The following is a 144,179-nucleotide window of genomic DNA, read 5'->3' on the forward strand; positions in this document are numbered from 1 at the left end:
CAAGGAGTCACAGATCTGCCTGCACAGAAACCAGGGCCTTCTTAAGTTGAAGCCTGAACTTCACCTCTATGGGCAGAAACATCTTCATCCTTGGCCAAGGATGAGCCAGTGGCCTACTTGCTGCCTCAGCTGCTGCTGCGTGAAAACCTTGGATGATGCGTTTTGTTCCCAGGCTGGAATCCCACGGCTTCACGCTCCAAGTCACCCAGCCTCCAACCTTGCTTCGTGGGCTTTTCTACTTTCTTGCCATGGTTGAAATTTTTTTTTTTTTAGCCTTTTTTTTTTCCCCTCTGACTGACAACATGGCTGCCAAAGACGGATGCTCCAAGTGAAGGTTTGTGCCATGAGCCAGCTGTGCAGGGGCAGCAGGCAGCTGGTAACGGGGTCCCGAGGGAGAGGAGCTGAGGACCTTGTTTTTTTGCACCTTGGTCCTCTTGGGCCACGCCACTAATTGGAACTCACCGTCCCCTTAATGAGTTTTCTCTCCAGAGAGTCACATGACCACTTCCACTCTGGAGTCCCTGCCTCGCGGACTCTGGAGCAAGAGAGCCACAGGCTTTGTCTGAGACACACAGCGGTCCCCAGTTAACCCCAGGGCTTAAAACACAAAGCAGAAAGAGATGCCCAGGCAAGCCCCTGCCAAGGGCCCAAGTGGTTCACACGTAATTGCTCTCCCCTGCTGGAAATGGCCAGCACGGCCACCATCTGAGCAGGGGACGCCAGGCCCCCTCGGTGGCCAAGAATCAATTTGCACCCCTAGGACACAATAGCTCCATTCCCAATTGCTGCAAGCCCCACCAGGACCCCAGTCCTTAGTGGGCGAGGCCCACAGGGCAGGTGCCAGCATACAAAATGGCCAGTGCTCAGGGTAGCCAGCAGAGAAGTCAGCCTCCAGGGGTGCTCACAGGGTGATGCGGGCACCCCAGCTGCTCCCAGCTGGAATGGGACTCGGGTCCCTTCTCCTGAACCTCATGGATACATCCCGAGCCTAGCCTGAGATCTGCATCTCCTCTCGGCCTGACTGGAATGCAGTTTCAACCATGGTTCTTCCTTCAGTGGCCCCCTGTGGTCCTGGACATCGAGTCCAGGTTCCCCGGTGTGTGACGCAGCCCCAGTGTGCACCTCAGGCCCAGCTGTGCCTCTAGACCTCAGGTCTCTGAAGGGACCCTGGCCCCCGGTATCCCCACCCTCCCCAGATGTTCCTCTGCCCACCCCCTGCCAAGCTCCAGCTCCTCTCCACAGCAGCCTCTGTTGACCATGAAATTCTCACCGATGCAAACTCCCACAGGACCAGGGCTTCCCAAACTCAGCACCTCTGACCTTTGGGACCTGACAGCAGTTTGTTCACTGCGAAGAGACTTCCTGCATGTTGTAACGACCAAAAATGTCTCCAGATCCTCCCAGATGCCCCCTAGGATGCAGAGGGGACCCTGGCCAACCACTAGGAAGGATAGGACACTCTTGAAGGGTACACGGAGGTCAGAGACCAGCCAAGGATGCCCGCTGCTTTCCTCCCATTCGCCTCTGTCCCTATGTCTGTCCAATGGACAGAACAGGCATAGCTGGCTGACAAGGCTGCTGAATGGCCTGCAGTGGTCGGTGTCAACAATAGGTACATGCTGCTCAAACGTGTGACGGGTTGGCTTGCTTTAAATTATGTAGGCAATGTGGGTTTAGTTTCAGATTCCCATCACTGTCTCTGAGCCTGCCGGTCCCATGGTGCCATCCCACGCAGTGGTCACCACCGTGGCTGTCAGCAGAGGAGCAAGGCCCTGACTCCACCCACTCACCCAGGGTCTGAGTCATCACCCGTGGGTGCTCAGTTTGAAGCCCTGTCTTACGACTCCCTGACGGGGGGCCTCTCTTTTCTCTCCAGCCCAAGAAGCAAGGACGGAGGCTGGGTGACTCGGAGTGTGAAGCCGTGGGATTCCAGCCTGGGAATGAAATGCATCAACCAAAGTTTCCACGCAGTAGCAGCCGAGGCAGAACATGAGAGACACTCTTCCTACCACTGTCCAGCTTGCACCCCACTCTGGCTGGTGACCTCTGTCCGTTCTCAGGCCTCAGTCTTCTGCCAATTCCGACTTCCAGAACCTGAATTTCTCACTATGGCTGTGTCCTTCCTGCCCCACACCTCCCTGCTAAGTTCCAACTCCAGGAGGCAGGAGCTAGCAGATGCGTGATTGCCACTTTGTTCAGTACTTGGAACAGCTTTGGCCCTTGATATGTACTGGGCACATGCCTGAGTAATGAGCAAAGCCAAGTAATGGGAGCTAACAGACCCGAGCTCTAGCTGGTTGAGTAGCAGCCGGCAGGCCAGGGACGAGGGTCTTAGGCCAGGCAGGTGTCCAACATCTTCCAGAGATACTGGCTTTTCACAACAAACTCGAGGCACCACATCAGACGGGGCCAAGCCTACACTGTCTTAGAAGTGTGGGTCACACCTGTTGATGTACCGACAAGCCAAGGCTGAGGCCCCACAGAGGTGTGCCAGTGGCCAAATCCTTTGGCAAAGCCATCTCATGGCCCACAACATCAGCAGGAGTGCCAGAGCTTGGCTGAACGCCCAGTCCCTCTGGCTTCCTTCGTGTCCTTCATACCCCCAGTGTACTCTGAGCACCAACCCTTGCCCCTTGGGGTTCCAACTTTCCCTAAATACAGCAGGACTTTGATCACCCCTTTAAACTGACTGTTGCTGCTACCCATACTTGAGGCCACTGCCTAGATGTGACCCCCTGGGAAAGCCATCCTCTCTGCCCTCTCTGCCAAGGCTCTCATCATGCCTGCAGGTCCCTGGCATACATCTCCCCCACCCGCAGTGCCACTGGTGACGATAAACCCTGTCCACCCCATGCCTGGCATAACACAGGTGATCAGGAAGCTCACGACGGAGGAACAAATGCCTTGAGCAGAGTGACTCATACCTGAGCCACACTGCATTGTCATCATGGACACTAAATTCACAGTCCCCTTGCTTGGTTCCGGGGTCACCAAGTGACCCTGTAATGACTCGCAGGGGAACGAATCGTCACTCAGGAATTCAGAGCAATGCAGCTTCTACTGATTGTCACCACAAATGGCAAATTGGATGTTGGCTTCCTCAACAGCCAAGGATGAGAACGAGCCCCATCCTGGGGGCCTCATCTTCATGCACTGGCCAGGGACCTTCCGGCCCTTCCTCCTTCACCTCCTCTGACCCCTGAGGAAGGCAGGTGGACCAGACAGAGGAAAAAACCCACATGAATTTTGCATCCCAGGCCCCCTGCCCCATCTGTTTACAAAAGGAGACCAATATCCAACCCAAGGTTTTCACAGAGGTATAAAAAAATATATTAGTAATCTTTTCAGTAAAATATGTGTATATACCCTTAAAAATACAACCACCCCCTGTTCAAATGCATTTCACTACGATTTGTACCTCTTAACGAGGACTTAAAGAATCACTAAACAGTCCCATTTTCATGTAAGAGGGCTGGAATATCTCTAATTCCAGCCAGTGAAAACTCACTCCTCAGCGGTTTATGAAACTTGAGTACGCGGGTATGGCAGCACGCAATTAATGTCAGGCCGTATGGATTTCAATCTGGCTTGAAATATATTTAAACAAATGAAGTAGATACAAATGCGGGCTCTTTGGCCAGCCAGAGCAAAAAAAAAAAAAAATCCATTTTCTATCCCATTCATAATAAGAACTAATTTGAATGCAATTTATCTAAGGCACAATGTTTCCTAATTTTTACACGCGACCATTACTTATAGTTTAAGTAATAGTCATATCCATGGATCTCAGTGCACTTAATTGAAAATGTAGGTTATTAAAATGCAAGACTTAATCCTTCAAAAAATAAAAGCATTACCCTAAAGAATAATTGAATATTCAGACTTGGAATAAGAGAGAAGGGGGTGGGGGAAGGTGGAAAAGAGCTTTTAGGAAAAGCCCTCCCCTTTAAACCCAGCACTTCCCTCTCTTTACGCAGTATTAGAATTATGTTAGAGCAAAATTAGCTGCTCTCAACCCACTCTTTCAATTCCCGTTACCACGGCCTCTCATCTGAGTGTCAGACTTGGCACTGGAGTCAAATCCGTCTGCCGAGGAGTGACATGTCAAGGGTGACAGTGACAAATTGTCACTAAGTGAGGAATAACACATGACAGGGCATGTGTCCTTAATGAGGCACACGCATGCCAGCCCGCCTCGGGTGGCGCCAGGCTCGGGGCGCAGCGCTGGGAGCGCTCCTGGTGCCGTGGGTTCTCATTAGGCCTCCTCGGATGGGGGTCTCCGTCATTCAATCAAAGAACTCATCAGAACGCTCCTGAAGGAACAGCACACAGCCGAAACCCTCTTTGTTTTGTTTTGTTTAGCTTGTTTTTTAAAAAGAAATCCCAATGCTTGTATTTCGGGGGTGGGAGGGGGTTTTTCTTCGTGACCTTTTCTTCCACCTTCGTCATTTATTTCTTCATTTCCTCCTTTAGGTACCCCAAGAGCAAGGAAATGCAAACCCCCAAATGAAATGATTCTTCCTCTGTGTGTTCGTACAAATATTTCTGGGAGCACTTGGAAAGAGAGTCCAATTTACCCCACAAAGGCCTTCACAAAGGTGCTGGCAGAGCAGGCTTTGCATTGGTCTCCCATGCAAATGACTGCTCTTTTACCCCCAAGCAAAACCGCTGGAGGTGGGGTGGGGAGCAAAGACAGACAGGTGAGAGATGTCATTAGGAAAAATTAACTTGAGGCCACAAAAATGCCAAGCGGTGAGAAAGGGAGCTAGAATCCCCCACTGTTGCGTTTTGTTGTCTTGAATTTCCCCGTGGGATCTCTGGGACTGCCGCTTGTCCCAGTGAATGGAGAGTTTTCCTAATGCCCAAGACACACGGACACCTAGGAAAACACTCTTGGATCTTCTTGGATGAGGGTGCACAGGCACAGAGCTGGGTCAGGAAGTACTGGCCCACAGGTAGGACTGAGCAGCTCAGGGGGGACCAAACGTGCTGGGTTTAGACCACATCCAAAGCAGAAGGTTTGAAGTCAAGAGTAGTGTGGCAGGTACACGGGGCCAAGAGAAGACTCTGGCCTCAGTGTGTGCCTTGGTCTAGGCAGGTGACAAAAGGAGCAGGAGGAGCAGGGCGGCATCTGCTGCTAACTGCCAACGTGGGAGTAAGGCCCCACAGGAAAGTGCTGAAAGAGCTGAGGACAGACCAGAGGGGTGTTCAGGAGAAACACCCAACAGGAACCAGGGTTCTGGCTGGACCTGCAGGGTGGCGAGAGGGAGGGAGAGATCCTGCATGCTCCCCCACTTTCTGATAGCCTGCTGCCGAGACTGCTGACCGAGACACCACGGAAGGAAGGGACAGAGCAGCCCTGTGAGCTCTTCAGACGAAAGCAGGGAGGGGTGAGGCTCATCGGCTAATCCTCCATCTGTAAGCACAGCATTCCATATGGGACTGGTTCCTGTTCCAGCTGATCAACTTCCCATTCAGCTCCCTGCTTGTGGTCTGGGAAAGCAGTGGAGAATGGTCCAACGCCTTGGGATCCTGCAACCACACGAGAGACCTAGAAGCTCCTGGCTTCAGATCAGCTCAGTTCCAGTCACTGTGGCCATTGTGGGAATGAACCAAAGGACAGAAGATCTTTCTCTTTCTTCCCTCTGTAAATCTGCATCTCAAAAAAAAAAAAAAACCTTTAAAGAAGAAGAAAACAGCTGATTCTGGAAACCCCCTGCATGTTGGTGGCAACTGAAGCTGTGCATGAGAGGACGTTATAATGAAGATGGTGTCGTAGCAGAACTGGAGTGGATCGGGAGGGGACTCTGCAGTGGACTCGCACACTGCGCTCTAACGAACACCTTGCATGCACTGCTCTCCAGTTTTGTAAGTGGGATCACACTCCAGGCACTTGCTTGTAATCTGCATTTCTGCTCCTAATAAAAATACCATAGACATTCTTCTGTCTTTTCCTTTTATATTATGAGACTGTTTTGGTTTATGACTATGTAAAAGTTAGGGATTCCACCATCTAATGTTGGACATTTCAACTGTTTTTAATGGGGTCTTTGCTTCAGTGCACCACTCCCTATGACTCTGATTTTCTTTTGAGAGCTCCTTGATGACCACATGAGGACGAAGAGGCCTGGCCACAGGCAGAGAGCCTTCCCCATAGCAGTGCAAGTACACCAGAGACAGGAGGTCTGGAGGGGATAGGTGACAGGTGACACACAGGTCACACACCATCTAGAATGAGGTCGAAGGAAGAGGCTCGCAGACCTAGCTCACTTGACTCCTCCTAGAATTCCTGCCTGCACGTGCAGCTCCACACAGAGCTCCACGGAGCTCCACGGAACCTTTGCAAGGAAATTCCTAACAAAGAATTCACTGAAAAGACAGGTGCTGGAGCCAGACTGAATTCCATGGGGTCGTGTCCGAGTTTGACGGCTGGCTTTGACTTGTGGCTGGAGCTTCCTGGGAGGCAGTGGGGACAGCTCATATGCTTGGACCCTTACCACCCGTGCAGGAGACCTGGAGTCCCCAGTGCCTGGCTCCAACCACACCTTAGCCCCAATCATGGCAAGCATCTGAGCCAGCAGATGGAAAACCAATCTTTCTCTCTCCTCTCTCCCACTGCCTTTCAAGCGCATGAAAATAAATAAAAGCAAATAGTAACTACAAGCTCCAAAACATCTCTCTATTGACTACACATCCAACCACCAGAAGGAAGCGGTTTAACCCCAGAGCTCACTTTGACTTCACAGCTGACATTACAATGTCCACTGTTCTCTGTGGATGTCTTCCCTGGAGTTCCTCCCTCAGGGAGCCAGCCTGGCTGACAACCCACCATCAGCACACTCCACCTCTCCAGTCTCCCTGGGAGAGGGAGACAGAATACAGACTCCCTGCTGGGCCCTTCCATGATTTGGACCCGACCTGCTCCCACGGTGCCTGCTCTAGAACTAGCCCCTGACCATGTCCAGCCGTGGGGGCGGGGGGACATGGAAGATGAACGCAGCAGTAGGTGAGTTTTCCTATTTCCGTTACACACATGAGCGACTCCTCCTAGCTGCACCACACCTGGCATGACTAACTGCGGCCAATCCCCCACTCCACCCACGGGAGACGGGCAAACAATGACACGCTGTAATGTACACTAGGGGAACTTCGTAAACTAACTATGGTATCCATTAATAGAATTATTTTAATTACAAAAAAGGAGAATGAGCTTATGTATCCTGTGAAATAGTAAGAAAATAGGATTGAGTGGAGCAATTATGGAACAGAACAGAAGGCATGGAAGGCAGGGAGGAAGGGAAAGGAGGGAGGAAGGAAGGAAGGAGACAGGAGAGGGAGGAAGGGACGGAGGGAGGGAGGAAGGAGCCCTGAGTGGACAGTACAGGCTCGGGCGGCCGCTGCCACACAGAACAGTCAAGCCGCAGCCCGTATCACAGCACAGGCTGCCGTGCTCCCATCCGACTCCCTGCACGCCTGGAGAACCAGCCGAGGATGGCAGCTCATGTGCTTGGGACCCTGCAGCCCTGGGTGACCCAGCTGGAGTCCCCGGCTTCTGCCTTTGGCATGGCTCAGCCCTGGCTCTTGCGGCCATTTGGGGAGTGAACCAGCAGGTGGAAGATCTGTCCCTTGCTGGCTCTCTCTCTCTCGCTGTCGGTGTGTGCTGCACTGCCTTCCAAATAAAAATAAACCAAAAGAAGAAAACAGAAACCACAGGCCACTACCATGTGTCACAACATTTGAAAATTCTCCCACACACAAGCTGGACATCCTGTGTATCTTCAGGAAGGTGAGTGACTCAAACGCCCAGTGGATAGGACCCTGTCACTGCTGTCTTCCCTGCTGGACCAAGGACTATTTAAAAACCCATGCCTGTCTTACAAGAACCATACAATTATTTTTTTAAGGGTCATAACAGTTCCTGAGCACCTCACTCATCCATGCTGGAACTCTTCCTCATTGGTAACCCCTTCTCCTCCATGGAGTCGTGGCAATCACAGGCCTCTCTAGGCCTCACGACAAATCAGCAGGCCACTGTTGTGGCTGTCAGTACACGAAGTGGTCACATGCCCCAGCAGCACTTTCCCACACAGAGCTAAGGCCCAGCTGTGGGAATTTTCACTCCACCATGGAAGCCTTCAGAGCAAAAAAGCAAACTTGCCATCTGCGCCTTGCCAGGGGACGGTGGAGCCATAACCCCCACTGCAGGCTGCTCCCAGGCCACAGCAACGTGTCCGTTGGCGCAGCCCTCAGACCCAGGAGGCCAGGAGACTGAAGTAGGGCAAGAAGCACACCTCTCGGACCACACTTCCTGCCAGGATAACTGGCAGCGCCAACAGCCATTCCCCACAGGGCACAGCCTCACCCTGGGGCCCGGCAAACGACAGGTAGGCTAGGGCTCAGCGAGGAGCGGCCAGACGCACACAGCAGTTCCAGGCCATGTGAGCAAGCTCTTCCCAGACTTGGGCCCAGCAGGGGTGAGCTTCCTACTGAGACAGAGGCTCTCAAAGACTCCGGTCCACCTAATTAATTTCAAGTGTTTGGGGAAATCAGAGAAAATTTGCTGAAGACAAATCCCAGACCTCCAATTGGACAACTGCTCTCTCTCCTCACTTCCCCCTGAAGTCTAGTTTTCATGCAAATGTGTCCCCAGCCAGCCCAGACTCCTCCCAGCAGTCTCTGCGGCTCCACCCTGCCTGCTAAGTCCTCTGCACACGCTGGGCTCTAGGCCAAAAACGGCTCCTCATCTATAAGTCACAGTGGCTGCTGATGCCCTGACTGGGCATGGTGGCAGGACCCACAGAGTGAGGACCAACTGTGTCCAACCCGGTCTGGGCCCTAGGGAACAAGCAGTGACCAGGCTCAAAGGTCCCACAGACCCAGAGCACGGGAATGAGGTGACCAGCAGGGATGAGTGTGACAAGCCACCTGTCCATGACCTCGAGCCTGGCAGAAGCCGCCACCTGGGCTGGCTCCTGGCTGGGTGGACATGGCCTGAACTTCCTGGAGGTTTCCAGTGGGGATCAGCAAGCAGGATGGTGTCAGCATGCAGGCAGAAGGAGTGGGGCTTTTTCTGCAGGCGGCACTTTCACTGCAGGGCAGTAGGCAGCCTTGGCCTGGGGGAGAATGACCACAGCTGAACAGGCAGTGCCCAGAAGGCAACTGCAGGAGCTCCAACCTCGCTGCAACTTACCAAAATGCCAGAGACACCCCGGGCTGGGAAAACACTTGCCACAGGGATAGCACCCGAGAGAATGAGCATCAGAAGCACCTACTGACCAACGAGAGGAAGCACCGCAAGGCAAAGGGGTGGGACAGGCTCTTCTCAGAAACACCACGTGCATCGCACACAGAAAGCCATTCTGTCCCCAGGAGCCCGGTGCCCAGCCGATGACTGCAGGGGCAGGCTGGAGATGGCAGGTGCACAACACTCAAAAGCAAACCTTAGCAATCCCAGAGGAGGAGGCAAGAGTTTGTTTTCCTACTTATTTGTGTCCGTTCGTTACAAAGCTATCAGGACATAAATCTGAGTCAGGGTGTTTGGGACCTGATAATTATCAAGTAGGACTACTGGAGGTTTGAGGGATGCCTGGAAAGCACCCTGAGGTAGCAAGGGTGCCAACTGAGAAGGTTCAGGGACCTGCGCCTCACAGGACACAAGACACACCTGGCACAAGGCCACAAGGCTGCCACATGAGAGGCAGCAGGATGCAGGAGAAGCAGAGCATGGAAAATGGGGGGGAAACACAGTTTGTTTCCCTGGGGACCCCAAGGTTTCCTCTAAATGATTACAGTCAAGCTCCCTGACCCCTTCAGGGATGAGGCTGAGCATGGTAAGCGGACTGTGCCGAGAGCCATACCCATTTCTCAATCTCCAACCCCTGAAAACGAGCCCCTATTTAGAACCTGGGATCCTGGCGGACATGAGATGCTCAGTATGGGAGCCATGGGGACTTAGCCTGGAACCTCAAGGCAGGACAGTGTTTTTATCCAAAAAAGGTAGAGAAAATATTGGGCCTCGGATATGACACGAAGACCCAAGTGATGCTGGCACGAGCCAGGATCACCAGAAGGGAGGGAGATCCTCTCTAAGTGGCCTCTGGAGGAGCCAGCCCCACTCACACCAGGCTTCTGGATTTCAGTCCTCAACAGTGTGAAAGACGTGGTCTGTATGTGGCCAGATGTTGTGGCAACCCCAGGAAACAAATGCATAGCTTAGCCACTGCAGAGGAATTGGGACACACCTGCCAGCAGGAAGCAAGGACGGAGTATTGCTGGGATTTCAGGATGCAGCTGTCACTCCTAGGTAAGTGGGGTGGATAATACGCAGGCAGGAGGACCTCACTTGCCGAGACTTCACGGTACAGCATGACCTGCATGGGCCCACTCCCAGGCCTGGATCCCCAGCTTTCCTCTTCTCTAGCCCTGTGATGCCAGCCACCTGTGCACCTCCATTCCTCCTCCCGTCTCATGAGGATCGGTAGTGTGGTTGAACTACCATGAACCTGGTACGTAAAAATAAACTATCATGATACAGGACAGCACGGAGATAACTCACCCTGATGGTATGAGCATGAATGACCACAACGACACACGTTGCCCACCCACCCTACCCTACATGGAGACTGGAATTCAGTAAGAGGCTCCAAAGCGGGCACGTAGTACGCCCTCAGTACAGTCCCCCATTTCCAGCCCTTCCTGGGTGGCGAGTGAGGAGACGAGGGAGGACACAGACACCATGCAGGCGGTGGTGTGCTCTCTACAGGCATGGGAGACCCCACATCCCCGGTTGAGCTGGAAGGCCAGCTGGTGCCGTGGCTTGCTCCCGCCAGCCAGTTCTCCATGGAGAAGGCAGCTTCCAGGTTGCCCCCACCGTCGACAAGGAAAATGTTTTATACTTATTTACAAGGCAGAGCAATTATGTCTAATTATTCCATAATGCAAACACATTATGAATACTTAGAGCACCGTTTCTCCCCCTCCTCCCAAGGAGTCTGAACTCCATGGTGAAGAGATCTTGTATAACTAAGGTTTGGAGCAGGTGTAGGGAGAATGCACCTCCCTGGCTGGGGTGCAGGAAGCTGCAGTGAGCTGCCTGGAGAAAAGTAAGCTACTCCAGGAAGGACCAGGAAGGGTGCCATCATGCCAGAATCCACCCAAGGTGTGAAACACAGATGCACTGACCAATCATCAGGCCACTGCCAACCCCTAACACATCACTCTCACCCTTCTTACACTGCAGTTCCTGCCTCTGCAATGGTATGAATGGTCCCGGGTTTGTGGCCTCCCACCCTGACTTCAAGGGCAGAATGGTAAGTTAAGCTCACCAGGTGGCCCTGTCCCTAGCATCACCACTAGGCACTCAAGAAAGACCTGTTACATAGCCAAGTAAACAAAGGTATCCATCACCCTTCTCCCCACACAGGAAAGGAAGAAGGCGAGAAGGGAGTGAAGTGAGGGCTCTCTGTGCCTGACATCACAGATGAGGAACCTCAGGGTCAGGAAGGTGACCAGACGGGCCCAGAATCACAGCAGGTGCACAGGCCTCAGCCTCTTCCACCTTGTCTTCTGCAGCAAACCACGAACATCCTGGTAGCTGAAGCACTATGTGTCCGGCTGCCGTGGGAACTAGAGGTCAGACACAAGAGATGTTTTCGAAGAGGAGTCGAGGATCGTCTAAATGGCTAGGAGGAAGCCATTTGTTAAGGAAGCTCCCTTCCTGACAGATGAATGGAAACTTGAACCGCAACCCCTCAAGCTGAACTTCGACTTGGCCCGACTCCCTATCAAGTGACAAGTGGGCCATCTGTCCTGGGTCTGGCCCTCTGAGGACCTCAGGACCAGAGCTAATCTCCTGGCACGGCACAGCCACCCTCGCCCTATCTGCTCTTACTCAGAAACAGTAGCTGCCTTTCTTCACTGCCCCCTCACAGATGGCCGCTTGCCCCCGTCGTCTGCTGCAGCACCTGTGATGGCTTGGGACGGGGGCCAGGGGCCGGGGGCCGGGGGGTGGGGGACAAGGGACTGATGCTGCTGGAAGTGCCTTTGGGGAAGGTGTGTGCCTCGGAGTATGAGAATGACACGCAGCAACTTGGCCCTCTGTGTAGACTGCTAGGGCCATGTGGCTGAAACACGGGGTCAGGGGTCAGAGGCTGGCAGCAGCTTGCGCACTAGCTGTGTGACCTTGGGCAGGGCATGCTGCTCAGATGTCCTGGCTACAGAATAACTCCTTCCCTATGGGTGTATTGTGGAGATTTAATTTAGTGGGATAACACCTGTAAGTCGCCGTTAGATCTGACACGGAGAATACGCTTCTGACACAGCAGACGCTCCTGAAACGGAGACTGTCACACTGTCTCTCAACCCACCAGTGTCCAGCGATCTGACTGCAACCCTCTCTGCTAAACTGGCCTCTTCCCGGAACTTGCCCAGGTCCGCCCAGCACAGAGCCGCAAAAGCCCATTTTATGAGACCCAGGAGAAGGACAGGTCACCCCAGTGGGGCAGTGGCAAAGCTCCAGTTCCTCGAGTTTTCCCTCCTCACCACTTTGGTGTCCCCAGCTTCACTCTGCATCAGTCACTGGGGCTACAGAACAAACATCCCACAGTGCCATGGATGCCAATGGTAGCTGCCATCCTGCGGTCTGTGCCAGTCAGCTGCGGTCGACATGGAGAAGGGAATCCACTGCAGGCACGTAGGCTCTCAGCGCTGGCAGTTCCAAGTCCGGGATGGAGGTCTCTCCTTCCCCAGCCTGCAGGCTGCCCCTTCCAGCTGGCTCCTCCCAGGCCTGTTGACTGCATGTTCCCGGCCTCCTATCGGATCAGGCCTGCTCGTGTGGCCTCACCTCCAGAGCCTTGCCCTAGAGCATTGGGGTCTAGAATGCTGACAGTGAATCTGGTGTGGAGGGGACACAGTGCAGCCTGGGACGCATCTTAGGGCCTCTGCGGCTCAGACATCTGAGGAGAACCAGCAGGGCTGGCCTGAGGGTGACAGAGGTCGGAGGGTGGAGCACCTACACTGCCCACAGCTGGCTTCTTCGTTCATCTGCCATAGCTCCCCTGAGCAGGCAGAGGGTCTCCTCAGAGCTAGCCACATGGCAGCCCCAGGCTGTGCCCCGAGTGACCCAGAGGACAGGACAGTGGAAGCACAAAGCCACACTGCACTCCTGCCATGCACTGCTGAGTCACAGGTCAGAGCTGTGCTGCGTCAAGAGGACTCACCCTCCCTTACCCACAACAATGCCCCGCAAACCTCAGGATGCCACTTTTATTTGGCATCTGGGTTCCCGCAGCTGCAGTTTAGAAGGTGAGCGCTAATTCCAACAGTGTTGGTGCCTTAGAAGGGACGGGACGGTCAGGGGCAGCAGGACTCCAGCAAGTGCAAGGAGCAAAGGCTACGTGAGGATGAAGCAGGAAGCCCAGGGGCTGGGCTGCTACCACCGCCCAGACACGAATGAGAGGCGAGGCAGGAGACGCTCCACGGACACAGGCTCAGCGGCTGCTTCATCTGGGACTCCTCGGGCGCCGGAGCAGTGAGGAAGGTGACTGGACACGAGGCTAACTTTGGACTTCCACCCCCTGGCTGTCGTCAGCCTCTCAGTGTGTGCTTCTCTGTGCATGCATTCCCAGGGGTGTCCCCTTTAATTCAAAGGGGACAGGAACATGACTCAGCCTCAGGACAACACACAGGACTGACTGCAAAGTACAACTGCACCAACACCCAGTTTCCAGTGACCTTGACTCGGCGGCCTCCTGAGCCCCACACCCCAAGCTAACCTAAGCTCCCCCAACCTGGACAGATTTAAGACGGGGGCAGGTCCCAGGGTAGGAATGGCAGTGGCTTAGGGGCCAGAGTACTGGGCGAGGCCTGTTCCTGGCTGCAGGCCATGGTCCCAGAGTAGCAAGGAAGCCAGTTTGCACCCCGTGTCCCGGAAGCCTGAGCAGCAGCACCTCACTGGCAGTGCTGGGGAACTGGCTGAGCTCACTCCCACATCAAGCCGGTGGCTGGCGAGCACTGGAGAGGAAAAGGGACCCTCCTGCTCACCGGGAGCAGCTGTTCCCAGCACTTCGCCAAAGCCCATGCCCTTGCTGTGTCAGTCCTTTTGGGCTTCTGTTACCAAATGCCACCCACCAGGATGCCCATAAACTACTCACTACTCACTGCTCCGGCACCTGTGCCTGCCAAGTCCCAGACGAAGCAGTCTGCAGAACAGTGTCCACAGAGGGTCACGTCCACCGACCTTCCTTCAGCAGGTGGCCCCTCAGAGCGGAATGATCTCCCACCTCAGAACTGGGGGTGAGGGCGTGGAACGACACTCGACTCCGAGAGGCAACATGCGTATCACAGCTAACCAAGTGGCATGCTGATGAGAACAAAGTCTGCTGACTCATGAGAAGCCACAGCTTGCTTACTCAGGGTCAGAGTCTGGGAGGGTGACACACCCTCACTAACGGGATAGACACCTTAAGAAAGAAGGCACACAGATGAGAGGCACAAGGGGCCCATTCCTGGACCAGCCAACAGTCACAGGGACCTCTGTCCTAACATCAGGCACTCAGATGCCTTCAAGAATTCCCCCCGCCCATCAGTCCCCAGAACCACGGGGGCTTGGCCAGCCCCCCTCGGCTCTCAGAATGACATGCTGTGAACCGTTGGAAACCAACCCCGAGCCATGCAGGGCTTGCAGGCGCAGAGGGACTGGGAATGGCAGGCGGAGGCAGCGCTGAGGAGGTCTGTGGGTCTCGCTCCCAGTGGTGACCTGGGCGGCCAACTGCCCTGCGTTCCACGAGAGCCAGCAAGTGGCGTGACACTGTCACTCAGCAAGAAAAGTCACTTCCCAAAATACCACAGCTGCAGGTGAGCGGGAGAAAGGTCAGAGTGAGTGAGGTGCGCTGCTACAACCCACCTCGTACATAAAAATTGCCTAATTATGGCGGGATGTGCAATGCTGTGCCCTCGGGGCCGGCTGCAGGAGACTCGGCCGGGAGCAGCTTCCATGCATCAGGCTTCAGGCTCGCCTCGGCCGCATGGGAAATGCCAGCGTGCCTCGGGCCGCGCACCCCTGGCACACGCTTCCAGGAGAGACGGCCAAAGGATGAATGCCGTCTGCATCTCTGTCTTCATTCCACATCCAAGGAACGGGACCAATCATTGCTTCTGACCCCTTGTCCTTGAATCTCCTGATCCAGATTCCAAAGCTATCCCAGGCCCCGTTAGGTTCCAAAGCTTACGTTATTCAGATGAATGAAATGCCATTAACATGTCTGTCCAATCAGGTTTTGAAATTAGATGGCTGACCACTACGCCCCTCACCCCATCACTTCCCCTTAAGTTCAGGAATTTTGCATGCATGGGCTCATTACCATTCACAGACCAAACACCTTGCAAAGGAATCCAGTTTTTCTTTTTAAATCATCTCACGGGCTCATCTACTGCACCCCTGGAGAGACCTGCTGCCTGGACGCCTGAGGAGTGACCAACTGCAGAACTCGGTCAGAGGTGGTGCTATGATGCCACGGGCCACGTTAGGGCAGGAGTCGCCTACTGCAGCTGAAGGGAAGGACCTGAGGTGTTACCGGAGTGTGGCTGCTTCGTGGCACCCATCTGCTTGATCTGCAAAGGAACTGTCACTGACACTTTAAGTTCACGAGAATTCCTCAGGCTCGAGTAATTTTGCTTGTTTCCATCATTTCCTATGTTCCCATTTCCCCCAAACACAAGCGGAATACAGGTGAAAGTCACCTGCCCCAGTGAAATTCCTCACGAGATGCGCAGGCCATGCCCCCCACAGCCAAGCTCTGTGGACAATGAGCACGGCTAAGCGGTTCTGTGAACACTGAAGGGAGGGTTTGTGTTAGGCTTCGGCTGGGGAATGAGATCTCACAGGCAACGACAGAGCGGAACGGAACTAACAGCCTGAAATGTGTGTGCTTGGGGCACTGCGGGTCAAGCCACCGCTGCCCATGCCATGCCAGCAGAGCCCACACTGCAGTGCTGGCTTGTGCTACTATGCTTCCGGTCCAGGTCCCTACTCGTGCAGCCGGAAAGGCAACGGAGGATGGTCCAAGTACTTGAGCCCCGTCATTCAGGTGGGAGACCAGAATGGAGTTCTTGGTTTCTGGTTTTGGCCTGGCCCAGTCCACTTGTTGTGGCCAGTTGAAAAGTGAACCTCTCCCTCCCACCCGAGTGTTACCCACAGTATACTACCAGCCAAGAGCAGGGGGATGCAAGGGTGAGACAGAAGCCAGGTGTTTCCTGCCACTGAAGAGTCAGTGGAGACACCTGCAGCACAGGCTTGGCGCTACGCACGGGGTGCAGGCAGGAGCCAGGGCCGCCCCACCGCCGCCGGGGGTTGCTTTGTGAGGGGCTGAAGTGCCCCCTGAAGGTCAGGGAGCAGCTGCATGTGCACACTACAGCTGCAGCCCTGGAGTCTCACTTGTCCCCCGTGGGGACTCGGGTGGTCCTTGGCACCTAGGATGCCCAGATTTCTGACAAAGAATGAGCATGAATGGGAACCGCCCACAGTGAGAAGAGCCTTGGTCCTGTTCAACTGGACCTGGATACCATGGTGCCAAGATGTCCCTGCAGGACTAGGGGACTCTTGCCCCAGCTGCCGCCGACCCCCACCCTTGACTACTGAGAACTACCTGGACAGGAACTGCCCATCCAACACCGGGTCCTGAGGAGGAGCGAGTGGAGACCACTGTCAGGAGGCTCTGCCCCAGGGCACAAGGGGCTCCGGAGCACCTCGGGCTGGTGCACTGCATTATCCATCCTGCGCTCAGCATCTCGGCGCGACCAGTGATGACCTGACATGGCCGAGCCCCATCTCCACACGAGCAGAAACAATCACCAACCAACCGGAAACAGGCTCCTCACTCACTCCCCTCTTCCGCTGTCCCCACCCACTGAAGAACAGAAAATTCTAGGAGGGGCTTTTGCTAGTTGGATGCAACCACCTTTTTCTCTTCTTTTTTTTTAAGATTTCACTTATTTGAAAGACGAAACCATAGAGAGGGACACACAGAGATGATGGATCTAATCTCCACTTCCCTAACGCATGCCACGGCAGGGCTGGGCCACGCAGGTCACAAGCTCTTCAGCTGCAAACCTCCTTCTTACTTACGTTTCTGCCAGGCCTTGGACAGCACCCGAGACGAGGAGGCTGTTCCTTACGTGACAAACCACACAGCCGATGGGAGAAAGCATCATCAAGGCCAGTCGCAGCACTGCCAGAGATCGCAGGACTGCAGAGTCAAGGCGAATTTAGCACACATCAGACTTCCCCAGAGCACTCAAGTCCTTGGAAAATCTACAATAATTTCCAATGTTGGCTTCTATACCCAGCCAAACTGCCTCAGACATGAAAGTAAAGCAAAGTCTTGTTATCTGCTCATCAAAAGCCACGCTGTACAAAAGACCAGGAGTAAGAACCTATTTTGCCTCACACCGTGAGTGAACATGAACTCTGAAATCTGCCACAGCTCAGCTGCAGCCTCCTCCACTCCGTGAACTGCAAGAATGCCCAGAGGCTCTCAAATGGCATGTGCATACGCAGGCCAGGAGCTCCACGGCCACCGTCCTCACGAGCAGCAGGAACATGGCGACACAGGCCACTGTGCTGCAGTCTTCCAGTGCCCAGGGCAGCAGGACACGGGCAGAAACCCCAGGCTCATAGGGAATGCAGGAGCTTAACCAAGGGTCAGATGCCAGCAAATAAACTCTGTCGTCCTCTCAGATCCCCTGAAGTTCACTCCGAGACTTGTTACTATTTACTTTAATTTCTTTAGGTTTTTATATTGGGTGTCATATCTCCACATGACTTAAAGAGGAGCATTTCCTAGAAATTAGTTTAAAATGTGGGTGTGGCCAAGCCCAATGTATAACACACTTGCTCAAAGCCCATACAAGCCAATCAACTACAGGGTTGTTACGGTGTGAACAAGGTTCAGTTCTGAACGCAGAGATGTTTAATCATAGCTCCACGGTGCTGGGAGAGTGAGAGCCTAACCCACTTCCGATGTCAGGAGGTGGACAACAGGAGTGCCCACCCAAGAGCCTTCCTCCATGCTCGCTGCCTCTCAGACCACCCAAAGGGGTGGGATGGGGGCAGGAATGGACACACACCTGATTGTGATCCTGACCCGGAAGGCACTTGTGACAAGCTAACACAGGAACAGAGCTGTTCTGCCTTCTTCCTCCCCAGTGGCAGAATGCCAGCCTGGTCTCCACTAACTCGTCAAAGCCAGTTAGCTCCACATTTATCCACAGGCAGCTGGTGACGTGTCTATTCGCAACCACACACTAACTTTCCACGCCTGACCCACCCAGCTTCTCTCACCTTTCCCCACCAGTCAGGGACAAAGAACCCACACAGCAAATACCCAGAGCCCTGGCACGCCCTTCATGGGGGTCACCGTGCAGGTTTGGCGTCTCAGCCAATCAGCCAAAAGCCTGTGTGGATATAGAACCAATGAGACTGGGCCACGGCACACGCCGTGGGAGCCCCCAGCATCGCTTCCTCCCAGGTTGTGTGTGCTGGGTGGTCATGGCAAGGGGGAGGCGCCAGGAAAGCCTACCAGCACTCTGTGGGGGCAAGGGACTCTTGCTGAGGACTATCTAGAGAACGGAGAAAGTGGGAAAAGCAAAAGGATTCTCACTGCTCTCGGTACAAGTCTGAAACAGAAGGAGACTCGGGAAATGGGGCGACACGGGGCCAGCAAGCTGCTCGAGGGGCCCTCGCACGAGCACGACATGCCAGCTTCTGGCTATGTTTTCATTCTGAGGGTCTGAACACGCCCTGGCCAGTGCCTTTGAACAGCTTATGCCACAAAATTTAAAGTAATAATAATTTTTAAAAGTTACGTAGTTTTCAAGCTGAAAAACAAACCTAGTGCCCCACAGTGGAGGAAGAGGGACTCGATGCGGAGTCTGACCTCACGCTGATTTGCCAGGGCGGTGTCCGCAAGGGGACAACACCGTGGACATCAGTCAGGCGCGAGCCTCCCTGCTGGCTCGGCCACGGGCAGTTCTGATTTCTTTTAAATGTCTGGCAGGATGTTTTACAAACTAAACCCAGCAAGACTACAATCCGACCAGAAGGAGCCTCAGATGGTTTTGCTAATAATTTTGATCAGCTGAGATAGAGAAAAACATCATTTCAATTATTCACTTTTCAAAAGCCGTCAATTTTAATTTGGAATATTAAATGCCTCCAGCATTGCCGACCCAGCAGAAACCAAACCCAGCGAGACCCCTCCCCAGCAAGGACGAGCAGGGGCTGAACGCATCAGGCCACACCAAGCCTGGGCACCATGGGGTCTTGTCACTGGGAAGTCACGTCCAACTCGCATGTCTCTCTCTCTGCTTAGGGGGACCAAGCTCCTTTAGAAAACTCGGGGAGTCTGGCACTGCGGCTGCTGCAAAGACTTAAGTGCGAGCCACCAGATATCGGCTCTTGCTTTAATAGCCTTTTAACCAACTTTGTTAATGGACTGAATGCAATTTAGATATGGAACTTGGCTAAAACATAGCTTCAATTGGCTATTAAAATTTAAGAGCCAACTAAGATAGCTAATTACAAAAAAAAAAAAAAAAAGAAAGAAAGAAAGAAAGAAAGAAAAAGCTCCGGTGATAATGCTAAGCAGAATTAGTAATAGCAAATGACAGTCTGTCTGGTCTTACTCCCAAAGGGGAAGAAACGCTTAACTGCGAAGTCAACCAGACAGTGTGCAGCAAACCTAATTGCATTACTGGTATTATGGCACACAAATCTGGCAGCTCGCTGGGACAAAATGCAGAGCAAAGTCTGTCAAACTCGCATCAGAAAGCAACTGACCGTCTCCTCCACAGCCACGAGAGCCCACTCCGGGACACTCTGCTTGGACAGAGTCGCTGTGAAAAGGCCTCTGTCCTGGGCCCGTTCCCAGGCTACCCGTGCCAGGGTGCCCGCCACCAGCAGAGTCCCCTGCCTTCCCCCCCCCCGGTAGCATCTTCCCTGCGGATATTCAGGTCTAACAACCACCCCCATTAGCTGTCTGACTGCTAAAAAAGTTGGACGCAGACAGGAAGGGAGAAGAGCTGTCCTCGTCCTCGGCTTCATCACAGATACCCTCATTAGGGCATCAGCTGAAGTGCAGACCAGCTCTCCTGTGAAGACGCATCTGTGTGCTGGCCACTCTGAATCCAGGCGCTGGGGTCTTGAACATTCCCTAGTCAAGTGTCTCCCTGCTGAGTCTGAAAATGTCAGTCCGGCTTTTTCACGGCTGTGCGCACAGATTAGAAACAGCAGGCGAGCTGGGAGTGCGACTACAATGCCAGGAAGGACACTTGTCTTGGTGGCACTGCTCAAGTGATTCTTGGAATGCAGGACCCTGCTGTTTTCTAATATTTACACACAACTGGAGTCATCAAGAGCAGTAAATGCAGTCTAAAGGCAGCTTGCTTCTTTTGTGTCAGAGACTTCACATTCAAATAGGGATATCAACAATAACACCAAAAAAAAAAAAAAACACGCTATTTCTAAAACTTCCATATTTCCTTTCAATTCTGCTCTGAAAGGCCCATCAGGTACCACCAGGACTGCTCACTCACCTTCCCTCTCCCTCCCAAGCACTCTCCACGCACCTCACACAGCTCACTGGGAACAGCGGGGGTCTTGCAGTCTTGACCTGGCACGCACAAGGCCCTGGAAACCATTTCAGTGTCATCTCGGCCACTTTGGCATGACATAGCAGACTCATTTGCAGACTGCAGCACCTGCAATACAGCTTCTTTCAAAAGCCTGGTTAGGAACTTTCAGAATGGAAAGAGGGGGCAAAGATGCAACAATTTGCACATTTTAAGAACTGTCTAGCAGGCCAGCATGATGGCTCAATGAGCTAATCCTCCAACTGCATGCGCCCAGATCCCATTTGGGCACCAGTTCATGTCCTGGCTGCTCCACATTCCATCCAGCTCCCTCCCTGTGGCCTGAGAAAGCAGTAGAGGACAGCCCAAAGCCTAGGGACTCTGCTGCAACCGCATAGGAGACCTGGAGGAAATTTCTGGCTTTGGATCGGGTCAGCAGCCACTTGGGGAGTGAACCAGCAGATGTAAGATCTAGAAAGGTCTCTCCTCCTCTCTACCAATCTGCCTTTCCAATAAAATGAACAATTTTTTTTTATTTTTATTTTGAATTTTATGGTACAATTCTGTATAGTCTGGAATTCCCCTCCCCCAAAATGAACAAATCTTAAAAAAAAAAAAAAACTCTAATTGACCTCCTTGAAACTATAAATGGTAGGGTAAATTAACATGTTTTTGTTGTAAGCTTTCAAACACCTGCTACGGATTTGGGGGCTAGACAACTGCAAGACCAGGAGGGATGTACTTGGGGTTGTCCTACCACTGAGGAAGGACACACTTCTCTAGTTTGGCTTACTGCCACGTGGAACCGACATGTTCTCTAACAGTTCTGAAGACGAGTGTCGGCAGTGGCAGGACAGGAGTGGGAGAAGGCCGAAGGCAGAACCTGCCAAGCTCAGGCTGACCCTCCTGCCTGATGTAACAGTTAGCACGCTGCTGCCAGCTGTGGCCTTCGGGGCAGCACACAGTCCTGGGATTGTCTCCAGGTTCAGCAACCCCTGGGGTGCTCTCCCGACTGTGAGGGTCTCTCGCTAGCATGTCTCTGAATTCCAAGGCAGCCTGACTGAGCCTGGGCCCCTCTCAGTCACACCAAGGACCAAGACGACCAGATTCCACATCAGAATCAGAGAGCTTCTTAACGGTGACAAAGTTTCCATTGTTAGGGAAAGCTGCCCAGGTGGTGTGAGCATTTCCCACTTTGCATTTTGCAGAAGGACAAGAGCATCCTGCAGACGAGGGCTCCAGGTGCGCAGTCACTCCGTGGAGCTCTTCCTGCTTCTGCACCCATGGCTCAGACTCCTATGGGCCGTCTCCACGGACACTTGTGACGTTTCTAAACACTGCTCCCACAATGGACTTCGCCAGCTCAAAACACAACAGCTGCTTCTGAAAATCACTGGCAGTGGCTCAGAAATAAAACCTGAGTCTGTTCAACAGACACACTTAACAGGTGACTTCATGATATACCAATGAGCTGAAGTTTAGGAATGTGACTCCTAAACCACCAGGACATCACTAGCACCTTAAAAAGCGTTGCGTGCGTAAACACGGAGGCGGGAAGCATCACATTGTAGAACAACCCACCAAGGGGCAGAGCTGCTCAGCCACTGGCCCGACGTGTACTGGATTCAGCAAGCACAGCAGATGCGCTACAGCGACCCAAAGAACCTTGATGATGTTCCCTTTCTTTGGTGTATCTTGTATTTCTGCATCAACAGAGCTTAATGAATAGATATAGAATAACTCATGGAACTTTAAAAAACACCGTAAAATCTTATCCATGCAACTGTTCTAACTATGAAAAATTATGTATGCATAAAACAGGGCTTAGAATGCCACAGCCAAGGGAGGAGAGTTTGAGTTTCGCAGGGTGATGGTATTATAAGTGAATTTTTCTTTCATTTTGGCTTGTTAATGTGACTGGGACAACAAGTTAGTAAAATGGCATTAAGTAAGTCGGTGTGTCCTGGCATAAGAACAGATCGATGCAATCACACGATGGCACACACCAACAAGGAGACTATGTAACAAATGGTACTGCAGCCATTGCTTGGCTTTTTGGGGGAAAAATGCTCTGTGAGCCTTAACTCATGGTATGTACACACCAAAACCAGTTACACATGGATTGTAACTTTGGAACTAGACAAAAAGCCTTGAGAAAGTCGTATTTCTGACTTCCGTATTGGAAATATTTTAAAGTAGCAGCAGAAATTATGAAAAAAGATCAGCAGACTGATAAAAATTGAAATGCTGTTCGCAAATGGGGCTGGCCTGAGGGGCAAGAGCTGGGGATGGGGCAGCCAACCCAGGGCGTGGGGTGAGAACAAAAACAAGATAAATTACACAGAACAGAAAAGGGAGAGAAGCAGGTGGCGACTTGCCCGTTCTTGCCACAGGGGCCGGTGCAGCACAGGCAGAGCAGGGCGATGGCCAAGGACAGCGACCAGCCGCCGAGCAGGGCGTTTCCCTTCATCTCTGCGGCCCACCAATACAGTGACATTCGGGCACTCGTTTCAGACAATGTGTGAGAAGATACTTGTTTTCTTAATATTTAACCAACAGGGTTTGCTATGTTTTTGTGTTCTGAAAAATAAACAACACTAAGGCATATACACAAAAACGCACCACACACACTTGGCTCCTAAATTAAGCATCAGTGTCTAAAACAGAACTTGGGATCTGATTCATGTACATGGAGTTACAAATAAACTTGGGACCACAAAACGGTTGAGCACTGCTACCAGCACCCTACAGGAGGCTCTGACCAGGCCTCCCTGGCCCTCTGCGCCGTCCAGAGCCTGAGGCCACGCGCCAAGGCCGCTCTGCATCTCTCAGCACCCCCCGTCACGGTGACCAGTGTCACAGAGAGCCACACGCTCGCCCACGTGTCACTCGAGATTTTCCCAGACACAGCCGTGTCTGTTTTTACCAATCTCACATGACATCTGTAAGATTATTTATCTAATATTTTCTTCACTTTGCTTTGTAGAAATTCAAGCCCTCAATGGGCTTGCTATATTTTAATACTCAGCTAAAACGGCATTCATGCACCATATGAAAATGCACCACCTACTGGAAAGTACAACGGGCCACCCCATGAGGAATCAATCAGTCCATTTTTCTAACGAGGTTTTGAGGATTGTTCTCTTGAAACTGCTAATAGACACATTAAAACTCCAAGCCTTCATTCCAAAACTAAAAAAAAACTCTACAACTTAAAGTTTCTAATTTGTAAAACTACAAAGTGTTGCTTTCCTATTCGCATATTCCATGCCATGACATGAACCCGGAGCGACAAGGCTTACACACCCACCTCCCTGACGTCCTCGAGGGAGGCCAGGCCACACCCGGCCGGCTGTCCACACGTACAGCTGGCCACCAGCTTCCTTGCAGCTTAGCTTGTGCCTTACGTAATTCTCATGGGACTGAACTTCCAAAAATACTTAGTTTCTCTCTACCAGATGTTACACTGATTCCACTTTGTTCATGTTCTTCTTCTTTTTAAAGATTTATTTATTTTGGGGGCCCAGCACAGTAGCTTAGTATATGCCATATGGGCACCAGTTCTAATCCTGGCTGCTCCACTTCCCTTGCAGCTCCCTGCTTGTGGCCTATGGAAAGATTTATTTTTCTTGGAAAGGCAGATATACAGAGACAAGGAGAGACAGAGAGGAAGATCTTGCTCCTGCTGGTTCACTCCCTAAGTAGCCACAACAGCTGGAGCTGAGACGATCCAAAGTCAGGAGTCAGGATCTTCTTCCAGGTCTCCCACGTGGGGGCAGGATCCCAAGGCTTCAGGCTGTCCTTGGCTGCTTTTCCACAACAGGGAGCTGGATGGATGGGTTGTGGAGTAGCCAGGATACAAACCGGCACCCAAATGGGATCCTGGCATGTGCAAGGCAAAGACTCTAGCCACTAGGCTACCGCACTGGGCCCTCTTTTCTTCTTCCCTCTCTGCCTTATATGACAGATGTCAAATAAAAGTTTATGGGGCAGAACAAAATCAATACAAACCAAACTTTAAGGTCACAATAAATCATATATTTGTATAAAGCAAACGAGATCTTTATGTTAAATTGTGCATTTTTTAAAAAGTGAAGACTGCCAAACATCTTTCTGGACGCTGGGAAATGTACATGATTAGCAAAATGCGAACCACGGTGCCTTTCCTTGTACGCACTGCAGTCTCCCGGCACAACGTGGCAGCGCCTCAACAGCAGCACCTCAGGATTCTGAAACTGCATAAATTAGCCTTTAATAAATCTCAAAAAGCCATTTATTTTCATTAAAAAGCTTAGGTTTTTCAAAGACAATACTATTTAACTATCACTCCCACAAGACGCACATGAAACCAAACACTCAGAAAAGCAAAGTCGGATGCGGGTGAGGTGTCCTCGGTGTCCGGCTCACTTCTGGACTCTCCTTCTCAGCTTTGAACCTTGAGGAAGAAATTTTAAAAATTAAAATCACTAATTGTTAACTTATAAAATCAAGAACAGAAACAAGTAACTTTGTGTCCTTATTACTACTTACAAATCAAACCGGATGATGTGTCTGCAGAGACGAGGGTTACCAGAAAAGCGCAACAACCGCTACCCCCAGAGTCCCGATGCTGTGTGAACTGTCACGGCTCAGAAGACACGCCAGTCTACACACTCGGCTAAAGAACACCTCCAGTCAACCCTGGCACGGAAGCCTCTCCTCACAGGGGCACACAGGACAGTGAGGGCCACACAGGACAGTGAACACGGAGGCCCTCACTCCGGGGAGGCCCTCACTCCGGGGAGGCAGCTACGAGAGCCCACTCACCGGGAAGGCGGGGGCACGCCCAGCAGCTGCTGCAGAAAGCCCGCCCCTGTGCACAGCACCACAGACTGGGCCAAGTTTTCTGGAAAAGGGGTTTAGTTATTTAACTAGAAACGCACTTTAAAACTAACCCTTTTTATTTCTCCAAGTTAATTTCAATTCAATTGCCATACAACTCAACTGAAGCAAACTTAAACTTATGTATTTTGTCCTCCACTTACAACAGATAGCCTACATATCAGGGTTGACTTAAAATTTGAGTTTTTTGCCTCAGTTTTTTAAGGTAATCTTATATTTAGACTATCACGCAATATATTTTTTAGGTTTAAACTTGAAGGATTTTAGAATTAATTCAGCAGAGAAAAATATGCTGTGATCCTGAGATTAACATAATGAGTTATCATAAAACTAAAGCCACAGCCCCTTTACAGAGACACAACCCCATCGATGACACAGCCACATCCACATGTGCTCACAGGCCCCCGCTCTGACATCACACTCACAATGACCGCGTCGATCCAGGGTCAAGGCTCCTTGTGGCAAGTGGCCAGCCCACGCCCCTGCAGGCTCTGCCACCTCTGCCCAGCCTTCTCCCTAACGGTCAATTCCGGTTGTTGAGAGCCAAAAGCAAACTTGTTTTCTGGAGTAAAAGGTCTAATCCCAACTCTGATGTATAAAATCAGATGCCTGAAAATAACGTAACTAAGTCCAAAATACTTCTCTATGATTTTACAATGCAAAATTAAGATATAAGTGAGACATTCCGTTGTAGGGTGTCCTTTAAAATAACTCTCCTGACCAGTCATGCTTTCCTTAAACAGTCCCCAGGAACGTCCCCAAAACACCGTCCTTCACAGGTACCCTCAGGAGCAGGAGGGACAAAGCATCCTTAGCCGAAGAAAATATCATGCCCACATTAACTAATTTTTAGTACAATTCTGAAATGCCGGTATGGAATTAAAATGCCAGAATATGCATTTTCTTATGGCTTATCATTTTGTGAGGGGAAAAATTACTTGCAGCAAATAACCAAATTTTCTCAATTGGTAAAAATTATGCCTTGCATAAAAATAAAAGGATTGGAGGCCTCTGTTCTTCCTGAAAGCCACCCCATCACCCCCTCTCTTTCTTTGAGAAAACCCACACAATACACATTTTGAAAGCTTTCAGAGTGTGTTCTTACACAATAGACCCCCAACTATTCAAAATGAGTTTAGGTGTATCAAGAAAATTATACACGTTTTTAAAATGGTCTAAATAGATATTAAAGGAAAGCTGCTCCCATTTTGCTCGGCACAGCATTCTGAAAGATCACACAGGGAGAAAAATCTCTTACCATATTGTAAACCATAAATTGTGTTTGAAAATAAAATTGTTAATGAAGAAACTGACATTTCTAAAGCTGCTGTTAGAGGCAGCCATTCTTGAAACACGTTTATGACACAGAATCTCAAAGCCCTCAACTCAGAATTCATGGGATTATATATTTCTTTAAAAAAAAAATCAAATTCACTAACATGCTTTCTTCTGTAAGTTCAAACTATCGCAAATACAGACTTCTCCCTACAGCCGCAGTACAGCCACAGCACAGCCGGCAGCTCTCCCTACAGCCACAGTTACAGCCGCAGTAGAGCCGCAGCACAGCCGGCAGCTCTCCCTACAGCCGCAGTTACAGCCGCAGTACAGCCGGCAGCTCTCCCTACAGCCGCAGTTACAGCCGCAGTACAGTCGCAGCACAGCCGGCAGCTCTCCCTACAGCCGCAGTTACAGCCGCAGTACAGCCGCAGTTACAGCCGCAGTACAGCCGGCAGCTCTCCCTACAGCCGCAGTACAGCCGCAGTTACAGCCGCAGTACAGCCGGCAGCTCTCCCTACAGCCACAGTTACAGCCGCAGTAGAGCCGCAGCACAGCCGGCAGCTCTCCCTACAGCCGCAGTACAGCCGCAGTTACAGCCGCAGTAGAGCCGCAGCACAGCCGGCAGCTCTCCCTACAGCAGCAGTACAGCCGCAGTTACAGCCGCAGTACAGCCGCAGTACAGCCGCAGCACAGCTGGCAGCTCTCCCTACAGCCGCAGTTACAGCCGCAGTAGAGCCGCAGCACAGCCGGCAGCTCTCCCTACAGCCGCAGTACAGCCGCAGTTACAGCCGCAGTACAGCCGGCAGCTCTCCCTACAGCCACAGTTACAGCCGCAGTAGAGCCGCAGCACAGCCGGCAGCTCTCCCTACAGCCGCAGTTACAGCCGCAGTTACAGCCGCAGTACAGCCGGCAGCTCTCCCTACAGCCGCAGTTACAGCCGCAGTTACAGCCGCAGCTCTCCCTACAGCCGCAGTTACAGCCGCAGTTACAGCCGCAGTACAGCCGCAGTACAGCCGCAGCACAGCTGGCAGCTCTCCCTACAGCCGCAGTTACAGCCGCAGTAGAGCCGCAGCACAGCCGGCAGCTCTCCCTACAGCCGCAGTACAGCCGCAGTTACAGCCGCAGCACAGCCGGCAGCTCTCCCTACAGCCACAGTTACAGCCGCAGTAGAGCCGCAGCACAGCCGGCAGCTCTCCCTACAGCCGCAGTTACAGCCGCAGTACAGCCGGCAGCTCTCCCTACAGCCGCAGTTACAGCCGCAGTACAGTCGCAGCACAGCCGGCAGCTCTCCCTACAGCCGCAGTTACAGCCGCAGTACAGCCGCAGTTACAGCCGCAGTACAGCCGGCAGCTCTCCCTACAGCCGCAGTACAGCCGCAGTTACAGCCGCAGTACAGCCGGCAGCTCTCCCTACAGCCACAGTTACAGCCGCAGTAGAGCCGCAGCACAGCCGGCAGCTCTCCCTACAGCCGCAGTACAGCCGCAGTTACAGCCGCAGTAGAGCCGCAGCACAGCCGGCAGCTCTCCCTACAGCAGCAGTACAGCCGCAGTTACAGCCGCAGTACAGCCGCAGTACAGCCGCAGCACAGCTGGCAGCTCTCCCTACAGCCGCAGTTACAGCCGCAGTAGAGCCGCAGCACAGCCGGCAGCTCTCCCTACAGCCGCAGTACAGCCGCAGTTACAGCCGCAGTACAGCCGGCAGCTCTCCCTACAGCCACAGTTACAGCCGCAGTAGAGCCGCAGCACAGCCGGCAGCTCTCCCTACAGCCGCAGTTACAGCCGCAGTTACAGCCGCAGTACAGCCGGCAGCTCTCCCTACAGCCGCAGTTACAGCCGCAGTTACAGCCGGCAGCTCTCCCTACAGCCGCAGTTACAGCCGCAGTTACAGCCGCAGTACAGCCGCAGTACAGCCGCAGCACAGCTGGCAGCTCTCCCTACAGCCGCAGTTACAGCCGCAGTAGAGCCGCAGCACAGCCGGCAGCTCTCCCTACAGCCGCAGTACAGCCGCAGTTACAGCCGCAGTACAGCCGGCAGCTCTCCCTACAGCCACAGTTACAGCCGCAGTAGAGCCGCAGCACAGCCGGCAGCTCTCCCTACAGCCGCAGTTACAGCCGCAGTTACAGCCGCAGTACAGCCGGCAGCTCTCCCTACAGCCGCAGTTACAGCCGCAGTTACAGCCGCAGTTACAGCCGGCAGCTCTCCCTACAGCCGCAGTTACAGCCGCAGTTACAGCCGCAGTACAGCCGCAGTACAGCCGCAGCACAGCTGGCAGCTCTCCCTACAGCCGCAGTTACAGCCGCAGTAGAGCCGCAGCACAGCCGGCAGCTCTCCCTACAGCCGCAGTACAGCCGCAGTTACAGCCGCAGCACAGCCGGCAGCTCTCCCTACAGCAGCAGTACAGCCGCAGTTACAGCCGCAGTACAGCCGGCAGCCTTTCCTTTCTGCTAGAAGCAGCAACATGTCACCATCTCATGGAATCTCTCGTTTTTGAATATTTTGATAGTATAATAATACCTTAATTAGCCTTGTACTTTGGAGGAAAAAAATGAATTGCAATGGGAAAATAAAAAGCATTCAAGAAATCCAATTAAGAGTTTATATGAATAAAGGAAAATTTGATTATTCTTTATTTTCTTAAAAAGTCAGTCTAGGGGCTGGCACTGCAGCACAGCAGGTAGAGCTGTCACCTGCGGGGCTGGCATCCCATGTGGATACTGATTTGAGTCATGGCTGCTCCTCCTCTGATCCGACTCCCTGCTAACGCATCTGAGAAAGCAGCAGCAGATGGCCTAGAGCCTCGGGTCCCTGCATCCACATGGGAGACCTCAGGGAAGCTCCTGGCAAGGTCAGGCCGAGCTGAGGCCACTGCGTCCGTTCGAGGAGCGACCCAGCAGATGGAAGACAGCGCTCTCCTTGTGTCTCTTCTTCCCAACCCCCGTCTCTCTAATTCTTTCAAATAAATAAGTAGCTTTTCAAAAACAAAACCACCCTACATTGTTCTGCTTCAAATATCTATGAGTTAGGGCAAAAATGCTGCCACTCGGGCAGCCACACTGTGAAACAGAGCAGCGCTGACAGCCCCGGCCTCCCGGTTCTCCAGCAGCTCCCGGCTCCCGCATCCTGGGAGCCCTGCCATCCACGTGGAGTCCCGGAAGCAGCTCTGGGTCCCTCGCTCTGGCATGCCCCAACTGGGACGTTGCAGGCATTTGGAAAGTAGTCCAATGGAAGGAAGACCTCTCTCCCCATATTGTTATGCTTTTGAGATGAAATGAAACATTTTTTAAAATATGAGTCTATTCTCTTTGTCATTAACAAGTAAGAAAAACAGGAATGTACTTTTTCCATAAGAAAACCATCAGTATGAGGGTCTCACATTAAAATCTTAGATTATAAAAAGCATTTTTTATATTCCATTAGAATTTAAAATCATTTTCTTCAAAATTAAGTCAGTCTGTTGCTCAGGAAATGGCCGCAAGCAGAGAAAAGCCACGAGTGTCTTCTCACGCCCAGCCGTGACCCCTTCTACCCAACAGGTGTCAGTGTGACCAGGACAAGGCAGAACTTGCCCGGTGAAAGCACCATCCGTAAATTTCACGGATTTCTTTTTCAAAGCAAAACTATTATCCTGTCCTTAAATATGCCCCTTGGTTTTGTTCCCACTCACTGTCAGAGCTGCTGCTGCTAGCCTCTGGCTGGGACATGCTGCGATGCATGGCTCCTTGGCAGTGCTCACTTCCTAGTAACAAGATGAGCAGACGGGAGGTCGGGGGGAAACGGCAGCAAATGGGTGGGCAGCAGGAAAATGGGACTGCTTCAAAAGCTTGATGAGGTTACAGAGACTCTGTTCAGACACGTCAAAATCTGGGTGAGTACAAAGAAACCTCAAGATGTTCTACACGTCATCTAGAATGAAGGAAATGCTACCGACATCATGGGGAAGTTGACTGTCTGAAAATGGAAACCTCTGCTTTGCACTAATCACACAGTGTGCCCGACAAGGGGATGTGAGAAACCGGCCTGCCCAATCGGGCGTCGGTGCTAAAACCAGTTACACTTGTTCATCGCAAATGAAATATGTCGTGATCAATAAAACAGAAAACATAGAAAAGAAAGACAGGCGACAGCTTTTCCGGTCATTGCTAAATGGTATGGTGGGCAGAACTGGACCTCTCTTCACTGAGTCAAGTAAACCATGTCCATGGAAACCCAGGTCAGTAACCGGTCATTTATGCTGTCCCCAAGGCCAACCCTGATTCAGCCTCTGCTTGCATCATCTCTGTTATCTTAGGAGGGCCCAGCGCCAAGGCTCAGTGGTTAACTCCTCGCCTTCCATGCACCAGGATCCCATATGGGTGTGGGTTCTGTCCCAGCTGCTCCACTTCCCATCCAGCTCCCTGCTTGTGGTCTGGAAAAGCAGTTGAGAACAGCCCAAAGCCTTGGGACCCTGCACCAGCGTGGGAGACCCGGAAGCTCCTGGCTCCTGGCTTTAAATCAGCTCAGCTCCAGCCATTTTGACCATTTTGGAAGTGAACCAGTGGATGGGAGATCTCTCTTTCTCTCTGTAAATCTGCCTTTCCAACAAAAAAAGAAATCTTACAAAAAACTATCTTCAGAATCAGTTTATAAGACATCAAAGCAATAACTTTACACTTTGCTTTTTGCTTCAAGTACTTTGCAAAGTGATAGTATGAAGCTTTAATTCCTTGCCACATAACTAGTTGAGAAGAACAGCAAAGCGGCCGACTTGCTGGGGAACAGCCAAGCAGCTGAGGGGATGTGGAGCGAGGCAGTCTCGAGCACATGAAGAGCCAGAGCTGTGAGTCAGGCTGAGCAGACGACACACTACATGCTCCACACAGCTGCCACAAACGCTCCAGGCCGCGGGTCCCTAACCTGCAGGATGAGGGCAGCTGCCCTGTCCCCACTGTATGCTGAGAAGGTCAGACAGCACCGCTGCGACACCGGGCACAGAGATGCTGCAATGAAAGCAAGATGCTGGGATGCAAACAATGAGCTCCTCCAGGGGAGGGAGTCTGCGCGCCCAGGGAGGAGCTGGGCGGACTGCTGTACTCACGGGTCTGCATGGGCTCCTCCGTCTGCGAGCTGGAGCACTCCATCTCTTCGACAACGGACACTGGACTTTCCTCCACTGCTTTTTTTCTCTTCTTACACATAAAATTCAAAAAGAGAAATAAAGGAACGTACAAAGTGATCATAGGTTAGTACATACACAAAAATTACATTTCTGAAAAAATGGAACTCAAAAATGTTCATTTTAACTCAAATTGTTACAAATACAGGACTAGCTCCTTCACCACAGGCCTCACCCATGAAGAAGCTGCAGCGTGCTGAAGCCCTGGGAAGGAACGGGGGGTGGGGGCGCAGGCACCAAAGCACACGCTGGCCTGGACGGCGGGGACACCTGTGCGGGTACCTCACGCAAGCTGCGTTTCCTCTCAGGACTGAGAAGGAAGACAACACCTTACCAACGAGCCCTCACCTCCCTCGGCCCAGGACACTGCCCGCCTGCGTTCCCAGCAAGGCTGCGTGCTGCAAGCAGGCAGCCAACACGCTTACTTCGCGGACAGACCAGCACCACGGAAGGTGAAATTCTACTGCTTAGCAGGTGACAGAAGACTACTGTAAATGTTTGTCTTCTGAGGTGGTTTTACTGAAGCATTAGGTAAGCGGGACATAAAGCCCTGGAAAGGAGCAGTGTGAAGCTCCCCTAGAACTCCAACACTGGAATTCCCGCTTCTCTCCGGCTTTTCTCCGTTTCTATTTTCGTAAGAACTTCATTTCAGGCGGATTCATAGTCAGGCGTGTTCAGATCCGCATTTGCATTCCGAGGCTCCGTGGGCACCTGCAGCCAGTCTGGAGCCTGTTCAGGGAGTCAGGACGTGGCCAAGAGGTCAGGCTCACAGCGTGGTGGCCTCGCCTGCATTCCTCAGAGGCCACTTGACAACGTCTTCTCGGCAGGCCTGCCTGAGCAGAGCTGAGGGCAACGCCCGCTCACAGGACAACGAGTTTTCTTCCACAGAGCCGACTGGGAGAGCCGGACTCTAATAAGCCATGCTACCCTAAAACCTCGAAACGGCCAGAGCTGTTTTCTCTGTGTGTCACGGCTAATCCCACCATCTCATCACAACATTCTTAAGGTGACTACGGAAGGGGCGGGGCCAGGGCAGCCACATAAAGAAAAGGCTCCCCTATGCCTAGGCGACACCTTGGCGACCTGACACGCCCTGAGAAGGCATTCACTTAGCAGATGTGCCTGCGCAGGGACTGCTGGTCACAATAGCTGTCAGGGCGGCGGTAACTTCATCTAAGTGACGAGAGGAGAGGCGAGCTCACATCTTTCTTCTCCAAAGTGTTGCTTCATGATTACCATCTAAACCCTGCTGGGCTGAACAGATTGGTTCGATAATTACATACAATAACTGCAGTGGGCAGGTAACCCTCAGCTGGCACAGGGCAGCTCCCCTGTGAGAGCTTCCATATGCAGACGGCACTGATGGAGTGCGTTAGGTACATGGTCCCCGCCGCTGCGCAGGCCTGATGAACGCCAGCCAGGACTCCAAGGTTAGCATGTCAGCAGATCTGTGATGCATTAGGCAGGAATAAGCACAGACACTTTTGTTCGTCCAGATCAAAATTAAGGAGGAATATTCCAGTACTACATTGCTTTCCATGCAGGAGAGAATGCATTTTCCAGCTTTTTGAGCGCAGATTTTTAAATGCTCATTATAAAAGGAGCTATCCAATACATTCCACCCCAAGAACCTAGTGCATTCATCTTGTTTTCAAGCTTATTTAATAAAAAGGAGCTTTCTTAATCTCCATGCAGGTAAATTACATAGAAATGAAAATCAGACAGTATTCAACCAACAAAAGAAACACCTGTGCTTTAAGCACTGCGTAGGTAAGGCAGTGCACTGCACCGAGCCACACTTCAGCCAGCCAGCTGCAGCTAACTCTACTGACAACATTATGCATTTTGGGCAGACAGTCCAACAGTCGATAAACCACCAATTAAGAGGCAAGACAAAACAAACTCTGCAAATTCAATAGTAGCTGAGTGCGTTATTCATTTTGTAAGGCAATAAATAAAATTTCAAACTGGCCACCGGCTTCTTCCTTCTCCGAGTCTTCAGGCCACATGCCCGACCTGCCCGGCACACACACATTGTTTGCACAAAAACAGAGTAACTTTACTAATCTCTCTCATCTACTCCTCTCCCAGGGGACTTTGCGTTTATAAATGAAACTGAAACACTGCACAACACACAATAACACAGACTGAACGGAGAACTTTTCCCTTCTAATTCAGCACAGCTAAAATACCTTCAAAAATTACTTTGATTTCAGAGTGTCAGCATACACATCACACGTGATATTAGCCGCTTCTCACGCCCAGGCAACACAGGAAGGCAGGCTGGCGAGGCACACTCAGGTTCACAACTGGCTACCGGGCTGCACTGCGCAGACTCACAGCTCTTTCAGCAGAAACCAATAAAAACTGTCAGAGGCCACAAGAGCATCTCCCTGCTTCCCCAGTCCAGCGTCCAAAGGCTGTCTTCCAATGGTGTCAACAGCATCTCAGAAGAGTCGCCAGCACACAGCCACACCCACAGCACAAGGGTACTCCGGCCATTGCCAAGTTCACAGGTTTACTTGGAACTCGGAATGTACAGCCTCCAACACTCCCACATTCAGTACCACGAGCGGGCGGAGAACAGGAGCTCCAATTACAAAGACCTAGGCAGGACTCCGCAATCCATCTTGCACTGCTTGCTTAAGGCCACTCGAAATCATCACACAAATCTATAATCTACAAATGATAATCACACTCCTTAATAAAAAACAGGACATTTGAAGAGACAGGACACATTTTCTATGCAGGCAAAGCAAACCAAAGGTTCTACATGGACATTTACCAATTTAGTAAATTTAGTTAACATTCCACTCCATGGACAGAAAGACACCAAGGAGAAGTTGCTGGCACGGCCCCCGGTGATGGCACAAGACTGGCACTCAGACATTCCTGCGGCGTGTCCTTCACTGCGCCTGCCACGAGGCCCCCGGCACCCAACAGCAGCTCCCAGCCCCCTCATCTGTCCTTCCACACAGCTTCCTCCGGAGCCTCCGTGCCCACAGCTGTGTCCTCCAGCACACCATCCCATCTTCCGTTTCTTTCCTACTGTGGGGAACTTCTGAAGTTCACAGAAAAATGGAATTAAGAAGCATTTTTATTTCAGTACAGACTGTTCTGAAACCCAAGGACTCTGGTGTTCCTCGTTTCCTGAGCCTTGCTGAGCGGAGTAGGTTGTTTTATCCAGAAGCATCTCGGGCTGCTGGATGGCTTCAGGTATTCAAGTTCTTCAAACATTGCGATATTTGAATGGGCATCAATAATTACAGACAGATTTTAAGAAAAGGTCAGATACAATTCGCAGGAAAAGAAAATTCAGGAAGTGGGTTAGGAAATGAATAAATGGACGGAGGAATCGGAATCAGAACAACCCCTAGAGGGCACCGGCGTGACTGCCCTTGCACATGCGCCCAGTGACCAAGCCATAACCAACAGGACTGCACAAGAGCTCGGGCCTCCAGCCACACGGAGCGAGGAACATCCCCACGTGTTTACCAAGCATCGTGGATGGCACTGCTCCAGACTTCATTCTCAAGGTGAAAACGCACTCTAAAACAGACTGAAGCACAAGAGTAAGCTCAGCCTTCATTCTAACATGAGACACATACACACGGTCAAGTCTACAACTGTCAGTCAGTCCTTACGTAAGCTCTGTTAGAAACCCTTTTGTGTTCCTTGAGTACTCTAAAATAATTGTGCAGGGCCTGGCGCAATAGCATAGTGGTTAAAGTCCTCACCTCTAAAGCACCAGGATCCCATATGGGCGCTGATTCTAATCCAGGCAGCCCTGCTTCCCATCCAGCTCCCTGCTTGCGGCCTGGGAAAGCAGTCAAGGACGACCCAAAGCCTTGGGACCCTGCACTCGTGTGGGAGACATGGAGGAGGTTCCTGGCTCCTGGTTTCAGATTGGCATAGTTCCAGCCATTGCGGCCACTTGGGGAGTGACCCATTGGATGGAAGATCTTCTCTGTCTCTCTTCCTCTCCGTATATCTGCCTTTCCAGTAAAAATAAATAAACCTTTTTAAAAATAATTGTGCAAAGCAATCACAATTTACATGGAATTTCACTCTTTAAAGCATCTTCACACATACATGCAGTGTGTCACAGCTTCATGCTTAACCACGGCTAATGGTTGATTCCGGTTTTGCTGCCGTTATTGGCCTTCTTATACTTTGCAGTCCAAAAGAAGTTTAATTCAAGTAAATCTTACTAAAATGCCTGCAAGACAGAGTTTTACAAAAGAACGTATTTGCAAACCTGGTTAAGAGCGGCGGCTGTGGCGGAGTAGGCTAATTCACCTCCTGGAACATGCATCCCATCTGGGAATGCTAGCTCAAGCCTGGCTGCTCAACTTTCAATCCAGCTTCCCGCTAATGCACTTGGGGACTCGGCGGATAGCGGCCCAGGAGCTTGGGTTCTTGCTACCCATATTGGAGACGTGATGGAGTCCTGGCTTCTAGCGTCAGCCTGAGTGCAAGCTGCTGCGGGCATGTGGGGAGCGAACCGACACGAGCTGCCATCATCCCTGTCCATCCCCCCTTTCCTGCTTCAATGTTGACATGAAGGCTGGAAGATCTGTCCTTATCAGTCCCACTTTCTCTCACTCTGACAAAACCGTGAAGAGTTAAGAGTTTACTATAACCATCTGAACGCAGGCACCTAAAGTTACTGTTAACTCATTCAAAAATGCCAAAAAATAATGATACATCTGAAAATTCAATCACAATAAATAAGTTAAAAGAAAACACTTTTTCTGCTTGGTTATCAGCACTGATTGCTAGTCCCAAAGCAATGTATATTTTTTTAGCAAACACACTGCTTTCACAGGGTAGGTATAATCTATCCAGTGGTTCCCTTTGGAGCATTTTGTTATACACTTGAGTCACTGGTTTGGGCCCAGTGTGATAGCCTAGTGGCTGAATCCTCACGTTCCATCTGCCAGGATCCCACAAGAGTACACCAGTTTGTATCCTCGCTGCTCCACTTCCCTTCCAACTCACTGCTTGTGCCCTAGAGAAGCAGTAAAGGATGGCCCAAAGCCTTAGGACACTGCACCTGCTCGGAAGATCCAGAAAAGGCCCCTGGCTCCTGCCTTCCAGTCAGCTCAGCTCTGGCCATTAAGGCCATCTAGAGACCGAACCAGAAGATGGAAGATCTTTGTCCTTCCTTCTCTCCGGAAATCTGCCTTTCCAAAGATAAATTTAAAGAAAAAAAATCAGGACATATATTGACTTTATTGCATTCAAAATCCGGAAAAAGAATCAATCAAAAAAAGGGGATATACCATTGAACTTATCTGGACATTAAGAGGCTGGACTCTACGCTGGGCATATGCTTGCAATGAAGGATCTCAACTGAACTTGAACTGTGGTTACGCAACAAAGTGGAGGAATCCACCATGGGGGAAGGGTTATGGGGGGAATCCCAGTACCTATAAAACTGTATCACATAAAACAATGTTATTAACAATAAAAAACAAAGTTAATGTAAAAAAAAGGATATATATGAGGGAAAAAAGCAACAAAGACACCAGTTGGGTGTTAACTAACTAATCGATATACAGTACACAATGAACAAGAAAACTACAAAATCTAACATAGGACACAGTTTCTGAGAAGTCAGGAGGGTTTATTTACACAAGAAGATTCTAATTAACTCCAAATGTTTATATACACAAATAGGTAAATTTATAAGTTTCAGGTTCGGCGTACTAACCTAGTGACTAAAGCTAAGGGCATCTACAGTTTACTTGAGGAAAAAGTTTTACATCTTAAAAAAAAAAAGAAAAAGAATGCAGAAAGGCTGAAAAAAAGATCAATTTCTTTTTGATACAAATGGCTGTATGTCAGCAGTGAGTACAGAAAAGGTAGTAAGCTAACGGAGCAGAGCCCTTCTCCCCGCGCCGGCTGGAGCCGTAAGCTGCACTCGGGCAGGGACGATCCACTAGCGGGTCTGCAGCAAGCTGACCTGAGCGTGCAGCCATGGGGGGGCGAGGGGGGGCCACAGATGTTGGCTCTGCAGCAAGCTGACCTGAGCGTGCAGCCATGGGGGGCGAGGGGGGTCCACAGATGTTGGCTCTGCAGCAAGCTGACCTGTTGTGGCTCAAGTCAGCCAGGACGCAGACATGGCCTCTCCTCCCACTGCCACTCCCGGCGGCAGGGCCAAGGCAAGAAGAGGTGCTCCCTGCCAGAGACCCCTCCCCTCAACCAGCGACACTTCAGACAGAAACACGGAGCCAAGTGGCCTTAAATCTCAACAAGGCGAGCCTGTCTTCAGCAGCAAGATGCAGGCTGTTACACGCATGCATGCTTGCAAATAAGTTTACTATTTTTCTGGAACATTTGACTCACTGCCATCATTTCATTTCAAACCTCTACGTGGTTTGAAACCTACTTGTGGTCCACAGAAATGAAGCAAATGCAATTAAGACAGAACTTGTGATAGCAAGAAATACACAGATGAAGGTGGTAATTTCAGATTCTGTAATGGAATTACAGAGACCTGCTATTTGCCTAAGAAAGTTCAATTCATGATCCAATTTTGAAATCCCTATCTCCTCTGTAAGTTAAAAAGACCTAACAAAATAATATTCTTTTCTGATTTTAAAACAAAAAAAAAATGTTAAACTATTTTTCCTATTGCTTGGAATATGAGATTTCCTAAGAATTCTGAAATTTACAGAGCAAAACAGTTAATAAAAATATTTTTCAGAAAATAGCTTTCTTAACCCACATAAAAACAGCTAACACATTTTACTAGATAACTTCAGATTATAAAGGAAACCAGTTAATTATTACAAGCAGTTAATAATAAGTAAATAAGGGATGCATGTCTATAAAATCCACATTTTAAGATGGTATGAAGAGTTTTTTCTCGCCTACACAATATTTCTACCTTGAGTTTATTATTTCTTAACATTTCTCTCCAAAAACTGAAATTCCTTATAGTCACAAATATGCTCATGGGGCAAAGTGACGTTCAAGTGGCAGGCACACCACACCATCCATGCAAGCAACTTCCTAATGGGGAAGCACTCCGACCGTCTCCACAAACCAGGAAGCCCTCGGAGGGGACCTGGGAGGAAGGGCGTGCGCTCCTCCCCGAGTGCCCCATCAGATGCCCTCCCTCCCCGAGTGCCCCATCAGATGCCCTCCCTCCCCGAGTGCCCCATCAGATGCCCTCCCTCCCCGAGTGCCCCATCAGATGCCCTCAGCACAGATTAGCACCAATTCAAATCACTCTAAGAACTCAGTCATTTGCTGAGTGTAAGATATACACAAACATTTATTTTCCTATAATTTCTTTACACTGTTCTGATATAGAGGAGTTGAGTTATATTGTCCAGCAAGCTGTTATTTTGCTCACACAGCTACTGGCTCCAGCTTCCTGAAACTAGTAACTGCTGCGATGGCAACCGCAGTGACTCACCTTGGACACCTGCTTTGCTCTCAGATCTCCGTTCTCCACAACGCTGAGCCCCAGTTTGCCGTCATCCTTACTTCCTATAGCTTTTAGTCCTTGCAGGAGAATTTCTCGTAAATTCTCATAGGGAGGCTTTTCAGTATAGTCCAGTAACTTCACTGTCTCCAAGTACTTAGCAATTTCACCTAAAAATGACCAAATCATTTCATAAAATTCAATCACAAGCCCATCTTCTAATGACTGATCTTATCTCATCTTCTAATGACTCACAGAATCAGGTTAGAATGAAACAGTTAAAATCATTTCAAAAATATGACTGCAAATTCGGGAATCAACAAATAAGTCAAACTTTTTAAGATAAATGTACAAACACTTTCATAACTGTGAACAATAAGACGGAACACATAATTAAATATGCATTAAAAACAATCATTTAAAGCTATGAAAAACAAAAAGGACCTAAAATAAATATTGTGAGAGTAAAACGTGTCTGATTATAATGAGTATATCAAGCCACAGAAGACATCAGTTGTATGGCTCATGACTGTGTTCTTTGTATAAATGAGGGGAAAAAACAAAAACCAGGATAAGAAAGGGAAAGAAACAAGACTGGTTTTCCCATGACGGAAAAACGCTCTGGACGCTAACAAGGGCTGTTGTGCACTGCGGCAGGCCCACTGGCCAACACCCACGCCTGCCTGTTGGCTGATGACACACACACTCTGCCCACTGCCGGGGGTGCAGTGCGTGGCCTGTCACTGTCACCGCGCCAGCCCAGCAGCCCCAAGCCTGACTCCTGCCCTAAACTGCCCCTCCTTCTTCCCTAGGGATCCCTCTAGCTCCTCAGCCCCGAACCACAGCCCACCCATCAGAAGACACGGTCGGTGCCACTGTCACACGGCCACATTCACGCATGCAAGAACAGCCATAGGTTCTCCAAACTCATCCCAAACTACTGCTTTCCTCCTTGATGACTGAGGCCCAGAGAAAGCACAGCACAAACACCACACAGTGCCGGCCAGACACTGAACTCCCCTGGAGCCGGAGAGCCGACTCCTGCCACCTCAACGCTTCCATTCATGTCACACAGTCCTGGGTGCTTTCAACCAGTACAAAGAGCAGGAGGGAAGAGAAGGCACAAGGAGTGGGACAAACAGCATGAGAGTGCACATAAAACCTACACAATCTATAAAAACTACCAGAGTCAGAAAAGTTAGCAAGATTACAAGATGTAAAACAAACAGAAACCCAACTAACTCAGTTCTATAGAAAAGCAATATGGAAAATCAAAATTTTAAAAGCTACCACTTAAAATAGCATCAAAAAGCTTCAAATATCTAACAAGTAAAATAAAATGAGTGAGATTTTTGTTGAGACTGTAAATAGCTCAGAGGAATTTTAAGACCAAACTTCATCCCACTTTAGTGAGGCAGAAGACTTAACAAAACATGCAATGTTGGGGCCTCAACCAGTCTAGTTGTCAGTGCCCCAACTAGTCTAGTTGTCAGTGCCCCCAACCAGTCTAGTTCCAGCAACCCATGTGGGCAGGGGGGATTGTATGTGTGGGTGTTGGTACATGTGACTCACAAGGTTAGGGTCAGAAATGCCAAGACCCCAAAATATCAAAGTAGAAAATCAAGTTTAAAGAAAACAGTACTAATCTACAAACTACCAGGAATCACGACCTAAAACAAAGCTACCATGAGACAGTATAGCTCAACAATGGATGGGCAAAACACAGTGGTATCCACATGTGGCACAGTGGTTAAGGCATGACTCCTTTTGGGCTGCCTGTGTTAACAGTCCAAGCTCTGTTCCTAACTCCAGCTTCCAGCTAACACAGATCCCAGAGTCCCAGCTCTGTTCCTAACTCCAGCTTCCAGCTAACACAGACCCCAGAGTCCCAGCTCTGTTCCTAACTCCAGCCTCCAGCTGACACAGACCCCAGAAGGCAGCTTTCCAAGGTGGAGGCCTAGATAGAAATTTCCAGTCCCTGCATTCAGCCAGGCTCAGACTAGTTGTGCAGATAGTTAGGAAATGAACCAGCAAACAGAAGTTAATTATTTTTAAAAATCTGACAAGAAAGAATAGATTAAAGAGTCCAAAAACAGATTCACAGACCCACATTTGATTTAGGACACAGGAAGCACCAATGGAAAACACTGGTCCTTTCAGCAACAGCTGTGGGCACCAACTGGGTACAAATTGGAAAGTAAAGAAGGAAATGGACCCTCCAAGGCCAGTGCTTGTAATGCCAGCATCCCACATGGGCGCTGATTCGGGTCCAAACTGCCTCCATTCTGATCCAGCTCCTGCTAATACGCCTAGTGAAGGATGGCCCAACGGCTTGTGCCCTGCACCCACGTGGGAGACAAGGAAGAAGCTCCTGGCTTCTGGCTTTGGCCTGGCCCGGCTATCACCACTGTATCCATTTGGGGACTGAACCAGACATTCAATATGTACAGCTTTGTGTCTGTCACTCTCATCTTAAGAAGGTGGTTTAAAACAGTTTATGATTTTAAGAATCATTACTTACATAGAAAATAATTACATTTGTTAAATAATACAATGGAATCTTGATGTTTCATGTAATAGAAGTGTTCCAACTTGCTTCCTGTTTGACAACCAAGGAATATAAAGACCCGTTCTTCTCTTCCTCTTAACTCTGCCTTTCAAATAAAATAAATCTTGAAAAAAAAGAAATAACTCTCTACTCTTATTATACATTATATATAAAGTATTATATGTAAATTATGTCTGTATGTATAATTAGCAATCTGTTAGTGCCAAAAATTGGAAACCCAAGAGCAGGATAAATAAACACTGGTCTATTAGTAGAATGGAAGACTATACTGAATTCAAAAGGAACAAACTACTGCCAGACCTATCATCATGATGTTGAATTTCAAATTTAATACTGAGTCCAAGAAAAAAAAAGACAAGGATTTCTATCTACTTCATTCCTATAAATTCAAAAACAGTCGCGCTGGCAGTGAAGCCAGAGGCTCCCGCTCAGTGAGCGCACAGGGCACTGCTGGGAAGACCATAGTGCACTTGTTGACGTGAGAGGCAGACTGCAGTCCCCAACAGCGTAAGGTGGAGGTAGACCTCCTGAAACAGGGAAGCAGAGCAAGCTGGAAAAGGCTTCTAGGGGCTGGTGCGATGGTTCAATGGGCAAATTCTACACCTGCAAATGCCAGCCTCCCCATGGGCGCTAATTCATATCCCAGCTGCCCACTTCCCATACTGTTCCCTGCTTCTAGCTTAGGAAAACAGAGGCTGGCACAAAGCCTAAGGATCCTGCACCTGGGTGGGAGACCTGAAAGAAGCTCCTGGCTTCAGATTGGCTCAGCTCTGGCCACTGTGACCATTGGGGAATGACCTAGTGGACGGAAGATCTTTCTGTGTCTCTTAACTATTTCCACACTAAGTCCCTGTTCCTCCCTCTCTGTGGCCTCCCCAGCTGAGACAGTGACGGGCGCCTAACCTCCCTCCAGGCTCCTGTAGTCCCTCCTGACCCCCAACCGACACTAGAAAGATCCCCTCAAGAGAACGGAACACGCATGTCACTCTTCTCCCCGAAACCCAGCACTCATTCAGAGCAAAGGCTCCGCCTCACGGCCGACAGAGAGGACGCGCTCCTCAAGGCCACAGGCACGATGCCCTTGCCCCAGCTGCCCTTGCCAGCCCTGCCAGGACTCCCTCCTCTTTCCTGTAACACCCCGGCGAGGTGGTCCCTGGTCTCTAAAACCCAGGCCTCTTTTGCCCTCCATCCCCACACCCCAGTTCTATTCCCCGATTTATTCTTCTTCCACAGAACTAATCACACACCTCACTGTAAAGTTCACTCATTCTCTGTCCCTCCCAGCTAAAATGTTAGTTTCAGGGGTCTTTAATTGATGCGTTCAATGATATATAACTAATGCCTACTTGCTGACACAAAATTGAGTCTCAATAAATAGGTAAGAGAATGAATGAAACTTGCATTCTTTGCTGAAAATACTTAGTAACTGAATCAGACTCAATTACTCAACAGCTCGCCTTTGGGATCAAGCAGGCTTTCCTACAATGATCCCACTGAACGCCAGGTTCTCACGGACAGCCCGTACGCGCCCCACCTCTTCCCTAACACCCTCCCACACTTCCTGAGGCAACAGGACACAACTCTATGCATTTTTAAGAAACTTTTCCTACCTGGCTTGTTTTTATCAGGAAAACATTTGTCCATCAAACCTGCAATATTTTCTCTGTACCTGTTGGAATTAAAGAATGAGACACTATGTGAAGCTGAATGTCACACTACTAATATCTTCATTATTATTAATATCTAACCAGAACAAACACCACACTAAGCAGCCTTTTATTACATCCTAAACATGACAGTCTTCTAAAGTGAGCAGGGCCCAGCACCTCGGCACAGCACATTAAGCTGCCAGCTGCGATGCCAGCAACCAATCTACAGGCAGCAGTCCCAGCTCCAGCTACTCAGCCTCAGCTCCAGCTTCCTGCTCACACACCTGAGAAGGCAGGGAAGGCAGCCCAAGAGCCTGAGTCCCTGCCATCCACACAGGACAGCAAGACACCGCTCCTGGTTTCAACCAGGCTCACACCCGGCTCACACCTGGCTCACACCTGGCTCACACCCGGCTCACACCTGGCTCACACCTGGCTCACACCCGGCTCACACCCGGCTCACACCTGGCTCACACCTGGCTCACACCTGGTTCACACCTCGCTTTTGTCAGGCAATATTCTAGCTGGTGCAAGATCAACTGACTCGTCATTCTGCCTTTCATGTTAATAAATCTTTTTTAAAAATAATAAAATAAATTGAACAAAAAAGAATTTTAGTGTTTTATAAGCATTTTCTTATTTCTATACTAATATCAGGTAAAAATACAATTCTTCAGAGAAATTCTAACTACATTTTCTTTATCCTGACTTTGCCCCAAATCATTTATTTTAGGTTCTCCTTTACCTAATTTTGCAATCTCTGACATAGTTAGGATCTTTCAAATTATCCTCCCAAGGAAGACGACCACTAAGCCACTGGATCATGCAGTATCCGAGGATCTCCAGATCACCACGTCTCGAGGGAGCTACAAACACAAACACATGAGGCATACTGAGACAATGCTTAGGAGCCAAGTTCAAGTACATTTAAGTCCAAACCAAGTCTATGTTATCACAAAATTTTGACTGCATTTAATCAAAATTTTTTGATTAACACTGGGTAGTATCTAAAAAATACTACATATAATCAATAATTTATTTTAAAATTCCAACTGGTTTCAAACTAAAACTCTTAGTCTAGGAAGTGAATTATAAAACAATGACACATTTAATATTGCCCTCAGATTATTCTGAAATACTTAAAGTGCTGCATATTATAAAGAAGTTAAAAATACTGGGAGGTTAAGATCTTTTGGTGTTGTACACCAGAAAACAAAATGACTGCTAAAGAAACAAGCTAACTTAGCATGTAACAAGATAGAAGCCATCTGACACAAAACCACGTTGCATCAGAAATGTACAGGTTTTCAAAAAAACAGACACATTCTGCTTAAGCAAAATCAAGTAGAAAGAAACCCTGCTAGCAGCTGCAATAATGACCCCTGAGGTTTCCTGAGAGCGGGAGGAAGGATGGGAGAGGGAACAGCAGACGGCCCTGTTATGTGACTATGTGACCTGGACCGCGTCCCCATCTCCAGGTCTTAAGCTGCTAACTTATCTACGGATTTTTACGTAATTCAGAACTGGGTAGAACTTGGTGAAAAGTATTAGCAATGCGCCTCTTCCCTGGACAACGCTGACATACCCACGCCCTTGTGCGCATCAATACTGGTGAACTCCAGGGTCCCGTCATGGCACCTTTTGGGGTCTTCCTTGTACTCCTTATGGACTCCATCTGGGCAGTAGCGATAAGCAAGGCCGTAATCTACCAAGTACACCTACAAATTTCCAAGCAAGACAAATTGAAGCCAAATCATTAAAGCACAGAAACCAAATACTGTCATGGGGATGCAGCAAGACCAGACTATACTCCAACTTTCTAAACACGTGAGACCCAAAGTCCAAGCAACAACAAATACTGAGCTCTGAAGGGCTGTTTGCAAAAAGGCTAACCCGCCACGTGACTCATTCAGACAGCCTCACCTGACTTACACACTCGCTGGGCAAGTCTGTACTATCCTTGTAATTACTCTTTTGCTCAACTTGTGCAAGAATTATATATCTGATACTTTCTCATACAAAAATGTTCAAAACAAAACTAAACATCAAACGGATGTAATCCCGTCACCACTTTCCACTGAGAGCTCACCCCATCCAGGACGAGGGACACACTGAGGGGACGAGGGGCCACAGTCCAGCTCTGGCTTTTCACTGCTTTTTTTTTTAATATTTATTTATTTTTATTGGAAAGTCAGATATACAGAGAGGAGGAGAGACAGGGGAAGATCTTTCGTCTGATGATTCACTCCCCAAGAGACCCCCAATGGCCGATCAGAAGCCATGAGCCAGGAACTTCCTCCAGGTCTCCCACGCAGGTGCAGGGTCCCAAATACTAACTTACTCCATAAAATATTCCAGAAGAATGTTTAGGTGAGTCCTTTACCTACATTTAAATACTATTTGTTAAAGTCAAGTCTTCATAATTAAAACTGAATTTAATATTATATCCACAAATATCTACCAGCACATACATGTAGGTCTGGTTAGCACACAAAGTAATTCTAGCTTGCTTCTTCTCCACAGCCACACACTACAGCTTCTTCTGGTAACTGTGACACGGAGGCAGCTGTGCACGGGAGGAAGCCAGCACGCAGAGACAACACTGAAACACAGCCCTAACAGAGCACGTGCTGAAGGGTGACTGAGCCACACACTGCCTGCAGACCAAGGCCAAACACAAACTGTCATCAGTCTCATTAACAGCAGCCTTCGTGTCCAGGTTCTGAACTACTTCTTTCTGCAAGAGAACACCTCCGACAGGATGGCTGAGCAGAGCCGAGGGCACCGTGCCCGCCTGTCCCACATGCACACAAGCACTGCCACTTCCTGCTGTATCACCACAACTGATTAGGCAAGACAGAAAGAAAACAATACAGAACACCCACACAAAATTAGACAAAGTGCCACTGATAACACACTGCTTTTTTTTAAGCACTATTTTCCACGCCCCTCAGTGGAGCGGCGTGGAGCAGCTGTGGGTGCCAGCTACCCCCTACTTGCCCACAGGCAGAGGACACTGCACATCCCTGCGCTCCACCTAAACTGACCCAGACGAAGGCAGAACACCAGAAACAAGCTTTTTTTTTTCTTTCCTTAGAAAATATATTACACAAGAAATGTAATAAACTTTTAAAAAAAACGCACATGGGAATTCTAAACAGTAAGCGTGTACAGACTTAAGTACTGATCTGAATAATCAACATGTTAAAGACCAAATTTTCCAAGTAACAGAACACTTACACTTGATGGATTCCTTGAACAAAGGAAATAAAAAAATGACAAGCAGACAGGCAAACATAATTCATTGGTGTACTATATAATTTTAAGCTTCCACTCCCAAAAAGCTATTTGAAATTCATTTTGTATCACAAGTACTTCTCCTGAATATTATTTAGAGCAAAATAGCCAACTTGATAAAGTGCCAACAAACAGCATCAAAAAGGAGAATGTTAACTAGATAAAAGTGTCAAGAAGAAATATTATTATTACGAAATCTACTTCAAAAACTGAAACTTGTGCACAGGTTCAAAAGTTCAAAGCAGCCACACCTGCTTTCCCGCAGCCCCTGAGAGAGCGGAGCTAAGGCTGCGGACCCACCTGGTCGGGGTTCCTGTAGCTCAGGAGCAGGTTCGAGGCCTTGATGTCTCCGTGCACATACTCGTGTTCATGAATGTACTCCAGGGTATCCAGCTGCGGAGCGTCACACAGGACAAGTCAGTGCAGTACCCAACACCCACCAGCAGAGGACCGAGCTCCCGCGGGCCAGCCCTGACTATTCAAAAACCGGCACATAGCTCACAATTCTTAAGCTTAGCTGCAAGACAGTTTTCCGAGAAAACCTTCTGGCATTTGCTTCGTATATTTTCTGAAGGTCACTCCCAAAGCGATCCATTATCATAAACCTGTAACTGAAGACAAACAAGAAAAGTCAATGAACATAATATAAGTGAGAAAAACCCACTTGGCAATGAGTAATCTTTCAGAGTAATTTGTTCCAAGGTAAAGTTTAGTAAGTTAGCATTCTGAAGCAAAGCAGGGAAACGTGAGCATCCGACACTCGGCCCCGCCTGCTGTGTGTCCTTGTACCGGGGGCCTCCCCTCCTGCTGCCAACACTCCCCGCAGACGATCCGAGAGCCACCCACAGGAACAGAAAACAAGCGCAGCGAGAACAGCACTAATTTTTCTCAGGAAGTTAATTATTTTTCTGGATATTAGCTTCCATCCTATAGTAATCTTTTTCTATTTTAAAAGTGCATTTCAGCAGTATCAACAAAACAGACTGCCGAGAAATGACGCTGACAGCAGAGACTCGCTCAAAATCGCTCAACGGTGAGAGAGCAGAGTAAGTCAGAGACCAGCGGCAAGACAGGAAGAACAAACACCTGGCGACAATGTGAAGGTTTTTTGTTCTGTGAAAAACCAGTCGTGTCGCCTTGGCTAAGTCCCACTGTCTCTGTGGGCAGCAGCACTCGCCTTTCCTCAAGCCTTCCCAGCACGCAGGTCAGGAGACCCAGTGCGTGTGCTGCGCATCGCAGCAGGTACTCGGAAGGGTACTGATTTCTTCGATGGTTTTCCAGGTTCCATCTTGGCTGACGCGATCATTGGATCGGTCCATGGGAACCAGGAGCCCATGCACCATTATCAGCGTATCTGACAGGGCTGAGCACGGAGTGAGCTGTCGGCCTGGGCGCTGTGCGCACCTCAGACACGTGCCACACACAACCCTTCCCGTGAGGTGCAGGCACTGCCATCATCCCATGAACACGACAGGTGGCTTCTCCTCTGGGATGTGGTGAAGCCAAGCTTTAGCCACACTGTGCCAGCAATACTGAAACAAACAGGGAGAATAATAACAAAAGCCCGCTTACATGCCGTGCCTTTATAATGAACTGCATTCCCACGGCCTGGCAGTCATGATGCCCTCCATTCTGGCGTCCCTGGCTCCAACTCTCGGCCCCAGCTCCCTACTCCAGCTCCCTACCAACTGGCTAACAGCAGTGCCGGTCAAGGAACCAGCTTCCTGCCACTTACAGGCCAGACCTGGGCTGCCATCTTCAACCTTAGCCTGGCCCTGGCCACAGTGGGCACTCGGGGAGTCAACCAGCAAACAGGAACTCCTCATACGTGTGTCCCTGTGTGTACGTGTGCTGGTGTCGATGCATCTCCATTTTTCCAATAAATGGCAAAATGCCAAGTGAAATATTCAGGATTCAAACTCATAAATATGTACAATTATGTGTTATTACAAAGTGTTTTAAATCTAGAATTCTGACTCTGAACTTGAGGAAATTGAGAAATCATCTAAAGATCTTTCAATAAATAAAATGTTTACAGTTCTGGTCAGCCAAGCAATTAGTTTGCAGTAAAATGTGTTAATGTGTTAGTGCATGTTAAATGTCCCCACTCTCTAAGATTTGCATATCAGAAGACATCAGAACACATGGTACACGTTTGCTTTTACAAACGGCGTGTCATTTTAATAACAATAATGCAGACAACACACACGCCCTGCAGAGAGCAGCAGAGGGGAGTAAGGTAGCTGCTCGACTCCGCGCGGCCCACAGCCACATCCCAGGGAGCACTCCGCGCGGCCCACAGCCACATCCCAGGGAGCACTCCCCACGGCCCACAGCCACATCCCAGGGAGCACTCCCCACGGCCCACAGCCACATCCCAGGGAGCACTCCCCACGGCCCACAGCCACATCCCAGGGAGCACTCTCCACGGCCCACAGCCACATCCCAGGGAGCACTCCCCACGGCCCACAGCCACATCCCAGGGAGCACTCCCCACGGCCCACAGCCACATCCCAGGGAGCACTCTCCACGGCCCACAGCCACATCCCAGGGAGCACTCTCCGTCTGCATCCACATCACCCCACCACTATTCCAAACAAGCCCCTCATCCATCCCATCAACTAAAGCAAAAGCCCATAAGTTGCATAGAAACTGTTCCCACACTACCATTGCGCAGTAAAACAAAAGTTATTTCTGAATTACTCCTCTCAAGTAAAACCCGGAACTGTACATATTTTCTGGGAACATGGATAAAATGATGCAAGAAATGAGAAAATATAAATCAGTAAAAATAACATAAGAATGCTAATATTTTTACAATCTTAACACTGTATTTATTAATTTAAACGAGTTAGACAGAGATTTCCAATGGGGAGGGGAACAGAGCATTCTTATATCCTATTTCTCTCTCAAAGACTTATAATGACTTTTTAAGAGCTTCCACTGAAAAAGTGTATCAATGCCTCATACACTGATTATTTTGAAGAACACATTTTTTTTTTAAGATTTACTTATTTTTATTGGAAAGACAGATTTACAGAGAGAAGGAGAGACAGAAAGATCTCTCATCTGCTGGTTCACTCCCCAAATCCAAAAGCAGGAGCCAGGAGCTTCTTCCAGGTCTCCAAGGTGTCTGGCCTTGGAACAGCAGTACATTAGCAGGGAGCTGGATGAGAAGTGGAGCAGAGCTGCCAGGAGACAAACCAGTACCCATATGGGATGCCAGCAGCTGCAGGCAGAGGATTAGCCAGTTCAGTCACATCCTAGAGCTTGAAGAACATATTTCTAACAACCTCATTTTATAAATGAAATGGGCTGAGTGTTAAGCTCACCACCAGTCAGCAGTGAGTAGAGACTGGCAATTGTGTCTAGTTCCAGCTGGCACTCCAGGGTACCTCTGATCCACCCCAAGAAGCTAACTTTGAAGTTATGTTCAGCAGACACCTTAAAGTCAGCCTACAGTCAGCTCTTAGGCCCTGCTCTCCTCACTGAGGCCACAGCACCAGCTCCTCTGCCACCAACACACACAGAAGTTCTGACTCTTATCCTAAGAACACGCTTGGAGGGGCTGGCACACAGTTAGGCGCTGCCTTGCACACCAGCATAACACATCACAGGGCTGATGTGAGCTGACTGCTCGCTCCCTCCAGCTGTGAGGACAGCAGACAATGGCCCATGTGCTTGGACCCCTGCCACCCATGTGGGAGCCCAGGGAGCATTTCCTGGCCCAGCCCAGGCAACTGCAGATATCTGGCACATGGAAAAGTACATGGATGACTTCTCGCTCTCTGTCACTCTGCCTTTCAAAGAATGACTACATGCGGTAACATGTGCCAGCAGCCTGTGAGAAGCCCCAGGAACTGCACCACTGTTCCCAAACAGAAGCGATCCACAAAGCAACTCATAACCATGATGGGGAAACTGAGTCAAAAAGAAGCCACTCACACGTCACAAGCATTTTAAGGGGCAAAGCACGGATCTGAAACCAGGCAACCTGGTTGTTGGAAACTTCCTCCAACAAAATCAGATACAACAAAACAAAGTGTGCAAAGAAATGTGCAAACCCCAAGTAAGCATCACTGGCTGCCTATCCCATCACCCGACCTTTCTGTGCTCTAACAGGAAACCATCCCACTCCAGGGCATTCACGCTTCACCGAACCAATCTCTGGGGTCACTTCACCTGGTCATTGACTGGTCTGAGAAATAGCACTCGAAGTTGGACTGGGACACAGTGGGCTAAGCCTCTGCCTGCGATGCTGGTATCACACTGTGCTGGTTTGAGTCCTGACTGCTCCAGCTCCAATCCAGCTCCCTGCTAATGCCCCTGACAGCAATGGAAGTTGGTGCAACTGCTTGGGCGCCAAGTGACAGCCCTGGATGAAGCTCCTGGCCCTGAATTCGTCTGGCCTGGCCCCAACCATTACAGCCGATTGGAGAGTAAGCCAGCACATGAAAGACAGATCTCACTCTAAGACTGCCTTTAAAAACACACAAATAAAATTTTAGAGAAAAAAAAAATAATAAAAACAGCACTGATAAAATTCTAACCAAGACAACACCAGGAAGCCTGCCATAGAATTCCGGGGAAAGGTTCCCTTGCCAGCAAAATCGAACTCCCAAGAGGTGGTCCTGCCTCCTGCCTCTCTCTGGGTACTAGGACATATGTGCCAGAGGAGGAGGGCAAGGGGGCAAGAGGACACAAGCGGGAGCCTAGGGTTCTCCTGTGTATCATGCCTGAAGGGCAGGAAAGAAAAACAGACCTTGTCCTACCTGCCAGCAGGCTCTGCTCTGGTGCTGCTGCCGAGAGGCGCCCCTCCCAGCAGGGCGGGCACGAGGGAGAGGGCACTTCGCTCGTCTGGGTCTCCTGCACACGCCACAGGGCCCGGCCCAGAGCGAGCGACGCTCCGAGCTTTCAGTAAGTAACTCTTGACTAAACCAACCATACAGAGAATGCTCAAAAAAATAAGAAGAAAAACTCTGCAGTTTTTACCTTTTTCCATTTTTATCGTGTAGACCAGACCCCCAATACTTAGGAACACCCAGGTACTTCAGTTTATGGGCACGAATCCATTTCTGAACTACAAATCAAAACAGATGCTGGTGACCTCGGGTGTCATGCACAAATAACAATTGCTTCAACAACGCTCTAAACATAATGTACTTCTATATGCAACAAGATTTCACTTGTACTTATTTTTAAAAAGGCAATATACAATAAAGGCATAACCAACAAAAGTATTTTACAGTCCAAGCATATCTTAACCTTCAAAATTGTTATCCTGCCCTCAACATCATCCTAAAAATGAAAAATCTGCCGAGAGTTTTGAAAACTCAAAATCAAAATCACATAACTGCAATTGCAGCTCATCTTTCCAATGACCTCAACATACAGAGGCTTTCACAGCGTTTCTGTTTTATCCCGATCTGTGGGGTTTCTCCCCTCCAGCCAAGGAAGTCAGTCCCTGGGGCAGGAGCCCTCCTCGGCGCTCCGACTCAGCTGAAGCACAGGCCGGAGCCACAAAGGGCCCACAGGGAGACTTCCCTTCCACTGCCTCAGTTACGCCTTCCCCCACGGTCACGGGCTCCAGAACTCGGAAAAACTCTTAAGGAGATTGGGACCTCTCTGACCACACACCAATGGATCAGGTTAACTCTCAGATTGACATTTTCACAGTCACTTGTTAGCATGATTCTATGCAACAATTCAGGTGAAATCTTGTCACAACAAACCCATCCAGAGGTCAGAATGCCCTCATACAACTCTCATTATTTATAAAGCAAAAATAACAAGGGGGTCACAAGATAAAATGCTTATTATTACTCTTGGGATAAACAAAACAACACACATTTGTCTCTTTACAGCTATAAGTATATGCATACTGTATTTCTTACTTTGCTCTGGCTTAGCAGCTCGTTGGTAGAACTTTAATTCAGTAAAAAGAGGTCCATTGTCACTGGGTTCCTTAAAATATAAGAGTTAATTAGTACTGGCAATACTGAGTTATTTTCAGTGAGCCTCCAAAATAGACTAACAAATCAACTTTTCCTCCCAAACAACATAATTCTGATAACTTAATTTTATAACTGTGTTAAAGATTAAGTCAAAACCCTTAGACATGTTTCAGATATTCTCAGAATAGTCCATAAGCCTTATATTTCTCTCAAGTTCTATTTCTATAAGTGATAAATTATACAAAAATCAGACATACAGCTCAGTCTTTGCACAAGTTTAAGAAAACCTTTAAGCTAATTTTCATCTTTATTAAGCTTTCCCTTAAGCAAAGATCAGCAACCATGTTAAGTGTATCACCAAGGGGCTACACGGTATTTCTGAGATTTAATAAAATTTCCATATCCGACTTAACCAATTAGTGGCAAAGCCCCACTTCTTTCCTGTTTCTCATGACAGTTCTGTCTAGAGAAGCCGACCTCCCCACAGAGGGGGGTCCTGGGGAGAGCAGCCTCATTTACTGCCCCCTCACCTCCTGGACTCACTGCATGGTTTCAGACCACACAGCACAGGGCCTTACTTCCCACGTGGGAACTTCATGCTAAGCTCCAGTTGGAGCTTCATAACAGAGTCTCCCACCACCTTTACTGCTCTACTTTCACTTCATGGTTAAGGAATGGTAACAATTAAAATGGTTTGTGAAGAAGCATGCATTCACAAAAAGGTACTAGCATAAACAACAACAAAAAATAATAGTATGTTAGAATTTTACTTTATTGAGTATATACAGACAGGCAGGAAACATCCTGGAATTCTGTGGACTTTCTAAACAGCAAACTTATCAGATTATCACTGTTAGTATTTTATATTTGGTATTTTGTGTTGGATATTATCTTGCTTACTGGGATTCAGAAATTATAAGCAGTAAAAACTAAAGAAAGCAGCAGCTGACAGATCTAAGCCAACCTTAGAGCTGCCTTTCTTTGAGGCAGTACAGGCAGAAGTTATTGGACAGAATCGCTAAGCAGCTGAGGTTCAGGACTCAGACACTCAGCAGGTGAACTGGTAACGCCATGGTCTAAGTGGGAACACTCTTAGGAAAATAACACAGTTTTCAGCTACTAGGGATGCCTTTTGCAAATACTTAAAATACATCCTTTTTTTCATTCTAGATGCCCTCGGTTGTCGCAGAGGCAACTCCTGAGGATTAGATAATGCCTCTCTCACCAACTGTCTCCTCCCAGGTGAGCGTTTCTCGTGAAGCCTGGCGAGCCAGCCCGCAGTCAGGCACCATGTAGCCTCACACGGGCACGAGACAGAGCCCACACAGAACCTGCAAACAAGCCTGCCTTACGGGCCCAGGTGACCACCCTGCAGGAGACAGGCACAGCTCAGGAACCAGGAGCTGACCATCGTCCTGAAGTGGGAGGGCCAGACCTTGCCTTCTGCTTCGGGCCACGACCTACAGTTCTCTTCCTGGCAGTAGAGGAACCCAAAGACACTGCGCTTCTTCCCAGCCAGGGGCTGAGGACAGAGCCTCTGCAGCAGGCACAGCACCAATGAAGCAAGGAGAGGAACAAACTGTGCTAAGGGACCTCCAAGGGCTAGCGCTTCAGAAGAGCTCATTAATAACTCCAGCTTTGAGAAGGTGCTCCTAAGACAAATCCTGGCTTAGTATCCTCTGTATAAAATTCTGATTTATTCAGCCTCAACCTATGTCATATCAACTTTAATTTTCAAGTTTTCCTTCAGGCAATAATTTATTAGACTTATAATAATGAGAATCAACCATATAAATCAGACTATTATAATGAAAGCCTCACTACAATGAAGGCTTTTTCAGCTCATTTCATACTTTTTCTAATCCAATAAGCTTCCATTATAACAAAATAAAGGAGTCACTCGCTTGGCATCACACTCTAGTCAGAGCTAGCTACTTCTGTTGAAGAAAAATACCTTAACTTATAACTAAATTTTATTAACATATTTCAAATCTAAAATACTTTGCCAACTCTATGATAGTCAAGATTTAGAAAAGAAATTGGGACTGACATTTTAACTGGAATATCACTAAACGTTTCTTTAAGATTTCTAAGTGTCAAAATGAAGACGACAACAGAAAAAAAACTAAAATGTGACACATTTCAATGGCGCTATCTAAAAGTAACTGGCTGCCATTTAAAAATAAGCTGCACAAAGTTTCTCCTTTCTAGCAAGAAAATTGTGATATATGAATTGAAAATTCAGGTAATTTCTTAAAACAACAGGAAGAAAATCAAATGTTAGTCTGGAAACCTCTTTCCAGACTGTAGCAGCTCACACTGTAAACAGACCACGCACAAGGCGCAGTTAGGACGCGCAGCCCAGCACTGCTGACTTCCACCTGCACTGCTGCTACCGACGGAACCAAGAGTGCGTGCCACTCGAACAAACATCGTCGCTTAGCAAGGAAACACAAGAGCTGATTTTCTTCTTCTCCCACTGTCAATTTAGCTGTTTCTTTCAGTACATTTACTTTCTTGAAACAAACACAGAAGTGTCGCTCCGTTACCTAGACAGAGTTTACCACCCCCGGTAAAGCAGCAGCGTAATTCCACAGCAGCTCCTGCAGGTCAAGAGTTCCACCCAAGACAACACCAGAACCCACCGACACCTGTCCAGCCATCTTTTCTGAATACCTACGCTTTAACGTCCTCTTAGTGCCATGTGTAAGAAGTCTGCAGGGTAACTAACTACCTGGAGCTCTTTCACAGACACCTACGCCATCAGCAACAGCCAAGCCTGTCGACAAGCCTTCCTCATCGAGGCGGAAACCCACAGAAGCCCAGGCTACCGGCACATCTGTCCTCAAGGACACGCACGTGAATGCACACCTGTAACACGGAAGGTGCACCGTGCCAGCTTCTGCAGGGTTTCTCAGCCCCGACACACGGAGAACGATGGGGCAGCTTGCCTGAAAAATGTCAGCACTCAGGTCCTCTCTCTGAAATCCTGACAGGACAGCACAATGACTGACACGTGTCCGGGAGTCTCATTTCATTTTAAGATCTAATTTCCCTTCATTTATCACCACTTGACAGGTTTTTTTTTTCCATTTGTCTGCAAATATTGCTCTCTAAAGATAAAATACATGCTCATTTAAAAACCTGGAAACAGCTGGTGTACTTTGTTCACATTCAGACACTTTACAAAAGTCTTCTTGCTTTCCAGGTCTGTGCCCCGTCAGCCATCAATTAGGACACGTCCCCAAAGAGGACCACGTGTTTGGAACAATGATCTTGAAGAGCCCCTGATGGTTAATGACCAAGCCTGTTCTCAACAAAGCAGGTGACACAAGTGGACAGCATCAGGAAGTTAAACGCAATGAACAATCACAATGAGAGCTTTTAAAATGCAGTACAAAATTATGATGAAGTATTCAAGAGAACAGATGAACATTTACAGTCTGAATGGAAAGCAAAGTTGCAGATAATATCCTAAATATCAAATAAGTTAAAATTAGTTAGGAAAATAAATTCAACACACAAAACGCTAAAAACTAGCGGCGTGAGAAAAACATTAACGGGTGAGGCTGCAAGCCCAGTGTGCTCGATGAATGCTGCAGGAGCTGCAGAGTTCAGGAAAGACAGATACCTAAAGCAACAGTTCCTAAAAAGACACAGTCAACTAACAGTTTGTGACGTTATTCCAGGATCAAAAACTACAATGCTGAAAAAACTATTGAAATATCAAATGCAAGAGAGGTACTTATCACTATCCTGACAACAAGAGGAGGAGAGATAAAGAATAATGGGAAGAAGAGCTAATGGAACAGAATTAAATCAGCAGTCAGGAGACGCAGAGGCAGGGATCGGCTTGGAAACAAGCGGCCTAGCCACGCAAGGTGCTGCCTTAGACATCCAAGGAACCTGGGCCTGTCCACTTCTGCTATTGACTGCAAGTGAAAGTGAAGTTACACTGAGAAATAGCTGAACTAGTGCTACTTATAATGCAGAATAACAAACAGCAGTCAACATGTGAACATATTTATATGAAACAAAACCATGGGATTATACACTAGTCCCACCGGTAAGACATGGCACAGCACGCCTCCCCTCCAACCCAGGGGACGGACACACAGTGCATCAGGTACAAAGGACTCAGACATCACCTCAAGACGACAGGGCGCCTCAAGGAGCCTCGCTCGCTTCTCAGACACAATCTTTTCAAGATCTTAAGAAATTAATCTTACCCACAGATTTTAATTTGTCATATCAAACACAAATACAGAGGCAGGCGTTTGGCCTGGCAGTTAAAACGATCACATTCCACATTGTGTGTGGGGATACCTAGTTCAACACCTGGCTCCAGCTCCTCTCTCCAACTTCTTGCTAAAGCAACCCATAGAAGCAGTGATGAAGGCTCAAGTAACTGGGTTCCCGCCACGCAGCCCAGAGACCTGAGAGGTCAGGCCCCGCCTGTCCCGCCCAGTCCCGCTGCTGGGGCCTCTATCTCCCACCTCTCTGTCTTTGCTTTTCTGCCTCTCAAATAACATCCATCCCTAAGCAATTGGGGAGGGATCCAGCCTGATGGTTAAGACACAGTCACCCACATCGGAGTACCAGATTTGATTCTTAGCTCTGACTCCCCGCATGCAGCTTTAATACCAATGCCAGGAGATCACAGCAACACTTCAAGGGACCAGGTTCCTGCCACCCACAGGGAGACCTGGACTGCAGCCCAGCTCAACCCCAGCCACTGGGGGCATTTAACGAGTGACTAGGATGGAAGCTTTCTGATCATCTCAAGTAAGCAAACAAAAAAAACTTGCTTAACTACCTTTGCAGAACAGACCTGCCATTACATGAAAAAGCATAATACCTCAGGACTAAGCAGAGTGTGTTAACACCATTAACTCAACACTAAGAGCAGTCACTGCACTGACACAGTAACAGAATAAAGGGAAAAACTTACAATCCATCTCAGAAGATGCTGAAAGCGCAACCTGGAAATGAACAGGCAATCTACAAACTAGGAGCAAATATTTACAGCACATGTATCTGAAAAAATCCGTATACAGAATAACTTTTACTGCTCAACTATAAAAAATAAAAGTTAAAGGGGACAAAAAGAGGGAAATAGGCAAAGATCAATAAAAGCTGCCACAAAGGAAAACATATGAATTACCAAGAAAATGCAGAAAACTTGCTCAAAATCACAAGCTGAGGCTGCAGGAAGCTACTGCTGCAAACCCTCGGCGAGACCCCACGCCCGCCAGCCCCGCCGCCGACGCTGGAGAAGGCGGCAACCAGCGCCTCGTGCGCGTGGCAGAGCTCTGCCAGCTCCTCACACACACACCTTCCCCCTCCACCAGCAATCCAGCTTCTAGGTATTCACACAAGACACAGAAATTCACACCCATAAAAGCACCTGGAAAAGCAGCCAAGGACGGCCCAAAACCTCAGGACCCTGCACCTGCATGGGAAACCTGGCTTCGAATCGGCTCAGCCCTGGCCGATGTGGTCACTTGGGGAGTGAATCATAGGACGGAAGACCATCTTCTCTGTGTCTCCTCCTCTCTGTATATCTGACTTTGCAATAAAAATAAACACATATTTAAAACAAACACTTGTGGGCCCAGCACGGTAGCCTAGCGGCTGAAGTCCTTGCCTTGAACATGCTGGGATCCCAAATGGGCAATAGTTCTAATTCCGGCAGTCCTGCTTCCCATCCAGCTCTCTGCCTGTGGTCTGAGAAAGCAGTCAGAGATGGCCCAAAACCTTGGACCCTGCACCCACATGGGAGACCTAGAAGAGGCTCCTGGCTCCTAGCTCCAGAGCGTCGCAACTTCAGCTGTTGCAGCCACTTGGGGAGTGAATCAACAGATGGAAGATCTTCCTCTGTCCCTCTCTCCCTGTATATCTGACATTCCAATAAAAATTTAAAAAAAAGAAAAACCGCCCTTTTTGCTCTCTCTCTCCCTCTCCTTGGTTCCTCTCCCCTGCTCTTCCTCCCTTCCCTCCCCTTCCCCTGTTCCTGCCCCACTCGGTTCTCTCTCTCTCTCTCTCTCTCTCTCTCTCTTGCTCTCTCTTGCTCTCTCTTGCTCTTGCTCTCTCCTTGGTTCCTCTCCCCTGCTCTCCCTCTCCTCCTTCTTACCTCCCTTCCCCCTCCTTCCCCTTCCCCTATTCCTGCCTCGCTGGAATAAACTTCCTAAGATAAAAAAAAAAAAAAAAAGAAAAACCTTGAGCCAGAATATGTATAGATATAATAACCCAAAATTAGAAGCAACTGAAATGTTACAAATAAATAAAACTGAACAAAGATAGACCAACATACGGATGAATGTTTAAAGCACCATGCTGAATATAAGTCAGAGAAACAACAGTACAGATTGCATAATACCACTTATTTAATATTCCACCAATACAAGTAACTAAACACAGCAAAAATTAAAAACATAAACTCCAAGCAGCAGGACCCGGAGTCTGGGCAGTCGGGTCTGAGCGGAAAAGAGGAGGCGGAAATGCCCAGGATCTCACGCTTCACATCTTGCACAGGTGTGTGCACTTGGCCGAGTTACTCCTGGAAGCAGTCATGCCTCAATTACAGAAAAGTTAAATAAATTAAGGTCAAGTTAAATAATCTTTTTTTGAAAACAGTAAAAGAAAACAAACTCATAATTTAATTCATAATTTAAATTGATGAGTTATGTAGCCATTAGCAAAAAAGCAGCTGTTAATTGTCAAACTAACATCTTGCTAGCTCATCTATTAAACAAAAACACGATCTTCACATGTACCGAGAAGGGGAGGACATTTCACACACTGGCAAACAAGCCGGCCAGGGCCAGCGAAGCGTCCACCTGCAGCGCGAGCGCTGGCTCGAGCCCCGGCTGCTCCACTGCCCATCCGGCGCCCTGTCAACGGGCTGGGAACGCAGCGGAGGATGGCCCACGTGCCGGGGCCCCTGCACCCGCACGGGAGACCCGTAGGGACCTGGCTCAGACAGACCCAGCTCCAGCCACTGCAGTCACCCGGGGAGTTGCCAAGTGAACAGAAGACCTCTCTCTCTCCAATTCTGCCTTTTAACTAAATCTTTTTTTTTTTTAAGTGTAACTAAAAAACCTAAAATATGTTTTAGTTTACCAATATAATTTGACCTCACTATTCAAAGTACACTTAATAATTTCAAACTGATTTCAACAATCAGCAGACCAACAAAGGTTCAAAAATAACAAAATTCATTTTACTAAATGCAAAGGTATGCAAATAAAACTAGAATTCAGAAGAAAAAAAAAAACTGGCCAAATTCAAGTCCAGAAGCAAACACAGACTATAATAAAAATGCGTTGTTAGTCTGATGTTGTGCGATGTAAGCGTACCAGGTCTCTCTGTGTGCAGAGGAGCCACCTCCCGTGGGCCGTGAGTGCAGCTCTGTGCATCGGTCACGCGTGCTCACGCCAGGGCCACTCCCCTTCTCTGAGCTTACTTCAAACTCTTAGAGCTACGTTCGTGTCTCATTAAATGCTTATGAGACACAATTAAAACTGCAATGCCTTATGGTTTAATTCCAGTTATTACGAAAGATGTTTTACAAAATAAATAGAAAATACAATCATGACTTCCACTGAGAAAAAAATTATTAGCTAAAATATTTTCTTACCACTTTCACAACACAGGGTGCATCACTGCCAACTGATTTTGAAGAATTTGTGTCAGCTGTTTAAAAAAAGTGAAACTATTATCAGAAAAAGTAAGCTTAATATAAACATAAGTTAATTTTTAGAATTGCATTTCTATAATTCCTGAATGCATTTTAGTTACTCAATACATGTTTTAGGATATCATCACAATATATTTCATCAAATTTAAACTTTGTTGTTCATGATTTAACAATCTGAAATTCAAATACATCTTACAAATCCTAGCTTCTCAATTTGATCATCAATTAAGTATAGCAAACTCTGAGTTTAAAAAGTTAGAGATTTCTTTAATTCAAAAGTCCTCACTTTGATATGCTAATGTAAATTATAAAATTCTCCACAGGATGATGAATGATGCAATTTCTTAAATTTAACAAACTTCAGAATCCTTTTGAGGAGGATTATCTGGAGAGTAAAAAGAGAAGGCTCAAGTTTCAAAACACACCAGTTTGACAAAAATTTCATCTAGAATAAGTAGTTCAAGTTATTAGCATTAGGATGTCTAACTACCATGCAGAATAATTTTAAAGTGGCAGTCACTCATTTCATGCAAACAAAGAAACACAGCTGTGCTACAATTCTGAGATGGCACGGTGGTGTAGCCCATTAAACCACTGCCTGTGACATAAGCATCCCAAATGGGCGCTGGTTTGAATCTGGGCTGCTCCACTCTGACCCAACTCCCTGTTACTGTGCCTAGGGAAGCAGCAGAGGATGGTCCTTGGTCACCCACATGGGAGACCTGGAAGAAGCTCCTGGCCCAGCCTGGCTGGCATGAGGTCATCTGGGGAATGAATCAGCAGATGGAAGATCAATCTGTCTCTCAGACACCTTTCTGAGGAGGCAGGGATGGAGGGAGGAAGCAGGGAGGGAGGAAGAAAAGTCTACCAAATACCCACTAGCTTCTAGCAGACAATAATTTTTGCAGAGTTTTGTCTGTTTGTTTTTACCACTTATCTATCCTAAAGGCAGAAACAGAGGGAAAGAGATCGTCTATCTACTATTGCCCAGATAGGTGCAACAGCCAGGCACCAGTCCAGGCCGGTGGAGAGGTCTGTGCTCCTTACAGTCGGCCCAGGGAAAGTCATTCCATCACTGAATTAGTAATAACGCAGCTTTGAAAGGAAAACTGTATCCCAATAACTCTGCACAATTCAAACAGGGAGGCGTGGGGGAGGGGGCAGTCTCCGTCATTCATCCCAACAGTCCATCCTGCCAGGCCCTAGAAGCAACGGGGCAGGCCTCATCAAGAAGCACACACTCGCTTGGGAAGAAAGACAAGTAATGTTGATGCAGTGTGGAAAGTATTGCAGAAGGGTAAACACAACGCTATAAACGTATACTGGCTGCCCTAAACGCATTTTTGGGAAAATGAAGAAAAGGAAGCACCCTATAAACTCAAGATCTCAGAGGAACTCTCATGCACTGCTGGCAAGAACGAAAATTGTACAGTTGCTTCGGAAAACGTTAGAGAGGTTCCTCCCACAACCGGAAATCCCTCCAACATTAATCTAGCGATCTCATTACTAGGTACATGCAAAGCACAGGAAACCACTAGATGCCTACCTCCACTCCCATGGATACTGCACACTAGTCCCAACAGCCGAGCTATGCAGTCAGTCAGCTGTCTACTGAAGGATGAATGGGTAAAGGAAATGAGGTATGTACACACACCGGGATATTATTCAGGCATAAAAAAATAATGAAACTGTGTCATCTGCACCAACACAAAACTAGAGGGCATAATATTGAGTGAATAGGAAGACAAAATATCTCGCAGCATCACTTAGACATGGAAGTGTACAACAGCCACTTCCTTTTATTTACTTTTTTTTTTTAGATTTATCTATTTTTATTGGAAAGGTAAATTTACAGAGAGGAGGAGGAGACAGAAAGATCTTCCATCTGCTGGTTCAATCTCCAAATGGTTGCATTGGCCACAGCTAAGCTGATCTGTAGCCAGGAGCCAAGAGCCGCCTCTTCCAGGTCTCCACGCAGGTGCAGGGGCCCAAGACTTTGGGCCATCCTCCACTGCTTTCCCAGGCCACAAATCGCAAGTTGGATGGGAACTAGAGCAGCCGGGACATGAACTGGTACCCATATGAAACCTTGATGCTTGCAAGGTGAGGATTTAGCCACTGAATTATATGCTAGGCCCAGAAGGAATAACTTTTAATTTCTATATCACAGCAGGATAACCATGACAACAATTTAGATTTCAAAATGTCTAGAAGAGAAGATTTTCAATGTTTCCACTACAAAGAACAGCAGATATCTGGGATGCCTGCAGCGTCAGCAACCCACGTGAGTGCTGGCTTCGTCCCCACTGCTTCCCCTCAGGTCCAGTTCCCTGTGATGACCTGAGAAAGCAGCAAAGGATGGCCCCAGGCCTCAGGCCCCTGCACCCACATTAGAGACCTGAAAGAAGCTCCTGGCTCCCAGCTTCGCACCGCCCCAGCCCTGGCAGTGGTGGCCATTTGCAGGGTGAACCACTGGATGGAAGATCGCTCTGTCTTTCCCGCCATTTTCCTATAACTCTTTCAAGTAAAATAAATAAATCTGTTTTAAGAATCTTAAAATAAAAGCGTAACTTCCCCATTTCTCCCTTGAGAGGAATGCCATGCTCTCAGATAACCCCCTTCTGATCACAGGCCAGGACTGAGCGATGCTGTCACCTTCGGGCCTGCATGTGGCACCTCCGAGCTGCAGGCACCAGTTCATGGTCAGGATTCAGGGAACAGGTCCTAAGCTACAAAGACACAGAAGTCAAGAGAGAAGGAACTGGAAGGCTCAACGACATCAGAGAGATAGCACAAAATGAAAAGTAAGCCACGAAAGGAAAGCTAGCTGTAATACCTGCAAGGTAACCGAGAACAGGAGGGAAGCAGGGTGAGACCACCGGGGAAGACGAACACCGTCCTGCAAGACTGCACAGGCAACTTTCACGGGAGGAAACAAACAGCATCGCCGCTTAACCAGTCCTCTTAACAGCGTCATCAGCACACAGAGATACACTGTAGAATAAACACTCCCAAGGCAGAGGCCACAGGCCGCCAGGAGGCAAGCATAAAATAAAGCACTGTCTCACAAAGACAGTTCAAGAGGCTCCAGGTCAGTCCTGGAGGAGGGGAGCGGAGGGGACAGATACGTTGCTTTCTTTGGATCTCAAAAGCGCCCAATTCTATGGAATATCTTACAACCTAGAGGTAAAGCTGCGGTGCTCAGGAAGGACACCAGAGGTATTTTCACTCCTGTACCTTGAGTCACCCAGAACCATTCACGTTCACGTCAGACGCGCTGTTGCTGAATCACACAGGTCACCGCAGGTCACCAGAAGCAGCTTGCAGCGGCGCTAACCATGTTGGTAAGAAAGCGTGTAACTCTACAAGGACAAGTGGAGTGGCCACGTACTCACCAAGATAGATGCACCCAAAGCCACCCTGGCCAATGGGCAGTCCTAGTTTCCATTCCTTCTTGGACAAGTCAGTCATGACCTCCCCAGCTGCAAACTGTTCTGCGAGACGCCTTTTGGCAGGGCCCTGTCTTCCAGCCTGAGCGGCTTTCACACGAGGCATTTCCACTGCAATGAGAAACAAAGCAAACTCACAACCTTGCAAGGGTTCCAAGGGAAGCTCTGTGTAAGAGACACAGCCCAAACGCCCACCCATTCCTTACACAAACAGTGTCTGCTCATTCTGATTTATAACAGTTCAAATCCTATCTGATTATCTCCTTACTTTGGAGACAATAAATAAAATGATCTAAGCAATTATTTCCAAGAAAATAATTTAGTTTTGCAGTGGCATGATAACATCTGTGACTAAAAATGCTTATTTTAACACAGGGCTCAGCAGGAGCATCCCTTGTGCACACAGGTTCAAGCCCTGGACGCTCTTCCTTCAATCCAGCTCCCTGCTAACAGTCAGGCGAGCAGCAGACGATACCCAAGGCGTTGAGCTCTTGCACCTATGTGGCAGGCCCAGGAGAAGCCAGGAGAGACCCAACACTGTATCGGCCCAGGTCCAGCTGTTGTAGCCACTTGGGAAGTAAGCCAGCTGATAGAAAAATCAATCTCTGTCTCTCTGTAGATCTGACTTTCCAATTAAAAAAAAAAAAAAAACTATAAGTTTCTGGACCCGGTGCAGTAACCTAGTGGCTAAAGTCCTCCCGTTGCACATGCCACGATCCCATATGGGCGTTGGTTCTAATCCTGACAGCCCTGCTTCCCATCCATCTCTCTGCTTGTGGCCTGGGAAAGCAGCTGAGGACGGCCCAAGGCCCCTGCACCAACATGGGAGACCCAGAAGAAGGTGCAGGTTCCTGGCTTCGGATTGGCATGCCTCTGGCCATTGTGGTCACTTGGGGAGTGAATCGTCAGACAGAAGATCTTCCTCTGTCTCTTCCCCTGACTTTCCAATAAAAATAAAAAATAAATCTTTTAAAAATAATAACTTTTAAAAAATATTTTATTTATTTGAAAGTCAGGGTTTTAGAAGAGGAAGATGGAGGGGAAGGGGAGGATGGGGAGGGAGAGAGAGGGAGAGAGAGAGAGGGAGAGAGAGAGAGGGAGAGAGAGAGAAAAGAGAGGCTGAATCCCTATGCACTAGTCAATTACTCCAGTAACTAACAACTGCAGCCGGATCCGGCCAAAGGCGGATGAGGAACTTCCCTGCAGCCCCGCAGGGACCCAGGCCTACGTTCACAGTCTGCCCAGGATCCCGAGCAGCAGCGGGACTCACACTGACCCCCTACGACACCAGCGCTGCAGCCAGCGGCTGAGCCTGTTCTACCACAAGGCTAACTGCTATGGCTCAAAGCTTTTCTCTTTCTGGAACCCAAAAGTTACCGGGCAATCTCTCATGTCTTTCTGTTATTCCTTTCAAGAAAGGTCCAAAAACCTAGCATATTTTAAGTGAAAAGTCTGGCTCAATATATATTGTGGTCAATACAAAAGTGTTTTTCATCCAAATAAAGCTGCTGGCTTTCCTTTCCAGTTTATTCTTGTAGCCCACTAATTGAAACTAATGGTAATGATTAATTAAGACTTGGACTGACTTCTTTCCCAAAATCAGCCCCCAGAGGCTGGTCAATTTTCTCCTAAGTCACCCATGCCACGCCACCGAGTGCCCCAGGACTGGAAGACGGTGGCAAGGACAGGGCAGCGCTCCAGGCCCCAGCCTGACACACACTCTATAAAAAATCCATCATGCTGTACACGCAGGATTTATTTCAATCTATTTTATTTATTTTTTAAAAAGTGGTGTAACAGTCAAGGTCCATGGAAGAAATAGAAAATATACAAGTGGGGCCAGCGTGATGGCATGACAGGCTAATCCTCCACCTCTGGTGCCAGCATCTCATACAGGTGCCGATTCAGGTCCTGGCTGCTCCATTTCCCATGCAGCTCCCTGCTAAGAGCCTCGGAAAACAGCAGAGGACGGCGAGGCCTTGGGCCCCTGCTCCCGCAAGAAAGACGCACAAGTTCCTGGCTCCTGGCTTCAGCTGCTGCAGCCATCTGGGAAATGAAACAGCATGTGGAAGAGCTCTCTCTCCTTAACTCTACTTCCCAAGTAAAAACACAATCCTTAAATACAACTGATTTAAACACAATAATTTATTTTTCTTTTCTTCTTTTTTCTTAAGATATCCCACCCACTGCTTCACTACCTGAATGGCCGCAACAGCCAGGGCTGGGCCAGGCTGACCAGAAGCTCCATCGGGTCTTCCATGTCAGCAGCAGGGCCCAAACACTTTGAACCATCTACCCCTGTCTTTGCATCAGCAGAGTGCTAGACTGCAACCAGAGCAGCCAGGACTCAAACCAGCACTCCACTATGGGAAGCCAGCAAACAAACAGCACCTTGACCCACTGCACCACAACCCCAGAAGAATCTCACACAAGTCACTAACAGTGGTCAGCTACTAACAGAGGAGAGACAAGGAATCCAAGACGAGCACATGCAAGAAGCAGGAAAGGGAGCCCACAGAAGGAATTCTCGACAAGTCGCAGCCTACAGAGTAGGTGACAAGGCAGTCTGCAAAGAACTGGAGGCTTGGAGCGCCCCCCCAGGAACCCACCCATTGAGACAAGTGGAAGCAAGAAGCTCTCTACTGCATACCAAAGAAATCCACAGGGGAGTACCCACAGCGCACAGCCACACCTTAAGAATTAAGAACTGCAAATAAACCTGCCATATGACCCAGCTATCCCGCTCCAAAAGCAATGAAAACTGCATATGAGAAGGGGATCTGTAATCCTATTCTTTTTTTTTAAAGATTTATTTTTATTATTTTTTTCATTGGAAAGGCGGATATACAGAGAGGAGAGACAGAGAGGAAGATCTTCCGTCCGATGATTCACTCCCCAAGTGAGCGCAACGGGCCGATACTATGCCGATCCGAAGCCAGGAGCCTCTTCCGGGTCTCCCACGCGGGTGCAGGGTCCCAAAGCTTTGGGCTGTCCTCGACTGCTTTCCCAGGCCACAGGCAGGGAGCTGGAAGGGAGGCGGGGCTGCCGGGATTAGAACCGGCGCCCATATGGGATCCCGGGCGTGCTAGGCGAGGACTTAACCACTTGCGCCACCGCGCCGGGCCCTGTAATCCTATTCTTACAGCAACACAATCTACAATAGCAAAGACATGGAAACAATCCAGATGCCCGTTCAAAGAGGAGTGGATAAAGAAATACGGTACATCTACTCCATGGAATATTACTCAGCCATTAAAAAGAATGAAATTGTACCATTTGCAAATAGATGGTCCCAACTAGAGACCATTATGCTTAGTAAAATAAGTCAATCCCAAAAAGACAAATTCCGTATGTTCTCTCTGAGATAAGGCAGCCTTCATCCAAATTGTAAGATCAGTAACCCTCTCTGTACTGTTTTTGCTGCATTCCGTGTGTTCCGATGTTTTATTTTCATTTCTTCCAAACAGTTTCATTTCTCTTGTCGAATTCATTGCTGGCTTGTGGATCACATGCTGGCATCATTTTACCCAAGACAACCCACCCCAACAAGCAAGCAAACCCTCTGCAGCAGTGAAAGAAGCGCCTTCCCCTGCTGTGTCTGCAGCAAGCCTTTCTCACCTGTGCAAACCTAAAACGATCCTGAAAAAGGAAGATGTTTACCAGCTCAAGCAGCTCAGAGCATCGAAGCCAACAGACCGCTCAGGCGTACAAGGTGAGACCATCACAGCTCCTGCCAACACCTACTATTCTCTCCAAGGCGCTGTGTCTGTGTAGCCCTAAGGGTCCCAGTAGGGTGTTACTGGGAGGTGGTAGAAAACTTAGGGGCAGGAGGAGCCTAAAAAGAAGGTGTCAGAACTTTAGGGGCCAGTGCCCTTGGGTGGTCATTTTCTTGAGACCCCTGAGTGCTCCAAGAGCATTACTGAAGAGGAGCCAGCCAGCCCCTCCCACTCTCCCTCTGCTCCTGGCTCCATCAGGGAGAATCGGGCATCCCTCAGGGAGCCTGCACCACAGCATCTGGCTTTGCTGGCTCCTGCAGCCACCCAAGTCACAGAAGGGTCACTGGTGGGGGAAGCCCAGCCAGCCCTCAGGGTCCCTCTCTGCACCCCCTTCTCCCCAAGGTGAGACCTTCCCAGCGTTACACAGTCTTCTGGTTTCTGAGAATACAGAATCTGTGTCACTTCCCCTCGCTGCCTTTCAAGCAATTTCTGAAAAGAACTACTCTAAACCATTAAGTCCCTGCTCAAAAAAAAAAAGCATACCCACAAGTACCCACCTTAGTAAGCTGGTGAGTGCTCTGCAGAGCTAACAATACCAACTTCAACTGAACAATTTTAGGACTTTTTTTTTCGTTTTACAATTTTTAGGATTTTACAATGGCTAGAACTTTTTCAACAATTTTAAGTTTCTTTTAATAATGAAACCAATACTACAAGTTTCCACTGACGAATGCCCTGGAGGTCACAAACCTTACACGCAAATCTTGGTGCTGCGCTTCAGCCCACTTCGCTCAAATCCGCTGCTCTAGTCACCAATGCGACAGAGAGGATTCAAAGCCAAGTTTTATCATCACATAATCTGTTACTTAACCTGACCACTTCCTTTCCCCTTTGATACGAAATGAAATGCAGATGCAACTGAAAAGCACATCAAGATGCAAATCAATACTGCCCTTCGCTGGAACCACTCACTGGTATATTCCGTATTAGCATATTCCCCAAAATTTAATTGTAAACAGAGTAATTATGGTACTGAAGTTATTAAATACACAAAGCAAGCTTCAAACTATACATATTCAAATAGAACTTCAGTGGCAGATCAACTTTTATATCTGAAACAATACCCTAATTAATAGTCAGCTCTGATGATAAAATGTTCCTCTGTTTTTCAGATAACATTCCAAAAAAGTTCTGTTATGAATATTAAAATAAAGTTTTGTGAATAGATTTTTAAATTTCAATAGCTATATTTATCACAATATGGTACTGTATTTAGACAACTGGCATTTTTGAAGTCCTGGATTCAAGTTTGGATTTTTTTTTTCTAATCTTCTGCTGAAGAGAGGAAAAAACTTGAATGGATTACAACAATGACCCCCCTTGCTCACTGAACGCTACAAATTCACCACTCCCAAGCCGGGAAATCGCAAAGCAGGAAGCTGATTATGAACTGCATGACCAGTGACCGAGTTCACCCTGAGACAGGCATCCGCTTCCACGGCTTTTGGTCCTTCTTCTCTAGCTATGTCTTACAGTATCAGAAACCCACTGTCAAGGATAACTGGGCAAACAGCAGTGCTGACCTCCCCACGTTATCTCCACCCCTTGAGAGTAAAGCCTTTCTCACATACCACCCACGCATTCATTTGAAGTCCTTCCCACATCAAAGGCCTCCGAGGTCAGCACTGCCCGTCTCTCACTGTACGTAATAAATGTTCCCCACTGGTCACGGCTCCTTGAAACCAGAACTGGCACTATTCATTGCACTTGAGAGACGGTCCATTTGTACAAGGCTTTTTAACCCAAGTACCTGCTGTCTTCCTGAAGCTCACCACATGCCACGTAGCGGCAGTGCATGTTGTCAGTCCTTTCAAAACGCCGGCAACCACACTCCCCCGCCACCACGTCGACCACCCACTCCTCGCAGCTGTAACTGCCCTTCCTAACTCAGGATTCCCAACAGCCGCCCTCTCCTCGCATGGAGAGAACATGCAAGCTGCACTGAGGAATTCCTGCACCTTCCCAAGCCCCAAACTACCAGCCACACTCTGCCCAGTGTGACAGCCAACCTCACTTCCTTCCGCCAATTTCCACGTTGAACCTCCCCTACCAGGGCCGCTCCCCTACCCCCTGAGAACACAACATCACACATCCTTGCACAGGCCTTCAGCTCACCCCCCGCCCACCACCAGTCTCTAACACCAAGACCCCATCCCCACGCTCCTGCAGAGAATCAGCGACCTCCCTGGGAAACCCAGCTGACGCTTCGATGGCCTCATCTGCCTGCTCAGCAGTACTCCATACTGACTTGAAATATTCTGACTTGAAATATTCCCTTTCTTCTGTCTTCACGAGGCAATTATTACTTGAATTTCATTTTGCCATTTAGACCACTCACAGCTCCCAAGAATCAGAAGATCATACAATGAGCTATAATTCAATTTTTCAAGAAGTCTGTTCCACTTTGATGGACAGTTTTCCACAGCTGACATGCAAGCTACATACACTTCCACAGTTTACACTAAAATGAATTTTACTGTAAAAAAAAGTTTTTGAAAATTAAGACAGGAGGGCCCGGCGGCATGGCCTAGCGGCTAAAGTCTTCACCTTGAACACACCGGGATCCTCATATGGGCGCCGGTTCTAATCCCGGCAGCTCCGCCTCCCTTCCAGCTCCCTGCTTGGGACCTGGGAAAGCAGCTGAGGATGGCCCAAAGCTTTGGGACCCTGCACCTGCGTGGGAGACCCAGAAGAAGTTCCTGGTTCCTGACTTTGGACTGGCACAGCACCGGCCATTACGCTCACTTGGGGAGTGAATCATCAGACGGAAGATCTTCCTCTCTGTCTCTCCTCCTCTCTGTATATCTGACTTTGTAATAAAAAAATAAATAAATCTTAAAAAAAAAAAAGAAAATTCAGACAGGAGTGCAACTAAGAATGAAAATGCCTGTTGGGCTTGGGTCCTTCGCAGGGGTGGGAACAGCCAGCCCACAGGCCTTATCAGCCCTGCACAGTCATTTGGTGTGGCCTCGTCAAGGCAACCACAGGTGGGATGCAAAATCTAGTCAAACTGTAACAGGCTAATTTTATTTATTTACTTAAAAGGCAGAATTACAGACACAGTGGGAGAGACACAGAGTCCTCCCGTTTGCTGGCTCACTAATCCAAACAGCTGCAGTGGCTGAGCCAGGTCGGGCCCGGCGTCCGCATGACTGATGGAGGCCCAAGCCTGTTGGCCATCTTCTCCTTCCCCAAGCACACTGCAGAGCGCTGGGCTGTAAGTGGAGCAGCTCCTACAGGACGTGGGCACCGCACGCAGTGCTTGTTTCACTGCACCATGATCCCAGCCCTAACAGGCTAATTTTTAAGTGAATAATTTCGTATGACCCATGAATGACGCTACTCAACCTAAATGGCCCTAGGCAGAAAAAAGGTTTCCTGCCCCTAAGTTTGAGAGATGTCAAGAAAAGAGTGGAAAGTCTCAGAAATGCATCTGCACGGCCTGTTCAGAGCAGCCCAGAGGAAGAAACAACCTCAACAGACAACACAACAAACAAAATGGGGGATGCACAGCCCTGGACTGTCACCACTTAGGAAGGAGATTCTGACACGCTACGACATGGATACACCCAAGTCAGTCACAAAAGACCACACTGAAGGACTCTGCCTCCATGAAGTTTCTGACACCAAATTCAGAGAACAAGAAAACAGTGACTGCCGGCGGCTGGAGCGAAGGGGCACTGGTGCCCAACAGTCCTCACACACTGGCACACGTGCCTACCACAACGTGATATACTTAATACAAACTGCACGCTTACAACAGTCACGGTACAACTTAAAGATAACTGCTGCTAGACACACAGGCAAGGCACAACTGCAACCAAAATAATGCCAGCATTGCGTCTGCTGACCATGGTTAACCCATCCACCCAACACACAGATTGAGAGTGTTCTAGAGTGCGACTTCTCAAAAGTTGTTCTTATGGATGTGCATTACATAAACCTACTAGCAGTCACAGTAATAAACATCAACTGGTTTTATGAAGAATGACATGGCTTGCTCATCTAATCATTTAAAAATACTTATTGAAAATCTACCATGTGTCCAGAATTGTTCTAGGCACTTGCTGCATATCACAGAACAAAACAAGTGCCCAGGATCTGGGCATTTATACCAGCAGGAAAAGAATAAAAACAAATGTAACAGGTACATTTCTAATAGTTAAAGCAAGGTACAGCACAAAACGGCAGAGGGCACCTGCACTGTTCGTCACCATGGCCAAGGTCCACTTCATTCCGAAGCATTTGGTTCATCGGAATAGAGATCCAGAGGAGAGGGAAACGGTCGTGTGAGTATCTGGAACAGTCCAGGAAGGGAGGCAAATTGTGCAAAGATCCTGAGATAGAAGCATGCCTAGAAACCAGAGCAGACTGAGGGCAGCAGAACGGCATGCGGAGTGAGCTGGGAGAGTGGGGAAGTCAGAGGGACAACGCAGCAACACCTGGCCCGGGTAAGACGCTAGCCACACCTTCAGCAGAGCCCTGAGCACACCCGGCCCCGGGTAAGACGCCAGCCACACCTTCAGTAAAGTTGAAGGTCTCCAGGACTCTGCCTTCTGCAAAATGGGAAACATAATTCTATAAAGTTTTGGAATAAAAAGGATATTGTCTTACAATGCTTCAGCCAAAATAAAAATCATACTCTGAACATGTGAATCAACAAGAATTTTCCTAGGAATCTCTCACCAAAGTATTTACTTATGTTTTTTGATGACCCATATGTTGGTCCATTTTCAAAATACATTCCATCTATAAAAAAGTCACCTTCAAGTAGAAATGGGCTTACCATGGACCAAATGCTACTGTTAGAAGTAGAGGGCCTGGGCCTGGCACAATAGCCTAGGGGCTAAATACTCGCCTTACATGCACCAGGATCCCACATGGGCACTGGTTCCCGTTGCACCTGCCCCACTTCCCATCCAGCTCCCTGCTGTGGCCTGGGAAAACAGTAGAGGATGACCCAAAGCCTTGGGACCCTGCACCTCGTGGGAGACCCAGAAGAAGCCCTTGGCTCATGGCTTCGGAGTGGCTCAGCTCTGGCCATTGCGGCCACTTGGGGAGTGAACCAGCACTCCCCAAACTTTTTGTTTCTCCTACTGGAAATCTGCCTTTCTTAAAAAAAAAAAAAATCTTTAAAAGGGAGGGCCGTTGCCTCCTTTAACTTATTAGTAACTCTGGCAGTACCATAAAAGTGAATGGTTTACCACGGCCTGACAGAAAACAGGAAGACATTCATGACACACCACTTTTTACACTTAAAGTCCCACGGAACTTTGTTAATAGTGTACACTGCCTGCTTTGTTCCACAAATATTTATTGATGAGATATTGTGCCGGGAACCGCTCTAGAAGACAGGGACAGGGCAGCAAACAAAGCAGACAAAGCCTTGTCCTCATGCAATCTGTGTTTTATAACATTTTACAAACTGATAGAATCATACGTCCAACAGCGATAAGTGCTGAGGTGAAAAGGCGTCAAGGAGGTGCAGGGTGGTTTTAAAGACGGTGTGGGGGAGCTCAAGACCTGCAAGACAAGTGAGGACAGTCGGCCAGGCCAGTGCTGGGACCGAGAATAGCGCACCAGAGAAGCCCATCAGGGCCAAAAGGGCTTGGCTCGCTCCAAGAGGACCGAGCAGGCTGTGCGGACGGAGAAGGGGCAGGGAGAGCCCTGGCTGGATCACGGGGTGCAGCAGATGTCAGAGCCCAGGTCCCCCAAGACGACGCTGCCGACTGGGGGGGAGCGGAGACGTGCTGTGCTCTGACTTGCACAGGAGCTGGTGCGGGCAAGGTAGAAGAGCTCCTGCCATTAGACTGGTACTGTGAGGGGAATAGCACTGAGTGCATCCATCTTGATGCAATAAAAAGATTGGCAAATATTTCAAACACTACACTGACTTTCAGCCACTATCCCAAGAAGTGCAGAATAACTTGAGCTTTTTTTTTTTTTTGCACTTTACACACCCTCCCTCCCCCCAAGTGTGCAGTGCCAAGCAGAAACAATCGGTATTGTGACAGATGGTCTGGGAAGCCTGCTAATCATTTCTTACTCTAGATTTTCTAGGCTCTCTCTTCACAGCAATTTAGTTCACCAGGAAATTAAACACTTGAACTCATTTATTCCAAAGGCATTTATCAAATACCTCCAAAATATGTGCAGGAAACTGTGCTAGAGCTAGAAATTCAAAGATGAATAACACCCAGCCTCTGGTCTCAAAAGGTGCACTTAACTCCATGCCAAATACCATCCTATAATCGAGCTAATATTATCCCATCAGCTCCAAACAAGGATCAATAAAACATCTTCCAGGTAAAGAACGTTCCCAAATCCCTTGATAGAACTATTTATTAAAGACGATGAGGGCCTGGCACGTAGCTCAAGTCCTCGCCTTGCACATGCCAGGATCCCATATGGATGTCGATAAGTGTCCCGGCAGTGTCACTTCATGTCCTAACAGTCCTGCTTCCCATCCAGCTCCCTGCTTGTGGCCTGGGAAAGCAGTCGAGGACGGCCCAAAGCCTTGGGACCCTACACCCACGTGGGAGACCTGGAAGAAGCTCCTGACTCCTGGCTTCGGTTCGGTTCAGCTCAGCTCCAACCGTTGTGGCCACTTGCGGACTAAGCCAGTGGACAGAAGATCTTCCTCTCTGTCTCTCCTCCTCTCTGTATATCTGACTTTCCAATAAAAAATAAAATAAATAATTTTTTTAAAAGATGGTGAACCATAATAGACATCTACAAAAATTTTTTTTTAAAAGTACATCTTACAACGTAACTGCTAAGAGCTTTGAAAGCTGTTTCCTCTTCTGTAGCAAATGCCAGGAAGCTGAAAGCAAACTTACAAAGTTAACTACATGGAAATTAGTTAACGGAAAGCAATAATTGTCAACCTTGTCTACATACAATTAAGGTGGAAGTTTGAAACAATAAAAGTGTCTGCCACAGTGCTGACACTGGTGCTCTCCCATGGGATCCAGGGCTGTCACACTCAGCCCACACCCTGGCCCACACTGACACTGGTGCACTCCCATGTGCAGGGCTGTCACACTCAGACCACACCCTGGCCCACGTGTCTGGACATAATTCCTTTCTCCACCATGTCATCATCATCAGTGTAATTGTTCTTACCTACAATTTTAATAAAAGTCTGCACCAGTTCAGTTTAAAAGTTAGGTTAAAAAAATTTGGCTTTTTTCATCTCAGGATATCCCTGGGCCAAAATAATTATTTGTGTTTCAAACTTATCTTGGGTTAAGCAGCAATTACATGTCTTTGTATAAATGGCTCCTTGCCAAACTACAGGGACTCAAGCATAAAATCACGTCTTCGGTCAACTACGTCATGAACGATTGGAAAGCAATTCATCTAAAGCAACGCTCTCACAGGTGAGCCAGCCAATCACAAGCTGGCTAATGCATCTGATTAATGCTAAGAAATCACCTGAAAAATAATATACCAAACCGATTTTCTACAGCTACAAGGGTTATCTTCTTCGAGCCTTTAACTAAGAGAGAATGTCCAAGACATCCATTAGGCATGAAAACAGACTTATGACCAACACAAAACCCCCAATGCGCAGGAAGCCTGGCCCACAGGTTCTGCTTAGGGAAACCCAGCTATTTCCTTAGCTTCCCTGACAGACCATGCATATCCATACAAGTATCAAAAACATTCACAGCTATATAGTATCTTCAGTAACAGGAACCAAACAATGTCAAAGGCCAGTGTTCTGGCATGATGCAAAAGTGGCTTCCCATGCTGGAACATCAGTTCAAACCCTACCCTGCTCCACCTGCAGTCCAACTTTCTGTTAAGATACGTAGAAAGGCAACAGAAAATGGTCCGAGTTCCTGGGGTTCTGCTAGCCAAGTAGGAGCCCCGATGTGTTTCCAGGTGCAGACTCAGTCTGGCCCAGCCCTGGCTGCTGCAGCCATTTGAGGAGAGAGCCAGAGAACACAGCATCTCTTTCTACTCCTCTCTCCAATGCTCTGCCTTTCAAACAAATAAATACATGTGTTTAAAATGCATACTTCAAGGCCCAACACGATATCTAATGCCTAATGTCCTCAACTTGGAAGCACCATGAACCTATGTGCGTGCCACTTCCCATCCAGCTCCCTGCTTGGGGCCTGAGAAAGCAATCGAGGATGGCCCTGGGACCCTGCACCTGCCTGGGAGACCCAGAAGAAGCTCCTGGCTCCTGGCTTCAGATTGGCTCAGTTCTGGCTGCTGTGCCTACTTGGGGAGTGAGCCAGTGGACAGGAGATCTTTGTCTCTCCTTCTCTCTAGAAGTCTGCCTTTTCAATAAAAATAAATAAATCTTTGAACTATATATACATACATATGTGCATATCTATGTAACACAGCAAACCATGAGAATATAGAAGTGAACCTCGAGTGATGATGTTCTCATGAATTCATAGATTCATTCCTGAAAAACATTGAACTCCAACTGTGATACAATCCTTAGCAGCACTTGCCACACTCGTCACGCTTTCACACCTAAGCTGGAAGACACTAGGTGAAGACTCACGCTTCTGACTCTGAAAAAGAAAGCAGGCATCTTCAGAAGGAATCATCTCCTCCTCGCCAATTTCTTGTATTAGGAGTGATTAGCATTCAATTTGGGGGTAGATAAAATGTTTGAAACAGTATCAAGCAACTTGCATTTCTTTCAGCAATTTGTGAATGTTCTGGAAGACGAGCACTGACGGAACACTCGCACACACCAGCCCCAAGCTGCCTCCCAGAGGGAGCGCCAGGCCTGGGCTCTGCACTTGCTTCTGCCTGCGCGGGAATGGCGCCACTCGTCTCCAGGACTGAGCCCGGAACAGCTGCCCCCCAGCCAGGGTCAGAGCCAGGGAGGAGCCAATGGGAGGATGCTGATGGCACCTGGCCACAAACTAGCTCCAAGTTAAGATGAACGCTTTTTTATGTACAACAAACACTAATGATTTACAAAACTAGGCAATTTAAACTACACTGCTAGTAGTTTATAAGTTTACTTATAACATTTAATTTAGCATATTTTTTTTAAAAAGAAACTGTAAATAATATATTTCTCATTAAAAATTCTATTTGGGGGGCAAACTTCCCGAGCAAACTTGGCTACTAGTTAATTCTAGATGTCACTAATTTTTTTAAGATTTACTTATTCATCTGAAAGTGAGAGAGCTAGAGAGAGATCTTCCATGCCACAGGTCAGTCCCCAGACGACCCCGATGACCCCAATGACAAGGGAGGAGGCAGGTAGGAACCAGGGGCACACAGACATCTGAGCCCCCCACCCCCGCTGCCCACGCGGGTGGGATGCTGGCCTCGTGAGCAGCAGCGTGCCTTCATATCTAAAGCAATCAATACGTGACAGAACACCCCTCCTCACGGGCTCTTGGGGCAGAGGCCTAAGGTAGAGCACTTCCAAATATCTAAAAAGAAATCAAGACGACTAAACAGCCAAAGAATACGGGAAACATACTATACTCAAAGTTCATCAAAGAATTTCTCCCAGGTTTTCCAGAAACACTGAAACACTCCAGCCACAAAGAAGGAGCAGATGTAAGGGTGCTGTGGCGATGGGCCAGGTTAATGCTTGGGTCACCAGCAGCGTATTAACGTCCCAAACTAGAGTGCCACTTCAAATCCAGGCGCTCCGCTTCCTCACAATGCGCCTTGGGACACGGCAGCGGCCGACCAAGCACGACCTGGGCCCTGCCGCCCACGTGGGAGACCAGGAGGAAGCTCCCGGCTAGCTGTTGCAGTCATTTCAAAGTGAACCAGCAGATGCAAGAGATTCTTCATTTATGTTCTCTCTCTCCATCTCCCCTACCCCCACTTTCTTTGTTGTGCTCTGCCTTCCAAATAAATAAATAAATATTTTAAAATAAGTGATAGGCCCAGCACGGTAGCCTAGTGGCTAAAGTCCTCGCCGTGTACATACTGGGATCCCATATGGACACTGGTTCTAATCCTGGCTGCCCTGCTTCCCATCCAGCTCCCTGTTTGTGGCCTGGGAAAGCAGCGGAGGACGGCCCAAAGGCTTGGGACCCTGTACCCGTGTGGGAGAACCAGAAGAGGCTCCTGGCTCCTGGTTTCAGATAGGCTCAGCTCCAGCCGTTGTGGCCACTTGCAGAGTAAATCATCAGATGGCAGATCTTCCTCTCTGTCTCTCCTCCCCTCTGTATATCTGCCTTTCTAATGAAAATAAATAAATCTTTTTTTAAAATGAATGACAGAATTCTCAAATCCCACACCGATGTCCCGACCCACATCAGCCAGCCTCAGCATCTATCAACACACGGCCAATCTCATTTCTTTCCAACCATTAGCTCCCCTCAATTATTTTTAAGCAAATTCAAAACATACCACTTCACATGTAAATATTTTAATTGTAACAAGTTTTAATGCATCCACCACAGACCACTGCCATACCTCGCAAAACAAGCTAAGTGCTTCAAATCTCTCCAACTATGTCAACAAGCTACCTTCTTACACTTGACTTTTGTTCCCAGGACCCACAGGTCAGTCGGCGCATCTGGCTGATGTGTCTCTGAATCACTGTGTGTGGGGGGTGTCTCCTCCCTCAGACTTCTCCCTCCCCTCGCTGTCTGTCCCATAAACTCCCTTGCAGTTTGAACTCTGTGGATTACGACCCCACAGTGTCATCCATTCTGCTCTGTAAGTTAGTGACGGTGCCACCAGTTAACATACAAGGTGAGCATGGTGAACTGGGCCTGTGGGGCAACCTGGTGGGCAGGTGCTACAAAGTGCAGGAGGGCCAGGGAGAGCAGGGGTTCCTCTATACTGGGTGCTCTCGGTGGGACCAAGTGTCACTGATGACTCCAGGGACTCCATTGGTGGAACAATCTACTGATGATGACTCCAGGGATGCTAGGAGGACACGGTTCCCAGCAGGCAAAGAAGCGGCAGCGCATCGTCCGGCTGAGCATCGGCTGAGCGTCAGCTGAGCGTCCAGCAGGCTGCACAGCCATCCGGGAGGCTGCTCTGTCCTATCTCACCTTCAGCACAGCTCTGAGACACAGTCCAGCTCTGAACCTCAGGCCTGCTCCTCTCCTTCGACCCCAGACCACAGCAAGGACCATCCTGAGTCCACTTCCCAGGGCAAGACATCCCAGGTTCTCTGAGCATTTTCTTGTCCCAACCTAAAAACAAGACCCAGGGTGACCTTGGTTGAAGACGGCGTGTACGGACCAAACACACAGGGACTTCGTGCTGATGCTTCCCATTCAGTCCCAGGATTCTAATGACTCCATAACTTCCCTGAACATACGCATCTTTATTCTTCTTTGTTAACTAGCTGGTCCCCAGCAATGTTAATCTAGTTAGCCGGTACATATTCTCTTCTGATTTTTAAAATTCGTGAAACACCTGTGTGCTTCCACAGCCAGAACACTGGTGTGTTTAGAATCCGGCTCCCAGCCTCCTCTCGGCTGCAGGTGACTGCTTTCTCTAAGCAGTGAGCATCCGCCTGCGCCTCTTCGATGGCCAGCAGAATATTCTACGCTCTGCCCTGCACCATCATCTCTCTCACTAGAGATCAATAGCAAACAGGCCCAGCTCCATTCACTAATAAAATATGAATTAAAATTACAATGAAATTCAATTTACATTTAAAATAGCATTTTCAGCTCCAGATTAGCCAAATTCAAACAGAATATGCACTGCGTGGTTGGAAGATTATCAGAAAAAACATCAACTTGGCCCAATCTATCAGAACTTTCAACACAGAGCCCCTTTGGCTCGCTAAGTCCACTTTTAACAATTTATTGTACAGATCCATGCATGCATTGTTCAATGGATGTGATACTTACTGCAGCACTGTATATCAAAACCAAAGGCCAGAAGCATCCTTGATTTACATCAAGAGAAGACATTAAACAAATGACAGCACGTATCCAACAGAATGGAACAGTATGCGGTTTTAAAACTGAGGTAGGTCTACATATGCCAGTCTCAAAGAATGTGTGTTAAGTGAAAAAACACGAGGAGAAAAGCACGTATTAGAACCCGGCTATTCACATACCATCCAGGGCTCCTGTGCAGCGGGCACTGCTCTGCCGAGAGCAGCATCACAGCCCGTTACCAGGTGCCAGGGCACCAATCCCCAGCAGAGCACCTCAGGGCAGGCGGCTTGCTTTTTAGCCTTCAGTTTTTCAAACTGCTTAAATTTATTATTGGGTGCATGCATTAATTTTTCTATTAAGTTTTTTTTTAAAGAAATTCTTCATGAATAATAAAAGAATTTCATTAAATAAAATACAAAGTAACTCCTCTCAATATGATCTAATATAATTTATTTTTATTGAAAAGTCAGATACGGAGAGATAGCGAGGAAGATTTTGCAACCACTGAGTCACTCCCCAAGTGGCCTCAATGGCTGAAACCATGCCAATCCGAAGCCAGGAGCCCAGAGACTCTTCTGGGTCTCACATGCAGGTGCAGGGTCCCAAGGCTTTGGGCCATTCACTCTCCTAGGCCACATGCAGGGAGCTGGATGGGAAGTGGGACGGCCAGGATTAAAACCAGCGCCCATATGGGACCCAGAACGTGCAAGGTGAGAACTTAGCTGCTAGGCTACCATGCTGGGCCCAATCTAATATGGTTTCTATGTAGCCAGGCCCCATGAGTGGTCTAAAACACTGTAATTTTAGCACAGCCATAAACATAGGCATGTTACTGACTATACACATAACAGAAATTCATTTTTCCACAGTCTCAGAATCATTAAATAGCAAGTCTACACAAGGATCAAAAAACACACGGGAAAGAGTAACTTTTATTCATTAAAACACAGCACATACAGAAAAAAAACAAGTTGCAAAACCTGAATCTTAAGGTGGTAAATGTTGGCTTTAATGACTACCACTACAGCAACAAACAGAAGTTCCATAAACACAGTATAGGAAAAGAAATATGCTGATATATACACATATATAAATATGTATCCCATAGGCTAATGATAGGAGGACAATGACTAACAGAAACGTGCATGGCTTCTTCCTCTGTCTCAGCATCTGAACGCTGGGACTCGGCTCGTTTCTCACTGAACAGACAAAACCAGCCCCCAGAAGCTGGTTCCAGGACAGGCCTCCGGGGCCCCGTCCTCCCCGAGCACCGGGGCCCCACACAGCCAGCTCCTGCTAGGCACTCCTGGCAGACACTGGTCATGGCTCGCGTCAGGGTGTCTCTGGCACCCGCATGGGGAGCCTGGGTGGGGTGTCTCAGTCCCAGTAAAGGCAGGCATCTGGAGAGCGAGAACCAGCAGATAGGAGCACCCCAACTCCCTTGGGGTTCCGCAATCATTTTTTTTAAAGAAAGTGAAGTAAAAACCCCAAGCACTACACAGTGTTCAGAGCACGAGATCACGGGCATCCCTGCACAACCTCACAGCCCTGACACGGCGCACCACCCCTGCCGTCGACGCCAGTCCTCGGGAACGTCCACCACCCCTGCCGCCGACGCCAGTCCTCGGGACCATCACCTGCTGGGTGACGCCAGGCTGCTGGGATTGTGCACCACCACCACCTGCCAAGTCCCCAGGTCCTTGCACCACCGCCACCTGCCAGTGACGCCAGGCTGCTGGGATTGTGCACCACCACCACCTGCCAAGTCCCCAGGTCCTTGCACCACCGCCACCTGCCCAGTGACACCAGTTCCCCATGACCGTGCACCACCACCATCTGCAGGTGATGCCAGTCCTCGGGACCATGCACCACCACCTGCCGGTGACGCCAGTCGGCTGAAAGCGTTTGAAAACCTCAAGTCAAGGAGCCTGTCTTACCTCAGTACCTCCGGAGCCTAACACACCTGCCATTTGGTGAGAAACCAACAGGGATTTCCTGAGAACGGGATGAATCAAAGTCATGGTCCAGCTCAAACTCCTGCACACCCTGCACAACCAGGGATGCTCACACCAAAGCTGCTGCCACGAGAACACGAGGGGTATGACAGCTCCCCTAACACACAAACAGTCCCTCAACAAAATGAAGAAAAACAAAAAAGTGTCAAATAAGAAATGAATAGTAAATCAAAGTGAATGTCAGAAGGCTAATGAATTCAGTAATAAAAATAATCCAACTTTTAAAAAAGCAAAAAATTTGGACAGATTTCTTTAAAAAAAACATTCATAAGTAGTCAACACTCACAGAAAAATATTCAACATCGTTAAGTGAAAGTCTAGCTCATAGTAAGCACCCTCTGGGACGGCCAGGACCGAGACAACGGCCAGTGCCGTGGGTTCAGGAGGCTCTGCAGCCATGCAAGTCACCACCGGAGCAGCCTTCAACAACTAGCAGCTTCTTAAAGCTTAAACTCAGGGTTACACACACATGAAGTAAAAACAGCACCGTTCAAACAGTGAGAGCAGCACAGTGCTTCAGCTCCTGCCGTGCTGGACACGGACACAGGCACACGTGGCACTGGTGTATCCACAATAAACAGCAATACAAAGAAAACAGCAATACAAAGAAACAAGGTTACAACACAGACAACCTGGAAACAGGCAAGTGAAAGAGCCAGTTCAACAGAGAACACACGAGATGATTCCAACTCCAGAATGGACAAATTTGCAAACACAAAAGCCTCGCACCTTCGGAAGCGGGAGGGGAAAGGAGAGTGACCACTGATGGACAAGGGCCTCTTCCAGCACTGACGAGCACCGCCTGACCAGTGAATTCTACCCGGTGATGCTGCTTAAGGGTCACGGGGAGGGAAACCCGGGTGTCAGGAATAACAGCTACACAGCTACTGCGGATTATACCTTTCTGTGGAAACTAATCTAGACACTAGAGGTCAGAGTACTGAGAAACTATCAAATGGTAGATTTCCTGCCGTCCCGTCAGGCTGGTTCCCAGTGTGAACAGCTGTTCACGCACAGAGGATGCAGACCCAACGGCCACACAGAAGAGAAGTCACCCTCCAACTGTAAGCTGGAGAGAAGCAAGCTGTGGTGGCAGGACACATAAGCACAAGGCACACATGACTTGCAACAATGGAGTAGGTGTCATGAGTCACAACTTCACCAGAACAGTGACAAGCCCTGCCAAGGGACAGTGTGCAGCACAGACACGCAGTCACCAAGGAGAGCACCGTTCTGCAGGCTCAGAGGCAGCGAGCATGGGTCAGGTAACACAGCCCGGCAGAGGAAGTCAAAACAGCGCATGCACGCACGCACACACGCACGCACACACACGATAGATAGATAGATAGATAGATAGATAGATAGATAGATAGATAGATCTATCGATCGATCGATCCTGGAGACTGAAACCTAAACATGAACGGCTAAGTGCTGAAGCTTCCAGCAGACAATGGAGAATGACTTCACAACAACAGGGAGCACAAACTTTTCAACAGGAGGTAAAAAGCACAAACCAAAAAGGAAAAGACTGATAGAAACTAAAAGGCATTCAAGGCATCAATCATCAGAGAAATGCCAATGAAACCATACTGAGACACACAAATAATAAACAGGACAAATTTTTAAAAATTCAAATGACAGTATCAAATAAAAGCTGAAAAGTGGGTAGAACATTCACGCGCTGCCTGGTCTCTGGACACCGGCAGCATCTGTCAAAGCTAACCACCACACCGCGGGACCCAGTGCAATGGGCAAGGCTTTCGCTGTGGTCTTAGCATCTCTTATGCGCACCAGTTCCGGGCCCGGCTCCTTCACTTCCAATCCAGCGCCTGGGAAGGCAGTGCATCCCTCCGCCCACACAGGGCACCCAAAGGAGGCTCGAGGCTTCAGGTCAGCTCCACTCCAACTCATTGTGGCTATCTAAAGAGTGAACCAACAGACAGATGACTCCCTCTGGCTCTCTCTGTCTCTCCCTCTCTCCTTCTCTCTACAATTCTGCCTTTCAAAATAAAAATAAAATAAATAAAAAAAAAAAAAAACAAAAAAAGACATAACCAGAGATTCTACTCCTAGACATATATCCTACTAAAATGAATGTGCATGTGTGCACCAAATGACACGCAGAACAACTTTTATAGTGTTAGGTCATAACTGCCCTTGAGTGAAAGCCACCAACAGAAACCACACACACATCATGACCCCAAGTTCTTTGGCACACCTTCCACCAAGAACACAGGCAGCCTCCGCGGCTATTTCCATCAACTGAGTCTGGTGGGAGGCACCTCCTGCTGGGGCTCCACGGCCAGCGCCTTGGCCTGCAGGTAAGGTTCTCCACTCAGCAGTCCCAGGTGACACTGGTCCTCAAGGCACCCTCCCCAAAGGACGAACTGTGGCAACAAAGGAGCCCCTAACTGATAAGATGACTGATGCTTTACAAGCCCTACGTTTGGCTTGTACTCAGCAGCCAGTACTAGCAAACACAAGAACTCCAGGGCTATCCAAACACTCCCACCACAAGCCTGACACAAAGGCAGTGTTTACAGAGCACTGCACTGTTTACCTAAATTCAAAACCAGGGGAGACCAAGCCACAGTTACAGATTTCAGAAAAGGGCTCCTGGGGGAGCAGCAGTTGCTGGAAAGGGGCACAGGTGGGAGCTGCCTGGGGTGCGGGGATGGCATACACACCCAGCTGCTGGTGATCCAGCTGCTGATGATACACACTGAGGTATAAGGATTTGTGCACCTATCGCCAGAACACTAACAAACATGGGTTTTACCCAGAATTGGGTGACCCAGTAAGTGCAAGGGCATCAAACAAAGTAAATAACTAAAAGAGGACTCCAAGCCTTCAGGCACGACTGCCCTGCCAGCTGCAGCACACAGCCGCATGCCCTATTCACTCTGCTCGCTGGCACCTGCTATGGCACACAGTCCCCCCAGCTTCTCACTGTCCTCCTTCCTCTCTGACGCCCCTTCCCAGGTTGCTCTCGCCGCCTCCTTTCTGCTCAGATCACTCCTAACACTGGGACTCCCCCGGGCTTCCCTCCATCCTCAGCCCACACACGCCACCCTTCTTTGTCCTATTTCTCCAATCGCAGTTGATGGCATCACTTCTTTGTTGAATTCCAAAAGTGCTTGAAAACTTGCAATTTGCCAAATTGAATAAAATGGAGGTTAACAGGAACAGGATAAGCATAAGCTCCCGTGAATCAGAAAACCAGCCCACAAGACCAGGATGAGCACAAGATTCAGGCAGATCTGAGATTTTTTTTTCAACTCTAGGTTCAATCTATGATACGGTCATCAAAATGATACAGGTAACATTCACAAAAACACAGTGTGTGTGTACAGACAAGGAAGACAGTATCACTCCTTACGGGAACAGGAAAGGTGCCATACCTAGAAAAAGAAATGCAACTTTTTCTCTTTGCTTACCTAGCCATACCTGCAATACCGCATTCATCCAAGTATTATAACTTAAAAATGGGATTTTTAAAAAAGAAAAGCCACCAGTGACATACACAGCTGAGCCCAGTTTATGTCCAAGACACAAACACTAACTGATCCAAGATTTCCCTCTAAACGAACAAGCAGCACGGATGCCCGAGGCCTGGACACAGCCACAGCGGGACAGCACGGATGCCCGAGGCCCGACATGGCCACAGTGGGGCAGCACGGATGCCCAAGGCCTGGACACAGCCACAGCGGGACAGCAAGGATGCCAGAGGCCCGGACACGGCCACAGCGGGACAGCACGGATGCCCAAGGCCTGGACACAGTTACACAGGTTTGTGATGCAAACCTAACTGGCTAGAGGAGGCAGGGAGCATCATGAAGCGGTCCTGAGGAAGAACTCTCTCCATCATCCCCAACTGCTCAGTTCCGTGAGGGAAGGATGCTCTCCGAGCCCCTCAGGACCGCCGTCCGCTGCAGGGGTGACAACAACACCCCTCCACGCGCAGGCACGAGCGCCCAGGACGGATGCGTGAACATCCCGACTGGGAATCCTGCCCTTAACAAACACACGCGATGCAGATACATGATTTCTTGGCTGCCTATCCGCACAGCCATCTGTCAGGATGGCACTGTGCCTGCTCACATGTTGGTCAAACTGTCACTAGGGCATAGGTGCCAAGCAGTGGTAGTTTAAAGTGGGCACAGCTCTATAAGAGAAACATCAATGTGGTAAAACTGAAGGACCGCGACCTAAAGCAAAGACCTGACCAATTTCACCATTTCTGCAGGAAAAACGCAGACTAGCTGATAAGACTGAAGCCAAGGATGCTCAAACAGAAAAAGCTCCCTGCAGACACGTTGCAGCAAAGCTCCTCACGCTGCCACGCTGGAGGCACACACAGCCCAGTGACCTCTGGGGCAGCGAGGCCCTGTGCTCAAGCAGTCACCACGGAGCCTGCGGGCCGTCCCAGAGGAGGAGCTGAGCGCACTGACCCGCAGCACTGCCGCACTGCTAAGTGCTTCTGGCGGCCTTCTCAGGAGCGAGAGATCTAACTCACAGCCAAGATAATCCTTTAGTAGCAAAAACAGAAAACAAACGAAACTCCAAAGGACAAACAGGACAAAAAAAAAAACTTTTAAAAAGTGTAACTTCAATGGAGAAATAAAATAAGAGCAGAAGTAGTTGCTTAGAAAACAAAAAACTCAGTATTTCCAGTCATAAATTTAAAAATTAGGTCTCTGGGGCAGCTCAGTGGAGAACGGGCAGTCTTCTGCAACAAATGGTTTTGGAACAATGGGATGTGACACACAAAAAGAAAAAGAACCAAGATTTAAATATCACTTCTTTGCAAAAATCAACCCGAAATGGATCACAGGTCCAAATACAAGATGTGCAATAATGAAAAACTGAAAAGGGCAAATAGCCACTGTCCCGACCTAAGGTCAGCAGGCAGTGCTGAGCCTCGCTCCACACCCAAAGGAATCCTCCGCTCACTGCGGGCTCCACGGCACGGGAGCTGAGACAGCACAGAGAAGCCAGGGGCGGGGAGCCGGGCTCGCACTCGGCTTCCGTGCTGAGGCACTTGAATCCTGTGTCTAAAGAGCACTGTCAACTCAGCCAGGAGCAAACAACCCAATGGGCAAGACGAGTCATCAAAGAGGACATGGAGGGCAAGTCCACACGGAGCGATGAGCCACTACAGAGACCCAAGGTCAGGCGAGGCAGACACATCCATTGCCACACACTGGTCCTCCAGCAGGCGACCAGCAAAATCCAACAAGGTAGTCGTAACACAGCACCGCACTGGCACAGTGTCAGGTCACGGCATCTCTGACGGGCCTCCACTTGCAGCTTCTTCAGTGTGTACAGTTCCGGGACAGCCGATAATGTGTGGATGTGCAGAATCAGGACACACAACTGGTCTACCATTCTAAAGAAACTCAACTATGACCCCAACAAGAACCGGTCATCACTGAGCACAGCACTGCGGTGCTGTGGGAGAAGCCACTGCCTGCCGCTTCTGGGACCGCCTGTGCATGCTGCTTTGTGTTCTGGTTGAGCTGCTTCTCACCCGGCTCCCGTGCTTGGGCCTCTGCCACCCACATGGGGAGACACTACGGAAGCTCCGGGCGCCAGCCTGCCCAGGTCTGGGCACTGCAGCCACCTGCGGCATTAACCAGCAGATGGAATGTCTTTTCTCCCTCTTCCCCTGCCGCTGACTTCAAAATCAACATTTTTTTCTTTCTTTTTTTAAAGGTCATTTCTATTTCTATGCTGTCATTTCAAGAATGGCCATAGCATATATCATTTAGGCATTCACCTTTTGAAGGCCAAACGGGCTGGTTCTGGGTTAGGGCCACGTAAACACAGCTTCCCGCATAAGCCGGCTCCGGAAAGGTCCCGGGCTGTCTGCTCCCGCGTGTAACTTCTGAGAACCAACCAAACTCACGCCTGAGTGGCTGCCCAGTGCACTCCCCACCAGCAACACCTGACAAAGTCACAGTTTCTAAAAAAACAACAAGAACCCTCTTAGATATAACTTAAAGTTTATCTTTTTAATTATCAAAGTCTCTTTTACCTCTTTCCCAAATAATGGGCTTTTTTTTTTTATTATCTCTCTAACAAGACGCCATATTACATCCCAGACTGCAGAAAGTAGCAGAAAGCAAACTCTGGCCCCACGGCAGGAATGGCAAAAGCTGCTCTTCTTACAGACTGGCCAACACACGGGCTCTGCTGCGAGACAGGGTGACACGGCCACGCTCCTGGTGTGACGGTCTGAGAAGAGCAACTGCTGTGGAGAAGAACTGAAGCTCCCCCAGCTGTCTGAGCAGCTCCACCACCGTGCAAGGCTTCGGCCTCCCTGGCGAGCTGCTGGAGAATGTTCTCTGCCTGGGCTAAAACAAGACGCCAAGTGGGCAGCGGGCATCTCCAGGCACGTGCAAACAGCAGCTCAACAGCCAGGTGGCAAAGAAAAGGAAAGAAATGCATAAAAATAAGAAAGTCCCCCAACCACACTGGGCAGCCCATCTCACTAACCTGAGGGGCGGGGCACAGCCCGGAGCTTTCTAGAGGGCTTTTTGCTTGTTTCCCATCTTGTCTGGAGCCAGAATGGAAGGAGGTATCTGAGTCTCACTCCCACTCCCCACCTAAACTCACCCCCAAAGATGTTAAACAATGCGGGGAGAGACGGAGCAGCAGTGATTGAGAAAGTGCACAAAACTATTTTGAACCTCAGCCTGCGACTACAGGGCGCCCACTTTGCATCTTGGGAACAGCAGGTGGCAACAGGCACAGAAGTGTGGGTCACTGCAGAGGTCCACCTGGCAGGTGCTATGGCCTTTACAAATTACTCTTGCATTCTCACATGAAAAGAAAATTCTTTATTTGCTACATTTCATCATAAACAGCGCAGGTTTCAAATCTGCCTTCTACACTCACTGGCCTGTACTAAGACAAGGGAAACTCATTTCACAACAGACTTCGCACCTTAGCACAATTCCTGGCAAACAGGCACCGACCGCTGATAACTGAATCCACTTCTCTCTCTGGGGGAAAAACCACCTTGTACTGCCACGGAGGACGGCCTACGGGTCTTTGAGATCTGCTGATCCATTCTCAGAATCTACCAGCCCAGCTTTCCCACAAGCCTCCACACACACACTCAGGCAGCACCTGCACAGCTGCGTAAGCTCCGGAGTCCTCCTTGGCTCACAGCAAGGTGACTCCTGGGGCTGTGCTCCGTTCTCAACCCAGGTTCACTGTACACAGCAGAACCCTACCGTATTAGGGGTAACAAGAAAAAAAAAGTTGTCAAAATTAAACTCGCTTTTTGTCTTTTCTAGACATGTGGGACGTTCATTTATGTGTTTATTTGTTATTTCACGTTAGTTCTCAAGTTAGAAGAAAAAGGTTGGCCTATTTCAAGAGATTTAATTTTAGGGTCTGCCAACATTGTGAATGCCTTACCGTTATTTTTAAAATATACACTTGTATCCTGGAACAAAGCTCGGCAGAAGCTCCCCCTGTAACCATTTCCTGGGCGGGCACTCGCTCCATGCCAGCTTCTGCGTTTAACACATTGCTCCATCATCTCATTTGTTTAACAAATATCCTCTCCTAATTTTTGCAGCACGGAGCTCCGTAGCAAGAAGCCATTACTCGGTAAAGCAGTTTTGTACCGGGAACTGTAAGAGGAGGGACAGTAACAGCCGGCAGGAGCGTTCGGTGATGAACTTAGCCGTGCTGCGGTGCAGCGCGGCTGAGCGGCCTTTCCAGCAGTAGGGTCAACGCAGCCATGACTGACCACAAGGATGAAGTCGCATGGCCACACGCCATGAGCGTAAACAACCCTGGCTTGGCGCTTTATACCAGCGGACTAAATTCTCCCCAGGTATCATGAAAACGCAAGGTGCCTTTACTCTTCAACTCTGACACTGCACTCCTACTCTGACGAACGGCAGCCTCAACAGACGGGGCAATTCCGGGGGGGGAGCTGGGATTGTTGCTGTTGTTTTTCCCCCTTAAGACACATCATTAATGACCCTCTTCCGCAGTGTACTGCCACCTTCCCCATCACAAAACCGGTACTCGCGCGTCCGCCCAAGAGAAAGCAGAAGCAAAGAGAACGGAAGTGTTCTCGAAGGACGAGAAGGCGAGACTCGGAGCGCAGCAAGCGGAGAAGGCGGTGGCCCGGCAGGCCCTCGGGACCCGGCTCGCCCACGGGGCCCGGCTGCTCCCCTGCGTGTGGGACTGCAGCAAAACGCCGAGCTGCAAGATCAGCACCAAACGCGGCCGCGGGCGCCGAGGAAGCGCAGGTGCACCTGCCGCCAGAGGCGAGCCCCGACCCTGCGGCCCTGCGCGCCGGGCCGCCCCGCCGCCCGCACGGGGCCACCCGCCGGCGGCCGACCCGCGCCCCGGCCGGCCTCGCGCCCCCGGGCCGCGCCGCCCGCGGCTGCCCTACCCCAAGCCGCAGGCCCGTCCGCCTCCTGCCCAGTACGAACTTCCCGCCGCTCCCGCCGACTCGCGACACAGCAGCAGCGACGCCGGCCCCTGCCCACCCTGCAGTATGCGGCCTTCCCATTGGCTGTGCCGCCGGGGGAGGCGGGCCCAAGGAATGCTGGGATCGGCGGCGAGCGCTCCCTCTGCATCCTGGGAGTTGGAGTCCCTAAGCTACCCCTAGTCTCCCTGCTCCCTGAGGCTTCTGGGAAATGCAGTTTGCAACCTCGGTTTCCGCAGCCATCAACGCTGCAGGAACTGAAATGAGTACCGCCAGTTCTGGGGCAGCGTCATTTATTAACATTTACAACCGGCTTGCGTGTGAAATGAATCTTAGGCTACTTTGGCTGAAGGTGTGTCCCCAGCGTCCCTGAGCGCGCTCGCGTCTTGCCACGCTCCCTCCCACCACCCGGAAGGCTTGTCCCGTAGCAGGGTGCAGCCACACGTGGTTCCAAAAGTGGACAGTCTGCAATTCTAGCCCTTCCTCGTCTTAGGTGTTGCAACTCAAGGGAAATTAGTTATGTTCTGCATCTCTGTGTCCTGTGTCGGGATTCAAGGAGCTAGTCGGCGCAGTAGGAGGTCTTAGCAGCAGTGTGCCATCCCCAGTCACGTGTCTAAACCCTGTTCGTCAAAGCCTTGTCCAAGATGGACCCAGCCCTCTGGGCTATTTCGTCTGCAGTTCTCTTACTGCACAGCTTGCGTGGAAACCCAGCTGCTCGAGGCTTCCGCACCTGTGAGATACCGAGAGCCCATGTTCCTGAAATAACGGCAGTGGAGGCTTGCCGCGGCTGGGGAAGCTCAGCTTTGACACCTCACCTGCCAACGCCGAGTGACCGCATTCTGAGATGCTGCTGCTGTGCTTCGACTCCGGGATGCTGGAGACCTCTGGCAGTAATTCATGAGTTGCTGGACTGGTAGGAAGACCAGGGCTGCGCTGAAGATTGTCCCATGAGGATTTGCCGCTTCCGGGCTTTCAACGTTGAGCAGTGAGGACCAGTGTGACAGCCCAGCGGGTTGAGTCACCGCCTGCCACGCCAGCATCCCATAGCGGAGCAGCGGTTCCCACCCCAGCTGCTCTGCTTCCTGTCTAGCTCCCTGGGAAAGCAGATGATCCAAGGGTAAGGCCCCTCCTGTCCATGTGGGAGACTCAGCAGAGTGCCAAGCTCCTTGCTGCTGTGGTCATGTGGAAAGTGAACCAGCAGATGGAAGAACTCTCCTCCTCCACCATGTCTCTCTGCCTTTCAAATAAATAAATACAGCTTAGAAAGAGAAAATAAGAAATAAATTGAGAATTGAAGGGAGGCAATATTCTTGCACATAACCCTGCCTGTGTGCAGTGTAGCTGAATAGCCCAAGCAGGCATTTACTGGCCACCCACAGTAAGCCTGGGATGGAACTGAACTCCGGACATTCTAGTTTAGCTGAGGCCTAGGAGGCCCTGCTACTTGACAAGCGCAGGGTTTTTGCCACATATTCCCCAGTTCATCAAAGGAAAAGTGGAAGGTTCGGGACCAATGCCAAGGCTCAACGGGCTCACCCTCCCCCCTGTGGCATCAACATCCCACATAGGCACCGGTTCGTGTCCCGGCTGCTCCACCTCTGCTCCAGCTCTGCTTGCGGCCTGGGAAAACAGCAACACATGGCTAAAGTCCTGGGACCCTGCACACACATGAGAGACCCAGCTGGCTGTGGTCAGCCGCCCTGTGCTACTGCAGCCGTTAGGGAAGTGAACAGCAAACACAATATCTCTCTCTCCTCTGAAAATCTGCCTTGCAAATAAAAAATAAATCTTTAAAAAAATTTAGCCTGGTGATCTCCTCCAATCCTCCATGGATGAGGGCAATTCTTGCTAAGAACCCCTTCCTGCCGGTGACCCTTGAACAGGTGCATGCCAGTGGCTGTGAGTGCTACATCTATCCAACAAGGGAAACCCAACAAAAACTCAGTGGGATCTGAATTGATTTGACCACGTAGTCAGGCCCCCCCGAGGATGCTTCTCTATTTCCGGGAGCCGTTCCAACCCTGGTTGCTCTAGCGCCGAGGCCTGAAGAAATGAAAAGCGTGCAGAACTCTTTGAGAAAGAGAAAGGAGCTTGGTGTTGGCTCCAGCATGGCAGAAACTCCTCCTGTAAAGTTTAGACAGACCTGCCCAGCAGGTAAGCCAGCAGACATGAAGCAACCCTGAGTCAGTCCGTCAGTCCTTGATCTTGTTGCTTTCATCTGGAGAATGGGAACAGATCTCCTCAGGGAGCAGAGGAGGCCGTGTCTGAGACTGGCTTTGATCTATCTGGGCCAAGGCCGCTGGGCTGTCATTACTCCGTGTAAGCAGCGTGACAACAGCACGCCTGGGCCGGGGGCAAAGGAGAGGCAGAGAGAGCAGAGTGTAGGCATGGGTGCCCTGAGTGTAGGCATGGGTGCCCTGAGTGTAGGCAGGGTTGCTCTGAGATCCCCAGCCCTGCTGTGGATCCTCCACCATTTGGATGCTTCATTTCATCTCGACAACATGAAGAAGCTAAATAGGGAGCTTGGTCAGAAGAAATGGGAGACGTTTTTTCAAACTTTGTGCAGCCCTGCATCGCGACTCTGTCCCCTGTATCTGTCAGCTCCCATGATGGCCTCGTGTCTCATCGGAGCCAGGAAGACACCCCCGGTAAGCACAGGGAAGTTAAGCCCCGTGTGGAAGCGCCGTGGCACTCGCAGAAGCTCCCACGAGCCCGAAGCTCAGCCCTGCGTTGCGCCTTAGTGAGGGTCCCTCCCACCTGACCCGAGCAAGTGGCCCCTGGGCTTTCTGGCTCCCGCATCTTTGCTTTGATGTGGTTCTCGGCCTCTCCCAGGCTCTTGCCTCTCAGGCCCATTCATGGCAAATTCCTTTCTCCCGTGGCAATTGTTCACTCTTTTATTTTTAATTTATTTTATTTTATTTTTATTGCAAAGTCAGATATACAGAGGAGGTGAGACAGACAGGAAGATTTTCCATCCGTCCACTGATTCACTCCCCAAGTGAGCGCAACGGCCAGTGCTATGCCGATCCGAAGCCAGGATCCAGGAACTTCTTCCAGGTCTCCCACGTGGGTGCAAGGTCCCAAGGCTTTGAGCCATCCTCGACTGGTTTCCCAGGCCACAGGCAGAGAGCTAGATGGAAAGCAGGGCAGCCGGGATTAGAACTGGCACCCATATGGGATCCCAGCATGTTCAAGGTGAGGACTTTAGCCACTAGGCTACTGCACTGGGCCCAATCTCTCTTTTCAATAAATCCTGCTCTTACTTCAAACCTCTGCTTAAATGTGGAATAAAACTGGAGAGACTGCTGTCCATGACTGCAGAGTTTCTGAGTCCCCGCCAGCCCCAGCAGCAGGTGGGAGACACATCGAGGGAGTCAGCTATGCCAGCCAATTCTAGAAACTGTGTCTTCATTTTTTTTTTTTATTGGAAAGGCAGATTTACAGAAAGAAGGAAAGAGAGAAAAAGATCTTCCATCCACTGGTTTACTCCCCAGAGCTGAGCCAATCAAAAGCCAGGAGTTTGTCTCATGACTCCCACACGGGTGCAGGGTCCCAAGACTTTGGGCCATCCTCTCCTGCTTTCCCAGGCTATAAGCAGAGAGCTGGATGGGAAGTGGAGCATCCAGGACACAAACTGGCACCCCTATGGGATCCTGGTGCTTGCAAGGTAAAAATGTAGCCATTTAGCCAATGTGCCAAGCTTGAACCTGCATCTTGTATGAGCTCGTGTCCCACACGCTGGGAAAATGATCCAATGGCGACCTCAGTGTCCAAACAGGCACCAAGCAAGAGAAATGGCCTGCTTGACACAACGTGACTCCATTAGTAGCCACAGGAGTTGGCCAAGTCCAGTCCATCCCAGTATCAACCCCAGATGCTGATGCTGGGAAATGTGAGGGCAGCGCTGAGAGGAGGCACAGGCTGCAGGAAGCTGGCACCTGCCGGCCCAGTCCATAGGAGGTGTGGTAAGTACTTACTCCTCATATCAACGCCTTTTGTGCTCAGAATGCCTAAAGCCGTTACCTGTGTGCTGTGTTCAATTCTGACCAACACGGGGGGTGGGGAAGCTGACCCTGATGAACTCGTCTCTCAGCAGTTCTGGGATGCCAGGGTCTCACATTTCACTCTCCGGAAATCAGGATGCGTGTTGCAATTCATGCCAATTCTAGTGGGCAAGGTTTTACATTGTCGTAATTGAATGGGGCTCCTACACTTACCAGGTCTTGGCGTTGAGAAATCCCAGGACACCTGATGCTTGTTGCTTTAAAACCTCTCTCCTCTTGATTCTGTTTCCCGTTTCTTGCGCTGGGCCTGTCACTGCCAGGCCCCCATTCTGTTAGGCCTTCGCTTTCCAATCCACGCTCTGAAAATGGAGACAAACACCCTGAGAGAGAGAAGCCATGTGGGATTGTAACGGGACACAAGTTGGTGAGTGAAGCAGACCCAAATCTGAAAATCTCCCTGCCATTTAATTCCTGTGTGACCTCCTATCAGTTTTCAGCCACGCTGAGCCCCCCACCTCATCCGCACATGGTAGCAGCTGACAGGCTAACAGGAGACAGGCTCTGTGAAGCGCTCGGCCCTTGGTGAGCCCTTGTTGGAGGTTCTTTGCTTCTCCTGCTCGCCCTTGCTCGCGGCCAGCCTGGGCTGTGCCTTTCACATCACTCCATCTCCAGGAGCCACGCAGCGAGCAGCTGTCATTAGTTATTGTCGGAAGCGAGACGTAGAGGCAGGTCAAATACCCATACATGCTCAGAACCAGCTGCCAAGTCGCAGACTGGGGAAGGAGGGAGAGCTCTTGGAAAAACAAAAGCAAATCGTTGCTTTTATGTTTGCAGCCATCCAACTCTTGTCATGTTTTGATTTCAGGGCTGCTCCAAGATTCTGGGACAAAAGACACTATATATAAGCATTATTATGAGATTCAAAGGAGCTGTGAGCAAAACAAAATCCTTTTATTACAAAGAAAATTGGAGAGACTTGTTGCCAGATATAGTTACTGTGTGGAAAAATGCATTTTTTCCTTTTTTTTTTTTTAATGCACACACCAACGCCATTGTCACCACTGGGCTGTAAACTTTTACCTTACCGAAATACCTATCAGTGAAGAATAGCTGCTTTGTCTTGGCAGCATCTTGTGCCAGCAGGCCCGCCCCCGGACTTCACTGGTCCTCCCCGTCCGCTGTGACGGAGGTGGCCGTTCTCAGCCCATGCTGCAGAGGACACGGAGTTTTGGAGAACTCAAACTACTTGACCAGAGTGGGGTCGCTAACAAGCTGTGCAGCCAGGACTTGACCTCAGCCCTGAGGCAATTAGCATGTTCGTCTTCTGTGTCCAGGGGAACACGGAGCTGTGCGACGTGGCTGGTCCCCGGCCTGTGAGCTCAGAGCTGTTACCTGACACACGTCAAGGCTGACAGCACAGACGCTGTCCTGCAAGAGCAGGCGCAGGAGAAACCTTTGTGATCTGGGGTTCTTCAGCAAGGCGGGGCTCAGGGACTGCACTGTTGCTGCCATGAATCACTGTGTCCTCCCAGCCCACGGCTTTCCGCTCAGTTCAGGCAAGCAGAACATTCCAGCTGCATGCCTCCAGCTGCACGCCACGGGAAGGGGCCTAGAGGTGGCAATTCCCAGCTTCTCAATGTTGAAAGACACATGAAGGCCCAGGGCAGCATCGATACAGTCCAGGAGACGGAGTGGGCTTCAGGCGCTTGTGCCTTGGAGTGTCAAAGGTCAAGGCCTTGCCAGAAAGGCCGGGACATAGCAGGGACTTCAGATGGACTCTGTCCAGTGTGATGCTGCATTCCTCCTGAGCTGGGAAGAAAGGAAAAGTCATGCATTGAATGGGACTGTGTTCAGAGCTGAAGCTTTAAAAGAAGTAGTGATGCTACAATGAGATCATCCAATGCCACCAGCGTCCTTTAAAAAAATATATATATTCACATATGTATATCTGAGGCCTGATTTCCAACCGTGATAGGGGCAACCACCACCTGGGAAGTGAGAACTAGGGCGTTTGACTGTAGTTCTGCCAGGCCAGAACAGAGCACTGGGTAGTGAGTAGTATAAAGGACTTTAGACACAGACCTGTATGACCCTGAACCTGTGAACCTAAGTGAACCTCTCTCACTCTCTCTCACTCTCTTCCTATCCCCCCTCTCTCCTTCCCTCCCTTCCCCCAACCACAAACGGCTCTGGCTCATACCTTGGGAGAGAATGAATAATCAGCAAGTTGATAAATTATACTCACTGCAAGCAAAGAAGCCGTGCTTTGCCTCTCGCAGGTGTGGCTCATTGCAGGCCATTAGTGACCATTAACGCCGGAAGCCCAGGCTGCCCTGCGGCGGTCGGTGGGATTTCCCAGGGCTTGCATTTCACGCCAGGGAGCTGAGCTCAGCCAATAAGCAAACACCTGCAATGGAGTCTGTGTGTGCACACGTGTGTGTGTGTGTGTGTGTGTGTGTGTGTGTGAGTGTGTGTGTGTGCGTGTGTCTGTTTCAATATGGCCTCACTGAGTAGCATTTCTCTTCGAGAATTTAAATAGAAACCCAAGGATAGTTTATGAGCTTGATCACTCCCTCAACTGAGCACAGAGAGAAGCCTCAGTGTTTGGAAGATCAGTCCAGTCGCTTTGATTCTGGACATGCTGCAGAGCCAAGGCTATGAGCAGTGCTTCTGCTGCAGCAGCCTGAGGCTGTCCACGCACTGGGGAGTGCTTGCTGGGCATTGCCTGCTCTGGGCTCTCGGGACAACACTGCCACCTCAAGAGGCCACTTGGCAGGAGCAGGTAGACACAAAGTGACCACTGCAGGACCGGGAGGATGGCTGTGAATGGGATTCCTGACACTTCTTGAGTCTCCCCATGGAATATGTGTAGGAAGGGCAGTGTAGGAAGGGCCTTGCAGGAAGGATTGGTTTGCTAAGAGGAGGAGGAAGAGCAGAGCCCAGAGCTGAGCACCCTTCTCCCCGGGATGGAAGAAAGCCAAAGTCAGGCCTGGGCTCGAGAAGCCCGGACCCTGTCCCGAGGCTCACGGGTTGTGGGGGAGACACGCCTAGACTCGAGCAAGGAAGGGGCGGGGAGACTCTCAGGGGCGTAGATCCAGGGTCACAGGTCAGGCTATGGTCACCAGTCAAGCATCCCCTATAGTAAAGTTCACATTTTGAGATCCATCTGTTTGATGCTCTATTACTTTGTTTATTTAAAAACTTAGTGGATAGAGGGCTGGTGCAATGGCTCAACTGGCTAACTCGCCACTTGTAGCACCAGCTCCCATATGGGCACTGATTCATGTCCTGGCTGATCCACTTCCCATTCAGCTCCCTTCTGATGGCCTGGGAAAGTACAGCAGGATACCTTAAGGCCTGGGAACCCTGCACCTGCACTGGAAGCCTGAAAGAGGTTCTTGGCTTTAGATCAGGTCAGCTCTGGTCGTTGTAGCCATTTGGGTAATGGATCAGCAGATGGAAGATCTTTCTCTCTGTCTCTCTTTCTCTGTAAAATCTGTTTTCCAATAAAAATAAATAAACCTAGAGGAAGGAAGGAAGGAAGGAGGGAGGGAAGGAAGAGGAAAGCTCAGCAGACACAAAACGAGGGTCGTCGGGCTGAGGTCCCTGAGCTATGAAAGCAGCGAGGCAGAGCAGACGCCAGACAAACGGGAGAAGGAAGCCAGCCTTGGCAGGAAGCTCCTGCTGGCCCAGCTTCTTGGTCTCCCAGGCCCTTTGCTCGGTCTGTGAGGCCGGGTCTTCATGTTCAGTGAGTGGAGAGAAAAGCTTTCCGTGCTGGAGACGGATCAGCCCAGCTGACGAGATGAACAAGGAGTGCGGATTGAGAAGAAATCTGAGCGTTCCAGTGGGACGCAGAGGAGTGGCTCCTGTCATTCCAGCCTGCCGCCGGACAGCTGCTATGCACAGGCAGAAAACTTAACGAGGGGACCTGACCCCTGAAGCAGGACACCACCCCAAACTGCACGTTACAGTGTAGCTGAAGCTACAGTTCCATCATTATAAAGGTCAGAGGACAAACAGCTAGAAACCCTGGAAATTTGACAATTGGGTGATGTCCCAGAATGGAGGGACCGCAAGGGACAGCCTGAGAGCCTCTTACAAAACCCCTGCAGGGAGCGGGCGTGCAGTCCGGCGGTCACAGTGCCCCAGGACACATCAGAATGCCTCCTGGCTCCAGCTTCCTGCCGAAGCAGGTCCAGAGAAGGTTGGGAAGGCTCCACTGATTGAGTTCCCGCCACTCCACGGGATACCAGAGTGCCTGCTTCTTGACCCCAGCCCAACTCTGGCCAGTGTGGGCACTTAGGGAGACCAAAAGCAAATGGGAGATCTCTCTCCTTTTTCTCTCCCTCTCTCTCTTCCTCCCTCCTTCTCTTCCTTTCTCTCTCTCTCCCTCTCTCTCTCTCATTAATTTGTCCCCTGCACCTGACTGATGGTTGATGGGACAGAAGCCTCTCACAGGCCCTGGCACACTGTTCACATCCCAGAAATATTTGTTGAGGAAATGAAGCAGTGGTTTGGTATAGCTGTTACATGAAAGGCTGGGTATGTACAATGTATCAATATCTTTTCAATTAGTAGGAAAAACTGTCATTAAAAAACCTTTCTTGCCACCTCTTGTGATCCTGGAGTGAATTAAATCATCAATAATCACTCAGGTTTGTAGCTGAGTTTATTTGCACATACCTGTTACTGACTATTTTGAAGTGCAGTGAGAGATCTCCAAGTGTAATATGAATGACTCAATGTTTTGATTAATCAACTCTGTAGGAAGTATTTCCTTGGGTAATCAGACTGTACCTCCAGATAAGGCCCATGCTGAGAAGGAACGAAGGGGGGTGTGGGGAGATGGAGATGATAATTCCTTCTTGGCCAGAAAGGCAATTAGAGGACCTGCAACAGAACATATCCAGTCCGTTGTGTTATCGACTCGGGCTCGCATCTCTATTAGCTTCCTAGCACTGCTGAAAGCAGATGGCCACACACTTGATGACTCGTAATAACTCTCACCGTTCTCAAGTCTGCAAGTCGAGCTGCTGGGCTTTCTCCAAAGGGTCTAGTGGAGAATGCTTCCTGCCCTCCCAGCTCTGGGGACAGCAACTGTTTGTGGGCCTGTGGCCCGTCCCATCTCAGCCTTAGTGTTCATGTGTTGTGGGCTAAGGAGTTGATTAGTGCTCGTTAGCCTGGGCAGGGACAGGGATTGAGGGGGGGCTTGTGGCTAAAAACACCTAGACTAATTGGACTCATCTGTATCCAATATGCTGCTAAATGAGGATGTGGGGGAAGAGGATATAGGAGAGTGAAGGGGCAATAAAAGGAGACTTGTACCATCGCTGGTCTCCTGTCGGTGCTTCATCCCCAGACCCTCTCCCTGTCCACCCGTTACTGGCTCTGCTGGTCGGGCATTCACATAGCCACCTTTCCTGTGCATCTCAGATCTCCCTCTCCTTTCTATTGCAAGGAGACCGGAACTGGATTTAGGACCCACTGTAAATCCACACTGATCTCATCTCAAGGAAGATCTTCGACTTCTCTACCTCTGCACACGAGCCTGTCTGCAAGGAGATCATGCCAACACGTGGCCAGGGTTAGACTTGGACATCTCTTTTTGGGGAAATGCAGTTCAGCCCAGGACAGCAACTGTGACTTTCACAAAACTAAGGAGAGGAGATGGCGCAGACTTGCACCGTCCGTAGGCGTCGTGGCCATGCCTCCCACTGCCTCGCTGTCCTCCTTTCATTTTGAGGATGAAGCAATGGAAACCTAGGATGGAAAAGCAGCCTTCTCATACCAAACAGCAAGAAGCACTTTGAAGCCCAGCTGGTTCACTGGCCACTATTTACAGAAAAATGAACTGTGTGTCCAAGCTGGGAGGTGACGTGTGATATGCATACACTCAAACACACACACACACACACACACACACACACACACACACACAGCGCTGAGGGCTGGGTGAGTCATCTTATTCCAATACTGAGAAGCTCTGTTTATCATCAAACATTTCATACAGCCTATTACACGTGAGAGAATTATTATCCAGCCTGTTGCCATGAAATGCTTTCTCCCATAATGGAATTTTACTCTGAGAGTGTCTTTCGGTATTAAAAGGTTCCACTTTATAATGTCGATGGTTCCATCTGGGATCTAAAAGGCACTTAAACGCTCTGAACAAGAGGCATAAAACGCTCTGATTGCCAGAGCCTTGCTGGATCTCCCAGTTCCGCTGTTGATCCTTCCCCCCGAGGAGGCCCGTGCTCCAGGCAGCGAATCCCACGCAGGGCCGCATCTCCAGCCTGTAAGGCAGGCACCTCCAGAGGCTGTGCTCGCCTCCTGCCTGTGCGCAGTCACAGGAACACACTGGGGGCACTGCAGTGGGCTTCCTGGAGCATGTTCTCCATGAAAAGATGCTGCAGCTGCACAGGAAAACCAAGAGGCCAGATCCTAACTTTCCTTACCTCTGCCAATCTGTTCCCCTGGGCAAGTCACTCATCAACAAGAAAGGTTCAGTGACACCAGCTGCAGGTGCGCGTGGGAGAGGTCAGTGCATCGCAGTTGCTAAGAAACCTCATGCATGTGGACACACAGTGAACAGTTCCCTGGTCCTGATGACCACTGAGTGATTCGTCCCGCCGGCAGCAGCGGTGTGGAGGAACGACCCCCTCCTGGAGCTGCACTCCGCTAAGCCCTCAACCTGACAGTGACCAGTCATTCACTTCCTCCTTGTAAATGGACACGAACTACAACACAGAGCTGTCACTGTCAGGCACGTGGTCACAGACCAGTCTGCTCCCTCCAACTCCCGAGTCCAAGCAGCTTCTCCACTCGGTTTCCTGATATGATCCACCCTTGGCCAACATCTGGGGACCAGAGCTGTTTGGTCCGCTGCCTTGTCAGCAGGAGCTATGGGAAGGAGGACCACCCAAAAGTGCTGTGGGCAGAGCCGTAGCGCGCAGTCAACGCTTCTCAACGTCCCCCACGCCGCTCGTCCTCCCAGAGTGGAAGATGCAGAAACATTCCATCCTGTACATCCTCGGAGCTTCTATCTCTAGCAATATAATTAATTCCCACAAAGGGAAAACAATTAATCTTGCTAAACCTTAGACTTCTCAGATATAGTTCCCCGTAGAACATCCTTGCCCCCAAACTGCTTCTATCATCATTCCACAGCCTGAGCAAGGGTGGAGCCCAGTGGGGGCAGAGCCCAGCAAGGGGCAAGGCTCCACCATTGCACCAGCTCAGCTGGGATATGTGAGCCCTGCTTAGCTCTGGTATCCCTGCTGACACTTCCTCTTCCTGTGTCTGCATTTGGGTACGGAAGGTCCTCTGCTCCTGCCCTATGCACATATTTCACCGTGTGCTGTTCTACCTGTGATCCAAAAACACTGATTGCAAAATACTCAAAATTAGCAATCAAAGCTTTCTATTGCAAGTCGCGTGAAGGAACTCTTGCCGTCACAGTCTGTGCTGCTGGGATGTGAACCATCGCCCAGTCCAGCATATCCACACTGTATGCTCTCCTTAGTCACCTTAGTAACCATCAAGGACTTCGTTTACTCAACAGTTGCCTCCAAGTACTCAGTAGTACCTATGGTGGTTTGCTAGACCAATGAGAACTACAAAAGTGCTTCCTTCCGGTGTAAAAGTCAAAATTCTCTACATAATGGTAGGAAAGAAGCATCTGCTGAGAGGTACAGGTTCTGCTGGTTCACTCCCCAAATAGCTTCAACAGGGAAGGCTAAGCTGGACTGGAGCCGAGCCTGGACCTCCATCTGGTCTCCCATGTGAGTGGCAGGGGCTGGGCTGGGCTGGAAGTGGAGTATCGTAATCAGCTGCCCCACCATAGTTACCACCAAGTGATGCCTTAAATGCTCTGATGTTGAAGTCACCCTGGTTGAGGTCCAGTCTCTGGGGAGAAGCAAGGTACTGCCTAGTGTGTCCTGCTCCAATCCCTAACCCCCCAGCACTGTGCAAATGAGGAAATGGAGCTGTTTGATGCCACTCACCATTTGGGGGCAGCTACACCTGCAGGGAATCTGAAGCCACGGGTCAGTGGAGGCTCCGAAGCCAGTGGGTGTCTCACTGTCACCTTTTGGCAAGTTGAGACATTTGGGATGGCGGGCTGCCGGCCGCTCAACAGGGTGACGGCTCTGAATGCCACATTTCTACATTTTGAATTGAACACTTTTAGATGGTCCTTTGCTTAAATCCTGTGAAAAGAGAAGCCACAGTACACACACACTTGCTAGACTTTCCTATTCGTCGTCCCTTGTCATTCTGCAGAAAAGGGCCTGACACAGCGAGAGCATCTCCTCCGACCCACACAGGAACACACTCTGACAGGCTGTGCTCTTGGCCGCTGGCACACAGGAGTGGGCTTCCTCACAGGCCGGCCTCCAACCCCACTTTTCTAAGGGAGTTCCTGAGCGTGCCCACCAGGGCCAGCATGCCGAGTGAGCCTCCACTTGGCCACATCAGCATCACATGTTGAGAGCCTGCTCGAGCCCAGGCTGTTCGCTTCTGGTCCAGCTCCCTGTTAATTTACCTGGGAAAGCAGTGGATGATGGTCCGAGTACTTGGGCCCTTGCAATGCAAGTGCAAAACCTGCCTGGAGTCTCAGGATTCTGGCTTCAGCCGAGCCCAGCACTTGGCCGTTGTGGCCATTTGGGAAGTGAACCAATGGATCAAAGATCTCTCTCTCTCTGTCATTCTGGCTTTGAAATAAATAAATTAATCTTTAAGTAAAATGAAATTTAAAAAATAAATAAATAAAGATGCCTGCCACCAAGTGCCTGGTCATGTTATTATATACTACCAATGAAAAATCAGAGAAATCTTGGCAAAGTTTAAAGAAAATACAGTTAATTGCCCCTGACATTCTTGCTTTAGTTACACAAGCAAGCCCTGGGTTTAATCACATGCATTATTGTAATCAGCCTGCCAATCACATTTTGAAATATTTCATTTTTGACATAATTACAGTAGAATACCCACAACCCATCAATAATATGGATAAGGCAAGATGGATATTGTGTTTCCAAGCGGGACCTGACAAAGCCACGCGGCTTTTGTTCGGGGAGGAGAGGCGGAGGACACACCTCTCTCACACTGTGCCTGGGTTTAACCAGCCTGTCTGGAACGTCGCTCACGAGGCTGCAGCGCCCGTCGCCCGCTCGTGGGACGTTGTGGGAAAGGCTTAATGGCTCAAGTCCTGTGCAGGGTGTTTCAGTGGAGCAACAAACTGCAGAGAAGCACGGCCACTCGGGCATTTGTTGCGAACAGACCGTGTGCGTGAATTTAGCCCGTGCTGCCCGGTGAAGATTGGTTTATGCGGGTGTGCTTTGCTAGACACTGGGCCGTGCGTGTGAGATGGTGGGGCTCAGGCTTACCTTTGCAGGTGGGACAGTTCCATCAGCCATCACTGACCCACCCCTCCAGCCCTTTCATTTCTGAAAACATCCAGCATCAGCTGCCTCAACCAGATTCAAACAGGATGTTTAAAGGGTGACTGTTCAAATTTTTTTTGAAAAAATTATTTAAAAAAATAATTTGGGCCCAGCGTATTAGCCTAGTAGCTGAAGTTCTCACCTTGCATGTGCTAGAAACCCATATGGGCACTGGTTGTAACCCCAGCTGCCTTGCTTCCCTCTGGCTTCCTGCCGGTGGCCTGGGAAAGCAGTCGAGGACGGCCCAAAGCCTTGGGACCCTGCACCTACACTAGACACTTGAAGGAAGCTCCTGGCGCCTGGTTTCAGATCGGCTCAGCTCCGGCCAATTGTTGTGACCACTGGGGATTGAACCAGCAGATGCAAGATCTTTCTCTCTGTCTCTCCTTCTTTTTGTAAATCTGACTTTCCAATAAAAATAAATAAATCTTTAGTAACAATAAAATAATGTATCGGTGACCAGCCCGGGAGAAAACGAGAGGACACTCGCCCTTACTCATTGCCCAGGTATCCACGGCGGCAGGCAGCTGAGCTCTGGGGACACAGGGCCGGCCTCCTCCAGGGTGGCAGGACTTGACAGTGTCTCCGCTGCCTCTGAAAGCCGAGAGTCACATTCGCAAGCGGGGGCAGGAGCTAGAGCACGCTTCCAAGCCCAGGCCGCATCCTAACTGCTGGACGGAAGGTTCTGCTCTGTTAGAAAGCCCTCTGCTTCATCAACATGCCAGCATCGAAGGGCAGAAGAGAAAAGCTCAAATTTGAGGAGAGCATGTCCTTCAACATTTTTCTAGAAGCATCGCTAATTAAAGACTTAATGGGTGCGCCCGGCGTGGTGGCCTAGTGACTAAAATCCTCGCTTTGAGCATACTGGGATCTCATATGGACGCTGGTTCTAATTCTGGCAGCCCCGCTTCCCATCCAGCTCCCTGCTTGTGGCCTGAGAAAGCAGTGGATGATGGCCCAAAGTCTTGGGGACCGCTCACTCGCGTGGGAGACCCGGAAGAAGCTCCTGGCTCCTGGCTTCAGATTGGCTCAGCTCCAGCCGTTGCGGCCGCTTGGGGAGTGAATCATCGGATGGAAGATCTTCCTCTCTGTCTCTCCTCTCTGTATATCTGACTTTTCAATAAAAATAAATAAATCTTAAAAAAAAAAAAAGACCTTGGTAACTGGAGAGTCAGTGTTTGCGTCACTTTCTGCGCAGCTGTGCTCTGTAAGGGTTGGCAGGCTCTCTCTGAGGGTCAGTCAACGCTTCAAGCTCAGGCCCACAGGGACCAGGTCCACTCCCCCTTGGACACCCGTCTCCGTGGATGCTCAAGTCCCTTATGGGAACAGGTGTCATCTTTTTGTTACTGTCCACGTGCATCCGCCGTGTACCTCACATCCTGTCTAGAGAACGTCTGCCTGACAGTCCAGCCCTGGGAAGAGGTTGCTATCCTGTGTCGTTAGGGAATGATGTCTGTGCACGTCCAGACTAGCACAAGTTCTCATGTTCCCACTCTGTTCGAGCTGCGGTTGGCTGGGTCCTCAGGATCGTGGCCTGCAGCTGTGGGTCCCCAGGCCACGCAGGCAGCCCGGCTGTCAGCCAGGATGTGAGAAAACTTTACAGCAAAAACTTAGGAGCAAGAGCGTGTCTGCAGCTCGCAGGTTGCAGCTTCTCAGAACCTGTACTGTCATTGAGCTGATGGGCTGCTCTTGTTGGACGTTCCGTTGCCTCCTAATTATCACATGAAAATGTGAATTCTAATCAGGTTCCACCCAGTCTTCGTTCCCCTTGGCTTTGCTTGAGGACTCAGAAAGCTCTCTCTGTTTAGTAATTAGCTGCAGCATCTCTGTGTCTTTAAGAAGCAATTTCGCTTTCTCAGCCACCAAGATTTCCTTTGCCATTCAACGTGAGAGGAACTTTCCCTTGGAAGGTAAGTGTAGCCCTTTATAAACCGCGCAGGAATGGAGCAAGATGAAGCAGTAAGGCTATCTCTTCTTCAACTTTATTGGGCATTATTAATTTATGCCCATCCTCTCTCCCACCAAACTCTGTAGGAACTAAATGGGAAAAAAAAAATCATAATGAGAAATGAAAGATTACGTGTGTGAGTGCCAGAGAAAGAATGTTGTTCACCAGTGCCAGATGCTGAGGTTCTAACCCCAGGGCGAGGTGCTTGGAGGCGGGGCCCTCTGCAAGGGGTTAGGTCCCAAGGGTGGAGTCCTCCAGAAGGGAGCAGTGCCCTTTTAAGAGGAGTGACAGAGGGCTGCCTGGCCCATCTCCCATGAGGCCTCAACAGGAAGCTCCATTTGTGAGTCACACAGTGGGGCCTCATGAGACACTGAGTCTGCTCTTCCTGGCCTTTGGAACCACAAGAAACCAGTCTGTTGTTTGTAAGCCACCCAATTTACAATATTTCTTTTATAGTCACTAAAATGGACTAAGACACACTTCCTGTGCCAGCTCACACATCCACACCCTCTTCCCTAAAAGGTGTGGTCTCAGGCATGCTTGCTTTCATTTGCTGGTGATCAGATGTCCATAAGTTCTATGTCTCAGGCCAATGTCCACCTGTGGTTTTGTGGCTCTGAAGATCCAGGGCTCGGGGTCTTCCCTGGCTGTGAAGGTGTCAGCCGTGCTCTCCTCTGGAGATTATAGGCTCGTCCAAGTCACTGGGGTTACTAGCAGATGTCAGAGCCTGTGGTTGTGGGTCCGGGCTCCTGTTTTCCTCCGCATCTTGGCTGGGCACTCTTCCACCTTCTCGCTGAGCCTTGCCAGGGGTTCCTCCATCCTCAGACCAGCAGCAGAGGCACGCAGCACTTTCCTGCCTCAGACCAAGCTGACCTCTCCTGCTTCCAACAAGAAGGAATACATATATAAAATCAGGGTAACACGGAGGGAGAGACAGAGTAAAAGGGAGCAAGAGCCAGAGAGAGGAATCTTCCGTGTGTTTATTCACTGCCCAAACACCCATGGTAACCGGGCAAGGCCAGACTGAAGCCTCGCGTCTCCCGCCTGGGTGCACAGACCCAATATTGTCTGCTGCTTTCCCCAGCGCACTAGTGTGGAGCTGAATGGAAAGCAGAGCAGACACAGCTCGGACAGGCACACTGATAAGGGCTGCTGGTGTCAAAAGCGGTGGTTAACCCATTGCACCCCAACAGCAGTCCCTTTGTCACTCTTCAAATAAAGAAAAAGAAATGTTTAAAAATTAACAAAACTGCCTATTGGTCATCTCTATGTAGCATTTCCACAGTCTTTCAGAGGACCCTCATATGAATGGATTTCAAAAAAGTTTTGGTCCAAAATGGATGTATCTTTCAAGTTCATCTTCATTTTGAAGTGTGCTCTGTGAACATATATGTGTGCACATGTATATACTAATTAGATTTCCTGTGTATCACAATGAACAATTAGAAAATGTAAGAGGAAAAAAAGTTCTATTCAGCATAAGCCAAACCACAGTCACAGACAAATACTAGTGGAAATAGACCTTATGAGAAATGAGCATATCCTATTTGAAAAAAAAACCGCAAATTTCTCAATGACATGAGACAGCCTGGGGGAAAAAATCAAGAGCCCATTGGTTCTAGTTGGTATACTCTGCTATAAAGATGCCAATGCTTCTCAAATTAACCTTTAAATGTTAAGCATTTCCCCCAAAATTTTATGGAGCCCTTAGATGATTTACAAGTCCATCTGTACAAGAAGATGCAAAAGAGTCCAATAAAATAAGAGGAAAGGAAGGCTCACTGACGGGAAAGCACGTGACAAAAGAGCTTGTCTAACAGCCGTCTAGATTGTAAAGTCTCTCTACAGCCTGTGTTTGAATATTCCCACGCCAAGGAAAGGCACATCTATTCACCCATCCCCATCCACTGATCCTCCTTCCATCCACCCATCCATCCATCCATTCATTCACTGGTCCATCTGTTTATTTATCCATGCATCCATTGATGCAGTAATCCATCCATTTATCTATTCATCCATCCACTCATCTAGATCTGTTCATCCACCAACCTGTTCATCCACATAATTATTTATCCATCCACCCACTCATGCATTCATCTACTTACCTATCCATTTATCTATCCAGCCATCCACTCATTCATCCATTTACCCGTCTATCCATCCATCCATCCATCCACCCAGCCAGCCACATATACACTCTCTCACTCAGCCATCCACCCACTGATCCATGAACTCCCATTCATCTATCCGTTCACTCCTGCATTAGCAGCACAATCACTCAGCCATGAATAGAGTGTGTATCAAGCATGGTGGTAGGTTCCTGGGCATTTGAATTGAGCATTCCGTTGTAAGACTGCCAAGGGATTCAGAGTCTTGGGTATGGGAGAAAATAATAGTAACACATGGTGACAAGTCTATAACAGGATCTTCTTTTAAATTGCCATGGAAGAATAGGATCAATAACATTTGTGGGTATTGGAGGCACTTCCCACAGGGATGACATTTTAGCCAGGACCTAAAGAGTGGCTAGTAAATACTCTCCAAACAGAACAGAGAGGAAGGGAATGACAGGTGGACGGAATTGAAAATTGAACCCCAAACAGTACACACAACAGAGTGAGAAAACTGAAGAGCTGAGAGGGGTGGGGTACCTGACGAGAGAGTGGAGAAGGGGCAGCAAAGAGCCAGCAATGGTGTCAGAGGCAAAGCCCTATCCACTGTGCAAACCATGCTGGAGCTGACGTTCTGTGAGTAGACTGGTTATTCTCTAGAAATCTCCGTTAAAAAATATGCAAAGAATCCCCACGATGTTCTTACATTAATCTCGGCTGCCGGCTTGGGCTTAGATGCAGCTTTGCAGAATGTATTTTTTAAAAGTTTCATTATGCCACTGTACATCAAAATAGGCCAATATAAATTATAATACGGTCATGCCAATAGGACTTGCAAACACAATATTTTAAGTTTATATTGCATTCCAAGACCCATAAAAATTATTCTGAATGGCTGTTTGCTTTTTGAAACCAAATGAAAAGGTATTTGCAATTTGATTATTAACAAATCAAATCACTGATATGATATTGGATTCGGTACATTTCGAAGTGACTGAGAGTGAAAAATCCTCAGTGGTCAATTAAGTAGCATGGCTGGTTTATAGTTTCCTGTGTGCCATGAAAAATAAGCAACCAGGGCCTGCTCGATTTTATTTTGATTTATTTTAACCATTTCTCTGCTCTGAGAATTTCTCTCCTGGCCTGTACCAGGCGCTGACTGAGGCCAGGGAGGATATAACCAGTTGCATGGCTGACTAACTGAGTAGAACAATGGGTGGATGAACAAATGAACGAATGGATGAATGAATGAATGAAGGTACTCATCTCCACCCAGTTGAGTGAATGCATGCTCCTTATACTGCACCCAGGAATTGAGTATAATGTGAAAGGCCTTTTTCTTTCGGTATGTTGAGGGTCTTCTGAGAATAACTGGCATTCCGCTGTGACATCCATCTCCTCTTCTGGGCCTCCTGGGTTGCTCTGCAGATTCCAGCAGGGGGGTGGCGGGGAAAGCTTCCTCCTCCTAGCAACCACGCCCCTGCCTGCCCTTGACAGTGTGCTTCTGTCTTTGACAAAGTCTTTTCCCTCTCACTTCAGGTTCAAGCAACCTGAACTCTGGGAGACAGATCTCTTGCTGGGGGACACGCCCTTTGGCCCCCTGCTCAGGAAGCTGTGGGTGCCATTGCTTGCCTTGGGATGGAGGACCCACACCTCGTCCTGCCCTCCTGTGGCTCCAACTGCAGGGAGAAGCCCATTTAGGGCAGATCTTCCTCCTGGGAGTTTTCACAAGCTTCTCCCCATCAGGTCCCCCAACCTGAAACTCAAAAGAAGCCTGTGGCACAAGATGCACTTCTCAAGCTTGTTTGAACTACAAGAGGAGCAGGTGTTTGGCCTAGCAGTTCAGTGTCTCATGTCTCAGGACCTGGGTTCAAATCCTAGCTCCATTCCTGAATCTGTTTCAAAGTGGAGGATGTAGCCATGAGACACAGCGTCCAAAGCCCCGGCTGCGTCCCCATGCACTCCAAGGGGAAAGTCCTTCCCTATGGTGCCCAGGTCTCACTGGGGTCCCACCTCCCACCAGGAACCCTTTCACGAAGGTAAGAGTGACCGGCTTCCTGGATTTCCATTCTGACTTTCAAGAGCTAATGGATTCCTTAGGCTAGCAGTGTCTTCTGGTTGCCTGGTCCTCCCTGCAACATTATTTGTCGACCCCTGCTCAGCCCTGGGCTAGGCTACTTCTGAGCTCATATCTGTTCTTGTTAAGACCAATAAACGCCAGCACTGTTAAAACAAAACAAACAAAAAGGATGTAGCCAGCATTATAATTATATAACAAACAAAACTTTTAAAAAGATATTTTGGGGGTTGATATTCTAGCCAACGTTCTGTATTGGAGTGCCAGTCCAAGTACTAGTGGCTCTGCTTCTGACCCGAATCCCTGCGGACACCCAGGAAAGAAGCGGAAGATGCCATTCCTGCCAGCCGTGTGGGGGACCCAATGGAGTTCCAGGCTCCTGGCTTCAGTCATGCACAGCCCTGGGTGTTGTGGCTGCTTGGGTTCTCTGCCTGTCAAATAATGGATCTTAAAAAAAGAGAGATGTTTTACATTCCATGTCATATTAAATCTTTGGAGTCTGCATGCCTGGCATGTTGCTTAATAATCAGGTGTGGCTTCCGGCTACCGTGCTGGATCACATCTCTCTAAAAAATGAGATAGAACTTGGGGTCGCCGATGCCAGGCATGGGACCTGGCATGCCAAAGGGACTCACAGATGATTAGGAATGAATGGATGATAAAGGTATAAGGCTCAGGTGCGTGGGTACAACTGTTACCCAGTCAGAAATCAGAAGATGCTGTTTTTGTGACAAAGGATGTGAAGATTGAAGAGCCAAGAAGCTGTGTGTGAGGACACCTCACAGCTTTGCTCACAGTCCATTATGCTAACGGAGAACCTTGGGCACCAGTTCCCAGACTTCTGGAACCACAGACTTGGCTAAATGGTGTGTTTTTGTCAGCGTGCCAGTAGGGGCTCCAGCAATAACATTTAAATGAAAGTAGATAGCAAAAAATGGTCTCACAGTTGAATTAATTACTCTAAGAAATGATCAAATTTTGATCCATATGCTTGATATAAAGTAAACATTGAATAATTGCACCAATAAATGTTAAAACCATGAGATAAAATCCATAACAAAGACCGATGATTATCAAATAGCAAAACACACAGCTTGACAGAGGGCAGGCAACGTGCGTGTCCCATGGCCGGATGTCCTGTTCCCCATAGAAGGGGTCTGCCAGGGGCTGCCCGCGGTCAGCCCTGGAGACCTTGTCCCAAAAGCAGCTTAGGTCTTCTAGACATAAACCCTGACCAGATCCTGGTGTCCCTTGGTCCTCCGGGGCGGGCATTACAAACAGCATCACAGAGGGGCCAAGTGGGCCCCAGGGGAGTTTGCCCTTGGGGGTGCCTGCTCCTGTCACCCCGCACACTCTCTTCAGCGAAACCATTAGGACAAACCTCTGTCGAAGGGTTGCAGACACGAGAGAGCACTGAAGACCAGAGTGCCACAACTATGGCTACTGCCCCTTGGGGCACAACCCTGAACATCCCATGGAAGGTGTGTGCCACACACAGAGCCAAGCTGGGGGATGCAGTGCCACCGGGACCATGTAAGCCACTTACTGATTCTTTTGACCACTCTCCCTTTCTGTGTAGCCCTTCTCCAAAGGGGCGGCTTACAGTGAGAGCAGAATGCAATTAGACAAGCAGGGGGGTCGGGGTCTCTAGCAAGTCCGCTCTGAGCTTCCCACCAGTGGGGTCTGGAAGCCAGGACCACTGCAGGACGCAGACCTCCTACCGTCTGCCGGTGGGCTCCAGCCGCACGCCAGGAGAGCCCAATTTTCTTGGCCCAGTGCCCTAGGATGCATTTGTCATAGGGACATTTGCATAAGTGGCATTGAGCAGTGTAATGAATTATATCCCCAATAGTCATTTTATAAAGGATGCGGAGACGTTCCTCGGGCGGCTCTCCTTGCATCTCTGCATAACCTTCGCCGAGGGCAAAGTACTAAAGTGTGGTTGCACACAGCCAGTTGGAGAGGACCAGCAAGTCACCACGGAGCCTTAATTCTGGACAGAAGATCACATGGAAACAAATATGGAATCCAAGTTTCAACTGCTCTCAAATCCGTCCCCCATCCTGGTTGTCGAGGTCCCTCTCAGCTCGTCCCCACTCTCCCTGGCCTGTCACAGGTGTCCAGCCCCCTCCACCTGCAGCGCCTTGCCCACATTGCCACCGCAGCGTCCGTCCTAAAGCCCACACCCAGCTTGCTCCTGTAGAACGGGGAGGCTGTTCATCAACGCTTCTTGAGGACCAAAGAAATCACCCCCACGTCCCTGCTGCCTCTCACCCCCACGTCCCTGCTGCCCCTCACCCCCACGTCCCTGCTGCCCCTCACAGATCCCCTGTAGCCTCATAGCCCCCCACCTTGCCTGTGTGCCCCTCTCCAGTCAAGCCCCATCTGTTAAAATCAAGCTCAGAAGCCACTTCCTGCATGAAATGTGCTCCCGTCCCCGGAGGACACAGATTCTGGCCGCTCCAGGTCTGCATGGTACCCAGCCCAAGGCTGCTTTTCGGGGGGCTCCAGAAAGACATGGAGACAGCCACAGCCTCAATTTCCCCATCATCCCTAAGACAGCTAAGATGGGACCGAGTCAGAGAATAGGGTCTCCACGTCACAAAAGGCATTCAGTCCTGTCTGCACCCCTCCGACCTGTAGGACATGCTGGAGCAGGCTGCTTCCTGGGTTCCCAAGGGGCTGGCAAGGGCCTGGCCTGGGAGGGTGAGGTGACATCGGTGGATTCCAACGTGAGCGTCTCAGCACGTGCCTCGGGGCTGGTGCATCCCACGTCCTTCCCACTCCCACCCCGACATCTCTAGGCTCCACTCATCAATATCAAGAGCGACGCTACAAATTTCTTTGATTTCATGGTTCTGAGTATAGAAATAACCTTTGGATTTTTAAATAGAAGTTGGGGAGCCGGAGCCCAGAGCTGAACATCTTCCAAGAGATGCAGGCACAGTGTCAGAGACGGGGCAGGGCAGCCAGCGCTGACGAGGAGCCGTGTCTGACAGAAGCCCCCCGCAGCGGCGGGGTCTCCGGGAGCGAGGACTGAGCCTGGGCTGGGCAGTGAAGGGGGTGAGCCGGAGACCGCAGCCCCCTCGGGGGACCCTCCCCCAGGCAGTCTGTCCCCCTGTGTTCGCACCGCTCCATTTCAGAGTTTAATTAGAGAAGCCCGGTGCAACGCCGAGATGCAATTAACCCCTTTGCGGCAGGCCTGGCACGCAGGCACCACACACGCTGAAATGCCCACCGTGGGGCTTCCTGCGAGAAAAACAAATGACAGATATTTGTAGGTTTTTAGGAGAGAACAGCTTTCCTAAACATCAGGAAAATGTAGCTGTTCATCACAGGCCACATCCACAAAGTCCCCGCGGCAAATCCTGACACACAAGGTGTCTGCTGCAAGCAGTCTCAGTAGCCTCTTCTTACTTTCTTTCTTTCTTTTTATTGGAAAGACAGATCAGATTTATGGAGAGACGGAGAATCAGAAAGATCTTCCATCTGTTAGTTCACTCCTCAAGTGGCCACAATGGCCAGAGCTATGCCAATTCGAAGCCAGGAGCTCTTCCAGGTCTCCCACGCGGGTGCAGGGTCCCAAGGCTTTGGGCCGTCCTTGACTGCTTTCCCAGGCCACAGCAGGGAGCTGGATGGGAAACAGGAGAAGGGATGCAACCCCAGGTATTCAAGTGGACTATGGGTGTCCCACGTGGTGTCGGAGCCCCTGAGTCCAGAGCCCCCCGGCTCCAGCCCTCCTGGGGAGGAACGTGCAAGGCACCACAAGCGTTCCTTGAGGTCGTCATCAGGCTGGCTGCACACACACCCCGCCTGCTCACTTGGTGGGCACTCCAGCGCTGAGTCGTTCAGCTCGGTGGGAGGAGCATGCGGGCCCTCCCTTTCCTAGGTTTGGCCTGAATGCAAGATGACAAAAGGCTAGAGAGAATTCCAAAATGGCTCTGGACCTCCCAAAGTGCTATCCTGGCATGGGCTTTCCAAGCCTTCTTCTGTGTCACCTGACTCTCATGACACCCCACGGAGTGGGAAGAGCTGGGAGTCTTCGGCCCACCCAGCACACAAAAGTACTGACTCATGAAGGAGACACACTCCATGCCACGCAGCTGGCCAGCGCCAGGACGAGATTCAAACCCAGGACCCCAGAGACAGACTCCTCACCCCATATCCTTTCTGCCAAGCTGGCTTGGTGATGGATGGAACCAGTACTTGGCAGGGTGCCCACTACAGGATAGATCCTGGGAAGCCAGGGCCACACAGGACCCACAGCTATTGGCACTTGAGAGATTAAAGTCTGAGGAAGGAGGCAGGCCTGAAGATGGAAAGCCAGAAGCCAGCAGGAGATGGAAACTCGGACTTTGGGCCCCGTCTGACCTTGGGAAGTCAGGATAAAGACACTCAGCGTGGTCCTGACCAGGGAGAGACAAGGGAGGCACCCACAGAGCCAAGTTTCAGCAGGTGCTCCTGGGATGGGCATGCCAGCCATGCCCTGTTACACAGGGCATACTGGCAAACCCTTAACAGCTGGAACTCCAGGGGCCTCTTGGGTCACTTTTGCCCAATCCTGTAGTGTAGACACTCCCCTGGTGGTTGATGACATGCCTCCACTGCAGGGTGAGGAAGTGATGCCAGCAGGTGTAAGCCAGTGCAGACCGGCATACACCGGCTCCATTGGTGCCAGCGAGACATGCAGACTGAGGCATGGAAATCTAACAACAGGTTACAGGATGGGTCTGAGCTTAAACGAGCCTGGAGCTAGAAGTAAGGACAGGTTTTTGTCGAGCTGCACTGCCCAACGCTGCAGTCACTAGTCATATGTGCTTATTCCGTGTACTTTAAAATTAATCAAAATGAAATGAAGTTCACAATTCAGGTGATCAGGGTACCAGACCCATCTGAGTGCTTGTGAGAGACGGACAGCACAGGGCACAGAACGCTGTGTGACAGTCTGACACTGTTGTAGGGTGCTGCGGGGAGAACGGCTGAGAGCGGAGAAGCCGACCTGCGCCAGGAGAAGGGCCCCAAGAGGTGCTTCCTCAGTTTCCCGGGCCCAGCAAGGATCAGCCAGACCGAAGCCAGGAGCCCTGATCTCCATCCAGGTCTCCCACATGGGTGGCAGGGGCCCAAGCACTTGGGCCATCTTCAGTTGCTTTCCCGGGTGGAGTGCCAACAGAGCAGCCGGGATGCCAATGCAGGAAGCCAGGGTTGCAAGCAGAGTCAACACCAGCCTCCCCACCCCGTCAGATCTTGAGTTTGACCCTAAGCTATCCTCACTTCACAGCTAAACGCACTCACTCACCCTTTTGATCCAAAAATCTTTCAGAACTTGGGTCACTTTTTTTTTCCCTGGTCTCAAATTCCTACAACCCTTGAGAAGCTGGGTGGCCCCCAAAGCCGGCCACACCTGTAACAGAATTATGTATGCCTGGTGCAAGGACCACCACATCTTCAGCCAGGAAAAGCCAGGCTTGGGAGAGCTTAGGAAAATCTCTCCCGGAAAGCTGGCTCTTGGGGACCCCAACCCCAACCCTCCACCTTCCAGCAGCTCCTGACTGGGGATGAGGAACCCTGCACCTCTAGGCTTATTTCAAGGCAAACGCAAAGCAAACAGCCAACATGGCCAGGATGGTTGTGGAACGCACCTGCGGCCCACGTCCCCCCCCCCCCCCCCCCGTGTGCACTGGACCAGTGTGGATGGAGAGAGATGGTGAGTGATGAAGGCCCGGTGTTTACTCACCCAGAAGCGGGGTGGAGGAGAGGAGAGGAAGGAACAGAAACAGGAAGGGGAGGGTTAGGTCAGAGAGGGACACAGGGATGGGGAGTCACTCGGCTCTGCAGCCAGGATCCCAGCCTCCCATATGCGGTGCGCACCCCCGGACATAGCAGGTGTTAGCTTAAGCACGGAACGTGGAAGAAGCGGGACCTAGGGCATCTGGGGGAGCCAGCCCAATCGGGCACGGATTCTGCTGGCTCGAGGCAGAAGGGGCCGCACGAAGCGGGGTTCGGGTGGGGACCGGGGTAAGCAAGGTGCGGGGTCGCGGTCAGCTCGCGGCGATCCCGGCAGGCGACGGCAGAGGGCGCGCGAGGGTCGCGGCGCCGCGCCGGGCGCCGAGGGTGACCCAGGTTTTGGGGCGCGGGCCGGAGGGGGTGCGGTGCACAGAGGCGACGCTCGCTTCCCGCATCTACAGGAGAGGGTGCAGCCTGAGCGGCTTCTGCGAGGGCGAAACTGCTGGAGAGACGCGGCGGCGGAGAGGCAAGGCCCGGGACGCCCCCCACACTGCATCCCGGGGGTCCGACGGGCGCCCCGACAGGTGCCGAGGGGGCGGCGGGAGTCCCATCCCACCCGGCCTCCTCTCTCCTCGTGCACGCGCAGACCCTGAGGCCGCGGGGGCTGTGGGGAGCCGTTGGCAATGAGGGGGCTGGGAGGAGTGTGTTTGGGGGGTGGGGTAGGGGAGTGAACTTGACGGAGGCTTTTAGAGCCAAAGAAGAAATGGGATTCGCGCGATGCCCAGGTACTTGAAATGATTTTTGTGTTGCAAATTGCTGTGCTTTTAGGGAAGCGCTGATGAGAATAAATGAAGCTCATCTCTCTCTTTTTGCTAATAAATGAAATGAAAAAAAAAAAAGCACCATTATTATGCCACCTGCTTCTAATTCCTAATTGTGGTAACTTAATTCTCGCAGTGTTGTTAGCTGCTGCATATCGCAGGCGCACAGGCAAAAATGATAAATAAATAAATAAATAGGCAGGCAAGCGAGCGTGTCAGGGCGTTCGGGTCAGGCGGGGGCTCTTCCCGTTTTTTAGGTAGCTTGTCATGGCACCCAGAGAGATGTGCCACCCCAAGGGGGTTCAGACGGCAGAGCAAAGTCGGGGGCTTTGGCACCCAGGGAAAGGGGCCCCTGCCTGGGCCCCTCTGACACACACGGTGCCCAGCCCTGGCTGCTCGCCTCGCGTCCTGCTTCAGATGGGGGCCCACAGGTGACCAGAAACTCCCTCACCTGTTCTTCACTTCCAAGCCCTCCAATGTTTTTGTTAGGGGGCCGAGTGGGTAGAGCATGAGGCTGAGGGAAACTCTGACTTAAGTTTTCCTTTTTTGCAAACAGCAAGGACCATATCGGAATCAGGATTTTGCTGAAGTCCAAAGCTGTTAGTAGCATCCACTCTAATTTTTCTCTTGTTCAAGCTCTTTTGTTTCCCTTCGATGGCCTTCCTTTGGGTCAGGGCCAAGGGGCACCTTTGGGGTTCCCGGGAAAGAATGTACGGCCATGGAGAAGTGCACCTTAAAAAAGCAAAAATAAATCCCGTCTGCTTATGCACTTCTGGAAAAATGGGCCATTTCTTTATGACCCAACTCATTTTTCTTCTCTAGTTCTATGCAAACAGCTAAACAAATACTGAAGAATAATAACAATTTAATCAAAAGCAATTTGTCACGCCATTGTTGCATCAGGCGGAAAGGCAAAGGCAAATGCTATCGACCTGGTACGTCTCGCCACGGCCTCCTGGCTTTGGAGTTTCTCGCAGTAGCTGCCTGTGTCTGAGACGACGGTGAATGGCGGGCTACACAGCATCCAGGACAGGCTGGCCGAGGCAACGGGATCCCAGTTTCAAGCACCCTATGTGCCCAGTAGTAGTGGTGTCCCTTTGCGATAGAATCCCGTCCTAGCAAAGCCGAACAGTGGCCAGCTCTGCCCAGAAGGACCATCTGCAGGAGCCTGCAGCTCGACGCAGCTCTCACCCTGGGAAGTGTCGCAGACTGGCCGGCTGGAGTCAGCCCCCTATGAAACCCGTGAGCTCATTGGGGCAGCAGCCGGCCAAGTGGGGCTGCGAGCTGCAGAGCTGCCGGTGGCCGGTGGCCGTTAGTGATGGAGAGAAGGCCGTGTGTGACATGGACGTTGATGGGGGCGAGGGCGCCCCCGGCTCAGGACAGCACACACATGCTTTGCTGCACACAGTGGAAATACCCTGTCCTCTGGCTCGCAGTGGGGATGGAGGGAGGAACCCCAGAGTGCCTTAGGGGCGGCTCAAGCTGTCTGCTGCTGCTTTTCCGTGTGGCTGTTTAGTCCTGGAATTCTTAGAGCTGAACCCTGTGTGCTTGTGGTGTGTCTTCCTGGAGCACGGGACACACGTGTGCACACGAGCAGTGGGTACACGGAGCATCCGTGTATTTTTCTCCCCGTAGAACTCGACCGTGAAACACACAAGTCAACACGCTTAAATGTCATCTTTTAATACCTCATATAAAAGGCAAACTCCTCACACGCTTTCCTCCGACTCGATTAATGAACTTCACTTTGCACGTGCCCAGTTTCATCCGTGGAGCTGAGGCAGAATATAAAAAAAAATTTTTTTTAGTATTAAAAAATGAAAGGAAAAAAGCAGGGGAAATATTTTGAAAGTCAATTAAAATTTTGTGTACGTTTTCATTTTTTAATGATAAATTAAGTTACTAATTTTGTCCGTGCTCTTTGTAGACACTGCAGGTTTAATTGCTAATTGTTAACTGCGAATGAATACATTTGCATATTAATTAGCTTCCAATTTACATTTTTAATTTGCTTCCTTCAAAAGGTGCAAGATAAAAGGTCGTGTTATTTTAAATAATTTATGCTTTATTGCATGAAATACGCTAATATGAAATGTGCCTACTAATTTTAACCCCTTTTCCAAGGAAGATGAATAGCACTACGGGGTGGGGGAGGCTGGTGGTGTTTGGAAAGGCAAGATGATGCCAGTCTGTACCTCAGCACAGCACTGCTTTTTCCTGCAGCCTCGTGGAGCTGGGGAAAAAATGTATTTTTCCTTTCCCATCAGTTTAAAAAGTGATAATATATTTGAAGAACAAAACAGCTGCTGCGAGGGGGTGGGGGCTGAACGGGCTTTATCCCGGGAAAGACTTGTAAACGGAGCCTTGTTTGCGAGTAAACATTGCACTGAGTTGATCTTGCCTCGCCTTGCGAGAGAAGCAGGCAGCAAAAGCCACCGCTTGCCTGGCTGCCCCAGACCGCTGCACTCAGCGCGCTCAGGCTGGCGGCTTCCCGGAAAACCTGGAGATCCTTAGCTCAGGGGAGAGAGGGCTTTCCGGCCCGCGTCCCTCCTCGTGCCCGGTCCCTCGGCAGTCAGCCCGCGCAGTGGTGTTGTTGGCACAGCCCAGCTCGGACCGGAAGTCTCACACACATCTTGTAAAGTGCCTGCCGGTGTCTTTTCTCACCATGGGGGATGCAAACGCTTTTTTTTTTTTGCCTTTTCCTTTTACACAATATTTTTTTGAGGTAGCCCCACTGCAGTTCTGCTCCTAATTCATAGAGCCTTTGTAAGCTTCTTTCTGAATAAGCATGAGGTACATCCCTCCGAAAACAGTGTTTGGGAACAAGAAAATGCAATTATAAAAAGACAGATGACAAATTTGGAGCAAATTGAAATCTGTCCCTTTGCTGTGAGGCATCCTGCTGAGGCTCATCCCCCCCAGGTATAGGCTAGCTCAGGTTGCCGGGAGTCCTGGAAGGACTGGCAGGTGCCTAGCGCTGGGTCCCTGTGTGCAGAGCCCCAGGGCTCTGATCCAAACCCTGTCTTGTTCAGCATCAGGACAGTACCTTCCAGATCCTGTGGGGAGGTCACCCAGCATTTCCAGAAGGATAAGTTTGCCAGTGTTGGCCTGGCTCGTACAAAGTGGTGGCTCCTTGTTTATTAGAGGGAAGACTTTCCAGGTAGTTCCTGCTGTGGGTACAGGAGCACTCGTGGCTTCCGGAAGGCGCTCTGCTCACTCAGGGATGCCCTTCACCTTGCCCGTGCCTGGACACGGTCCTCAAGGCACTGAGCAATTTCAACTGAAAATAACTGAAAGATACTTCCTCTGCCAACTCCATAGCTGTAAAGCAAGAGCTGGCAGCGAGAGGCAACCCTGGCCCTCACTCCCTGCCATCCCCCAGGCCGAGGGCTGCAGGTGTCAGCCTCGGAGTGTGACTTCTACCTTGCTGGGTCACCAGGGAGGTAGGAGCCCCAGCCAGGAGCAGAAACGAAGCAGCAGCCGTTAGCTAATGATGAAAGAGGTCGGACACGGGGCAGGCCGGGCAGAGCTCGGGTGGGAATGTTGGGAAGGACAGAGAACACAGGTCTCCTCTGCAGGGGGCAGCGACTCTGGGGTCCCTGCGTCTGACCTGTGGTCATTCTGCCCATGCAGACACAGGTAGCGAAGGCCAGCCCTGCCTGCAGCCGCCCCTCAGGTGCCTCCCTCTGTGCAGACTTCTCAGACGGCTGTCCTATCTGTCCTGGGTTAATGGATCCCTAAAGGGAAGCAGGGTGAACACCCGCTTCCCTGTCCTGGCTGGGCTTCTGCTGCTGCGTGTGGTGGAGCCGCAGGTTCAGGGCCAGTGCTGGTGTGTCCTCACACACGCGTGCACACAGCTACCCAGGATGAGCAGGTATGGTCTGCATCACCCTGGCATCTGCTTGACACCTTGCCCGATTGGTGCAGCAGTCAAAATGTTTTTTTCTTCTCTTGGGTCATGTTGATCTGTAGAATAATTTGGATTCTCAAGCTGCAATCCATGTATTATTCCCAACAATATCCAAGTGAAATATGAGATTTCATATTCTACAATCAAATGGTACCAAGCATGTGACAGGCACCCCGATTACTCCATTCCTGAATCCATGCAGGCAGCACAGCCATTTATCCTAGGGATATCTCTTGATCTAAGTATCCCCAAGTCCAGAGGAGGCACCCCTACTCCACCCCACCTCCCCTCTTTAAACAATATCTCCCTTTCCAGAAAATTCCACCATCACATCGATCCTAACGGGGTCCAGTGTCCCCTGTTTCTGGGGATCTCTCCCGGGGCGCAGGGAGCCATCCTGGGGAAGGCTGGGCTGGCGTCTTTAATTCCCCCACGCTCCCCCACAACAGGAGAGGGTTTGAAGAACGGCTTCTACCACGGATAGCAGCGAGGGGAATTTTAAGCAGGCAGAATGTAATCACCCAAATTGGAATTCAGCCAGGACACTGCCAGGGCAATTACTCCTCCTCTCGTGCTAAATACCAGGGGAGCGTAAATGACCTGCGGTTTTGCGCCCCCGTCTCGCTGAGGGGCTCCCAGGAGCAGGAAGCCTCAGTGAGCTGGAGTTCAGCTGGGACAGACCTGCAGCCCCTCCCCTCGCTTCTAGCCTTTCCCTATCTCTAGCCTGCTTGGCACCAGCTTTCCGTCACTCAAAGGGTTGAAAGCTGAGGTTGAAAATGAATTTTTCAAATAATAGCTTGTGCCTACCCACCGACTTCTCTCTCCAGCTCCCCTGGGTCGTGTCAAGTGCTCCGAGTGTCCTGCACAGGTGGCGGGCTTCCTTCCCCACCGACCTGCTCAAGGTCATGGACTTGGGGTGCAGGCCTTGTGAGGCCCTGGGACACCCTGTGTCTCTGGCAGTAACAGCTGGGTGAGGATCCAGGCAGGAGCCATCCTCCTTCGTACTTCCTGCGGAACAGAGCTTTCTGCAAAGGCAAGCGTTTGTTTTCTCGGTGGGTTTTCAGTATTGTCTAAGCACGCATCAGAAACTTCACGGACAAAAAGGAAAAGGCAGAATTAAGATAAGAGTTTATTTAGGTGCAAACATTTTTGAAATCCATGAGCAGTTTTTTTTTTTTCCTGATACGCATCAGCCATGAACTTCAATCATTTGTGACATTCAAATGATTTTGTGCCTAAGTAAACTTATCTTCTAATTCCCTGTTCCCATAAACATTTGGAAGCGGGTCTGTAATGAACTCAGTCTCGATCCAGACTTCCCAAGGGGGCAGTGGGGACCTGACTGCATGAACTGCCCCGCTGCTCGCACTGAGTGTGTGTGTACACAGCTGGACGTGCCCCCCTCAACAGGCTCCAGTGTGACAAGTGGCCTCCCAAGCTGGATCTTAACTGCACCCCCAAAACACCTGTTCCTGGTGCTCCCTTTAAGCAGTACCGTCTCTGCTCACTGAGCCCTTGCCTGTCTGCTATGTCACTGTTGTTCTTGGGATCCTGCAGGCTACTTGACCTGGGCTTGAGCTCACTGAGAGCGGGACCAGGTCCTCCGTGTCTCTGTCACCAGAACCTCACCCAGGGCCCCTCATCGTGGCAGGGGCTGCGTGAATGTCTGGGCTGAGGAACCGGGACAAGCCTGTGATGGAGGTTCCCCTTGTGCTAGATGGAGGATAGCATGGTAGGTGCAGACAGACATGGGGCTCAGAGTCCAGAACCCTGAGGGTCTGGTCCCTCTGCTGCCCCAAGCTAGCTGTGTGGTCCTTGAGCAAGGTTAGACCGGAGCTGTTAGCACTGCCTGCTGTGGCTGCAGGAGCCTTCTGGGTCCTGTGTCCCACGGTCTCACAACAAACCACAGGTGCCCACAGGTAACGTTTGCCCTCACCTGGGTAAAAGGAAGGTCTGTTGAGTTTTTCTTGAAACAAAATCCATTCAGAGAACAACATTGTGGCACAGTGGGTTGAGCTATCACCTGCAATGCCGGATCCCAGCTGTTCCACAAGCAATCCAGCTCCCCTGGGAAATGTACCTGGGAAAGCAGAGGAAGATGGCTCAAGTGCTTGGGCCCCTGCGCCCTCATGGGAGACCTGGAGCAAAGTCCCCGCTCCTGGCTTCAGCCTGGCCCAGCCCCAGCTGTCGCAGGCGTGGAGTAGCACATAGAAGGCCTCTCCCCTCCCCCCCCCACACACATATGTTTAAGTATAGATACACATAACTCTGCCTTTCAAATATAGAAATCTTTGTAAAAAATAAATCAGAGGCAGAAGTACAAATGGCTCCTGTCAGACTCCTCATGATTATTATTTTTTTTGATACAAAGAATAAAATCAGTCTTGATTGTTTCAAGCAAAAAATTTGTGAATATTTGTGTCTACCCATTGTCCCCTTACGGCAGTGACTTGGGGCTCACTCCCCACTTGCCACCTCCAGGGACCCTTTTTGGGCGCCACCCCCTCCCTGACTTCATCCACCACCACCCCTCCCGACCCAGGTAGCATTTCTGCCTTGTGACCAGGCTCATGGCTCCTGTTTCTAAGTACTACGTCCACCCATAAAGAACGGAGATTTGCTGAGGCCTGGGAGACTGCACAGAATCACAAAGGACCTGCAGTGAGCACAAAGCTACAGGGTTCCTCATCCGCTTCTGGGCTTCTGTGTTCTAACTCGCAGCCTCACTGCATCCATCACTGCCCTCCCTGCTTACCTAGAGGCGGGTGAATCCAGGGGCATTGGGCCTGAGGCCAGAGGCCGGATGAGGGAACAGGTGCTGAAACAGCCCTGGAAGGAGGAAGTGACCTGCAGGGGCCCGAGAAGCAGACCAGGGCTTCTTCTGTCGTCACCCCCCACAGCACCCTGACCTTGGAAATGTGTGGCTTCTGCCCGCAGCCTTGGGATCGGTGGGTGGTGCACACATGGAAGGCAGATCCCAAAGGGTTGCCTCCCCAGGGTGATGATACATCCCGATACTTGTCCGTGGTTCTGGCCTGCTTAGCTGAGAGGGACTTGGCAGAGCCTGGGTTACTCAGAGGGTCTCTGAGACAACGAAAAGATAGGCAGAAGGGAGACACGGTCAGGGCAGGGAGGACCAGGAGCCGAGGTGGCTGCATGGAGATAGAGCCAGACTGCCTGGGCACAGCCATGAGCCCAGGAAGACCACGGTGACCAGGAGCCACCAGGAGCCGGGAGAGGTGACCACGGCTATTCCCCGAAGCCTTCAGAGACAGGGTGGACCTGCAGATGGATGCTTGCTGGGGAAACCTGCAGAGCACAGCATCATGCTGCCTCAGCCATGGGGCCCGGAGCATGTGGGGCCCTGTTCCAGCAGCCCCAGTCTGGGAACGCAGACCCGCCAGGAGCAGACATGGGGCTTGGGAGTCCCTGGAGCTGGCAGAGCAATTGCAGTGGTAACTATAGCAAGTGCCACTTCAACATCAGGAACCCGCCCCCCCCCCCCGATTCTTAAAATCTGAGAAATATTAGCACATATCAGCTATATAAATTGCCTATTTATTTACTTTCATTTTGAAAAGCAGAGCAATAAGGAGAGAAAAGAAGATTTCTCTACTGGTTCACTTCCTACATGGCTGCGATAGCCAGGTCTGGGGACCCCATCCTCGTGTCCCCCATGAATGACAGGCCCAAGCATTTGGCCCCTCTCCTGCTGCCTTCACAGGTGCATCCCAGCAGAGCAGCCAGGATTCCAGCTGGTGCTCTGACAGGGGATGCTGGCATCACAAGCAGAGGCTCAACTTGCTACGCTGCATTGCCAGCCTCTATTTTCATTTTACTTGAAGAGGCTGACAGAGAAAGACCTCCCATTGGCTGGTTTATCCCCCAAATTCCTACAGCAGCCACAGTGGCCCCAGGCCAAAGGCAGGAGCCCAGGACTCAACCTGGGTTCCCCAGGTGTGGTGGCAAATACCGCGGTGCCTGAGCCATTACCTGCAGCCGACCGGGGTGCGGATTAGCACAAATCGGAGTGAGGAGCCAGTGCCGGGGATTGAACCCCTTACCTGCTAGGCAGAATGTTCTGTTTCAGCGATCTGGAAGAGGTCCTGGAATTGGACTGAGAAACAGACAAGAGAAAGAGAGACACGCAAGGGATAGAACAGGTGTGCTCAGGAATGTGGACAGAAATCTCTACAGCATCTCTTGTAGTTGGTGAAAATCCAGAAACACAGTCACGTCGGGTGATCAGGAATTGGAAAGATATTACACGACCGTGCGGATGGCTGCTGTGTGGAGGCGCCCAGGACGGACAGGTGAGCCACAGTAATCAAACGATAATCACATTTCCGTGTGGAGTCAGCACAGGTTCCGTAAGTCCACTAATGTGTTATTCACTAATTGGGGGATATTTTTCTCTTCAAGTTTCTTTTTCTTTTTCCTCTTTTTCTAATTGTTCCCTACAATGAAATCCTAAGACTGGGTGGCCTTTCAAAGGTCGTGTTTGCAGGGAGCATTTGGTGGAGTTGAAATACAGCCTTTTTCGAGGGAAGTCCCTCAGAGGAAATCGCGAGCATTTAGGAACCCTCTGGCACTGCTGGGGGGAGGGAAGGATGGGAGTTGGTTCAGTCCTTCCCTGGGAAGTATCTGCAACGTTTGACACTTAAACCGTCCCCTCCAACTCACCAATTTCACCCCCTCAGGCATCTATCTTACAAGAGAAATTCCCAAACTTTCACTTCAACAGCTTGTGGGAGCTCTTCATCCAAGTATTGCTTGGAGCAGCACGAAAGTGGAAGTGAGTTAAATGCTCCTGAGCGGGTGAGTTAAATAAATGATGCTCAGTGCTTTGGTAGGATACTATGTATCCACTACAAAGAGCCAGACAGATCTGACTGGCTATGCCCACAGATTCCTCAAGTGCAGCTGAAGCAGACAGAGAAGTAGCCCTTTGCAAAGGGACATCCCAGTACGCTCTTGCCTATGAAAAAAGCAAGCTACTTTGGCGCAACTGTGCTTGTGCCTATAAACACTTAGCAAAAGGGTCAAGAGCCTGTGTTAGATCCCAATGTCTCCATCTTCAAAGGACACTTGTGACTTCTCCCCGCTGGGGAACCCAGAATCCTCTCCCTGCCTCGAAGGCCTTCACTCCAGCAACCTGCATCTTGCTTCAGACCTCCCATTGCTGTGAGCAGGGGCAGGCAGGGGACCTGTGAGGAGAACACTGGAGGCGTGAGCTTCTGGGCTTTCATAATAACTGCTCAGAACACAACCATAGTTAGCAGGAAGAAGAGAGATGTGAGCCAGCAGAGGAACATGAGGCTTTTGCACACAGAATGTCAGCTTATGTTGTCACCACCACCCCCGGGTCTTGGTGTCCCCATGCAGCCCAGCAGGGCCCTTGCCCCGTCCCAGGTTGCAATGCAAGGTGTCAATTTTGTATTTTTCCTCCCTCCCAGGGGTCTCTGGCCTTGGAGGCTGCCATGCTGGGGCCCAACAAGTGGCTTTGTTTGCAAAGTGAAAGCAGAGAGGGTGCTGCACATCCAGTGGATGTGGAGAAGCTGCTCTGAGACTCTGGGAGGGATTTTTAGTACCCTGCCCCTTACTAACCAGAAGGTGTTTAATAAACATGATATGCCGCAGCTGCTAAGAGAATCTGATTTACAGCCCATGCAACGCATGCCGGGGTCGTGCCCTTTCATCTGACTGCAGCTCCTGCTACCCTGGAGAAGCAGCTGGACTGAACTTTGTCTATAATCCGCTTATAGCCCCAGAGAGCTGTGCCGAGGGTGCGTCTCCAATTACCAAGCAAATCTGGTTGTCTCCTTAGGCAAATAAGAAACCCATGTCGTAAGCCTTGATTGTAATACAGGTCACTATCAAGGACAAACTGTTTCCCAAACCCTTCTGATGAGTGAAACCACACAGGACTTAAACATGGACGAGGGCCACCGGTCACAGCGCCCAAGGACGATGCAGAAGGCAGCCAACACATCCGCATGCGGGGAAGCGACCATTAAGGAAAATCTCACTACAGGAAACATGTAAGTTTTCTGTGTCTGCCTGGAAGAGTTCACCACCAAATGCACACTGCTGTGTCTCTGGACTCCATGGCTCTAATGTAGGCTCAGGGTACATTCCAGAAAATGTGCTCAGTGGGAGGGGGATTCCCTGGCCAGAGGAAAGGGGCAAGAGAGAGGATGCCAAGGACTCAGACCGCCCCAGGACAGAGAGGACCAGAGCTAAGCTGCTGATTGCTGATGTCAGACAGTCACAGAGCAGATTCCAGAACAGTCCAGAACCTTCCAGAAACACTCTCCTAAACAGCTGTGAGGGATCCAAGGATCACACCCTCATTTAGGGAGGGAAGCAGTGGATGGAAGCTCTGTGTCCATCTGCCTTTTAAATAAATTGGTGTTGAAAGAAAAAGTGACCAAGATGGAATAAATAGTATGGTTTTGTGAGATAAGAACAAAAGCAAAAGGGAAAATGAACTCACATACACTGCTGGGAGTTGTCATGTGAAAAGCAAAGACAGCAGTGCCACCTGAGGGCGGGCATGAGCGATGGGCAAGTCCAGTGGTGGCAAACACGTATGTGGGAACCCCGGCTGCAGGGTAGCACACACGGTCCTGAGGGGTCTCATGCCCTTCCTACGCCCTGGGTGCAGCTGAGCGACAAAGGCAAAGTCCCACATCACAGGCTGGCAAGGACTTCTGGGCATCTCTGGTAAGTGATCAGGCAGGCTCCGTGGTCACCGATGCCCAGTCACAGGTGCCGGGGCCTGCACATTTCCTCAGCCTCACCCCCAAGGAACCACAGCCGAGGTGGACTCAGAGCCGTGGGATGCTCTGTGGAGTGTAGAGAACGGTGACCTCCAGACAGACCCAGGCAGACCCAGTGCCAGCTCCTCTTCTCCGCTCCTGCTGTCCTCACCTGCTCCACCCTACCTGCACCACCGCACCAGGTCGCCCCAGATGGGAGGATCCCTCTGACCTCTGACCTATGCAGCTCTCGCTTCCTGACCTCCCGGGACTCCCACACCCTCCCCCACTCGGTGGCACCCACACATTGCTCATTTCCTGGCTCTTCCTCCCTCTTCCCAGCTGGCCACACTCATTGTCAGGTGTGCCCTCTGGGTCCCTCTCCCTGTGCCTCCTTCTAAGGACACAATGGTGACATTGGGACCCACGTGGGTAATGGTGAGGAGTGTCCCCATCTCGGGGTCCCGAGCCTGCTCACCCCTCACCTTTCTCAGGTCAACTCGCCCACCCAGATTCTGCGTCTCCTTGAGGCCCACAACACCACCAACCACAGCAGCAGTAATGAAGCGCAAGCTGCCCGCCACCCTGGGCACTCTTGCAGTGGGGCCACGAGATGAGCACCATGATCGCCAAGCCCACTTCTCGGAGGAGAAGACTGAGGCTGACTTAGTGCCAATGCCAGGATCCGAGAGGCTGCCAAGACCCAGAAACTGTGCACCATCCTTGGGGCACCAGAGTACAGGCAGCATCGGGAAGAGACCCTGAGCAAGCCTAGCAATCAGCTTCTTCCAAAAGCTCCCCGTGGCCCCAGCCAGCCAGCCCTGCTCGCAGGGGCCAGGCACCTGTGGGCCCCAAGGAGCCCCTGCAGCCCTGCAGGGCCTGCATGACTGCCAGGCTCTCCCTGCAGAGCGCTGGCCCTCGTTAATGCGTGATGGATTTTATCCCCTTATTGTGGAAGTTGGTGTTTGTTATCTGCTACTTTGTGGAATGGCCATCTACTGTACACACTGTTAAATAATTCACAACATCTTTGCCACCACACCCCAGGAGCCCAATCCCTTCATCCTGCTAACTAGGTCATGCGCCGTGACTACAGTGCTGGGTGGCCACGGCTTGTGCTCACCCAGGACTGGGAATGTGGGGGCGCTGCCTACCGCTGCACCCCAAGGGTAGAGCTTTACAGACACTGGGAAGGTCCCTGAAGGAGCCCCCAACCCAATCCCAGGACCCTGAGGATGCATGAAGAAAGGAACTCTGCAGGTGTGACTTAGTCAAGCACCCTGGGGTGGGAGTAGGTGGAGTATTGTCCTGGATTAGCTGTGTGGGCCAGAGGGGAACAGAGAGTGGGAGGTGCCCCTGCAAGCAGAGTGAGGTTGGAGGTGTGGCCAAGCATCTGGCTTTGTAGCTGGAAGAAGAGCCAGTGCAGCCCAGCAAAGTCCAGGCCAGAGTCCTTTGTCAGGGCCAAATGGGGTTGCCAGGCAAACAGCCCGTGCACCTGTGTGTGGGGGGGGGTGGGCTGGTGCCCCACTTCCTATGTTACCACGCTACTGGCTGGGGAGCCAGACAACCACTGGCTCCATGACACACGATGCAGAGCCCTCAAAGTCCTCCAAGTGTGGGCAACCGGTGGGAGGGGGTGTGCCTGCGGTCTCGGGAGCCACTGCTCCGCCCTCCACCTCTCTATGCCTTGGTGGTCCATAACTACCGTGCTCATGGTCTCTCCATTCCCTGCCACCCTCTCTCCCTCTCTAGCCAGAAGCACTCTAGACCATCAGCACCCTTGGGGACTTTGTCCTGAATCCAAAGCTCTTCCTGTGCATGCCTGTGTGCCCCGGGATGCTCAGAAGCCACTCTGGACACGTGTGCCTAAGACCCTCGGAGGCCCAGGGAGGCTGGGGTTTGGAGGCCAGTCAGTGGGCAGTTTCATCAAAGCATTCCGCAAGCAGAACTTGGCCTTCGCGAAGCACTTCCCACTCTAGGGTCACGGAACCAGGGAGGTGTGAGTCTGTACTCCACACGAGGGGGTCCTGCTCTTCATTTGAGCAAATCCACAGCACCTCCACCCCTGCCTGCGTACAGACACACACACGTGCACACTCACAGCCAAACAGACAGATTTTCAGAAACAGGATACAGATGACAGAGTCAAGGACAGGACTTTCTTGCCCTCTGTCAGTTTACGAGAGAATTTATTCCACATCTTCATCCATGAATATTTAGCAAGGCAACAATAACATCCAATGACACCCCTGAGATACACAGCGCTCAGAGCCTCTCTCCGGAATGTACACAATGCTTGATGTCAAAGTCTTAACTGGACTGGATGTTAGAAAGGCGAGCATTGGCTTACAATCATCCTCCCCACTCCCCACACTCTCGCCTCTGTCTCTCTTTTGTATCCCCAACCCTCCTCTCCATTTTTGATGCAAATTCTTTAAAATCGCAGAGTGGATCTGGCGAGGCAGAAAGGGCAGCTAGCCGAGAGTGAAGTGTGCTGGTGGCACCGGCTCATCTTCGGGCGTGCTATTCTTTCCGGGTTTACTTCCCTCCCCCCACCTCAGGAAAAACAAACAACTGCCTCCCACAGAAGACCTCCCACACTGAGCAAGGCCTCTCTGGGATTGTAGCTTCAGAGCTTTTCCATACTCCTCTGAGGGAGGCTGCAAGGTCGGCCCCCTGAGGAAGCTGGGGCCTAATCTCCCCCCATCCACTGCGAGGAGCATTAACGCAAAGGAGCTTGAGTTGGGGCGCCTCGAGGGTCCCTACGCGTGGCTGGAAGGTGAGAGGCAGACGCAGCAATGGGGGAGAGGACGCTGTGCAGATGGAAGCAGTGGTGCCCCTTGGAGTCGGAGGGAGGGGATGCGAGACGGTTGCTGCAGATGGCCACCAAGCTCAGAAGCCAGGGCGACAGAGCAGCCCTTTCAGAATGAAACCAGCCTGTGGGCCCCTGGACTTGGGCCCAGTCTTAGTCCATCCCGTGTTGCTGTGTGTGAGAGAATGATGCAGAGTGAGTCGTTCATAAAAGGAAGAAGTCGTGGCCTGTGGATGGACAAGCACGTTAACTCTCCACTTGCACTATAAGCATCCAGTACAGGTGTGGGTTCAAGTCCCGGCTGCTCCACTTCTGATCCAGTCCCTGACTATTGCACTTAGCAAAGTAGAAGATGGCCCGAGTAGCAGGGCTCCCGACACCATGCAGAAGACCTGGAACAACTCCTGGCTCCTGGCCTCAGATCAGCTCAGTTCCAGCCACTGGGGCCATTTGGGGAGTGAACCAGGAGGTGCAAGATTTCTGTCTCTCCTTCTGTATATATAACTCTGCCTTTCAAATAAAAAAAAATATTTTAAAAATTATTAAGAAAAACAAAGTGTGACTTGTGACTGGAGGCTGGAAGACACTGCAAACTTTTTTCTTAAGTTTTATTTATTATGTTATAAGGGAGAGACAGAGAGAAAAACCTTCCATCCACCTGCTACAAGGCGCCAGCCCTTCCTGCACATCTTCTAAAGTCATCTTTGAAACCTCTATTCTGACGACAAATAGTAACTCCTCTTGGAGGCTGTTGCCAAAGAAGAGGTCAGAGGCTATTCAGGCCAAACAATCAAACGTTGGCTTAAAACCCAGATGACCAAGTTAAGTCACGAGGAGCAGCAGGTGCCAGATTCTTGCAATGGGCGTGGCCTGGTCAGATTTATACGTGGGAGAAGCATTCAAATACCTGAAGAACAAAACCTTCCCTTCAATCAGAAATCGCATCCCTGGCCTGACCTTGCAGCTGCACCCACTGCACCGATGCAGAGTCACGAGAAACCGAAGGTGACTGGTGAAGCGCCTCCAGCAGGAGCGTTGTCCACAGGACTGGGGACCAGAGCTTTGAAAGCATGGCCGGGGCTGATGGGGACAGCTCTCAGAGAACATGCTCTTCCACTCCAGACTGGGCTCCTAAGCAAGGCACCTAGCTCATTACAGACAGCACCAAGCAGCCCCACGATTCTCTTAGAAACATGAAGTGTTGTGACACCATGTCATGTGTCACTCCATGCAATGGGGTTTCTGGCGATATGGAGCTGAGAAAGGCCACCGTTCTCCCCAGCATAACAAGAATATAGCAAGAATGCACAGCTCTGCTCCAAGAGGCCTGGAGAGTACGACCCTCCCTCCTATCCTCTGAGCTTCCACTGTCTCACCTGTGGGGAGCAGAGCACATGGTCACACTTCACCAGGGCCTGGGAGAGGAAGCCAAGGGAAGGCTGTGCCCACGCACTGGCCTGGAACAGACACCCACAGTCTCGGCTTGACATAAACCCGAAATGTCAAAGTTCCATCAATCCCATGGGGTGGGGGGCGGATGAACATAAACAGACGGGTGCCCGGGTGCCTATCTTTCTAGAGCCACTCAGGAGAGAGTTCCGGAGGCATGGGGGATGGGGTGAAGCATCTGGAAGGCCCAAGTAAGATGGGGACTTGCTAGTGGGGACACAGCCTGGAGGCAGTGCTGGGATTTGCACCTGCATCCCAGGGATCCCTGGTCTTCCCTTAGGTCCTCCCGGAAATGGCTGGGAAGATCAGTGGGGAACACACACCCCCTCTCGGTGCTGAGCAGTCAGACACCTGCCTTAACCAGGCCCAAGTGTTGGCCTGCCCACATTGAGTTTTCCCTCTTTCCAGGGCCCTGCAGGGCTGCAAGCCAGGGGCTTCCTGAGCCTGACCCTGTGCCTGCCCACCTCTGCACTCAGAGGGTGGTGTGCACCTGTCAGGGAGCCAGGAAGTACCCAGGATGGTGGCCCACAGGGGACCTCAGCCCCACACGGAGGAAGGACACTGAAATCCCAAGCACTCCACCAAACAGAGGGCATTAACAACTGGCCCTGACTTCCTCCAGCTCAGGGCCTCCCTTGAGCTCCAAGGTGTGAATGACTTGGGGTCTCTTGCTCTGGGGCACCCTGCTCCCTCTTCCTGCAAACTCCTGGGGGACCCTTTCTTCTATCAGCTCAGAGAACAGCCAGAGGCTGGGGGGGGGGTTCACTCTGTAGCTGAGCATTCCTCACATACAACCCCAGGCCAGCCAGTTGCCGGGGCAGGGAAGGCTACTCCTTGTGAAGCAGGGCTCTGGCCGCACAGCCCACAGCAGCAGTTCCCCAGCTGATGCCTGATGACCAGGTTCCTAGTACCCAACACCAGACGCTTGCCTCCCCTTGCACTAAGAGTCCAGACAGGTTAACAATTTATAGGCCAAAGTCACACAACCCTGTGGAGGCCAAGACCGGACCCACCTGTGTTCCTGGGCTCGCCTGGGCAGGAGCCCCAGCAGGAGGCCCAGGCAGTGCGGGCTCAGGTTACCTGCTGGAACCGGCAGCCCTCACTTGGGCCAGGCGGGGTGTGGCCAAGACCTTGAGGCTGTCCTATGCCAGCCCGTTCCAAGTTTTCTGGCAATCTGGCGCCTAATCACCCACCATCTGGGCGCAACACGCATCTTGGCTACCTCTTGGTGCGGCTTCAAATCAACTCGCAAGTTTTCAAAGTGACGCGAGTTCTCGGTGCTTGCAAAAATGTCAGCTTCCGTCACAGCTTATTAAAACCGAAAATATGAAAAGGTTTCAGATAAACTGAGACAAGAGCGTGGTTCTCCTCTCTTCTGGAGTGAAGTTGCTTTTTGCATCTTCATCTTTTTTCTCCCCAAAGCCGTTTTTTTTCCTCCGACTATGGCAGTGATCAGGACTCTGCCTTGAGGCCCTTGCCCCGAGACCTGGCTGCAGCCTGTCCATAACACACGTGACCCTAGTCACTTTCTAATGAAGACTTGGCTGTATGGGGCCATTCTGTGGGGAGGCAGGCACAGCAAGTGACACCTTGGGGCATTCTCCTCCTGGACCCGGGGCGAGTGACAGAGACGGGAGGCTGGTGAGGGGGGCTGGCTCCTGAACCCCTGCTCAGCCCTTTGGGACACCATGGGAGGCAGCAGGGACCAGGACAGCCTGAGGATCCTTGGGAGCACTCAGGCTGGGAGGATTGGCCTTCTTGGTTAGAGGCAGGAGGTCCTCAAGGACAGGGCCCTCCTTCCTTCCAGTGTCTAGCTGGCAGGGCCAGGCCATCAAGAGAGTGGATACTGGGGGACAACATGGCTTCGGGTGATGCCAGAGCCGGATGGGGAGTCCACGTGTGCTGGAATGTCCTAGGACCGGCAGCTGCTGCCACTCCCTCATCAGTGAAGGATCCAGCTTTCACTGCAAAGCAGTGGGGCAGAGTCTGAGTCCATGTAGCTCTCAGGGTATAGCAGCTGTGGCTCCTGCAGCTGCCTTGACTGCCAGGGCCACTATCACCAACAGGACCGCTACTGCTGCCACCTCCTCCGTTACTGCCGACAGTGGCACCATCGCCGGTCTCTGCTCCTCTGCAGCCACCACTACTGGGTGCAGCTGTCACTGCCCTCGTTGACGGTTCCACCACAACCACAGCTCTATTCAGACCCCACCTTACCCCGCAGGCACCACGCACATTGCCACCCACTATTCCTGCTGTGCCAACTCGCTGACTCACTCCCTCTGCTGAGTCCTTGCCTGGAAGGACAAAGCAGATGTACAAAATCACATAAGAGATTGTCCAAGTCTGGACCCAAGGAAATACATGCCATTTTAATAAGCTCATGAATTCACCTTGAGTCACCCTTGAGCTCCTGGGATAATTAACAGGGAGCTGTCTTCATTAGTCCTGGGTCCTGGGTGCCAGTACTGACATGTACCAGGAAAGCCTGAACAAGCAAGCGTCACTCTTGAGCATGGCACCTGGCAACGATTTTCAGATTCTTCGAAGTGTCCCTGAATCAGCAGTCCACACGCTGGGACTAATGCAGGAGATGCCGGCCGGGGTCTGTGTCATCTGAAGCTTGGTCAGGAGGGCGCTGTTGAAGGGCAAACTCGACTGCTGCAGACAGGGAACCTCCATCTGTGTGCTTGCTGCTGGGGGAATATTACATAGCTCCGAACAATTACATGAAGGGAGGGTCTGGGCCACGCTGGGGCAGGTTTATGACGGGCTGTGAAGATCAAAATGGTTAGGTGTGAGGATTTACATGGTGCTCATGGCGTTAGGAAACACGAACATTCACAGTCACGTATTAGAATAAAACACAGAGAAATGAAAATAATTGTTGGACTGTTTGGATAGTCAGACAGAGACTTTTTCTTTACAGTTTTCTTTCATGCTGCTCTCACACTGTTTCTTCAATACAGATGACGAGAAAAGAAACGTCCAACAATCTATTGACAGGCTTTTCCCCTTTTGAGCATAATATAGATGTGCCTATTTAAAAGATTTCTCTTTTAAAGTCTCATTTAGCACCGCAGCAAAGAACGTCCAACTTCTAGTTCATTTCAAATGAGTTCCTGGTAATACATTTATTCCCATTCACCATGCGTGTAATTTGTGCACTTTAGGAGATTCGGTGATTATACAGGAATTCAGAGTTTTTAATAATTTCCTGAAGGGTCTTTGACACAGACAATGGGCTTTCCCTGCTTCCCAAACAATCGGAATGATGGAAAATACCCAAAATAGCTATGCCCGCATCTTTCTTCTCTTTAATTCACATGCGTGTGTGCCGCTGGTGAGGTCCCCGCGTGTCTGCGTGCAGGGATTCCACTGCGGAAGCCGTGTCCTTGCAAAAGGACTTATTACCCTTCGAGAGAGCCTGTGCACAAAGGCTTGGTCGCAGCAGGCAGGCTCAGTCTCCCAGGGCAGGTGAGCACCGAGTCAGAGCCACCGGGAGTAGCCCGGGCGCCAGAGCTGTTTAGATTCCGATTGGACAGACCTGGGAGCCGAGGGCTGAGGGGCTGAAGGAGCCTTTCAGATCATTTTCTTCAGCACTGTGGTGTCCGAGATGAGGAAGTTGAGGCCCTTCACCAAAGCCACGCTGCCGTGTAGCCCTGGCCAGGGACGGTGGCTGCTCCCACATCCGAGTCTTCTATCCTCTTAAAAGTGACTGAAGTGTCCCCATCTAAATGGGGTGAGGGCTTGGGACAGGGGAGTCCTCCCTGTGATTTACTTACAAACTATGCAGAGGCTTGCTGGTGATTAAGCGCTCACCGGCTGAGCTTGCTGACCATTTCAGACCACTTTTGGCAAAGAAAAAGTCAAATCCCATTTAGTTACACTTTTAACCCTTATCAGGAACACAAAGTGGCATTTAAAAACAAGCAAAGGGGATTCACCCTCCATCCCCCAACGCGCTCCCTCCCCTAAGGACCTCCTGTACTTTTCCCTAACTGGCTATTTCCAGAGTGCAGGTGGCAGACTAGCCATCAGACCACCAAGTCAAACCGCATGTCCAAACCAGCCCAAGCTGATGCCCGTTTCACCCTCTCTGCTGCTGAGTTCTCAGTGGCCTGCACTGGGCAGGTGCACAGTCCCAGCCAGGCTGGAGCGCTGGCTCTGTGGGTGGCTAGCTAGACAGACTGCCAAGTGTGGTCATCTCCCCTCCCCCCCCTTTTTTATGATGTTTACATAGTAATTAGGATAATAAGGGTCAAGGGTCACTTGAAGGGAGTGAGACCATTATCTCCATATTCTCTTTTTTGCCTTCCTGTACCTAGGGCGTGGAGAAGAGGGGGGGAGAAGCCACACCCAGCCTCCCAAATGCCTCTGTATCCTGGGATGGAGAACAGTCACCCCTACTACCCCAGTGCGGGGCATGCTCCAAGGGTCCTGCTCAAGAGGCTTTGATAGTTGAGCACTTCTGAATTACTGCCCATCTCACCACTCCAAGCACATGGAAATCTCTCCAGAATCCAATGGTTGATATAGTCCACCCAGAGTCTCCATTTGCCCAGATCTTCACTGCCAACACTTGACTGGGGTAGTTGATCACTCCATTCTGTCCTCTGCCACTTCTTGTTCCACAGATCCTCCAGGGCCATGGACAGCTTCTTGCTAAACAGCAGGTGAGCAGGAGGGGCCCTGAGGGGCAGCCACCCTGTCCTGTTAACCTGAACCCTAGGGAGACCCTGTTCTCTCTGGAGGACCCTCTCCCCAGGAGAAGGGCCGAGGTGCCAGAGGAGGTTGCCCAGCACTGCCCTGTCGGAGTGACACAGTGATGCTGCTTCCTGTTTCCCAGGGCGGTCCTTGGGAATCTGGGGGTGAGAAGCAGAAAACACACAGGATCAGTGAATCCACTTCAATTGGGATAGTGGAAAATCCAAGGTGCGGGAATTCCAAATGCACTCAGGTCCCACTGCCACTGTCCTGCCCACGCAACCAGCATCTAAGGATGCCCCTGCCTATTGGCACTTCCGGACAATGGCAAACTCTGCTGGGAATGGTCAGCTCCAGCTCAGAAGAGGCTCCACCCAGGCCCAGCAACTGTCTCTCTGTCAGAAGGACGCAGCTACGAAAGTCCAGACACTGCTGCTTCGTGTTCCAGGAACTTGAACAGAGAGCTGGCACCATGCAGATGCCAGGCAGGAGAAGGCCAAAACCTTTGCAGGTCTCCCTGCTCCACAGTTCAAGCCCGGCCCTTCTGCTGTCTCACTCCTCTCTAGGAGCGGGAGGCCAGGACTCAGTCCCTCTGTGGCTCTGAGTGAACACAGGCTTGTGCCCACCCGTCCTGGTCCCAGTGCCCAAGAGAACAACCAGCAGTTTATGGGACCCACAGCCAAAAGGTGGGGAGAGCCTGAGGGACCCGTACAACACAGCCAGGCCCATGTTGCAATAGCTGCTGAGTCCACTAACAAGGGCATCAGGTGTACTTGCCGGCGAAGGCCAGGCTGGCTCCAAGGCCCTGGCTGCACTGCCCAGGGCAGCTGCGTCCATGGCGGGCAGTGTGGCAGTGCTGCTGATACTCTGATTACCAGAGATGGCTGGTTTCCAAAGTGGGTTCTGTGGGAATCCTATGACGCCTGACGCTCAGCCACACTCGGGGGGACGTCTCCTTCAGCACCTCAGTGGTGTCCCCAAGACCCTCTTCTTGGCCTCCGTGTTGTCAGGAAGGCTGGCTCTTCCCAGGGAGGAGCTTGGGCAAGCTCTTTGAGACTCTGAATCCATACAGAGAAGGGCGAGCCCATGAGAGGATCACGCCTGCTGAAGGCCACAGGTGCATCTGGTGGTGGCCACATCCCTCACGCTTCCTCCCCACCTCTGTCCCCAAGAGTGGCCGAGGGTGTCCCAAGACTAAGCCAGCCCTGGCCCAAGGGCCTCCTCTCTACCCCTCCGCTCCCAGAGGAGAGATCTCTCCCCCAGGTAGGGCAGTCAGGCAGGAAGCACACCCTTCCCTTCCCACTAGCCCACCTGGCCCAGCTGCCAGCACTTCCCAGCCGCACCCCCTCCCAGATCAAGATGACCAGGAGCTGTCAGTTTCCAGCTGCAACAGGTTCCTTTTTGGCCGTGCGTTAAGAGTCCATTAAGGATGCCCTCTCCTCCACTGCTTGGCGTCCCCAGGTTAAAGTCTTCATAAGCAGGTGTTTATTTTTAGAGAGCGGCTGTAGGGGCTATTATTGAATGCTTAAGCAGCTCCTTAAGAAGAAGGTCACCAAAGGCTTCCACTGTTAAAACACTCCACACACACACAAAACACCCCCACATAATGCTGTCCGCGGAACGCCACCACCAACGGAAAAGAAAAAAAGTAATAAAAGGATTTTTTTAAAGGAGGAATTTGATGAGGGGGCAGTAAGCCTCTAAAAGCATTTGTGTGAAAGAAATAGACTTGTCTGTCCATTCAGTGTGGAAATGGATTCAACCAAGTTTCTTTCTCCTGGTATTTTGAATGACAAAGACAACACCAGCTAGCTTGGAGAGGAGGCAGGGATGGGCCTTGAACCAGGGCCTCACAGGAGGTTGGAGGTTAATGGACACTTTCCCTGCCCACATTTTGTCCCATGGGGGAGGGGGAGCTCAGCTCCCAGCCAGCGGGGAGGGGAAGAGAATCAAACGTGTTTTTGACCATTCCCTGGAAATGATACACCTGCTTTAATAATGATATGGCTGCCAATTCTCTGGTCCTCAGTCTTGTCACCATGTCTTACTTTGTCCCTCCTTTGGCAGCTCTGCTCCTCTTCCACTTCTTCCGGTCAGGACTTCTAGGGAGACCAGTTTAATCCCCAGCAGGGAGCTTTGAAGAAGCATCTGGGGGGCCAGCTTTCAGTACCCCTCTCTCCCCTATATACAGGAAAACGAAAAAAATGTGTAAGCAAGGGTCTCACCCGTTAACCCCTGGTCCTTCGCACCCTGATCAACTATGTAAATATCATCAAAAATAAAATTTTTTTAAATTAAAAAAAAGTGAAAAGAAGTGGAGTGGTCTTGCCCGGCTGCCATTGCTAGCCAGGTAACCATAGCCTTTCAGCCCAGGTCCCCAGAACGAACCCTGTGGGGAGTGGGTGCTAACGCCGCTCCTGGGATTAGGAAGGGCTGTTGTAAGATGGCGGCTGGCCCAGAGCCAGGAGGCGGGGTTGGTCTCGCCAGCAGGTAAACAGGAAGTCACAGGGATAGGCTAATACCCCGCCCCCGGATTATGTCATTGCTACTAGCCTATCAGATAGCGCCAAGTGGACCCACGGGGAGAAGTGATTGGTGGAGAACGATATAAAAGTAGCTGGTGAAAGCTAGGCAGAGGACGAATGGACCGACGGGCCACAGACCATGGACAGACAGAGAGATGAAGACAGACAAGGAAGACTCGGGGTGGGAAGAAGGGTGGTGGAAAGGAGATGGGGAAAGTATGGGGAGAAACATGGGAAGAAGGGGGGCGGAAAGAGGCTGGAGAAGCGGGGAGAAAAGCTTAGACCAATGGGGACAGGAGCAGCGGAGATAAGGATTTAAATGCAGCCGCTTTTGGCAGTGAGGGGTCTGGTTCCGGCTTTTTCCGGACCCCCTAGAGCGTGCCTCGTCGTTCTAGTGTAGCCATTGGGCGGCAGCGGCAAGTGGTGGCCTGTACAAGGAATTTTTCGGCCTGTGCTGGCATACAAAAACAAAAAATACGGAAACGGGAAGGAAGAAAAGCGCCAGAGAGGGGAGTTCACGGCCTGCATTGGCATACAAGAACGAAAAAAAAAAAAAATACAGAGCAGGAAAGAAGAAAAACAGCAGAGAAGGGAACAAGGAACAGGAAGAGAAGCGGCAGAGAGGGGAATTGTCAGCCTGCGCCGGCATAAGCGTAGAGAGGAAAAGTTATTTTTGCCTTTGAGGCGGTTCAGTGGTTTTAGCCCAAAGAGGCGGTGGTTTCCTGTTTGTTCTGCTCATAAGATGAACCTGTGAGCTAGATGAGATAGGAAGAGAATCCTGAACCACAAAAAGGCAGGACCCAGGACACCCCTAAAACAGCAGGAAGTAGCTACAGCAGGTAGGATTCTACGCCCCTCGGCAACCCTTAGAATTGGGGTTGGGAAGGCTCTAAGTAAATTAGGCAGCTACTTCAGGGTCTTGAGCTTGGAAGTCACCCACTAACCCTGGAACCGTGCTGGAAAGGACCTTAACACTCCGTGGCCACGAAGGTGGTTGAAATCAACCCCTGAAATTCCTCATTCCCAGCAAAAAAAAAAGGGGGGGGGAGGTGTGGGGGGCAGGGTGCTAAAGCTGCTGGGCGGTGGCGGCAGAACCCAGAGAGCTGAGTCCCCCACAGCCCCCAAGCACAGCAGAGCCACCTGCCAAGCTCCACTGACTGCAGATGGGCAGGGAAAGTGATGGTGGAGCCCACCAAGTCCTGGGGTGTCTGCCCCTCCCTCTCTGAAGGGGCTCCCTCCAGCTCCCTCCTGCTGGCTAAAATAGCCACTTTGTCTGCAAGCACTGGCTCCTCCATTTTGCCCCAGGGCCCCCTGAAATGGAGGTGTCTGTGACTGTTTTTGAATGGAATGCATTAGCCCAAAGGATTTCCCAAGCAAGAGAAAGCAGTGGAGAATCGGTTCTTTGTTGACAATTGCACATGCATTCCCAGATCAGCCGCTCACGCCCGAGTTGGGGACAGAGGTGTGCGTTTCACCAAAATTGCCCACTTGAGTTTTCCTTTTGTTGGAAGAAGAGACATTCAAAGTGCAGCGTGTGCATCCCTGTAAGGGCACTGTTTACTAAGCGAGTGCTTTCTCACTGGACAGTCCCTGTGCCACACCAGAAAACCCTGAGTGCCATGCCCAGCGCTGCCTTCGGCTTGGGGGCCGCTCGGACCAGCTTCGTGGGTATTGTTCGCCAGCGCGTTGTACATGCTAATGTAAGGGAGTTGGAGTTGACCCTCCAAGTCAATAGATACACTTTCGCTTTCCATTCAGGGCTGTGAGCGTTCTTTAACCTGGAGGAAGCCCAAGGAATGTCTTTGCCTGGGAGGTCTGGAAAGGCTTACAGGGAGGAATGCTCTGGGGACCTCCATTTATCTCAGTAGAAAGCAGGGAAGAGACAAAAGGAGGAGAGCCAGCACTGGTGAGCCCTAAGCTGGATGGTGCAGTTGGTGCAGGCGCATCTGAGTGCTTGGGTGTGTGTGCAGGTTGGGGGCAGGCTCAAGGTCATCAGAAGGTGACTGAATTTCTCCAGTCGCTAGAACACCTACATCTTCTAAAGTGACCTGGCCCCTCCTGGTTGGAAAAAAAAAAAAAACAGAATGCCCAAGAGCTCTGCTTGCTGTCCTGGAACTCAGGGTCACGGGACTGGAAGGGGACTGGGCCGGCCTGGGCGGGGGGGGGGCGTCCTATCTCCCCAGCCTCCAGCCCCACCCTGAGCAGCCACCACCAAGATCTCCGAGCCTCAACCACTCGCAAAGCAGCCCTCCCCCGATGGCTCTGCTCAGCTAGCAGAGCTGAGTGAATGGCATGAATCAGCAGCTGGCACGAATGGAGGGACAAAGCTGGGTGCTGCTTCATACTTTTCAAAACTGGCTTTTTAAAATTTATTTTCATTTTCTTGGAAGGACAGAAAGACAGTGTCTGCTGGTTCACTCCCCAAAGGTTGGCAATGGCCAAGATTGAGGCATTCTGAAACCAGGAGCCCAGAACTGCGTTCAGGTTTCCATGGAGGTAACGGGGACTTAGGTACCAGAGCCTTCACCTGCTGCTTCCCAGGTGTGCACCCGCAGGAAGCTGCATCGGAAGCAGAACAGGCAGTGAAAACCAGACTGACACGGGATGTGGGTGTGGATGTAAGTTAAGCTGGCAGACCCCTGCCCAGCTCCTGCAGCTGTGTGCCAAGTGCACACTCGTGTCCGACTGCTGCTGAGTGCCCCCCTACATTCTCTGGGGGAACTTCTGCCTGTGGTCCAGGGGCAGGCGGGGGAGGTGGGATTCTGGCTGTTCCCCTTAGTGTGGGGGGCAGTAGTGATGTGATGTCACCAACACCTCAGTTGCAAAGTGGAGGCTCCAGGCAGCCCCCGGGGCCTGGGTGACTTCCCCGCTCAGCCAGGGGCAGGGGTGATATGGCCTGCTTCACTGAGGCCGTTCTGGCAGCTGGGGAAGTCTGCAGCCACTTCAGACGGGAGCTCTTTGCCTGCCCTATCCATTCCCGGGTGGCCCCTTAGGAGTCCACTCCCGGGACAGGCTGGGTGCCACAGGGCACTGAGGATTTCTTACATTCATCTGTGTCCTTGTACTGGGTGTGCGATCTGGTCGAGAGGCAGCAGGGACGGCCCAGGGAGCTGGGTCCTTGACTACTGGGCTGCTCGGTTGTCAGACATTTGCAGAATGGGTCAGTGCATGGGAGACTCTTTTCTGCCCTCAGGCTTTAAATATATACATAATTAAAGGAAAGTTTCAAAAAGAAGGGGACTAAGTGATGTTCCCAGGGCAGGTGGCTCAAGGCAAGAACTGAAGTGTGTATATCCAGTGCATCTGCTAGAAGCAGGCTCAGTGGGCGGGGCAGTGCCCTGAACCCTTGCTCCACGCTCTGCCCCTGAGCGTATCTTTGTGTTCCTTCCTGCCCGAGGCATCCAAGCACCACAGAACTGATTTTCCATTGGTTTCCAATCTAGATTTCCCTGCTTACTCAGGTGACAGGGGTCATCCTGGCCGCTTGGTGGGAACCAAGGCAGGTAGATGCTGGGCTGGCCATGGTGAGAGACCACCCCAGGGAGAGCAGGCTCCAGGTGAGTAGCCAACTCAAGGGGCACACTGTCCACGGCCATCAGGCAGCAGCCATGGTGGCAGGGAAGGACCAGGCCCACTTCCAGTGGCACGAGCACTGATCGCAGCCCGCGGCACAGCAGCTCAATGTACAAATCTGCTCTTGAGAGTCAAGGAGAAAGAAACTTGGCTGTACTTGAGAAGGAGAAACTAAAGGCAGGGGGCGTCAGATGTTAGCCTCCGTCAGAGGCACTTCTCACGCTGACAAAAGAGAAATAACAAAGGCTAGTGTGCGTTATTCTTCCAGAGGGACAGGTGATTGCCAGTGCGGGAGGAAGCCATAAAGTCTCAGCGCATGGAGCCTCCATCTTTAGGGGGCAGGGCAGGGAAGGCCACAGCGGGACCCTTTAGACGCCCTCCTTAATGTTGAAAGAAAAGGCAAATCATTTGCGATTTCAATGGCAGCCGATCGTGGGCCTCTCCCACTGCCTCGGCAAGGAAATTAGTTGCCATGGCAACTTCAGGTTGCATCATTAAGAATTTTTTTTTAATGTTGAGAGTTGGGAAGCAGAGCTGGAAGCGCTGAAGGGAAAGGTAAAGCCAGGAACCAGGAGCCTCTTCCAGCTCTCCTGTGTGGGTGCAGGGTCCCAGGGTTTGGGGCCGCTCTCCACTGTCTTCCTAGGCCCCAGGCGGGAATCTGGATGAAAAGAGCATCTGGGACACAAACTGGTCCCCACATGGGATCCCGGAACTTGCAGGTAGAGGATTAGCCAATTAAGCCATTGCACCAGGCCTAAAATAAACGTTTTAAAAAGATGAAAAGATTTACTGACACTGGACTAGAGAAGCTTTGCTGACTGGTCTAGGGAGGATGGAAGGTACAAGCAGGGTCAAATTCACGACCTGCCCCAGAGGGCGTGCGTAAGCTGTGTGCACTGCAGAGCAAGCTGCCCGCAGTGTGCACTCCGTGCACGGCCCATAGAGAGGATGTGAGAAAACACTAAGGAACTCCCAGGCAGAGCACTCAGGAGCTGAGAAGGCTGGGCTGCACACGAGCCATGGACTTGACTACATGCACGCTGGTTGGTGAGGGAAGACCGTAGGGCAGGCACCCGCACAGGCCCCGAGCCGTGCAACCAGGCAGCCGGGCGTGCTCTGGGCAGGTGCTGGGGTGACATGTGTGAGGAAGGATACTGAGAGACCACTCTGGCCCTGAGGGCACCGAAGGCCAGGACGAGGTGTCTGGAGCTGTTGCTCTGTAGATAGTCTGTAAGGTTTTTCCAGCTGGGAATGAATGGGGAAGCCGTGCTTTGGGACCATTATAAAGGCAGTCAGGTGAGGTACAGCCCAAAGATTGATATTTCCAAGAGAAATTAAAGCTTGAGATTTATCCTCCCCAACCTAGACAAACGAAGTAATCCACAAGAAGGATTTCATTACCTATAAAATGTATGGGATTATTATAGTTATTTATTGTAACAATAATGTGAACCCAGGTAAGATTTAAACCTTGCTGTTCGGATTCATTCCCATGTTTCAATCATGCTAACAGTTTCTCCCTCCTGGCTGTATTTTGATTTGCCCAGACTGTAATCCAGCCCACCTAATAACAGGGATGACGTGTGTGCAACACCCCAGCCTTGATGTCTGATGGGAGACAGGATATGTTGTGACATCGTAAAGTGCCCCCAGCGAAGACCACAGCCCCACTCAGGCAGGACACGCCTCGAGGGCTTGGCCTAAAGTGGCTGCTGCAGCAAGACCTTAACCCAAGGGAGAAAGAGCTACGGGCCTGCAGGAGGAAGGAGCCAAAGATAGAGATGAGCCTGACCTCTGACCCTGGACGGAACAAGGAGCCGTGAGCTGTGAATGCAGGCAGGTGTTCAGAGCAGCGGTTAACATGCTGCCTGAGACACCCACATCTCATGCTTGGGTCCCTGCACACTTGGGAGAGATTTGAAAAAGCTCCTGGCTCCGGACTTCAGTCCAGTCCAGCTGACTTCAGATTGGCTCAGCTCTGGCTATTGCAGCCACTTGGGGAGTGACTGAACAGATGGGAGATCTTTCTCTCTTTAAATCTACCTTTCCAATGAAAAAAAAAATCTTCAATTTTGTTTCAAATTTGAGAGACAGAGACTGAGAACAGAGGTCTTCCTTGCACTAGTTCCCAAATTCTTGCAAGAGCCAGGGCCGAAGCAGCCTAAAGCCAGGAGACATAAGGCCTGGGGTCCAAGTGTGTGACCACCACCTGCTGCC

General features: G+C 50.3%; 1 protein-coding gene across 4 annotated transcripts; it reads right to left on the minus strand.

Annotated features, from left to right (window-relative positions):
• Positions 1-24,880: 24,880 nt before the first annotated feature.
• VRK1 (VRK serine/threonine kinase 1) lies at positions 24,881-90,128 on the minus strand. Of its 4 annotated transcripts, none has more exons than XM_040975084.1 (13): positions 90,062-90,128; positions 63,937-64,101; positions 60,482-60,537; positions 52,783-52,852; positions 51,881-51,968; positions 47,391-47,499; positions 47,189-47,281; positions 45,177-45,309; positions 44,337-44,457; positions 43,553-43,611; positions 39,365-39,543; positions 31,858-31,945; positions 24,881-25,060 (listed from the first exon to the last, which is right to left on the minus strand). In XM_040975084.1, exons 2-13 carry the CDS (start codon positions 64,094-64,096, stop codon positions 25,029-25,031), a joined length of 1,188 nt encoding a protein of 395 aa, XP_040831018.1. In that variant the 5' UTR covers positions 64,097-64,101; positions 90,062-90,128; the 3' UTR covers positions 24,881-25,028. The 4 variants fall into 4 exon arrangements, with proteins under 4 accessions (XP_040831018.1, XP_040831017.1, XP_040831019.1 ...); XM_040975083.1 differs by having other exon boundaries at positions 31,858-31,948; XM_040975085.1 differs by lacking the exon at positions 90,062-90,128 and adding an exon at positions 63,117-63,270 and having other exon boundaries at positions 31,858-31,948; positions 63,937-64,021.
• Between the last annotated feature and the right edge of the window lie 54,051 nt (positions 90,129-144,179).

The sequence above is a fragment of the Ochotona curzoniae genome, unplaced genomic scaffold (genome assembly GCF_017591425.1).
Source record: "Ochotona curzoniae isolate NIBS_2020 unplaced genomic scaffold, NIBS_Ocur_1.0 contig_2688, whole genome shotgun sequence".
Lineage (NCBI taxonomy): Eukaryota > Metazoa > Chordata > Mammalia > Lagomorpha > Ochotonidae > Ochotona > Ochotona curzoniae.

What these genes read in the sequence shown, in the direction of transcription:
- VRK1 (XM_040975082.1), bottom strand. Translation starts at nt 64,096, where the DNA reads ATGCCTCGTGTGAAAGCCGCTCAGGCTGGAAGACAGGGCCCTGCCAAA. An exon ending in CTTTGGGTGCATCTATCTTG is followed by an intron (nt 60,538 to 63,936) that starts GTGAGTACGTGG and finishes TTTTTTAAACAG; the next exon opens with CTGACACAAATTCTTCAAAA. An exon ending in CACCCTGTGTTGTGAAAGTG is followed by an intron (nt 52,853 to 60,481) that starts GTAAGAAAATAT and finishes TTATATTTTAAG; the next exon opens with GAACCCAGTGACAATGGACC.